Source organism: Bacillus rossius, chromosome 13 (assembly GCF_032445375.1).
Source record: "Bacillus rossius redtenbacheri isolate Brsri chromosome 13, Brsri_v3, whole genome shotgun sequence".
In the NCBI taxonomy this organism is placed as follows: domain Eukaryota; kingdom Metazoa; phylum Arthropoda; class Insecta; order Phasmatodea; family Bacillidae; genus Bacillus; species Bacillus rossius.
Genome location: NC_086340.1, coordinates 48,552,986 through 48,697,164, shown reverse-complemented (window position 1 = coordinate 48,697,164; position 144,179 = coordinate 48,552,986). Strand labels below are relative to the sequence as shown.

Below are 144,179 nucleotides of genomic sequence, written 5' to 3'. Positions count from 1 at the left end.
TTCCTCACCGGTGAGTCAAGTTCTCCGCGCCAGCTTAGCAACGTAGCGCGGCACGCCTCCCTCCCTTCCTTCCTTCCACGTACCAGTTGTGACGATATAGCGCTTCATTATCTTCCGTTTAGACAGCAGAGTTTATGTATTTTCCTGACGCATCACCACACATCAATTTAAATAATCAGGTACCACAAAATGTTAGTAAAATTTATTTATGGGGGAAAAAAAAATTTCAATTTTTTTTTTCTTTGGAATTAGTTGCAAAAATCGTGGTGCGCGCTATACACGAGGGCGCGCTATACACGAGTAAATACGGTATATACATTAAAATGTTATAGTTCAATAGGTTCCATAACAATATTTCTTGATATTATCTTTTTATGTATTAATGCATGATTATTAAACAATTAAAACAACTGTAACAAGGAAAATTTTAAAATGTAAAATCTTTGCTTTTGGCAATGCATTTAAAAGATTTGTAGCTGTACTTTTGTATTTTCATAACTTTACCCTTCTTGTCAAAAATAAAAAACATTGTAGAAGAATATTGTTATTTTTTTTAAACAAACAAGGGTAGTTCAATGGTAAACCACATGAGTGCTTACTACAAGCCTAGGCAAAGTTTGCCCACAATTTCCCTGAAATGTGTTTGTCTAAATAACATGCAAAATCATTAAATAATAAATTATCTTCAATATGATGTAATTCCTGCATGTTTGAATGTTCCTGGTCATGCCCGTCGAGGATGTAGAGACAACAGAATCCCTGCCAGCCCACTAACTGCTGGCACACGAGGGGCTGGAACTCCACGTTGCCGCTGAGGGGCAGCACCAAGCACTTGAGTGGAGCCACGACTGGCGGCAGCAACAGGAACAGCAAAACAATCAACTAATTTTCAATGTTCCATTTGGAAACATTCTTACCCAACACATTGAGAGTATTTCAATAATGAAACCAGTTTTTACCCACTGATTCCCAATGTTTTTGCATAATAGTTGAATTCACAGTTTACTACCTATTTTCACCACACCTGTATATCTACATGTTTTTAAACAAATATATTTGATATTACTTTTCTTTCTTAAGATATAAACCATTTTGACTAAACAAAAGTAAAATGAAATAAGATCCTGCAATACAATCCTATATCATAGGTAAGTGAACAAAATGAAACTTGAAACAACATAAATATGTTTGCACAATAATACTTTTAACAAAACATTACCTATTTCATCAAGTTAAAATACAAAAGAATCAAAAAGCAAAAATATAACCAAATGTACTTCTTTACTCAGACATTTGTAAAAGGCTGCATTATTAGAAAGTTCATGTAAAATTTCTTAATTTAATTGAAATTTGTTTACAAGTTGGAAACAAAATGCCAGGGCCTGTAGGTATGTGAAGGATTAAAGGAAATGCAATGGAATGGCTTAGCAACAAATGAAGATATATCATTGAATTATTCATAAGTAGCCATAACAATGAGTGCAAAAATCATAAAATACAGCTAATTGAAATGCCGGATGATGAACTCGTTCCTGATGGCCATGGCGCGCCCAGGTCGAAGAGGAACTGGTGGGATTGGCACATCATTGTTGGCCTGTAACAAACCAATTAATATATTACAATGCAGGCAATAATTGTTTATAGGTACATTATCATTACTATAGTGTAAATGGTCTCTACCTTAGCTTTGTTTCAATTATAAAACATGTTTGTTTTACACACACGCACGCACGCACTCTCACACACATATACACACGCAAGTTGTGTATAAACAACAGAAGACACCATCAGAAAAATACAGCAAAAAGCTTTTCATCTGGCATGCTATGGTTTTCCTTCTGTAATGTAGCACCAGTCGAGCCCCTCATTTGCAGATTTCTTCAGGTGGATTTCGCCAGTAGACCTTGGCTGCCAAGGTGTCTAGTTGGCTTTAATGTTTATTGCCATTGCCTGTTTAAATATTTGTGCAGTGTTCCTATTTTATAGCTGTTTATATATCACATTATAGGTACAAAAGCATTTGTATTTTCAAAGAGGAAGTAATATGTAATAAACATCATTGCAATTCACAAACTGAACAAGTACTTATTTGTTTTATGCACTTCATTTGAAAATAATACACTAAGTTACAGGGAAGAAATCCTAGGTGTCGCCAATACTAATTAATAATATATAACAAAACACTTCTCACTTGCAGCTCAGCTTCTTCCACATAATCATTGTGCCTGATACCAATGTTGTGACAAATGGCACAGGCAACAATGATAGCTGCTGTTGTCTGCAGCTTGTTTCGTAAAACAAGCTGCAAGCAGGGAAAGCGCTGCTTCCAAACACTGAACATCCTTTCCACCAGATTCCTCGTCCGAACATGAGCCATGAGTACCTGTGTGATTACCTTAATGTGTATCATTACTACACATAATATGTACATTATACACATGTAAAACATGCTGGTTCACACTGTAATCAAAAGAGACAACCTTAATATCACAGTTGAAACCAGCAATGGCGAATGTCACAAAAGTTTTAAATTAATCTTCCCTAGTGCAAATAACTTTCAAAGAATGTATTAATACCATATATATGTGTGTGTGTGTGTGTGTGTGTGTGTGTGTGTGTGTGTGTGTGTGTGTGTGTGTGTGTGTGTGTGTGTGTGTGTGTGTGTGTGTGTGTGTGTGTGTGTGTGTGTGTGTGTGTGTGTGTGTGTGTGTGTGTGTGTGTGTGTGTGTGTGTGTGTGTGTGTGTGTGTGTGTGTGTGTGTGTGTGTGTGTGTGTGTGTGTGTGTGTGTGTGTGTGTGTGTGTGTGTGTGTGTGTGTGTGTGTGTGTGTGTGTGTGTGTGTGTGTGTGTGTGTGTGTGTGTGTGTGTGTGTGTGTGTGTGTGTGTGTGTGTGTGTGTGTGTGTGTGTGTGTGTGTGTGTGTGTGTGTGTGTGTGTGTGTGTGTGTGTGTGTGTGTGTGTGTGTGTGTGTGTGTGTGTGTGTGTGTGTGTGTGTGTGTGTGTGTGTGTGTGTGTGTGTGTGTGTGTGTGTGTGTGTGTGTGTGTGTGTGTGTGTGTGTGTGTGTGTGTGTGTGTGTGTGTGTGTGTGTGTGTGTGTGTGTGTGTGTGTGTGTGTGTGTGTGTGTGTGTGTGTGTGTGTGTGTGTGTGTGTGTGTGTGTGTGTGTGTGTGTGTGTGTGTGTGTGTGTGTGTGTGTGTGTGTGTGTGTGTGTGTGTGTGTGTGTGTGTGTGTGTGTGTGTGTGTGTGTGTGTGTGTGTGTGTGTGTGTGTGTGTGTGTGTGTGTGTGTGTGTGTGTGTGTGTGTGTGTGTGTGTGTGTGTGTGTGTGTGTGTGTGTGTGTGTGTGTGTGTGTGTGTGTGTGTGTGTGTGTGTGTGTGTGTGTGTGTGTGTGTGTGTGTGTGTGTGTGTGTGTGTGTGTGTGTGTGTGTGTGTGTGTGTGTGTGTGTGTGTGTGTGTGTGTGTGTGTGTGTGTGTGTGTGTGTGTGTGTGTGTGTGTGTGTGTGTGTGTGTGTGTGTGTGTGTGTGTGTGTGTGTGTGTGTGTGTGTGTGTGTGTGTGTGTGTGTGTGTGTGTGTGTGTGTGTGTGTGTGTGTGTGTGTGTGTGTGTGTGTGTGTGTGTGTGTGTGTGTGTGTGTGTGTGTGTGTGTGTGTGTGTGTGTGTGTGTGTGTGTGTGTGTGTGTGTGTGTGTGTGTGTGTGTGTGTGTGTGTGTGTGTGTGTGTGTGTGTGTGTGTGTGTGTGTGTGTGTGTGTGTGTGTGTGTGTGTAAACATATATTTGTATGTATAGATTAACTATCTAATATAATTTCCAAAATGTAACATTAAATTAACAATAATTGAAAATATGTTCATAAAAATAACGAACTGGCTGTAGAAGAAAATGTTTCTCCCTTGCTTGGTGGTTTTACAATAATAGATGTTTGCACTACAAAACTTTGCTGGAGTCTATTTGCACCATATTTTACTTTGCCAAAACAATTACGTTGAAGTTTAGAAATGAGTAAAGCTAAGGTGTTGGAGCAACAAATTTTGTTGCGATCTTTAAGAGTTAGTATATGGAGATTAGTCCAGTTATGACACATTTGAAAACAATATATTATATGTATTTCACATTATTTAATGAACAGTCTGTTTTCAGTAAAAAAACTTACAATTCCACTTTTTTTTTTTTTAAATATTTCCTCACATTTACATTTTCTTAAAATCATACTTTTAGAACATACTATTACACCTTATGTACCTACACAAATATTAGTGTAAATGGTGAGATCAGTTGGTTACATTGGCCATGTCAACAAATCATGAATACAAGTGAACAGTTGGTTAGCTATGTTAACAATGCTATACATTAGAAAGAATGGATAGTATGAGGTTTAAGTTCTGTATCACATATCCAAGTTTTTCCTTTGATCCTGATGGCAGGATCCTGTATACATTGATCCTTAGAAACATGAAGTTTGCTGTTTTCAATTACTATGCCACTAGGTAATGGACAAAAAAAAACACTTGTCATGTAACAATTAATTATGATCTTATATATATATATATATATATATATATATATATATATGTGTGTGTGTGTGTGTGTGTGTGTGTGTGTGTGTGTGTGTGTGTATCAACACACACAAAAAAGGCATTTCCACAAGACCAGAGACATAATTTGTTTGTATAGCAAAATTCTAGATTTAATGTCAAGGATCTTTTGACATAGTAATTTAAAACAGCATTATGTACCAAATGATGAATTCAAAGCCAAGGAATGAACTTGGTAAGGTGATATGGAATAATTACCATGTAGGTGACTTAACCAATAACACTATTTCCAGGTTATTTACATGTACCTAACCTTGCAAAACAGACCTTTTTCTTAATATCATACACACATCCTTACAACTTGTAAAAGCTATAAAATACTCAAAGCTACGTAAGGTATAAATTTAATTCGATAATAAAAAAATGTCAGGAAATTGACACAATAATTTGAGGGTTTTAATTTTACATAATCAGGGGTGGCTTTTAGAATTACCAGATTCAAGAAAATGCTCTTGACAAATTGAAATACTTTACAATCAAGCTACCTACATGAAAGAACTATGTGCTAACATGAATATTGTATTAAATATTGAAATGAATACAAACTAGACAAATTATTTCAATTTATCTCACAGTTCACATTTCATATTAAGGTCTGTCACGAAACATGTTTCAACATGCCTTAACAATGTTTACCTACCTACCTGTATACTTCCCCCCGAGCACCGCCGGGGCTTTTGATTTTTATGTGGGTGCAGTCACTCCTGTAACACCGGGAAAGTGTTAAAATCGTAGCTTGTTCAATCGAAATTCATCGCCAGTGGGAAACCGTATCAGATGTTGAGTATGTTGCGCTAAACCGACAGAGATACGTCTGATAATTCGGGAAACTGTGGACTCGCTAACGCCTGTTAACTCGCCTGCCACCATCTGTAAATAGTATTTCACATTGCACCGATATGTGCCTATGCAAACCATAAATTAAACACCACATACTGAAGTGCACAATCGGCTAACCTAGGCAAAGAGTGAGAGATGGTATTATTGTAAACAAAAGGTATTGGTTAGTAACTATGATTTCTGACTGCTTACCTGGAAAGTGCCTGTTGCGTAAAATCGCAAGGCAATTAGCAGCTGCAGGACAGGCGGTAGCGGTAATCCTCGACGACTCCGTGGTTCTTCAAACACTAGCAAAGGCAGAATGTGATGCCGAACAAGATCCTTGGTAAAACGATATCGTCGTCTGAACAGCACGTCACTAAACCACTCCAGTGGATTTTTAAAATCCCTCAAATACCGACGTGGGTCCCTGGCAACGTTTCTTTCTTCATTTTCTAGAAATACTTCATCAATTAAATCAAGAAATTCCACAACAATTGGTTCTAATAACGCAGCCATCTTGAATTTTTTTCCATATTTCACTCCGAGCGCCCTCGGAGTGCCCTCGGAGTGTGGTTGCGCGTACAATCCAATATTCCTTCGTTTTTACTCGGTTTCATTCGGATATTACTTCGTTTTTACTCCGTTCTAGACTGTGCAATGAAAATTCCTCCACTCAAACTCCACTCGCACTCGGAGAATTCTCGGAACGACTCTGCAAGCCGCCCTGAGTGTGTTTATGTATTTTTTCCACAGGAACGTATTAGATTTTATTTTCATTGTTTAACATTTTATATTTTCCAAAATTGTGTTTCACCGTACGCCTTGTCCCGAACCGGGCCGGTTCAATTTCCCGCGAAAATCACGCATTTTGCGCAGGAGGGGCAAATATGGTATAAGGACAATATGGGAAAGTAACCAAAAAAAACGGAGACACGGATGTCAGCGCCTCTAGCGGCGTGTACTGCTAGAACAATGATGAAGTGTAAAGTGAATGGCTGGTGACGGTATTTTGTGTGCGTGAAAATTGCAATTTATTGAACGAGTGGTTGTTAATTATGGCAGGAAAGATTTGTTCAATGTTCGGCTGCAATAATTATAACGTTGCAAACTGTTCCAAGTCGTTTTTTAGGTTTCCAAAGGACCCAAACCAGTAAGTACACTAGGCTTCGTTTCCATTTGTAGTATCGCTTAACATAATAGCTGTATCCGAATACTGGCCTAATGGATCCCTTAGCTAAGGGATCCACTAAAAGTGCATCGTAGTGGACGCGGCCATCTTTGTGTTGAATCCGAATTCTCACAAGGGATGCCGATGCATCCCTTCACACATCCACTAATTCGAGATTTCTAGGGATGCGACACTCGCATCCACTAACGCGTCCCTACATCCATTAGCTTCGGAATCGGGTTTTATTTTGTTTGTGTATAATATTACTTCAGATTTTCAGCATAAGATTTGTTTAAAACATTATAGGCGAAAGTGATTTAAACAGAGACAAATGAAGACGTTAATAAATATAATAAAAATTCGAATTTAAACTTAAAGGATAATTCAAAACTCATAAGTATTTTTAAAGTTTACAATTTATAAAATGTATTTTATTTGGATCGCTAACATGTATAACATACACGTTACATTATTTTTTAATTGGTAGGTATTTATTATTTACGTTTTGCTGAATATTCGTAGATATCGCTACACAAAATGGCTGCGTGAAAATTAGTACGACTGACAGTCAACAGGTGGTGCTAGCAGTAAAAGTATTCGGATACTATCCATCCCATGGAGTTAAGAAGTTAGGGAGTAGGTGTGTGTAATCTCTGCTGTGTTAACAGTTGAAGTCAAAACAAAAAACGACCACGCCCCCTTGTGAGAGCAAAACATCACTGGTTGCAATGCATTTAAATGCAGAATACTGTATTTTGTTAATCCGATATTAGCTACCAACGGCGTATATGTGCAAGTTTATCTTTTTAAGATTATGAAATGAAATATAATGTTGTGTTGCAAGACTGTAACGTGTGATTTTTTAGTAGAAATAAGGCAATAAATCCCGATATATGTAATGACGAAATGGGTTATAAAATTAATTTATTGCTTACTTAACAGCATTCAGGTAGGGTGCATTGATGTTATTAAGGCAGTATGTTGTGTCAATAACATTATAGTACCCTTGTTTACACTATTTGTGCTTAAAGAAGGTTTTTTTTCGTCATTTCATTTATCGGACTATTACAATGTTAAAGATATTAGCTTATTACCTACATGTTACTGTAAACGAAATGAACAAATTAACTGATATTTAAATTCTCGTCATAATTATTAGGCCTATGTGTATGGATGGATTAGCTGTCACGAGCCCACACGTCTATATTAACTTGTACATGCTACAACTTTTGCATTTTATGTATATATTTATTTATTTATTGCAGTGGCCACGCAATAGTAAACATACCAGTAGTTTCTTCAGAGCTAAATTAGTCCTTTGCACGAATATTTCACTTTAGGAGCCAGTACTGTAAAGTAACAGTAATAACAGAGGGCACACATGCCTACCTGCAGCAATGTTGCAGTGATTACATTTGCAACTTTTTTTTTTTTTACTATAGCGATTCCAAGTGTTATATATTTATACTGTCTACGTTTTAATTATTTTTCATCCCACAATTTTAGCCTTGAATGTGTGCCTTAAGCTTCTTTGAGATCAGTGAAGATTATAAAATGCTAGTGAAGATATATTTAAATCGAAAATTATATTTTTGTATTTTTTGTTCTCATAGGGGGCAATATTTACCCACAATTTCCCTAATATTCATATCCATTCAACTATAGATTTGCAAAAATTAGTTCATAGAAATTTTTTCTAGGAAACCTAATTATTTTTGTCAAGATTTTTTCTTGGTTTCCCTTACTTGATGACACACATAAATACTATGTAGCAATAACCAATCAATACTTACTAAGACTGCATATAAATACAAAAAATACTTATGTTTCTGATTTGTAATAGGTAAAACAGTTATTCTTGAATGGAATAACAAGATCACTTGAAGCTCAAAAGGAAGAATGCATACATAGCTACTAGAAGTTTGACTGCAAAAATTCTCATTGACCCTTAAACAAAATTGTCTTCGTAAACATCTTTTGAACAGAATCACTAGTTTAAATTATATTCTTAGCAAAATAATTGAACCTTATACAAACATACTTATCAGAAACTGCTTTTGTCAAATAAACAATATGATTATTCAATGGGGACATGTCATGCATATGCTGATTCAAAGAGGAAAAAAATGTCTTTACGTCTTACAAATACTTTGCACGTCCTTAGACAGGTATGTTATTCCACCTCTATCTTTCTGTGCAATTAATGAATTTTCAGCATTTCCCTCTGGCAACTGGTACATCTTAAATTGGTAATTCCTGAAAAACACTAAAAATATTTTACAGCATTTTTAATGTAGCTATACTAACCTAACCTACAATCTAGTGTTGTTACTAACCTAGCCTAATCAAACACTATCCACATTTGACTACTTCGAAAGAAATATTTTCGAAATTGATTTTTATTACTTTAATTACGGAAAAGTTACGCCGAGGGAATTTTAGAACAAAATGATACTAAACCACACTGCATAAAACTAAAAGTGAAATGTTTTACAGATTAAATCACTTGTCCTCATCCATTTCCTCACCATATTTTTTAAGTTAAGTCTTATAATCGTCGACGATAAAATTGGTACATTATTGGGCTTTGGTAAAAGCAAGCTGGTAGCACAGTGTTGCAAATTTAAAATAGTGTGAAATTATGCGAAATCAACTACAAAACAAGACGTACTGAAGTAAAAACTATAATTTATTAACAAATAACAAGACATTACATAAATGTATATAATTTGGACAACAAAAATCAATGGAAAATATATTATGGTTTCATGCAGATAACACAATCAATTTTATTTCATTTTTTTTATTTTTTTTAATCCACCTGCAGATCCCTACATGAGCCAACAGCTCAAGGGATATTGACCTTGTCACATTATAAACAAAAATTAAACATAGTTAAAATTGCAATAAAATAATCAAGTTTACAATTATAATGAATTTTGCTAATCTACACTTTCAACAAATAATCACAAATTTTATAATTTTCACAATTTACACAACACAACAAACAGTACATATTTTTCATTTAATATACTCTGAATCATTTGTAGGGTGTCCTATTAATTATACAGCAAATTACATATTATTTATATTGTCATTACAAGGTGTTATTTCACCAGCTAAATAAATATTTTTTTCCTTTGATGTATTCTCTAACAACTTTTTTGAATTCATTAAAATTTTGTAGTAATATAATTTCTTTAGGTAGTTTATTAAATAGTGTTATAGGTACCTCTTAAGTGTGGAATTTTGGTTTCAGTTTATAGTTATATCTTGTGATATATGGTCCAGTATGTTCAGATTCTACAAAATTATTTACAATTTTACAAATAAGAGCAACCTATAAATATATTACGAAAAAAAAGGGAATATATTCAACTCAGTAAATAAAGGTTTACATGAGGCTCTTGTATCAGCTAAACATATAATACATATGGCTTTTTTTTGCTATCTAAGAATTTTAATACTATTACTACACTTACCCCATATTTCAATTACATATACCATGTGTGTGTGAAAAAGTGCAATGTATGCTGTTCGTAGAGAATTTCTGTCTATAATTTGGCTAAGAATTCTGAGGGCGTAGCAAGCTTTACTTAATTTATGAATAGTTTGATTGATATGTTCATTCCATTTTAGTTTATCATCAATATGTAAGCCCAAGAATTTAGTTGATTCAGTTTGACTTATCGCTTGATTCTGAAATTCAGATAATATTTGATCGAGCAGTCTTTTATTACCAAATTTAATAAATTTTGTTTTATTTATATTAAGTTTAAAATTATTTGCATCAAACCACTTATTCAAGTTAATTATTTCAAATTCAGTTTTATTTTTTAATTCCAATATTTTTCTGGAGTTATAAGAAGATTTGTGTCATCAGCAAAAGATTCCTACTCGTACAAAATTGTACTTACTACAGTCAGAATTTTTTCATTAGTTTTCCTTATCCCTATATTTACACATGAGTTATCCATCAAGTCAAATCTGTGTGGGATTGTACATACCGCCACTTTGTGTTACATAATGAAGGTAATACATATTTCAAACTGAGATACACAGTTTTTGATTGTTTCTTTAACACGTAATTTCCACCTGCTACTATAACTATCTCATCTTCTTTCTTGAGACATGTCTTGTCTTCTTTTATTCCTCTCACCATTTCAATTATAGAAGCTCCTGGTTTGATATAAACTTACTTGTGAAATGTAATTCCCGTCTGCTTTTTCGCTAGCCTATTTGTACAACCATAAGCACAACACAAATTTTTTTATTCTTTCTTGAACACGTAATTTCCACCTGCTACTATAACTATTTCATCTTTCTTGAGACATGTCTTGTATTCTCTTATTCATCTCACCACTTCAATAATAGAAGCTCCTGGTTTGATATAAACTTACTTGTGAAATGTAATTCCCGTCTGCTTTTTCGCTAGCCTATTCGTACAACCATAAGCACAATACGACATTGTTTTATTTCATTAAAAACACCATTTAAAACTTGTATTCGCCGTTTGTTTTGGTCGCATTAGTGGGCGTGTCCCAAAAAGCAAAATGACTTCAGCATCCACGCCATACAACCACTCCCTAACTTCTTACCTCCATGATCCATCCATTAGAAATGCGTCCTCTACATTGTGGCTGCATTTGCTAAGGGATGTAGGGATGTGTGTGCTAAGGACGCATCCCTATGTATTCGGATACAGCCAATGTTTTTATTGCAAAAAATGCCTGTTATTGTATTAAAAACCTTTTTTGTCTTTCCGTAGATGCAAACAATGGGTGCTGATGTCTAGAAGAGCAGACCTCGATGTAATCCTAAAGAAAAGTGGGCCTGGTGGTTTATACACAAGAGTAATTTGTTCCGACCATTTCAAAAACGAGGATTTTCGCAATCGCAATTTGCCTTCACAAGGGTAAGAAGAACGTCAGTAATACAAATTTTTAGTTAAAATACGGGTTTGTTTTTAGCATGACTTTTAACTTACTGACCTCAACAGGTGACTTCTTTAAAGCAGCATTTGTGAAATATAGGTATCTCGCAAATAAAATTATATCCTGATCATTTGGTAAGTTGCAGACATTTCGCAGGAGATTGCTCTTAGAACTATTCAATGAAGCTCAAAATAATTAATAATTGAGCTACCATACAGTAACACATAACCTCAAGAGGGCTTGAAGGCTATATGTGAATTTACCAAATTTTGCCCAGTTATTAACTTTATACTTGTTCAAATAAACAAAACTGTGTGTTAATGGTATACATTTTGTGGAAAGCTGATAAGATTTAGTAAATATTGTCATATTGTATGTTCGTCTTAGGCTAATGTGGTACGTATGCATTTGTTTAAGAAGTTAACAGTTTTTCTTATATTTACAGTTTACTAAGGGGTGTTGTACCAACTCAAAACCTTCCTGCTTCGAAGAGCAATACCAACCAGCGTAAAAGCCCAAAGAAAAGACAACTGCACAGCTGTCCCACTGTAGATGAGCCATGCGAACTGAAAGACTTGTCTTTGGAATCAGGTATGCGTCATCATTAATTATGTATTTTTATGTAAAAATATATCAATAGACGTAGTTTTGAGAAATATAACGTGCAAACTTAGTATAATAAGCATTCAGACTGTGTATAAGAGACACAGAGAACGAGAATAATTAGCAAACAAATACTGGTATCTCAAAATACATTAGGTACTATCAGACACCGTTTTAATTTTTACGAGCTAAAATATACCTTCAGTCTCCTTACAAGTAAAACATACGGGACTTTCATGGTTGACCTAATGGGGAATATTCTAGAACACTACACCATAAAATGTACCTGATAATATTTTTCTATTTCATTTATTACTGATATTACATTTTATTTATTAAGCATTTTTGTGCAGCCGACCTAAACCAACCAACCTTTCACTTTGTTTTCCATACCTTCTACAAAATACTCTCTAATATTAAAATAATGTTGTTTCATGTAGCTATTTTTTTAATTTTTTTTATGTAGCTGACCTAACCAACCTTTTGCTTGGTTTTCAGTACCTTCCAGATATGATAGTAAGTATTTTCGGATAATCAAGTTGGTAACTTATTTTTCCTGTCGATAATTTTTGATTTAATTTTTTTATGTAGCTAACCTAACCTAACCAAATTTTCACTTTGTTTTCAGTATCTTATCAAATCACCTCGGCTCATCTATTTTACAATTAATATTTCCTACACTTACCTCGCATATAAACACCTTTCTTTAAATCATATACTTCCCCTACTTCCGGAATTGAATATTAGAGTTCACCCAAAATTTCTCCTAGTGTGTATAGGTATGTATATGTTGTAATTTCTTTGCATGTTGCATAATTGTTAAATTTAGAGTTGAAATGCTATTTGCAAAAGGAATATACTTATAAAAAAGACATAGCTTGGATGTAAGGTATTTTGTTAGTCGCTAATAACATTTTTATAATTTATGATAGCCTGCTGTTTTTAAAAATCATTTCTGAGAATTAAACTATAAAAGAAATTACCTACATGTGGTTGAAATAGGTAGAAAGCCTCACATTAGAGATCATTCTTCTGTCCTTGAAATTAAGCTGATGTCATGTTTGTACTTGTGACATGTCAACCCTTACAGGCCAATATGTTGTTGAAGACTGATGTTCCACCATGATGACTGGTTACGAAACACAGATAATGTATTTGAAGTTTGACTTGGTAGAAATTTGAGGTTAGCGTGTTAAACGTTTATCCAAACAGTTAAATTAAAGATGAGAAAGTTCAAATGAAGGTTATTATTTCAGTGCTACTCTGAAAGGGAGCTTTGCTGACTACTTTGTATGTACATGCACTATGGAAGGGTTAACATTGACACACATTATCAAGACATCACTCCCAGCCTAGGTTTCCATAGTGATAATACCTTAGTATGTAGTTGTTATTTGGCTGATTTTGTTTGATTCATGAGACCAAATTTGGGTTTCTATATATGGTTGTGTTTTATTGAACATTCCTGTGTTATCATTTGCATCACAGTCACTTTATAATCTTGGCAATAGTAGTTTTTGACCACGTTATTTCAAAAAGGCTAAGTTAATTGCCCTGCAGTTATTGTAAACATGTCAGATACTAGTTTTGTGTGTTATTAGTTAGCAATAAAGTTCATTTTGTTTCAGAAATTCTTCCTGATGCCAGAATCCCAAAGCGTAGGAGGATGAATGTTGACCTCGAAATCAAATCACTGCAGCAGAAATTACGGCGAGCCCAGAAAACGGTTTGTAGACAGCGGAGACTAATACGGGCAATTAGGGAAGAAAAATCTGCTTTGGAGGAACAAGTGTCATCATCTAGTGTTGAAAACTTAAAAAAGTGCTTTGGTGAAAATAGTTTTTTATTGTCATTGCTTCTCAACAAAAAGAAAAAAGGCAGAAGTCGGCGCTATACTGAATTCGACAGAACTTTTGCTTCCGCTGTTTACTATTGTTCTCCAAAAGCTTACAAATTTTTGCAGAATTTCTTTGGGTTACCAACAGTAAGATCATTACGTTTGTGGCTCCAGGATCTTTCAGTAACTCCTGGTATAAACCCAAACATTTTGAAACTTCTGAAGTTAAAAATGTCGCAGTTGCCTGTTGAAGATCGGGTAGTATCTCTAGTATTTGACGAGATGTCATTGAAAGAGAACATTACGTACAATTCTTCTTCTGATGTTTTTGAAGGGTACCCTGATTTGGCAATGGATGTAAGGCATTGTGACTCAACTATAGATCCCCAGCTGTCTTTTGCCAACCAGGCTACCGTGCTGATGCTGCGAGGTTTGCGAAAAAATTTCAAACAAATTCTAGGGTACTACCTTACATCAGGCTCCATGGCATCTGAAACTCTGAAAGAAGTTATTCAACTTGCTGTTCAAAAATTACAGGAAATAGGTGTTGTCGTTAAGGCAGTTGTTTGTGACCAGGCTCCTAACAATTTGAAATTGCATAGAATCCTTGGTGTTTCACCTGATAATCCATACATTGTCTCAAATGGAGAGAAGATATACTTTTTCTTCGATGCACCCCATCTGTTGAAATCGGTAAGGAACAATTTAAAAAAATTTGATGCATTGTATAATGGAAAGGTGGCATCTTTTAAACACATTGTGGCATTTTTTGAAAAAGATAAAGTGATGAACCCAAGACTGGCACCTAAGTTAACAACAAAACATATAGAATTGCCACCTTTTTCCCCAATGAGAGTACGTTTACCTACACAGCTTCTCAGTCATTTGGTCAGTCGTGGCATACTGACACATGTCGCTCTTAACAGCATGGTGAGCACCTCCGTTTTTACAGCACAGTTTATAAGTGACTTTGATTCACTGTTTGATGTTTTCAACTCAGCCCAGAAATGTGATGCAAAATTATTTCGAAGAGCTGTTTCAAACGGCAGTTCACACTGGAAATTTTTGGAAGAAATCGAGGCAAAATTACATAAGTTAACTTTTATAAATTCCAAGAGGTCTGTACCACCATGTGTGAAAGGTTGGATCCTCAACATTTCCTCAATTAAACAGCTGTGGGATGAAGTACACAACAGATTCAACTTCAAATTTTTGTTGACTCGTAGACTCACACAAGACTGCCTGGAGAATATGTTTTCTGTAATAAGGAGCAAAGGTTTCCACAATGTGACACCAGACTGTTCCAAATTTCGGTCAGCTATCAGAAGTGTGATGTGTAATCAGCTATTGATGCCATCCCCTGATGGCAATTGCGAGTTGGATTTCTCCAAATGTGTATTGCTGAAATCTGACTTCAAGAAGCATTGTGCTGGAATCGCTCTTACCAGTCCGGTGAAAATTGAGATAGGTGACGGTAGTGAAGAAGCTGAAGCTGGCATAGACATTTTACAAGAGAATAGTGTTGCATATGTTTCAGGATGGGTATGTAGCAGACTGAAACACGATATTTGTAAAAACCATCTGTCTTCATTGGAGGAATCATTCTCAGCAAGTAACATTCACATTTCTATGAAAAAGTATGACGACACAAATTTCTTGCACCCCACTTCTCATGCATCCATTCTTTCAAACAAAATTCATTCACTTTTCAAGAGTAAATTTACAACATTTCTCAATGAATCCCGTTCGGGTGTTAAATCCAAGTTGAAGGAAATGCTACAAGTAGATCCAGACTGTCCAGTGTGCCTAGATTGCATTAATATATATTCAGACAAATTTTTTAACGTTTTAATAAAGTGTTTCTTGAAAACAACTAACGATAGTGCATCAAGAAGTTTGCAGAAAAAAGAAAACAGAAAAGCAAAGAAAATATTGCACAAATAAAGTTGTGTTTTAGTTGTAAAACATTTTGTTTGCTACCTGCATGGAGATACATGATTGAGTTTTGTGTATCATCCGGCAAGCACGTGTGAAATATGACTGATGGTTTTTACATGCTTTATATTAGCTTCACCTGTATGTTTGTTTGTTTGTATGTTTGTAACCGACTCCTTCGGGTGCGATTTTGACCCACTTTAAACGGCCAGATTTCATTCAAACTTTGTAGATTTATCGAGGACCGATGACAATACACTAATTTGATAAGATTATTCCATTAATCAATTTGCAAAATAAGATTTTTGTCAATTTATATAATTGGTAAAATGAAGTAAAGACGTATTTGTTAAGAAAACAATTTAGCTCATGTGCGAACTCTTTTCTTTCAGTTTGTCTTTGGCGCGATATAAACAAAGCCTACTAAATATTGTGACATTTAATTAAATGAGAAGTGAGAGTGGGTTATGATTATTGTGAACAATATACTTTCTTGAAGAGAATATTATCTATATTTGTAAAAATATGAAGAAAGAAACCTGAAATAAGGGCTTTAAATGTTGTTTCTTTCGTTACATAGAGAAACACAATTACGTCTTTGTTTCATTTTACCAATTAACCAAGAGTGAAACATTATTATAAAACAACATTTTATGCAAATATTTCACGAAACATGGATAAATTGTAGTGTGATTTTGCTGTGAAACCAACAGCAGATGGGAAATCAAACACCATATGCATAACCTCAATAGCTACACCTGATGGGCAGATTTTTGAAATTCCACTCGAACACCAACCTGCAAATCTACACCAAGCAGTTACAAATACTCCAAACTATGCCAAGGTCAGTAACTCATTAAATAAAAGACATCAAACATGGAAAATATGGATAAGTTTGACAGTTGATATATCAAAAACATATTTGGATAGAGAGCAAAACTTACAGTTTAAGGATTTTTACCTGAAAGAAATTGAGGAAATAATTTTTAAAATAAGCCTAAAACAATAATGAATGAAAAATACTAGTATTATTGTGAAAAAAGCGTGGGGCACTTTGCATGGTGTCAATAGTTATAATTATTTTACTGACAGATATGAGTAGAAGGATTATCATTTTGATAATATCTTAAACAGCACCCAACACTTTTTTTTTAAATAAAATACATTTTTTATTTTACACTATTTTTAAATTCAATTTATTAAAATTTATTTTTTTATTTTTAGTTGGATTTCATATAAAAGTGTGTTTTTTAGTTTTTTTAAACTCTTATTTATTTTTTACTTTTTAGTTTTGTTTACTTATAAAAGCGTGTTTTTTTTAATTTTTTAAACTGTTATTTGTTCTAATCTACTATTAATTCCATGATAACTATAAGTAGCTGTAATTATTATACAAATTGTTAATGTGTACAGCTGTATTGATAGTCAAATCTCGATTTTAGAAGCCATTCAAAAATTTTAACGTTATCAATATATACAGTGAGACTTAATGTTCAGGGTAGTAATTGAGTGTAAATACGTTGGTTCATGCATTGAGCTGGGTGACTGTGTCTTGGTTAAGTTCTATGTATTGTCCAGCATTCACATCTGACATGTGATACAACAGAAGAAAGCAATAACACTAATATTCCGAAAGAATAGCTCTTGTAGGCCGCTATTAAAAACATTGAAAGTTCTTATTTTGCCCAGTCAATACATCTATTCTATTTTGGCATTTCTTTCTGATTATTTTGAATCATTTCAGGTAAAGTCTTCTCTTCACTCATATTCCACAAGAATGCAAAACTGTATTCACTGTCCGCAAAATAGTCTATCCCAAAAAGGTCCGTATTACACTGCAATAAAAGTGTTTGATAAGCTTTCCCATGATAACAAAGAGCTATGCAGGCACAACAACAAAGCTTCAAAAACCAGCTAAGAGACTGTTTAATAACAAATGCCTTTTATTCTGGGGACAAATTTTTAAATTGTTAAGTGGTGTCTCTTCTTAAAGGAATAACCGATTTATATGTCATTGTGATACTGATTGTAGAGTATAAATACAAGTATTATGATTGTAGAGTATAAATACAAGTATTATGTTTTAAAGTAATAATGTATGTATAAATGCAGTGTCCTAAACTTTGATCAATTTACTCTTACTTAGATTTTTATAACTATGATGATAATATGGCTATATATATATATATATATATATATTTGAAAGTGTATTTTCATTAGCTACTCATATTACATATATTTTGTATTTTGTCTTTCTATGATGTAGATTATTTGTTTACTATTGTTGTAATGTTTTATGTCTATCCATGTATTTCTTTACTTGTTCTTACTTGTTCTACATCCTTGAGCCATCTTGGAACTCACTGAGGATCTATGTAATGTTTACTTAATATATATATATTTTTTTTGATGCCGACCGCCGGTGCTCCCTCTGGTTCGCACAGGCCGTTATGTCACAACACTTACTCTTAAGTGCATCGAACACGCCCAAGCGTGATGTCCACCGAGTGGGTGAAAGTGCGCCGCGACGAACACCAAGGCGACGACAGCGCCCGGCCGGGTGTGGCAATGCGCCTAATTAAATATGTAATTATTCTTTTAAATCAAAAACAACTAAATTAATAACAATTAAAAGATAATTAATTCAAGGGAAATTATGTCCAATTGTTTTATAGTCATATATTGTGAAATATGTCATTTAAGTCCAAAACTGGTCGGAGCTGTTTTCCCGCGCTGCACGTGTCGAGGCGCAAGGCCGCAGGGCAGTCTCGCGCTCAGTTACCGTCGGGAGCTCGCAGGGGTTGGACGCTCCGCGAACGCAGAGCCATCAACTTTCGCACTACATCCAAGTCTCAGCAATAGTGTAAGTTCTTATAATCCTTTTACCAGCTCTGCGCCGACCCCACTCAGTCGCACGATATTTCGTGCGACTCGTTAACTAATTAATTTTATCCCCCCAGGGAGCTTTGCATTTATTACGTAATTTCATGTCCAGAGATTAAGGACAGCGTAATTGAGTTACGCAGTTTCGGCTTCAAAGCCAATTGTTATCGTCGAAGACTCTTAGCAACGTGTGTCGAGTTCTTACTCGTTAACTTACGCCTCTTAACTTTCATCGTCTGTAAATGTGTAACTTGTAATGTGCAATCTAACCCAGTAATTTCTAATTAGAAAGTGACTGTAACATGTGTGTTTCCAGCTTACCGGGTTTATGTACTTTTCGGGACTTTAATATTTCGCCACAGGTTAGATTGCAAATAACTTTGGAACATTCGTTTGTATGTGCCGTTCTCCATTTTTTCATGTAAGTTGTGTTTGTATTTTACGATTCTTATTTTAAATAAAATAAAAAGATGTTCTTCCTTTTTCATTTGAGAGTTTTATTGTCCGAAAGACGAAACAACCGCATCCAAAACTACATATTTCGTGAGAAGCCGCCGAACGCGCCCTCCTGGTGCAGCGATCGACAGACAACAGGTGAGATCATGACACTGTGTCCTTCACGCAGGGAGGGCAGTCACATGACCTCACTGACCAATCACACACCCGCTTCATTCACACTACACATCCCAAGCCAATAAGAATACACGACACACCTTGAAAACAGTTTTCTACACACAGAGCCAGGGACTTTACATCCTCGTTCTCTCTCCCACACCGTGAGACAGTAATGATCACTCAGTTCCCACGACCAGTGGGAAATCCCAGCTTTTGTCTCTGTTGGCAGGGAATCACTGTTTCGTTCTCACTCGCACTTACAGGCCTCTTATGCCTCTCTCTAATACATCCCACACCTAATCTATTGTTTTATAACATTATGTAACAGCAATCATAATACAAATTACTTTACAAAATTCAACTTATTGTGAAAAACTTGAAAAAGTAGGCCAAAACAGGCAAAAATCTAGTACAGCGACTTATTTGTGAATGATTACCTAAAAAATAGTAATGATTAAAAATGTCTGTTAAAATACAAAGTACCTTCTTAAAACATACAGCAAGTGCAAATATCAACCCTTAAATACATAAAACGGTAAAATATTCTTAGAGAGACTTTTTTTAAAGAAATGTTTACATTCATGAAAATAGTTTAAAAGAAAAATATTTAGGTAGGAGGGCAGGGGTCTTGCAATGTTACAATTTTGAAAGTTTACTTCTGAGAATTGCCTATGCAAACAGCATTGCACACACTTTTTCCAGGAAGCCAGGTAATACTGAAGGTCAACATCTTTCTCAGAAGAGAACTGTCAAAATTTGGAAAACTTTCTTTTTGATTGTCTGTCACCTTTACATGTGATCAGGATTGTACTTGCATATGTGTTCAAAGGACACACCTAGAAAAAAGTGTTGGAAGGTAGCTGCTATCTAACACTATGAAAACAGCCATTTTACTAACATTTTTAGCACCTAAGTAATGGACACAAGAAAACTTTGGCAGTCGTATCTCTATGTGCCATAAATCATTCGCCATGAAATATATTTTGGAAGAAACAACTTTGATAGCTAATTATTATGAATTTTGTCATCTATTTCTTAATTTAGTATTTTAAGTTTAGCAAAATGGTTGTTTTTTTGGGGGATAAACAACAGTTCTTATTTCGTAACAATATAGTAATCACATGCCCCACGAATGAGTTAAAATATAAATTCTTTTTACACTTCGGTTATGTATTGACTGGAGTTTCCTTGTATTTGACGTGGTTATGTGGCTACATAATAATGATTTATTGAAGTAATGTACCTGTTTATACAGACAGAAAAAGGAAATAATCATTAACATTTCATGTGGCCTGGATTACAGTTGCAAAATTGCCCTTTTGTAATGATCAAGGTCAATTGAAACCGCAGGCTGGTTCGTAACCGACATGCAATGTTTCAAAAAAAAAAAATTTGTGGGGCCTACATAAGTTATGCGACATGCTAAACCTCCTACTGTCCCAATGCCAGCCGTATTGTAGCAGGACCCTCAAAAATTCCAAAACTTTGGAGGATGGTGGAGAGAAAATGGAGCAGCTAGGATGCACCTTATACCACACTTGGAGCATGTGACCCCTACAACACGCACCAACTCCCACCTTTCCACAATACATTGCCTTGGCTTAGGAGCTTTCAGAATATAAATATTTGGAGGGTGGAGGGGGCAAATGGGGGGAGGGGGCTGAGAAAACCCAACCATACTTGGAGCATGTTACCCCCTATGTAATGCACTAACTCCCACCTCTCCACGATTCATTGCCTTCGCGTAGGAGCCTCCTGAAAATCAAAAATTGGGGGGAAAAGGGGGGAAGGGGGATGCTGCCCCCCCCCCCCCCCCGACTTCACGCATGATCCCCACTATAATATGAACCCTCCCCAACCTTCGTATGTTGAGCGGTTTGGGACGAGACCTCCGGAAATGGAAAACTTTCGTTTCTGATTTCTTATCTGCATTTAACAGTTTCAAGCAGTAATGTTTTCACCTGACGTACTTAATTACAACTCTCATAGTAATGTACGTAATTGAGCATTATATTACCATCGATAATACCTCGAGTTTCAAATCTAAAAGACCAAAACCCTACCTAGACAGTGCATGCTGCCAAATGTAAATTTGAATTTCGCGGGCATTCTTCAGTTCATGCCGCTAGAGGCGCTGCAGTAGCGTGTCTCGCACGCCATCCATTGAAAACGATCAGACTTTCCCATATTGTCCTATATCATATTTGGGAAGGGTTCGCGAGCGGTGAGGGCGGCAGTATCCTTCCGGAGTTCACAGAGGCCGACAGCCTCCGCACATCACGGGACCAGCATTTTCTTTATTTTCACCGACATGTAGTTTACCATAATTAAGCAATTCTTAGAACCTTTTCCTTCAGTCCTGTGGTCGGTCTCGATTTACCGTGTGGTATGTAACTTAATTAATTAGTGCTCCAAGACGAGAGTGCTACGTCATTATGTAAGTACTGTGAGAGGACTGCGAGATGGTCCGTCGGTGCCTCACGCAATATCTTAGCCAGTCGGCTACTTAGTTTTAGCCTGTACGAGGCAGCCAATAGGCACTACGTAACCAACTTTCTAATGCATCAGTATCTGGGACAGTTTAGGACTCACGTAGCATCACCGGAATAGCGGGCCTACACGATCCTTGCCTAGTGTAATACGTTGACGTCGACCCAAGTGTCTCCCCGGCTCCTTCAGGCCGTTATGCCTTGTCAACACCCTCTCTTGCTTTGGTGGTGCAACTCAGTGCAGTGATAGTGTCTTACTATCAGGGACGCAACCGCGTGCGCCCTGGACTGCCCACGAACGGCCACGTATTTTGTATGATAATTTGTATTGTTTTTATAATTATTTTGTACTTGTGTTTATATTGATGTAGATATTTTGATTGCAGTGCTAGTGTTAACGTGTAGAACCGCAACCTGGCCCGCCGCGAGCTCGCGTGTCTCCCACGCCGGCCTGTTTCCCTTCCCCTCCTCCGCGGCCCGCGGGCGGGGAGGCCAGTCGTCTGCTAGCTGCAGCACGGAGCAGACGTACTCTCACTCCACTTCGCTCGAAGTACGCGTTACGTACGGTCGAGTTGTCGCAACGAGATGATTCCATCACGGGGCTGCCTCCAGCAGTCATACCAGATCGCGTGCTGATTTTTGTGTGTAATTTCGGGAGTCCGGGTCGCGGCGAGGGAGAACGTTCGCCTTGCAACGTGTCGGCCAGGCTGCAATAGGGCTTCAGCAGAATAAACCCGCTCGTGGAAACGGACAAGTACTTTTCCATACTACCTCCACCAGAACCTCCAACCTCTACAAGAACCCCTCCCGGTCCTACTCATCCCGGTCCCGGCCACGTTGGCTTGAACTCCTCTCTCTCTCCGACTGGAGCTACACGGGCAACTGGAGCGAGTTCACAGGGCATTCTTCGACAGGGACCAAGGGCCTAGGGCTAGGGGACGTCAACATTAATATTTTTGTGAAGTGTGATCATGTTTAGGGTTCGTTTATGTAATCATCGTGTCGTGTCAGAACTGAATGACCTTACCGTGTAATAAAATCACGAACCGCCACTGAGAGAGGGGCCGCGCGTTTGACGATTCGTTTCGGGACAACCGTTACAGCCAGGAGGGGTAGCACCATGTAAAGGTCTGTGCCGGATTAAATTAATAAGTTATAACACGGTGTTTTCTTGGACTCATCAGGCGTCCCGAGTGGCCTAAACAGCTCGGGGGGGCCCTGTTGTGTCGAACCTTTGCCTCCCGCCACAAGGCCGAACCTACCCCGAGATTCCAGACAATACATAATACTCCTAAATTCACACGGAGGTAGCAGAGTTCGTGTCAAACTGTTATATTTTGATTGAAAAATGTACTTTGTTTACAGATGTGACGAGAATATTAAATATTTTCACGTGTAGTTTATTTTATATTTAGAGATGTCACGTATATTATTCACACAGAATTCCAAAAAAAATAATTCGGACATCAGTTGAGCCATTTCATGCCGCAGTTAAGTTGTAGTGAAGGACTATTTTCGTAAAGTGTTTTGCTATACCGCTGGTACCGGTACCAGCTAAAATGCTGAGAACCGTAGGAACCAAGAACCGGTACCAACCCATACCTACCTGAAACCTAATCCAAATTAAAAACAGATAATTCCCGATGGCTTACATACATTCATGGGTTTCTCACGGATTCCCTGGCACCAACAAAATTCACTGCTAATTCAAGGTTTCCCGATTTTCCTGGTTGGGTGGCTACTTGAGTTAAATAATTTTTGACGTAACAATTGTAACTGCTAGCATAATGTAATGAATCCACTTCCTATGTAAGAGTCTGAAAAAAGAGATTGAATATCAATAAATGGTTTGTTCTAGATCATTTTTTAAAACCTTTTTAAATACAGATGCAATACATAAGGCTAAGAATTTAAAGCATTCTTTATTCTTCATAAGAAATATATATGTTCACTCATTGTTTTTTTTAGGCCAGTTCATAATTAACATAGTTAATATTGGTTGATAAATAAAACTAGTTAATTGGACTATGCTTTTTGGACCTGTTTCCCGACTTGTAACAGTAGCCCACATTGCTATGGCATTGAAAATGTCTAAAGTTGACTTCAGGCTAATCTTAAATGTATAATCCTTAAATCTTCATGAAGTAACAATTTAAAATTGTTTCAAATTGCTGCAATGAAAACATTCATTTTAGACTGGTAAATAGATAAATTGCTGTTATAGTTATTTCTCACTATAAATGGTATATTACTGTACTATGAATAGTGTTACGACCGAGCTAGGGACAAGACGATGAGTCAGGCCAGTCAGCTCCACAAACAGGCCCGCCCCGTCCGAGGGAAGTGGAAGTGGCGTGTTAAGACACCAATCACCTTGCAACTTGGCCTCAATGACCCGACACTTGTACGGGCTACTACGAGGACAGTGAAGCGAAGAGGATGTGACCCCTTGGCGGGACTGTGCCGCGATGCAGGCGAGTGAGTAGCGCCAGGGGTGCAGCAGGGAGAGTGGATAGGGAGAGAAGAAATGAAGCACATTGTTCTACAAATCAAAATAACTTTATTGTTGAGGCAGCTAGATGTAAATGCGCTCGCCCTCCTCCCTAGCCGTGAACTGCTGCACGTGAGCTCTGCCCAGGTTCCTGTTGAGGGCTGCGCGCACCTCTTGCAGCACAGCCTCATCTGCGCTCTCCGTCTCCTCCATCACGCGCAGCACGGCCAGGGTCTGCTCCGGGCTCAGCACCACGCAGCGCAGCAACGGCAGCACGTCGGATATGAGCCGGCCCCAGAAGCTGCAACCACCTCACATGCTCACTAAACAACACCCAGCAAGTGCTGGTATTTATTTTAAGATGAGCCTACAGATATGAACTTAATTATGAGAATAGCTCATTTTATTTGTGAAAAAGCATGATATTTATCTGTAACACAAAGCACACACTGCTAAGGAAATTATAAACACACAAAAAAAAACTACAGTTAAACACATGAACACAAGAGATTGGAGTTTGTGGAAGGAGGGAGGAGATATTTTATTTTTTAAATTCCAGCCGAAGGTGGCTGCCCAGCTAGACTCCAAATGGCATGCAGAGTTCTGGGACTGTTGCAGCCACCAGGGAAATTATTTCTCCTATGAATATCATTGTAGGTAAACAATCGTAACAGACATGGTTTTGTAAAGAAAGCTTTGAATATTTAAAATATGATAAAAACAATTCTAAAAAAAATATTTTTTTATAAAATTTTTACTAAGAAAATTTTAAAAATAAATATTAGGTATTTATAAAAACTGTGCACGGCTTTTGCTTTGCACACAATGTAAATGAAGTATACTGAACAATTCTAAATTGCTTAAATGTTTACGTACCGTACAGAATTTAAATTACTTGAGTTTAAAACTTGTTATTTAACTGGCGCGTGTAGCTCAAGCAATGAGTGAGTTCAGCATTACGCCGCTAGACGTCAGGCACAGTATTCCATGATGAGTTTAGACTTTGCCAGCTAGATGTCCCAACTATCGCAGAGGATTTCTTTGAAACTATCGACTACAAAACTTGTGCCGGTGACAGTAAGTCATATTTTGAAGATAGAAAGAAGTTAATTAACGAAAACTCTTCCATTTTCTTCGAACTATATTGAACATTGAAATATTTATTTCCAAATATTTCAGAGATTTGATTTGATGATCCTATGTAGAATTTTAATTGTTAACATCTTATTTTCTATCAGTTTTTTATCATGACAAAATTTATTGTATTTATATTAATAGTCCTATTGCTTGAACCAACCGTGACCTATTATATAATATACATTCAAAATATGTTATACATGAAAGAGCGGAAATGATACCTATCAGTGAAAACTAGGAAAATTATGTGGTTAGGAATCTGAAAGATGTACTAGTATAACTGTGCCATACGAATGAAGCAGTTGTACACTTACAAGCGTGCAGTGTTTGCTAACACATTTGAATTACTTGGTTTCAAAACAGCATAAATGTTTTTTCTTTATTTTACTTTTGACAGCAACACGCGTCCTCTTTCGCTCCATGGTCCGCTCTGTGAATAACAGGTCACGCAATATTTTGAATGTTATTGTAATATTAGCAATTTTAAATCTGTGATTTATGTGTAGTAAACTAATTTTTATAATTTATAATCTGTTGGTTTTGTAATAGTATAAACGTTTCTTTATTTTATATAATAAACTCATCTTTTACTATTGGAATCTTTCCATAAAATCTCCAAACTACAATAACTATTTCTCTGCATAAGAAAGGTAATAAATCCAATATATAAAATTAACAACTGATAGCAGTTACGTCTAGTTTCGCAAAAATATTTAAACACTGTGTTAAAATTATATGTATCAAAATAATAAAATACTATCACATTTACAACAGCTAGAAGCACTGAAATAGCTTTTCCTGATTTTTTTATAAAAAGATACCTATAGCTTACAAGGCAATTGATGATAAATCACTAGGAATTTTTTGTAAAGCATCTAAGGCATTTGACACGATTAATCAAAATATAATGTATTGAGTAAAAATAATTAAATTTAACTGGGAATAGTATAAAAATACACAAATTATTATATTATTATAATAATGACATGAAGCATATAGTACCCATTCAGCTCAGCCTGAATGATTGGGTCCACATTGTCAATTCTGATATCCAAACTATTGGGGTTGCCCAAGGAAGCATTGTCCTGTCCTATTAATGAATACGTGAATGACGCAGAATAATCAGTAAAAATAAGTATCACATTAGCTTTGCGGATGACTCCAACATAATTTTATATATATTTCAGACCTGCCAACTCTCACGATTTTTGCATGAGGCTCACGATGTACTAGTACAGTCGCAAGAACCTCAGATTCAGAAGCTGAAATCCACACTTTACGACCTGTTGTGATTTACGTAGTGAAAGTTGGTTATTTGTGGATTTAAGTTTATAGTTTCTTTTTCAAGGATAAAACTTCGTTTATTCTAATTTTAAAGTTACAAGTTTTTCATTTTATTTTTATTTTTCAAGGAAATTTTAACGTTATTGTGTGGTAAATATTGTATTTGCTATTTTTTTTGTAGGTAGTTAAAATGAGGTTATGTTTTTTGTTGTTGTTTATTTATTTACGTAGTATATTTCTTTAAATGTCAGGTTATTGATTTATGAGAAGTAATGTTGATTATTTAAGGATTTAAGTTCTTTTTTTTTTCAATGATAAAACTTAATTTCTTTTAATTTTGAAGTTATTATTGGTAGGGGCAAAACTTATAGGTTTGTGTCACTGACATGCTAGTCAAGTGATATAATACCAAAACCATTTTCTTAAGGGCTCGGTTCACGCCCATGCTAGCCGAATGGCGGGATATGGATTTACAGGTTAAACTTAAATGCACGCGATTCCGTCAGTTATTATAATAGAAAACTAAAACAAAAGCCAGATTGTAGATATTATAAGCATACAGATTTCTACGAAAAAAAATTTAATTTAATTTAATTTTTTAAGGTTGATATTGTAAAATTAAGTTTTAATTTTGTCACAATTATCAGTCAGTATGTTCTACCCCCTTAATAATCTCGTAACAACGTTGGTCACATCTCAATCTCACGAAAAGTCCTTGGCTTTGGCAATGTATCTGGTTAAATATACAAGCAACATCAAAATTTTCAAATGTATTTTGTGGAAGTGCCTGATGTATAGGCTGCAATGCACGCTGGTAATATGACGTGCTCCGCCGGCGGCGGACAAGAGATAAGGGCCGCGTGGAACAGAGAAGGAACGGCCTTGTTGCCACTTCGCCTATCTCCCCCTCATCCACCCCTTATCATCAGCTGTCCCGCGACAGTAAACCCGCACTTCAAGTGTTTTTGTTCCTCTGTTCAATTCTCCAGTTGCTACGCTACATCCATGGGAAGAAATTGGCGTAAGTGTTCCAAGATCTCGCGACCTTTATCTCACCGTAGAAAGTCCATGAAAAATCGAATGAAGCTTCTTCTAGCACCTAAACGTCAAAGTAAATGGTATATATTTATATTATGCAACAATTATTTTAAGAAAATTTAATTGTAACCTTTTTGCAGCTGGTAAAGTAAGATGAGGCGATGTTGTAATCAGCATAACAAAAGCGTAACGCTTACAGGGTAACTATCAGCAGTGTCGTACTCGAAGGAGGATAGGGGAACAGGGCTCAGGAGTGAGGTGCTTAATGAAAATTTTGCATTATAGCACACTCGCTTAAATGAATACTTGCGCATTTGTCTACTTGCTCAATTGCATACTTGCACACAATCCACACATTCGTAGACATTATTATTATTCTCCTATCACTTACATATATTGATACATCACTTCTAACGCGCATAGCGGCCACTCGTCCATATGATTTTTATGGGTTTTACGGCTAGAGTATGCTTTTGAAATCAACACAGTCAGTACAGTATATAATTCTGTAGTGAACAACCGGCTTAGGGCTAAAGGTTTCCAGCGGGAAATGAATATATATTTCATTTGTAAAATGTTTTTATTGGCCTTATAGGTTGTGTATGGTAAATGCAGCCTTACAAGAAAAACAATACACATTTTAAAGTTTTATTATTTTGCCTGCCTATAAATTCAGCAAGCCTTTTTAAAAGATTGAAAGAATACAGTTTAAATGTGCAACATGAAATGACCACTCTATGCGATATTCCCCAGTATTATTTCAGGTGACCGTAGCTGAAGTCGCTATGTACCTTTGGAAGGAATTTGGATCAGAATTTCGGGTGTGCCATGAATTTAGTTAAAATTGTATAATTTTTTTTATATAATTTATTTGTCCATCCGCCCCCGACTGGCAGACGTAAAGAGCGAGCGTTGAAAAGCAACAATTTCACAAGAAACTATCTAAGCTTAATTACTGCATAAAAATGCGATGAAACTATTTAAACTATCAAAAAACCTATGGACGTCTAAATCTGGATCAGAGATTTTGAAATAAATTTTAGGCATTAGTAATAAAGATTCCGCCGGCTTTCGCGGCCATTGTCGTGCATTTATTGGCCAATAAATTTAGGCATTAGTGTTCCTAAGATTAGGTCGTTGATACGCCGAGCCCTAACAAACCCGCAGGCACACGGGAACCTGTAAAATAAAATAAGGTATTAAATTTTTTTTAACTAGTCAGTGCTGAAATTAATGGAGTTGAAATATTGGATGTTTTAAAATGAATATTACTAAGTAGGATATTAATACATTGTTATCAGTTAAACAATTTCTTACTTACAAGAGAATGTAATACCAATCCTGCCAATGACTACAATTATAATACGCACAATGTTATTATTTTGCTCTTTTTATAACATGGTTGTATTTGATTCAAACAACAGGAAAAAAATATTTTTCTTTACATACTATTTTTACGAAATTGTAGTAATTCGACAGGCCCTTGAAAATAATTTCGAGATGGTAGCCATTGATTAGGCCTATGTTAAAGAAAGTTAATTGTAAGTTAATTTAGATGGTTCATGAGGCTGGAATAAATATATATATATATATTACATTTAGGTTTATGTAGTGAAGCGGTCACTTAGTAACTGCAATTACGTTTATTTTCTCCCATAATATTCAGTATAATTTGCGCCAAACTTCTTAGCGGGCGAATTTTCACGATGTTGTGCATTACCACATCAAAGAACTTCAGACTCAATGTCCAGTCGTTATCTTGGTAATAGTCTGCTTACAGCCGAGCTGTTGGCAATTTAAGCTACGGTGAACAGTGCTTTTCTGAGGACCACTGAGTGAGCAACTAGATGGATGAGTCGTTGTGACATTGCTTGGACAGTTATTAGTAGCAGCGATTTTTTTACCTCTTAATTTATGAATATATAATATTCAAAATACTGAACATTTAAATGACATGTAAAGCAAGTTAAATTATTGTACAACTCATTTAATATTGTAAATAGATATGTAAACTGAATATTTCCATCTTTTATTTAAGACTGTTAAATAAAATAATAAATGTTGTTTATAACATCCACAGCGCACGCTGTTCACCATGTATTTGAAAAAGATAAACATGAACAAACTATTTAACTGATATAATTAGTTTATGAACATTTTATAATGTGCCTGAGCATTTAAAATCTAAATGTATATTAAATTTTATTCTTCAGGTCAGATCAGTGCAAATAACTATTTACCCCAAAAAGGAACATATATTCAAGCCGGCGCATACAAAATATAACTGCAATACATATTCGAGCTTAAAGAGTTGAGGAAATTAGCTAAAAAGCTAAAATAGAATTAAATAGAGCTGGAAAAAAGTGTGAATTAAGAATTCGTGTGAAGCTATTTCATTTTTATCTGGGAACCACAACTTCTTAATTTTTTTATACACAGAAGAAAACACTACAAAATAGTTACTTTTATTTTTAAGAAGTAGAGAAATGTTCGTTATAGCTGTAGGTTTTCACTGTGATTTTTAAGGTCTTGTGTGTTTGGGCATAGAAGTGGGAAAACCTCGACAGAAAAGTAATAATATAAAGATACGCGAGGACTGATAGCCACAGCATTATTATCGTTCCACTATTCGTCTTGCTATTTTTAATACATGAAATAATTAAACAATTATAAATATTTAACTAAGGCTATTTAGATGTACATCTCAGTAAGTTTTTAAAAGGAAACCTGCTACGGAAAATTTTAACATAATAGGGCTAGTTTACATCTTACATTATTACGATGCGGAAATTAAGATTTACTTTAAATGCACTTAAATGAATCATTATTGTCTCCAGTGATAATTACGATGTGAACAAACATTTTATGAATAATTTTAGTTTTCATACAGAATATTCTCCATTGTCATTCTCAACATAAGAACAAAATATAGCATGTTATCCTGAGCATTTAATTAATAATAAAGTCTTTAAGTAAAATCGGACCTAATAATCATTTTAAAAAATTTGTTTTTTTAAGCCCTAAAAACGTTTAATAAGATTATAGGATTATACAATATCGAGGTTTTGTAGCGATACATTTCATTAACATGACCATTTTGCATCATTAACACGTATTTGTCTGAAAACAATATTTCCGAATCAAATGCCAAATCATAACTGTGTAATAAGGATGCTTTCTTAACAATAGTAATGTATTTAAAATTTAGTTAAAATATGTATTTGTACTAATTTCTTATTTTATTATTGTTAAGCACATTTTATTCTTATTTTTATTTTACAGTTCGGCTGTTTGTGAAGATTTTAATGAGCATTTACCAAACCTCATTGTTGAAAACAGCCAAATTGAGAGTTCTTCATGGATAAATTTACAAGGAAACAGGATATTCAGACCCTCATATGTAATACCATATTTATTAACCTACAAGAAAAGCACACAAGACAGTGCACTGCAGGAACCATTCAGTTCAAAAAAGAAATTCGTCATGGTCTTTAGAATATTTATTTCCTATTACTTTTAACTGATAATAATGTATTCTTTATAGGACTTACTCTAGTTAAACATGGATATTGATTATTTACTACGTAGCTTCACAAAATTAGTGGGTAACGTTTATTAATTGAGTTGCTACCATATAGTACGATTTTGAAATGAACTCAAAACTAGAGAGTAAAGTAAGGAAGACCGCAGTACTTGTGCAATTAATTAATCACAGTTGTGGCCTTATTTGTATCACTGTGCATTGTGTTCACGAATTTTCCAGTATTTCTTATACTGACCCCACTTCCAGCCTCCTGATCCCGAAGTAACTACAGCGACACAGGTAGAAGATTTATCTTAACTCTGAAGTGCAGACCGATTCAGGCCTCTTACAATTCCTAGAAAACAACTTAAAACTATTACCACAATTATTCTATTTTTAAGGAAGCTGTAGCTGTATTTATTGTAATATGAGACTAAATCAAATTCTGTGATTGAATTTAGGTTTTGTAATCAGTGAAATGTATGATGTTTGAAAAATTGAAACATTTATCACGGTAAATATTTATATTTACTTACCGAAATTTGTGTAACATTACAACACTGACGAGAAATTATATATTTGAAATGCCAATTTTTTACTTAGCATAAAGCTAGTGTAATTAATACATCATATTTGATATAAATAGTAGACAAATCAATTGTGATACTTCAAATAATCACAAACCAAAATTGCACCATGGTGAAATATATATTTTTTTTACGATCTACATTGTAACTCTACAAGTTTACCTGGGAAACTAAATATTGCTTGAGTTTCATCGAATACCTATAACAAAATCATTATACATATTTGGTGTGGTCGTACATAGACCTTTCAGGAGTTTCCCCTCTTTTCTTTGTTGACCCGGCGCTCTTAGCCATAAGGCCCTGCCGCCCCGGGCCCCCACGGGCGTGGATATGGATACGACATATACGCAATCGGAAAAGCCGCTAGAGCTCCGGCTATGCACAGAGGCTTAGGCATGTCCACCACCTCGGCCCCCTGCTCGCTCAGCTCACCTCAGCCCCTAGAGCAGCACTGCTGGCGCCTACATCACACTGGGACTCCTCAATCACCCAGTGGAGGCCATCCCGGTGTTGTCGTACAGTAGTGTCTCGCTTATCCGACATAAACGGGTCAGCAGAAAGTCGGATAGTTAAAATGCCGGATTAATAGGGAATTGCCAATAAAAACATTATAAAAGTAAAAATTTGCTAATGTTTTAAACATTTCAAACCTAATAAACATTTTTACAACCAAAAAATAACAAAAATTACTGGCTGAATAATAAGTTGCAGTACCTAGAGTCAGGATCAACAAAAATTATTATGACACAAATTGTCGTTTATGTTTCCGATAGAATAGTTTTTATTTTTGAGATGTCGGATAATACGAAATGTTGGATAAGAAAAGGTCGGATGAACGTGACACTTCGGTATTTGATTATTTGTGCATAATTCAGTCATATTCATTTAGTAAGAAAATGAAAGTAGGTAATGAAAATAAATCATAACATTGCGTGGTTAAGTTTACATCAAACATTTATTGGAATTAAATAAAACCTGCATGTGTAGTTCCGATGCGAGTGGTAAAGTCTCCGTTTTCAATGAGTAGAATTCGTGATTTTCCGGAGGTTCAAAGTACAGAAGGTACTTTTGGGCGTTATTTATTTAATGCCTAAATTATTTCGATAAATACTAAATTGTTTACACGGAATTATGTTAATATAAAGCAGTGATTACGTTTACAGTGGTCAAATGTCAAGTTTCCTTTTGAATGACTGTGAAAAACGGGGAAGTTCATCGCAGCAATGAAGGAAATATTTTTGTGTCCAATATAAGCTATAATCCGAGGCTCCAGATTGTAAGGATCTCAAGGCAATCGCGGGCTACATATATCTTGGGTGAAAAATATTGGGTCAAGTAAAGTATTGCATTAAATGTTCTGGACATTTATAACCCGGAACCACGAGAAGAAAATAAACTGTAGAAAAAATGCTAAAATGTTTATTTATTATTAATTCTGCTTGCGTTTTGTAACATATTGTCCCAGCCTAATCAAAACGCGAGTCAATATGCCTCAAAGATATAAATTTTTTATTGGTAAAAAAGTATTAGCCTGGATTAGTATATATTGCACTGAATAATTTCTGTTTGTCACACAACATATTCTTTTTAATCCAGTGTTAGTTTAATACGGTACAATTTCAAATTTATATAAATATAGTAACATTTAAAACAAACAAACGGTACGTATTTTGCTGAATGTATCAAATATTTATTGTACTTAAAACCGATTGGATGATGATATCAGGAAACTAAAAAAAGTTACGTTAACTTATTAAAATATTGTTTGCAAAAATCGAAACCATTGAAATAAATATATATATCCTTTATGGAAATAACTTTAAACTGAAAATATACAAAAAAATAATTCTGTTTTAATTCTTGAATCACTATATTAGGATTTTGCCCTTAGTTCTGTGTTTTTTTAATTTGAATATAATTTTGTAGGTAATATTCTATTTAACTTTTCCTTAATCGTACCAGACTGCCTTTCCCACCAGCCGGCCAAATGGTCCACGGACTGCTATTCAATATATCCATGGTTAAACCAGCAAGCAAATAGCACACGCCGCCAATTGGGGCCCATTCGGAAGCAGAAGGCACTGCCTAGCTGCCCTCGGATAGCTAGCAGAGCGACCGCGGAACCGCCTGTCTTCGGTAGCCCATAGCCCTTGGTGCGAGCGTCACGTGTCAGATAACGCTTGGCAACACCGCGTTGCAATTATCGTGTCCCCCCCCCCCCCCCCCCCCCCGCTTCTACCCGGATGACAGCGGCACCCGGGAAGAATATATGTCTGTGATAACGAGTGTTCAACTGATCATGACTACTAGCGCTCTCCAGCGGGACAGAATCACAACCGTGACCTTGAACCGAGCCCTTAAGTACATTTTATGTAGAAATGATGTCATATCAAATATTTTAAAATAAAGTTTTAAGTTTTCACTTTTGTCGACAGTCCCCATGACTGCCTTTTCGTTGTTTTTTTTTTAGCGTTTTTGGGGGCAGGGGGAATTACTACTCTTCGCCTATCACTTTATCTAGCTACCTCTAAAATATTCTTTTGTTACCTATGACTATTAGCCTAATCCCTACATATTTTCATTCCGACACTCCTTACTGGGTAGCGAAGGCGGTTCGTGGTAAAGGTCTGTGACCCTTTCAGAGTTAAATTTTAATTATAGAAATAGTAATTATTAATTACAATTACAACATATGTTACTTAGTGCCTATCCGAACTGCAGTAAATAAATAGCTACAAGGAGAACTACCGGTGATGGTTGACGTCACCCGTAGGGATAGAATGAAGGTGCTTCTCCATTTCGTCAGACGTGACGGCCGTAAATTATACTTACACCAATATTTATGTTGCAATAATAAATTACTACACAATAGCTTATTTTGTAAATTTTAATTACGTATTTTTAAAAGAACGAATGCCAGGGACATTGAGCAACTAATGACATAGATTTCAAACATCATACATACATGATAAATAAAAATTAAGGGATCATCGAAAGCCACAAGCTGCAGGTCGGCTAAGAAAAGTAAACCAACAAATGCTTCAGCTCTATCCTCGTGTATATGTACTTACATGCATAATACATTCAAACAACTAAAATTAGCGCAATAAGCTGCAATATTTTGTGGACATATATGTATTTAGCTACAAATATAAATTGCTTGTATAAAAAGGCCATCTTTTATATCGCCGTACAGAAAACTATAAATTTTAATCATATATCAAAAAATATCACTTTACAACAGAAAGTCACGTAATTAGATGTTCAATCATATGTGTAACTGTGACAAAATGTGTAAAGCAAGAAAACCTGTATAAGCGCAAAACCTTTATCATACAGTATACAGTGGAACCCCTGAATTACACTTTTCAAGGGGAAAACTGAAAATGGTGTTATTCGGGGGAAAAGTGTAATTGAGGGGAAAAAAAAATTTTACTAAAAACTTCACGAAGATATCTATAATTCTTCAAGTAAACGCTTGCTGTAATAAAGTTTTACAACAATAACTATAGGTATTATTTTTGTTTGCAATTAACTTGAGTAGTTAATGGCAATCTCAAAACTTAAGTAAAAATATGTTATAGGCCTAACATTTAACAACTTGACCGGTCTCATCGGCATTAAATATGTCCTTAGGGTGATAACCCTTCAACACATCTGGCAAAGTGTTTTTCCAGTGTTCAACTGTTTCCAGATAAACACTTGCTTTCACCGCAAACATTATGGAACACAACATTATATCTCTTTTTGAACCCATCAATCCAACCATTTGAGGGGGTAAACTCAATGCCTAAGCGATCCGCAATCTGCGTTGCTTTCTCGCGAATCAACCTGCCGTCCACTGGAATGTTTGCTGCCCGTGTAGCATCAAACCACTCCTTAACTAAGCCGTCCAGTTCTTAGTATTTGGACACCTTCACAGTTTTGATTTTTTTTTGCCATTGGTCCACTTTGTTCTGCGGCATTTTCGATTGATGTTCGATTACGAACAATTGTGTTTAATGTAGACACGGGAATATCCAATGCCTTGGCTAAGGCCACACGTGATCCAACGTTGTTGTCAAACTAACTCAAAATATTACATTTTTGCTCAACTGTTAAAGCGTTTCTTTCACGATACTCGCCATTGCATGGATATTGCGAAAATTAAATCACAAACGTGAATAAATTATCTGTAGAACGTGTCAATAAAGCGCGAAAATTTACGTCAAGGTAAACAAAAATAAAGCCCAGAATCAGTGGTACCAAACCAACACACAAACACAGCGGTTCACAGTAGTGTTGCCAACATTTGCCAAGGAGCGAGAAATTGTACACGTATGTGCTACGCGGACATGTTCCTTTCACTACACGGAACAATCTGAAGAACGAAAAAAATTTTGTAACAATAAAAGCACCCGAATTGCCATTTGCGACGTAGTGCACAACATGCATGGACGTAACAGAACGATACTTTGTTCGAGGAATCGATAGAATCGAAATGGAATATGTATTCTTACTACAGTTGCGGTTGGCAACACGTAACAAAAAGCGCTTTATTCAATGACAACAACGGTGTATATCACGGGAAGGCATTGGATTTTACCATGTGATTAGAGGAAATGTAATGTATTGTAAACATAGGACAAATGGCGGGACCAGCAAAAAATGGTTTAATTGACCGGAAAACGCTATTCGCGGGAACATAATTGCCATGTTCCACTGTATAACAAAACATTTTTTTTAAGGGAAGGAAAACTGCATTACTGGCCAACCTCACTGATTGTAGTGGTCAGTTGTGTACAAGAGTTCTTGTGTCATCTCATGGATTAGCATATTTAGTATAAGCATTTCAAACTAGTTGAATATGTTATAAAAAATAACTAAAAACTTGATCTTGCATAACTTGCAGAAGAGACCAAATCTGAGAGTTTCGCCACCAACCCACGGCTGTAAAACGTACAATATGTTTATCGTATAATATACCAATGGCAAAAAATATAAAGAACACTTCACATATTATGTGAAGTGTTCTTTATATTTGTTTACATATGTATGCACAAAATAATATTTATTATAATTATGCTGGGTTGCATACGGTTACTTACGGGTTTATAAATGAAATTTATCGAAAATAGTAATTTTTATTCTGTTACACACTTTGAGGGTCGAGCGGTTGAAGAAGTCTGGGGAGAATTGACAGAGAAGACAGAGCTAAAATTTTACTTCTCTACGAGGCAGGCAGTTGGCTGGCTTCCCCCATCCCCCCTTTCAGGCTCGAAGAACATGACACCTCGCTGGGCGATAAGGAATTCTAGAAAAGCGCCTTCTATCCTCCTACTCCTCCACCACCACCCCCCTCACACATCCATAGCTCATCCGTACAGCTACTGCTCTCTATCGAGGATTTTGGAACTACATGTGTTGTAGGGTATTGTTCCTCTGCGCGCTCGGGAGAAACTCAAAATCTTAGCCTTAACACACCATTTACTAACCACTCAAGATTTATTCAAGTGTCTGTTTATTAATAGCATGTAAGAACCAATCCATTTGCTTGTACAAGTTTTATTGTCTGGTTTAGTTTCTAATATGTATTTTTCCGACAGTGACAAAGGCTAAAACAAGTGATTTCAAGTACCTTTTTATGTATGCAAAATTAGTTATACTGTATTGTTAGTCGTATAAGAACATGCAGGGAGCCTTCATCTTTAATATTCCACTTTAAAATGCAAGGCCCACAGAGGTGCATTACCAATCCAAACACTGCATGTTAGTTTGGTGCCTAACACGTTGACACGTTGAGGCAAAGATGTGCGAGAGGCACGGGCCAGTTGTCACCCTTGGCGACCATGAACACCCAGCCAGGAGGTCACCTTAAGGCTCATTTTCAGCACAGGTAACACACAACACAGAACAAGGATACAGTGGAAACACTTTAGTAAAAACCTTATTAATAGAAAGTGGTTTTTACAGTCCGAAGAAATGCTTAGTGATGTGTTAAATACAAAAGTATGTTTATTACGTAATACAAATTTGTTTTAGTTCCAAGGGTAAACAATGAGGTACATATATGTAATAAAGAATGTTGAATACAAATAGATACTATCCGAGATTAATGTAAAGCAACAATATTAAGTTTTAACTAAAATAAAGCTGTTGCCATTGTTTTGGTTCATTGTAGGTTAGGGAGGAATCTAAGCTGTGTTATTCTTCCACAATGATGGTAATGTCACATGTCAAAATTTTCCAGGGTTTTTGAAATAAAATTTTAGGACTTCACTGATAGGACTGTGGGCTGGCTGCTCTGTTCACTCGCCACACAGATGGTGTGACCGGGTAATTGGGGCACCGGGCGGGCTATGCCTCTTCCCCGAGGTAATGACTTTCTGGCAGATTCGGTTTAGGCTTACTGCGGGGAGAAACTATGCCCCTTGAAGGAAACAAGTTGCTGATTGATGTATGATTTTCATTGCATTTTGGTAATTGTGTTTATTACTAACATTTCAGTGTAATGTGGTGTACCGACATGCTTTGCTGGGTTATTTCAGTTTTATAGAAATTCACAACATAATCTTGTCCCAGCATGTTGTGATGTTGTGCACAGAAAGTCCCAAGTTTCAATGCTTAGCAAGAAAGCAAAACATTATTACCTAACAAAACTTTAATATAGTAACTGCTGGGCTTGCCCTGGTTAAAATTACATAGCTAAATGGAAACACAAAAACCATTCAACGTGATAACTGACAAGACCGTAAGTGCAGCCTCGTGCACGATGATCACACATACACACACAAACATGCTTACAATTTGGGAGCGAGACGTGAATCCAGGAGATGCACCAACAGTGCAGCTGCATCCTCGTTCCTTCCTTCTGCGAAGATGCGCCGGAACTCACAGTACTTCACTGGAACAAAGTATTGGCTCTTATGTGCATGCACACAAAACTGAGGTCTCGAAGTGTGTATCGTAGTCTTGTTTTATCTCAGGACCATGATCAATGATAGTACAATAAAAGTATATTATGTTGCTGTACCACTTTCAGTTTCAAAAATTAATTTTAACTATTTAAATGACAGCTATCATACTTTTATAAACCATTTTTTTTTACATAAAAATAGGGATGAATTTAGTTCACAATTTTTATTGCAGTTTCACAATATTCATTTAGTTCTGATTCCAATTAAGACGTTTTTCAATTGCAGACATTTTTTGAAATCTTTCTCTAGGAGGGTATTTTTATACTTCAAATGGTTCACAGTTTTATCGCATGGTTAGTTATGTACATCGAAAATACTGTAGAATTGTTTGAACATTTGGTTATATTAGCTACGTTAAAAATACTGTTACGATCCCGAGGATCGCAACACGTGCCAGGTTCGAAGCTAGCTGGCGGCCGTGCACAGCCACTGGCATCATGCGCCGTCCACTGACGTAAGGGTCGTCACTGCCCCCCTACCCCCTCTGCTCCCGACATATCGTCATCCCTCGGCGCTGTTGTCTATCGCTGAGCATTCTTGGGGAATTCCACGGAGTGGCGTGAACAAGCGACATTATTCTCAATGTTTCGGGCGTAGGGTCGGCCCGGGATGATGCAACTCATCACTGCTGCTCTCGTCAGTTCTGGAAAGACGCGGGCCTCCGTGAAGGTCCTGCAACGAGTGCAGTGCGAGTGCCTAGTTCCGAGCCAGTTCTGCAATGGGTACCGCGTGAATCCCGCGACAGTCCCGAGACGAGTGCCGCGAGAGTTCCAAGCCAGTTCCCTGTGACAGTTCCAGAGTTCCGAGAGTTCCATGAGCAGAGGGCAGTGCAACATCGACGAAAAGGGTGAGAGACCCCCCCCCCTCCCCCCTCCACCGAGAGTGGCAAGATTGAACTTCGACTGGATCGTGAGAGTGCAGCGACTGAGTGGCGCGAGACTGTGTGTGGGGACAGGCACGAAGTAAGGGGGCGAACCATTGTTGAGCCTAGCTCCAGTGAGGAGTGCGAACTGTAGACTGGACAGACATTGAGTGACTTGAGAATGAACATTTGTAAGTGCCAGTGATTTATGATTGGACATTTTTAAGTACAATTATTTATTAACATTTCTACCCTTCTCCTCCCCTGTAATGATTCCAACTCCAACTCCTTGCTCATCTGCCCTTCCCTTTTCCACACATACCCATAACCCACCTCACCGCTCTACACTGCACCTTCTTCGCTCCTTTACCACAGGCACACAGCTGCTGCTGAGCCAGGTTATTACTACTCTGTTTCCTGCCCTTCACAGCTATATACTTCCCTCATTACCTTTCTCTTCCTCGTGAATCTAACCATCTTTGTCTTTCCAACATTCAATAACATCCCTTTCTCCTGTGTTTGTCGTTCCAGCCTCATCAGATTCCCTTGCCGATGTACCCCTTTCCCCACCACCTACCCCACACAATCATCCGCAAACATTCTCAAACTGTCCTCCGTTCCAGCTACATGTCATCATTATTTATTTATTTTATTTATTTATTTATTTGTAATTGTAACATGCCAACCAACAGGAAAAAGCCTTTAATGGTTGGCACACAAATAGATACATATACACTCACAATAATAAACATAAATGAAAAACACAAAACAATACAATATAATACATATAAAAACAAAACACACATAACGAAAGACAATAAAACAAAAATCAAACGTTACAATTTAGACAATACAGAACTAAAACACATATGATCATTAGGAACTAAGGAAAATAATTAAAGTCTTTATCAAATTTATTAAAATTGGTTATTAGCCTAAAGATAATACACCAATCCCTCGCATAGCACGTCTTCAATTAATGCGAATTCAGTTAGCACGATGTAAATTTTACTGCCCTAGTCTCGAATAGCACGTCTGTAAATTTCAGTTAGCACGAAATCGCCACGGGCTAAAAAAAATCTCGGAAACGACGCGACGTCAGGTATGGAATTCGAGGGGGGAAGAGTGGTTTGGAATGCGAGGGGAAAGAGATGCGCACGCAGATAAACAAACACCGGGCCGTACTGTTGATGCCCGGCCGCAGACCAGGCCGTACCGTTGATGCCCGGCTGCAGAACAGGCCGTACCGTACAGAAACCAAAGCAGATGAAATTGGACACGTTTTTTAAAAAAAAAGCAAGATGATAGTGTTAATTTCACCCCAGAAAATATTTAACTAACTTTTATGTTTTGTATATGTACATATTGTACATACAGTAAACTCCCGGCATATCGCGCCCCGATTGATCGCAGAATCGGGTATATCGCGGGTCAAACCATGTCCCCCAGTCAGAAATGAATAATAATAATAATGGAATAAATGGTTGACAGCCGATTAGGATATTTTGCGTTGTAACTAACAAACTAAGCATCGGGCAGAAAAAAGCCTAGGCGTAGAAAATGTCCGCAGTAAAATTCTAAACAAGATATCTCCGTACATTATTCCTCTATCTTGTAGGGTTTTCAAATTATGGTCCAATCCAGCCCAGTGATATTTTCTGAAACACTAGTTCTTAACGTCGCTTTATCTCACAAATGAAGCATCGGACAGGGGACCTGATAAAGCCCACCATCCAGCGACATTATCCAGCGTGACTCGGCTGGGGATTGATGTTGGATAGACTTGGTTGTCGGCAAGCGCTGGGTAGGGAGAGACGAGCCGAGAACATGGAGAGAGGTAGAGATTAGAGCGGGCAGAAACACCAGGGGGAGTGGGGGAGGGAATGTGTTCACGCAGCACACAGGCAGAGCATGAGTCACTTGACTGAGCAGCGTCGCTGCGTACAAGGCAAAATCAGGTAGTCCGGTGTTTAAAATTCCACTCCAGAATCTTAATTGGTACTTTACTGGACATCTGTATATAAATGTTTTGTTACAACTTAAACCTACAGACGTAATATTATTGGGTAATTCATTGTATTATACAAGTTCATCTTTTTACTTTGGTATAATGTTTTAACATTAAATAGTAAAGTAAATCGGCTAGCGTATTTTTAATCTTTGCCCAGGAATTCCCAGTGGTCCAATATTTACGTGAACCATACTGTACCACTTTTGCCGTGAGGTAGTAAACAAGTCCCGGAAATGTTTATGTGTAGCGGTCACCCGACCTTTAACCAGAGGCTGGGGAATATAACACTTGCCGATCCGAGCCACACACACTCAGCAACTCGACACAGCATTTGGTGAAATAAGTAAAGACAAAGTTTAACACGGTTTTTAATACGGCGTCACTGATTGCGCTAAAATTAAATTGGCGCAATTTTTGTTTCCCACATGTGACCATTTATAATTTACTGTAAGCATGGATAATAAAGTTTAACCACTTGACACGATAGACAATTTTTTATTTTTTATTGTACGAATGCTAGAATCGTTTTTTTCCTGTATCTGCGGCCTGCTTCTACAAAAGACAAGCTATCTGTAAGTAAATCTAGAATTTTTATTTTGTCAATCAAACTCGGTACTTTGCGATTCATATTCGGTTTGAAGTATCACTACGGCCTTTCTTTTTAGAAGACTTTGACCACAGAATCGTGTGTAACCGCACACACTGCACTTACTTTGTTACGGACACTGACGAAGCAGATACTGTGGCTGACACCACGAGACTGGCAGCAGCAGCTTGTGTGCCGCACGTGTGTATGGCGGCGTGTGGCGCGCTCGTAGGCCGTGCGACAAACTGTGCGCGGCACGCGGAAAAATAAAAACAATTCAACATTTAATATTTATCTTTAAAATTTATTATTTTTATTTTTCACCCGTGTTTAGTGGAAACTGCGGATGCAAAGTCCGCACAAAGGCGGGATGTCTATACTGTGCGTGCTTGCCGACCTATTAGAACACAGGCGGTGTTTTATGCCTTCTGACCTTGGTCACATCGAAACATCGCGGTTATGCAACAACGCGGGTAAAAGTTATGTCCCCCGACAACCGCGTTAAATAGGGAGTGTACCCGTATTTTAATGTTATGTTTGTGCTCTAGGGAAAATCTAAATCTGTTTATCTGTTAACTGATTTGTTTACATAGCCGCTTTTATAAGAGGTGTGCATAACAAATTAAATGTTTACATATGGCTGTGTGTTTTAAAGTTATATAAAACCGGTTCTTAATTTCATAAAAGTGTTTTAATGTTGTTAAGTTTTAAACGTAATAACAAAGGATCCAGCTGCTTGCAACAGCAGGCAGACAGACGCGCGCGCGCGTGTTGAAGGTCACGCCTGGGCGGGCAAGCCAACCTGCTGACTGACGGTAAATATGTTACCACTTATCTCCCGTTACACTGTGCCATGTTTTCTTTATCTAACGTATTCGGTGGTAGGCTTAAAAAGATAAATGATATGACATATGCATTTTCAAGTATTATTCTACGCATTTATATTATGTAAAGATTACTTCCCTACACATCTTGGAACACATTAAATAATTTAGCCTTATATTTATGGGGACTAATGCTTCAGAATACGCGATTTCGATTAACACGAACATTTTTAGGAACGAATTAGTCGTGCTAAGTGAGGGATTGGTGTATCATTATTTCTGTTAACTGTACATAAAGTGGAAGTTAAACGACTGTTAAAAGGAGGTACTCTTAAACCGGTGTTGTCAAGTATATATTTACAGTTTAATTTGTTAGTATAACATTTTTTAATAAAAATAAAGTCAAGTAATTCTCTTCGACTTGAGAGAGATATCAGATTGGGTAGAGGAAGTTGTTTTTGAAAAATAATATTTATTAATTTATTCTGTATATTTTCAATTTTCATATTTATTTATTTATTTATTTATTTAATATTGTAACATGCCCACCAACAGCCGAGGGCTTTAGCGGTGGGCACAACACATATATACAAGGACAACATATAAACAATACAAACAAAATACAAACAAACAAGTAAAGTTAAAATAAGTAAAACTATTAAAAATAAACATCAAAATATAAAATGCAAAAAAGAAATACAAAACATAGACATTACATTATAATGAAATTACTAATTGCAGGCTTATGTAAAAATTAATTTAAAAAAAAAAAAATATTATTACCTAGCTACACTTTCACAGATTAAGATGATCAATTTTATTGAAATTAGAAATGAGTCGAAAAATTATATCAATCTTTTTATGGTATGTACATAAGGTAGAAGTTAAACGGCTGTTAAATTGGGGAATTCTAATGCCAGTATTATCAAGAATGGACTTACAATTTAATTTTGAACAGTAACAGTTTTTAATAAATACATAATCCAGATAGATACGGCGTTCAGAAAGAGAATCCATAGTAATCTGAGAGAAGTTTTTAAGTTTAATTATTTTATCAAATTTATTCTGAATGGATTCTAATTTATTGCTATCGGAAGGATTAATTGAATTCCAAATAACTGAACAATATTCTAACTTAGATCTAACAAGTGATAAATAAAGACAAAGAAGAGAGTCACTGTTTGTAGCATAGAACGTAATATATTTGATTAATGCTAATGTTCTATTTGAACTAGTAACTAAGAAATTTACATGCAAGTGAAAATATAATTTTGAGTCAAGTAGTATACCTAAATCTTTTATAGAAGAAGTGATTGGGATTATTTTATTGTTAAGAACATAATCATATTTTACAGGATGATATTTCCTAGTGAAGGAGATAATTTTTGTTTTACTTGTGTTAAGAGTTACTAAATTTAATAAGCACCATTTATTAATTTCATGTATATCAATTTCAAGTAACAAGCAGTCATTGATAGAGTTAATACTTCTGGAAATTTTAAAATCATCGGCAAACAATACACCACTCGAATGTTTAGGTACAAATGTAATATCATCAATGAAAATATTGAAAAGTAATGGAGAGAGAGTGCCACCCTGCGGGACCCCAGATGGAAAATTAAAATATGAAGAATAACTGTTGTTGATGGAAACAAAAAAACATCTATTATGAAGGTAGTCGGAAAACCAGGTTACAAAATTGCCACATAAACCAAATTTAGCAAGTTTACTGAGTAAAATATCATGATTAACAGTGTCGAATGCCTTCGCAAGGTCAAAGTAGCAGGCATCTACCTGACCCCTATTCGTTACCTCATAATAAATAGGATTCAGAAAGGACACAAGGTTGGTTGCTGTGGTCATACCAGTTCTAAAACCATGTTGTGAAGGAGATAGTCGGTTTTTAATTGGGAAATTTAAGAATTTAAAGATAATTTTTTCAAATATTTTAGAAAAACCATTAAGGATGGAAATAGGACGGTAGTTAGATACCTTTAATTTAGAACCGCTTTTGAGAATGGGAATTACCCTTGCTATTTTCCATTTGGTGGGGAACGTTTGACTTTTCAAACTTACGTTAAATAAATGTTTAAGAAGTGGTATTAATATATATGAACAGCCTTTAAGAACAAAGTTAGGTATTCCATCAGGACCGCATGACATAGAAGATTTTAGGGATTTAATACCCCAAAGCACAAGACTTTCAGAAATAACGGGGACCAAAATGGTATCATGGTTTGACTTTGATACATTAACATTATGATTGTGATTAGTAGATGAATATACATTAGAAAAATATTCAGCAAAGGTATTGGATAGCAAAACAGGATCAGAAGACACAACATCATTAACCTTGAGAGAATACTCTTCACGGTAACCATTTCTCATTATTTTTACATAGCGCCAGAACTTTTTAGGGTAAGACCTTACTTTGTTATTAATATGTCGAGTCCAATTGATTTTGTCTCGTTTGATTAGATATTTAACTTGCTTCCTGTAGAATGAAAATTGGGAATAGTAGATCATGTTTCTTTTCTGTAATTTATGGAAGTGTTTTTTAGCTTTTAGATTAAATATTAATTCACTCGAGAACCAGCAAGGGTATTTAGTAGATTTTTTAGAAATAACAGGAATAAATTCATTCATACTGTTACATATGCAGTTAGAGAGTTGATCCACTAAAAAATTAACATCTGTAGATTTATAGAATAAAGACCAATCAAAATTTTTTATGGAACTAAAGAGACCAAGATAATCCCCATTTTTATAATTTTTGAAATTGGTCGAAGAATTAGACTTATATGGTAAAGAGTCTAAAATTAATTTTATAAATAATGCTGGATGATAGAAGTCTTCTTTTACGAGTGGATCAGTTGCTTGAGACACTTCACAGATTGATGAGTTAGAAAAAATTAAATCTAAAAGATTAGGGGGGGGCTGAGTGTTGTTGTATTGGATAAGGCAGAGGCTAGAAGCGAAATTGAGAAGACTCTGTGCCTTACGATTAGTGTTCACTTGTAAGTTATAATTGGACCAGTCGATACCAGGGACGTTGAAGTCACCAAGAATCAGTATTTCATCTTGAAGGGACGAAAGTTTGTCTTCAAGATATTCAAAATACGATAAATACGTAGTTAACGATGTGTTAGGCGGTAAGTAGATAGTACCAATAATAACTTGTTTAGATGAATTAATTTTAATTTTAATCCATACGGCTTCCACACCAGGATAATCAAGTGTATTAATTAGCTCAACTGAAGCAAATTTAAGTTTATTTACCGCTATTAGCACACCACCACCACGTTTTTTCAATGTCAGTAGAGAATCTCTATCCTTTCTAAATATAAGATATTTGTCTGAGAAATAATGTGAATTTATACTCATTTCGTGGAACCAGGTTTCAGTTAAACAAATTATATTATAATCAGAAGTAAGAAGGTTGTCAGAAAAGACTGTTGATTTGGTTCTTAGTCCTCTGACATTTTGATAAAAAATGACACATTCCTTAGAAACTGAATGCAGGAGAAATATTAAGGTAGAGGTGTTCCTCCAGACACCCGGGATGAATTAGAAGCAGATGTAGATGAGGTAGATGTGGATGCAGGCACTAACGCAATTAAGGGCTGCGGGCTGGATTTACTGACTTCAGTCTGATTCGTTGATTCAGAGACGTTAATTATTTGATCTGGGTGCAACTTCCCGTAGAAAGGGCTAATTAAGCACCCACTTGGCCAAAAAACGATATTATTGATCCTTAAAAAGTCTTCCTCCAATACAGAAATATGAAAGGATGCATAGGAATTAAATTTTGTTCTTAGTTTGGTTACCTTCACTTGGGATAGATTAAGTTCATTGGAAATGTAATCGGTAATTTCCTGTTCATTCACAGATGGATCAAACCTTGTAACAAATAATGCTTTTGTTCTTCTGAATGTTGGTTTAGATACAGTTTTAAGTGTAGACACATTCCTTATCCCCACTTGTGTCGGCGTTTTCTTCCGGTCATGATCTTGTTTACCGACGGTGTTCCCGTTAGCCTTGCGCCTATGTTGCATCACTGTAAAGCCGTCGTTGTCCACAGGTGGCATGTTTTTGCTAGACCCCGTGCCGTCACGAGAATCCCGCTGAGTTGAAAGTAGGTCACTGTTCTGGCTATTGTTCTGGCTGGACTGGCTCCGGTCACCCGAAAGAACCGGGATTTCCACACGGGCAGCTTTCTTGCTGTTGGAAGAATTTATGAGTGCTTGACTATATGATTTTTCCATATCATTTTTAAGAGTCAATTTTTGATTAATCTCAGAAAGCTCATTTTTGATCTCAGCTGTTTCAGCACGCGAATCCATCAGTAGGGTCTTCAGTACTTGGTTTTCACTTCTGAGCTCATCTACTTTAATACAAAGTGATTTAACAATAGTACATAAATCATCCATATTGCAGGTGGTTTTTTGAAGTTCACAAGGAAGTCCTTTCGAGAGTATTTCAAGGCTTCCCAATGATTTTAGTTCAGAATGTTGTTCCAAATTACTGAGCAGTATTCTAGTTTTGACCTAATTAATGCTAAATAAAGTGAGAGGATAGAATCAGTTTTGGTAGCATGACATGTGACATATTTAATTAAAGCTAATGTTCTTCGGGAACTAGAAATTAAATGTTGAACATGTTGGTGAAAGAACAATTTAGAATCTAGAATGATACCTAAATCTTTGAGAGAAGAGGATTTCTGAATTAAGGTGTTGCCCAATTTATAATCGTATTTGATAGGAAGGTATTTTCTGGTAAAAAATATTATTTTTGTTTTGCCTTTGTTGAGGGTCACAAGATTGGCTTTACACCAGTTATTAATTTCATTAATGTCAGTTTGTAATAATAAACAGTCATTAAAAGAGAAAATTTTTCTACTTATTTTTAGATCATCTGCGAATAGAGTGCCAGAAGAATGATTCAGAATTTGAGTAATGTCATCAATAAATATGTTAAAAAGTAAAGGAGACAAGGTACCACCTTGAGGAACTCCAGAACTAGCTATAAAATTTGAAGAATTGGAGTTGTTGATAGATACAAAAAAAGTTTGATTTTTAAGGTAGCTAGAAAACCAATTAACATAATTGTCACTAAGACCGAAATTATGTAACTTGCCTAATAGTAATGAATGGTTTACAGTATGAAAAGCTTTAGCAAGATCAAAATAGCAGGCATCTACCTGACCCCTGCTAATGACTTCATTAAAAATAGGATTGAGGAAAGTAATTAGATTGGTGGCTGTGGTCATTCCTGATCTAAAGCCATGTTGATTACTAGATAAACAATTTTTTATTTGGAAATTAGTGATTTTAAAAACTATTTTTTCAAAAATTTTAGAGAGACCATTTAATAGTGATATTGGTCTATAGTTAACCACATTTAATTTGCTACCGTTTTTATGAATTGGAATGACCTTTGCAATTTTCCATTTATTTGGAAAAACTTGGGTTCTTAAACTAGTATTAAATAAATGTTTTAATAGGGGTACTAATATATTTGAACAGCCTTTCAGAATAAAATTAGGAATCCCGTCGGGTCCTGTAGACATTGAGGGTTTTAGAGCCCTTATGCCCCAAAGCACAAGGCTGTCAGAAACAGAGGGAACAGATATTGTATCAAGGAATGAATTTAAGGTGGGAACTTGGTAATTGACATTAGAGGACACATAAACACTTGAAAAGTATTCAGCAAATACATTAGTCAACACCACTGGATCACTAGATACAACATCATTAACTTTTAACGAATGCTGTTCATGATAACCGTTTTTTATTAATTTGACATAGCGCAAAAACTTCTTAGGGTTGTTCTTGATATTATTGTTAGTGGTTCTGGTCCAATTTATTTTATCACGCTTGATAAGATATTTGGTTTGTTTTCGAAAGAATGAAAATTTAGTATAATAGTACATATTTTTGTTTCTTCTGTAAGTTTGTGAAAATGTTTCTTGGATTTTAAAGCTTGAATTAAGTCTTTTGAAAACCAAACAGGGTATTTAGATGGTTTGCTAATGAAAACGGGGATGAATTCATTAATATTGTGACCTATACAAGTAGTTAATTCATCAACAAGATAGTTAACATCAGTAGATTCATAGAAATTTGACCAATCATAGTTTTTAACAGCATTGTAAAGACCAAGATAGTCACCAACAGTGAACAACAGAGGCCCTACCACACTCCCCTGCAGCAATCCTGACCTTTCCTCTCCCACCCTCACCACTTGTCTTCGACCCAACTTACCACCCTGTCATCCTTTACCAATAACTCTACCTTCTCCATTTGCCTCTTATGTAGAAAATCACCAAACTCCTTTTCAGCATTGAACATTGCATCTATTTGTTTCCCCCATACAACCCTTCCACCAGAACTTCCAGAAAACCAGCCATCTGCATCTCATACGAAAACCCTCTCCTGGAACCATGCTGTCTATCGTCCATCCAACCTAAGTCATTCATTACCCCCACCACATACCTGTCCACCAGCCTCTCCTTTACTTCCCCATCACAGGACATTAGGCTGACTGGCCTGTGATTCCTATCTATACATCGCTACCATTAATGCTTCTTTCCACGGCTTTGGCAACATACCGTCCCAACGACTGCTCCACCATAAATGTTAGGTAATAAAGAAAAATATGTACTTTTAATAGTAAAATTGTATAAATTGGACATTACAAAAAGAAAACAAATATTGTGTATATAATAATTATACAACAATAACAAATCAATAAAACTTATTAATAAAATATCCCATTATTTAAAAAAAATTTTTAACATTGTTCCCATGTTTTCTGGGAAACAAAGTTTTTCTTCATTTAAGATAATAATTTTTTGTCACATATCAAGTAATAAAAGAAAAGTTACATAAAACCAGGCAAAATATAAAATGCATAGTATCTTCTCTTGTAAACAAATTCATCCCACTTTTTCACTAAATAACCAAAGATATGAAGATACAAGTATAACTTTGGGTTGTACACACAACACAAAAAGCATTGTTATCATGTTCCGGTTTGTGGTGTTTGTACATAATATCAATTAGGGGTGCACTAGCAGCATATTTTAATGACAAATCAAAAAGTTCAAAAACTGGAGTATTTTATAGTCAAGTAGTCAGCACTTTTTTTTTGCATTTTTGTTTTGAGCTCAACTAACAGAAAATAGTGACACAAAAGTACACACTGTACATAGTTCATGGTTTTTTACTTACTTCCATGGTGCTAACTGCATAATAGCCTACGGTCCCTACCGACAGTATTTACATTTACAAAATAATTTTAAGCAACCAGTACCTGTTAGTAAAAAAAATGAATAAACTCTTTCAAATTAAATTATGAAGCACAGGACTAAAATATGTTCATCCAGTTGCATTGCAGTAAAAGAATTTTAATTAAGAAATTTAATTTAGAAAATTAAAATGAAAAAAAAATTTTCCTTCAACACACTCATTTTAATGCTATTTTAAATATTAAAGTTTTTATTGCCCTACACACTGTACACCCAGTACAAGAATATTCAAAGTGTATGTACGATAATATTGTGTTTGTGCTCGGTGGATGAAGTAGCAGGCATTTGTAAGTCGAAAAGCAAAATTTAAAATTGTGAATACCGTATGCCCGAATATAAGGCGACCTGCAGTTTCAGGAGGCCAAACAAATGTAAAAATAATTTTGGTAGAAATTAATGTGAAAAATCATTAGACATACATTTTGTGTTGATAAATCCTTTTTGCATTTATGTATACCACATTTAACTTTCCGTTTCACAGCTACATATTACTATTTAGTAGTGTGTTAAACGTAACAAAGCAAACAAAGAATGCAGCTTGCCGGAACAAAACAAGTGGCTAGCTGCCATGGTGAAGCATTCGGCCATGAATAACTTCGGTGACGTGACCGCGAATATTTGTCCATATTACTCTCTGACAGAGAGTCTCTGTCCTATGAATTTTAAAGAATAATCTAAGATAATTATAGGGGTGTGTGGGATCCCGACACTTCGGGAAAAAAGTTGGGAAAATATGATTCCCGAAATGCCGGGCGGGAATTTTATTACTCCCGAATTTTTCGGGAAATTGTTTAAAAATTTACAAATGTTTACTAATCATGTGAAAATGTTTTCTATCAATTCAAACTGTTTTTACAACAATATTTGTTATGGATTCGTATATTTTTGAAGGGTTTCCGTACTATTTAAACGCAAAACATATTTTAAACGTATGCCGATCGTAGCGACAGCTGTTGGTGTGCAGTGAATTATGATAATCGTTTACACATATAAAATTGGAATATAAAAAACGTACATGGAGTACCTTAAATATTGTATGCGTTCATAAATATATTTCTTCAAGGGTACAAATTTGCAAGATACGTGAATAGTAAGTTATATAACGTTATTGCCGTCACCATCGAATACTTAACCTAAAACCACTGTGTCCTTAGACACAAACAAAACACATGTCCAGTCCAACCTTTTCGCCAAAGATATAAGAAATACTAGACTTGCGTTACGTAACGAAGCGTAACCGTTCTCATTACTTGATAGCAGTGGCGATGTAGAGAACTGTATTGGCACTTTGAAAAATATGAAATCACGTAGTTTTACACCACTGCTCATGAGTATCTAAACATCTATGATTTTGCATTGGGAGAAAAAAAAATAGTTGCTTAGTTTGGCGGGCTTTGTCGGCAGGGTGTCCACAGTTAGTACTTTTGTACTAGATCTAGTACGTTTTTAGTGGTCAAGTACATTTACGCTCAGATCTAGTACATTTTTCTTTAATATAATCATATTATAGTAACTCCAATATGTTTTACTATTAGGCGTGATTATTTTTAAAAACTATAGAATGTATGTGTGTGTGTGGTGTGATATTTAAGTTCGAGCATTGCAATGAGCATTGCAATGTCATAATAACTTCCTAAATTGTTAAAAACCATAACAAATTATAATTTAGTACTTTTTATTTCAAATCTAGTACTTTTTTCTTGCCTAAGTTGGTACGAAATATTTTTTCCTTATGGACACCCTGTTTGTCGGCTGACGTTACGTTATTAAGGCTTACTGTTCCTATTTTCGTTGCCGTTGTATATTTAAACAAACTAGCAGCCTACAAATAATGGAGGTCGCAACTGATCAGCCTGTTACTTGTAAACCTAAAGGTGTTTGGAAGTATTTTGAACGTCTGACAGACAGTAAATCCCTGGCAAAGTGTGTCTCGTGTGGAAAATTTATGAGATGCGAGCATGGTAGCACATCTGGATTGCTAAGACATCTCAATAAACATCCCTCTATAAAAAAATAATTTGAGGATGCTAAAAAATATTAAGTCGCCACTGAAAAAAGGGCAAGTGAAGCAGACAAAATAAATAGCAGCAAAAACAACTAACTTTGCAAGAAACGTTTAAATGGCCATATTCTCATACTAGAATTAAAATTTGCTTTTTTTTTTTAATTTTTCCCTATCCCGTCCCGTTTCTCGAGGGAATAATTTATTTTTCCCGAAAATTTCCCGCAGTACAAAAACCTATTCCCGCACACCTCTAGACAATTATGTTGTTTGAAAGGTTTTTACATAATAAAGAGTGGATTACTTTGAAATTATTAAAATAGCTTTTGAAGCAACGTACCAAATTCCTGTAAATATGGCGTCTTCGTGCGTGTTTGGCAATGTTCGTTTTACAACAAAGATATTGTGGAAAGACAGTTGGCAGCCGTTAATTTCCAAACATTACATCCGAAATAATCTTAACATTTTATGTTTGTAAACGTAAACAATCGTTCTGAAAATAGCTGTGATATTTTAGTACAAATATTTCCGTTAAAAATCTGAAATTAAATTAACGTAAATGTTAACACGCGATTGTACACAAAGTACAAATATGATATGTGTAATAAAAGGTTGCCATTTTGAGATGCTTCAGCATTCACATTTTTACTCAAGAACAAATATTTTAATTTTCAACTTTAAACAATTGTGAATTACTGCAATATTGGGTGGATTTATCGTTTTCCCAGTGTGAGGTAACAAAGTTTGCAGTGCTAACATCTTGGGTGCGAAAATAAGGCGACTTCCAATTTTCTCATTTCTCGTTTATATAAAAATGGTCACCTTATATTTGGACCAATATTTACATCAAATATAAAATAGATAACAATTATTAAATATCCTTACTAATATTATAAATGCGAAAGTAACTCTGTCTGTCTGTCTGTTCGTTACTTTTTCCCAGCTGAACGGCTGAACGGATCGTAATGAAATTTGGAAAGGAGATATATTATATCCTGGGGATGGACATAGGCTATCTTTTGTCTAAAAAAAAATAAATTTTAAACGGGTTAAAAAAATATATCTTAATTTAATGTAATGTGTTTAATAGATATACAAACTGTTATTGTCATTCCTCTATGTATGCCGAGCAATAGCTTTCAAGCCATTACGTTACGTTTTGCTATTGTAAGGAACTAAGTAGAGTAAGAAAAAAATAAAGATCTTGACAGTTTGTAGTGTCGCCATATTTGTTTCAATTTTCAATACCGTTTTTGTATATTGCAATTTAAAATGCAGAAAAAAATCATTTTTCATAGACACATAAATAGTGAGTGTGTGTCATTTCTCTATGTCCACGAGGTCTTACCGCGTCAATTTTCTCCTTGGGGCGAACCCGTCTGCTTAATTAAATAAACAGCTTTTATCGTTGAATGATTTCATGATTTATTTCATGAAAATCTGCTCTCATAAAAAAGTTAGTTTTATAGACATTCAATAGGTGTCTCTCTCTCTCTCTCTGAAGACCAATCTATGAATCATTACAAATTTATTTCCTTTATTTTTTTAGTTTGATTTGATACAATATGATTTCACTAAAAATCAATTTCTACCCCTTCCCATTTTCATTTCCACATTACGAAGTTTCACTTCTTCCACGCGGAGGGACTCCACACAATATTTTTGCATGCAATTATAAACTATTTTTTAATGATGCCAAAGAAGTATAACTTCTCATGCACGTACCTAAGTACACGCACCCATTTTTTTTTATTTAATTTCTTCTATATATATTTTTTCTCCTTACCTAGGGCACTCATAATTCTTTTAAATTTCACGTGTATGTTTTCAATGTCATTCGAGTTGTACAATATTTTTTTTTTTGTCAAATTGGTCATTATTTATAGTACTTTGTTTCATTTTGGAAACACACGTATTTTAGGTATTATGACAAATAAAAAAAAATTAGTTTCACTAACGTTCTTAGGTTTTTATTGTGTGGATAGTTTCAAGTTTAATATTATGTAGGTACATAAATTCTTAAACTTATAAATTTCTTCGAAATTTATTCATAGATAGGTAGGGCCTACTAATATTTTCTATTTGTCAATATAGTTATTTTTTTTTTACAGTACCTACTTATTTGCAAGGAGTTTGGTTTAGTGTTTATAATTTATCTGCTGAGCGTCAAGAGTCTTAGGGCTGCTGAGACCGAAGACCAGAAATATTTATCAATTATGTAATATATTGTTGAAAAATGTGAATTTTACTATTTCAGGAAAGTTGATTTTTTTATTAATTAGAATAGTTACGTGTAATTGCCATCATCCTTTATTTCATATTAAACATTATGTTTGGTTGAGTGTGAGATAATTTTATTTATGTATGTTTTAATTTCATTTAATTTCTTATATATACCGTATTTACTCGCGTAAAGGCCCCGCCCGCGTATAAGCCCCCTCCTTGTTTTGTAAACATTTTTGAGAAAAAATTTAAAAACGTGTTTTTCTGGGTTTATCTGAGGGCAGGGCAGCTTGGCATGCATCAAACAACAAGCCATGTATTGTGAGCGGCGGGAGGTGATTTTGTAAGCGGCAGTGATACAGAGACTGGTATTATAGTTTGTCCGTTCTCAGTATGACCGTCGTGAGGCATGCCAGACGTAAGCAGTTAGTCCTATCTCAAACGACATAAAGATAAAGAAAGCTGAACTGGCGCGCTGCCGTGTTGATGTGGAGTGTTGTCGGAGAAGAGGGGAAGTGAAGGAGGAAGGGAAGTGGGTCAAGGATTCTAACACTCCTTTGTCTGGTTGGCTGGCTAGCTGGCAGGAGGGAGGTTAAGCCACGCCTCTGCCTCTCTCCCCTCCTGCCGCGTCGCTGCCTCCCCCGCCCGATCTCATTCGAACAAAGACGCACGACTTGAAAAGAAAAATCTATTTTTTCCTCCAAATTCGCGTATAGGCCCCCTCCCCTTTTTTGGAGTCGAAAATTTGGGGAAAAAAGGGGGCCTTTACGCGAGTAAATACGGTATATATATTCTTACATACCTACTTCTATTAAATTGCAGGCGGATGTTAACATTGTCATTCCAGTTGTATAATTTTTTTTTGTCAAATTAGTTGTTATTTATACTTTTTTTTAATTTTGGACCTTTTTTTTTTTTTTTTATAAACTTACTTAATTCAAAGATTTGTGGTGTGTACAGGGAGTGATATCTCTATTGATTTCTATACTCCTTTGGATAAGCGGAATATTGCCAACACAGTTTTACATATAAACAAATCCTACAAATGTTTTAAATATTATGACAAATAAAAAATAGTTTCACAAACATCCTTTGTTTGTTTTTTTTTTGGTGTTTATACTTTGAAGTATATTATTATGTATGTACGTATATTCTTAAACATACAGTTATTTATTAATTTATTTAGATAATTATTCATAGGTAGGTAATAAGCTTTCTATTTGTCAATATTGTTATTATGGTAGATAGGAGTACATGAAATGCCTACATTCTTATATTCCTTTATATCTCTTTCGATTTTGAGTGTTTTCGAGCCATTCGGGGTCCCCAACATAACTCTCCCCCCCCCCCCCCCCCCCCATCCCATAGGTGGTTAAAGCCCCAAAATTTTGAAAGTTTAAACTTCAAATATCTATTCTTTCGAGGTGGAGTGTTCCAAACCATTCGAGGTCCTGAACATCCAACCCCCCCCCCCCCCCCCATCACCACCACCACCCCCCCACCTCCTCAAAAGTGAAAGCCCCAAAATTTCGAAATATAATAATATATAATTGGATGTTGGCATGTATGACGTCGATAAACTCTTACACCGTTTGACCGATCTCCATGAAAATTGGCACATCGAAGTGTTTTTATCATGGAGAAGGTTTTTATGCTAACCATTTTTTTGTAACTCGCCGCTAGATGGCGCTGATATCACCCGGTGTTCAGCCCGGGCAAAGCCGGGTACTGCAGCTAGTAATTATATATAAAATAAATATTCATATCCTCAATAACTCTTAAAAATACTAAGTGAATTTTTTTTTTTTGTGGTTTCATTCACAGAAAATATCATGTATAAACTAAATATATGAAAACCCGCCATTGTTCAGTGTGGTAACATAATATATATATATATATATATATATATATATATATATATTACAACTATTAAACTTCGAAACTATTTGCAATCTATTCGAAAATTTTACTATTCGATTCGAAAATATTCGGCCATAAAATCCACTATTCGCACACCCCTAACTTTAAGAGAACAATCTTTTTCTCAGAATTATTCCTATAATGGTCATACTTCTGGTTCTGTTTTGTGATTGGTTGGTTGACAAACAGAGTTGTCTTCCCTTTGTTTTTGCCCTTTGTAAGGGAAGACACCTTCATTGTTCCACTAGTTGTCGCTCGACTGTAGCAGCATGGGGCCGCTCTGTTGGCAGCTCAACAAATGAAGTGAGAGATTGCACACCTGCTGATCTGGGCCAGGCCAAGTTATAACTTTTTTTTTAAATTTAAACATTTTTGGACTATAAACTGGAAATTATAACCCACGCATCGGCATCGGACCAGGGTGACCGCTGTCACCCTCCTGGAATATTTCCTGCAGGTTATTGGTACCTTTGTTAAAAGTAAAACAAAAGGACTTAATATTTTATTTATTAACGAGTGAAGCGCTACAGTGAAAATTTGCAGAAATTTGTCTGGACATGTAAGTTGAACTGGTGTTTTGTTTCGAGAAAATAATTTAAAAAAAGACTACAAAAATATATTTTATTTAAAAATTCTAGCCGAAACAATGCTCTATTAGAAGAATAATTCAACATCAAACTTAGCAACACAACAAGAACACAACTTCAAAACCTTTGTATGTAAACAACATAAATTCTCCGAAGATTAAAGTGTCTTGTTACTATTCTGGGTTGTTTAGCCAGACCAAGCTGCAATCCCTCATACTAATCACATTTCCTATTGCATTGCCTTGTAGGAGCTTCACAATTTTTAGTTATATAATCCTAGATTACTACAGCTTTGTATTAATGATTCATGAATGATTTATTATGTCCCTGAACAAAACAGTGAACTTGTCCAATTTTTCAGACTTTAATTTTAGGCTCGAGTTGAAACTTAAAACTTGACTTCACTTGAAATTTCTATGAATCGTGCATCCCTAATAACGATTGGCGTTATACTGTTTGTAATGTTCATAAATAAAATTGATTGATGTTTTAACAGATGCTATAATTAAAATTCATTTACCATATTTTTGATCACACTTTTTTTCACTCACAGAAAAGAACATCATTTTACCGTGTTCATGAGTTATTGTAGTCTAGGACAATGGATTCGAAATAAACACACACTGTACTTACAAAATAAATATATATATATATATATATATATATATATATATATATATATATATATATATATATATATATATATATATATATCTGTTATACAGTGTTTGAACTGGAACTAATTAACTAATAAATAAATTTTTAATGTTAAAAATTTATAGAAAAAAACTGTTATAAGTAGGGTTAGGAGTTTTCTGCACACCAAAGGCCAAAATTCTGCGATAGTGAAACACAAATTCTGCGATAGAAAACAAGGAATTCTGCGATAAGAAATGTAAAGTTCTGCAATTTATTAAAAATAGGCTATCACGTTTGAAACATGTATATACAACCTAAAGAAGCCAGTTTTTCCAACGAGCTAACAAAAACAATTTTGAATAGCTGTTTTACCCCCGCTGGCTTCTTTGAAAAACGTATTTACTCAAAGACATTTTCATTTACTTTAGTGGATCACGATATATCTATATATTTATATTTTTTATATGCTGTGTGGCCTACATCTTGCGCCAACGGCCATAAGGGCATTCTTTTCTATTCGAAGCCTTGTATCGATCGATTAGTCGATTGATGCGCACATATTTCCATCAACTGTGACTACAGTCGTTTCATAAACGCTGGTAGCATCGCTCAATCAATGTGCTACTCATCTTATAATATTATCTTTGGATTCTCTGCAAACGAAATTTATTTTGCAGTACGTGATATTTTGGTAATTCAAACTTGTATTTATTAACGGCATTGCCGCATTAATTATATGAAAACGTATGTTTTATACAATGTTTGGAAATTATTCACTCTGCCCATAATAATTAAGATATTATTTGGGAGAACATAACCCTTGCACGCATTATTAATGCACTCAAAATGGACAAAAAAGGTACAGCAAAATCTATGATTCTGCGATTATGCGGGACGCTTTTGATTCTGCGAAATATTCCGCGATCGCGGAATCGCGGGAAACTCCTAACCCTAGTTATAAGTAGCCCATTATTCTTGAGTAGCATGCAGTAGATGGAAGACCGCAATTAACATACACAAAGCAAAGAAAGTGGTTCATACGACCATCTGCTTCGAACCAACAGGTCTTTCAAGGCTGGTACATGAACGTGCGATAAATGCTCTATCAAACTGGCTGAAGGGAGGGGTCAGTACCCAGGAAAGTGAGGCGGTCGCTGAGCACGGAGGGGCAGCCCAGCGTCTCCAGAAGGTCCAGGCACTGGAAGTGGTTGTTCTCCAGGAAGTCCTGCAGCAGCCAGTCCGCCAGGAAGGAGACCAAGTCCTGGTCCTGGCAACGTAGTGCCCACGCCAGCGCGTTGCCCGGCCGCTGTTGCTCGTAGGAGCGGCGCGCCATCACGCGGCACACCCCCGCCACTGCAACAGCACGGTTACTCTCGCAACACCAGCACCATGGCCACTACTGCTAGTAGGAGCGGCGCGCCATCACACGGCACACCCCCGCCACTGCAACAGCACGGTTACTCTCGCAACACCAGCACCATGGTCGCTGCTGCTAGTAGGAGCGGCACACCCCCGCCACTGCAACAGCACGGTTACTCTCGCAACACCAGCACCATGGCCGCTGCTGCTAGTAGGAGCGGCACACCCCCGCCACTGCAACAGCACGGTTACTCTCGCAACCACCAGCACCATGGCCGCTGCTGCTAGTAGGAGTGGCACACCCCCGCCACTGCAACAGCACGGTTACTCTCGCAACACCAGCCCCATGGCCGCTGCTGCTAGTAGGAGCGGCGCGCCATCACGCGGCACACCCCCGCCACAGCAACAGCACGGTTACTCTCGCAACACCAGCACCATGGCCGCTGCTGCTAGTAGGAGCGGCACACCCCCGCCACTGCAACAGCACGGTTACTCTCGCAACCACCAGCACCATGGCCGCTGCTGCTAGTAGGAGCGGCACACCCCCGCCACTGCAACAGCACGGTTACTCTCGCAACACCAGCACCATGGCCGCTGCTGCTAGTAGGAGCGGCACACCCCCGCCACTGCAACAGCACGGTTACTCTCGCAACACCAGCACCATGGCCGCTGCTGCTAGTAGGAGCGGCACACCCCCGCCACTGCAACAGCACGGTTACTCTCGCAACACCAGCACCATGGCCGCTGCTGCTAGTAGGAGCGGCGCGCCATCACGCGGCACACCCCCGCCACAGCAAAAGCACGGTTACTCTCGCAACACCAGCACCATGGTCGCTGCTGCTAGTAGGAGCGGCGTGCCATCACGCGGCACACTGCATTAACGCACTCACGCGCGCACACTGGGCACCATCTACCCAGAATAGTTGTAAACATTCTCTCAGCCTAATGGCTGCTGTGTTCTACAACATTTACAATCAGAAAGGTTATAGCTTGAAACCTTTATCTGTTAAGAATGTAAGTCGGCTGGCCTCTGCGATTAATTTGTGTGTTCACAATAATATCCTGTGGGCTGACTGATGTGTTCATTGTGTTCAACATTACTAACCCTCTGCTGAAGAGAGAACAAATTATGCTTGAACAAGTAGGACTAATGTTATTTTGAATTTTGTTTGTCCTACTATAGTGTATCATCTTTGTCCTAATGCTGCCGCTTGACGCTTTCGTACCAGGTACTGGTAGATGTGCCTTACGCTTACAATGTACTCAAATATCTACCTGCTCCCTATTGTAGGGGAGTTGTAAGGCATTTGCCTACATTCTTTACTAACCGGTGGCTGGGCAGCTGGTGCAAGGTTCCCTCATGAATTCCTCTTTTCCAGCCAGATAGTATACATGCATGTTTTTGATACATTGGTTTATTGGGAACCACACAAGCCAAAGCAACAGCTTGCCGATTTCACGGATTTTATCCGTTTTCACGGATTTCAGGACCTCAAACGGATCCCCGGATTTTACTTAATTTTAAAGTATTTTCTCTAATAGGATTTCCAATATAACTGTACATACTTCATCGTTCATAAAACAAATATCGTAATTGGCGGAGAAAAACAGCAATGTTTGGAAATTTAGTGCTGCCAACTGCTTTTCCAAAATATTTCTAATGCAAAATGAGCATGCCATATATGCTTGAAGATGCCATATTTCCAGGAATTTGGTTATGTTGCTATAAAAATTATTTCAAAATGGGCACAGTAACCCTAAACCAGTGTTTATTTCTGTAAAAACCACATTTATATCTTATTTCATACATAAAAAGTAAGGTTTAAAAGGGAGAGATATAAAACTGAATATAATTTTTTCGTTCACATCACCAACGTTTTGGTTCATGGCAGTAAAAAAAGTAGTTTGTTTACAATGGCAAGCAAAGCTGCCGTGACCACACAAAGTAATGTAAAATAAATAAAATCTTCCCAATATTCACTTTCAACGTTTCAACTTTTAATATTCCGACTAAACTTTTCTGATGTTTTGCTATTGAATGCAGCGCTGTTGCAACATAAATGGTGGGAAATGCTTCAACTTTAACTAAGGTAATATAGGGAAAATTACAGTGCATATAAAAAAAAGGTTAAACACTGCAATTCGTAAATCCAGAGTGCGTAAAAATTTGGTTCTATCGTTGATTATCCATTTATCTATGATTATTGCTTTTGTTTAGCTATTTTCTTTAGATTTTGTTGTGTTGCTTTTGTAAAATTTCTTGGGTTTGGCATTTTAAACTAGAATTAAATACTTACAGCCCTTGTTACGATGAACAAAAAAAACGTAAGGCGTCACCAGATTGGGCTCAGTTTAAGCAGGAGTATAAACGAGAATGGTAAAAACAACTAGAATGGATAAAGTCAGGGAGCTGTGATTACCAAGCTAAGTGCACAGTGTATAATTCTATGCTCAACATTGTCAGTGGGGGGCTTAAGGATCTGTGATGTCACGGAAATACAAAATGTTACAAAATAAATCAAAGGGGCATAGAACAGAGTTCCTCGCTGTCAGTTTTTTATTTTTGAAAACTTTCACTTATGGGAAGTGTAAGGCCGTGCTACAATTGGCGCAACATTACAATAAACGTTCCCATAACAAATACAATACATTTAAAGATGATTGCTACAACACTAACGCCGTTACGTTGCCGGCCAATCGCAAGCTGGCACTTCCAACCAATCCATACTTTTGTATTTGTATTGAATAGTTACACTTTATAAAATACTTTATACTTCGTAATTAATTTTAACTTGCCACTTAACTTGGATAGCAAACAATTATACAAAATGCAATCTCGCCGAACGTAATAGTGTAAACAAACACGGAAAAAAAATTCATGTTCGCCAACCTACACTTCCAAAATTAGAGGAGCCATCAGACAAAGTTTTTTTTTTAAATGCTATTTCGTGATTGGTGGCGTATCAGTCGCAAACATGCGCTTTGTAACACAAATATAACGCTACCGTTAATTTATTATTGTAACATTGCGCCGGTTGTAGCACGGATTTACTAAAAAAAGTAATATTTGTGCCGATATTATGATTATAAAATTTAATTCGTGTTTTGTTTATTACAAATGTGTTCGTCTTTTTTGCTATGTGGTCACACCTGTTAAGTTGGCAATATGTAAAACTAAAATATAAATAATATGGCCGATTGTCATCATAGTTTGTAAGTACCAACGTGTTTCGGTCTACGTACGTAATTTTTAGTGTTGGCAGAAGTCACGTAAGGAGATATTAGGAATTGTAATTCAATTTTATTATATTTTATCGAGTTTTACCCGAATTTTCTTTCGAGTTTCGCCCCGTCGAGTAAAATAAACTGGAATGCCGAGCCGAGCCGAGCTGATGCTACTCGCTCGACTCGACTCGAATTTTCAAGTCTCGGCCCATCACTACTTATTTACCAAGCGATTTTAAGCAATACAGCCTTAATCCTTATCCAATTAAGTACCTTAAATACATTGCGCATTTGATATAGATCAATATGGCACTTTACAGCATGTAATTTAAATGAATATTTTTAAGATATTACAGATTTTAAATGCAGGGACATAGCGGTTGCGGCGGTATCGGCCGGGGAGCCGGTATATAAAGACATTCTGTAGTATATATAGTAAGAGCATTGCACCCGTGCGAAGCCGGGGCAGGTCGCTAGTTAGTAATATTTTTTTTTTTAAATTTGTACAATGAAAGTAATAAAGGGTTTTCTCATTTTTGATATCTTGTTGAGTGGTTTTGTTGTGTTGTGTTCAGTAATGTTGAAATATTCATGGACTGACCAAGATTAATATATGTTTTGTCTACAAGTGTAGCGAGTTGATATTAATGTATTTATTTCATCACTTTCTTGCAAAAGCGGGCCGATCTTTTCTTAGTTATTGTGTTAACCAAGAGGAACTAATGTTTCAAGTGGATTTGTACTGTCGTCGAGACACATGACCCTGCTTGTTACCAAGGTTAGATGTTACACATCTCTGGCGAACACTGAGAGAATAGCCCACATTTTTTTATGAATGTTCCCTAACTATAATGTTATTTTTTCGGTTCAAACACAGCCCTAAGACGACACTGCAATACCACGCAACGCCACTCGTGTACTTGCCGACGGTAGGCAGGCCGCGGGAGCGGGCGGCCTCCAGGACGCGCTGGGCTCGCAGCTCCGAGTGGAGCGGCAGGCGAGGCAGCAGCAGGGCGAGGCGCTGCAGACCACGCGACGGACAGTGGTCCAGGTAGCTGGCCCCCACTGGCCACAGCGAGGTGTGCCCCATGAGCATGGAGCCGTACTGCAGCAGCAAGCCCTCGTGCAGCTCCGTCCACAGCCTGCCACGCACACGCACGCACACGTTTCCTCCACTACACACCTTTTACTGTCTTACATGTTTCATTTACCTTAACAACTGATTTTCTTTTAGTGGAACATACTATTCGCCACGATGGAATGTCTTGTGTTGCTGGGCATACATTAAAAAATATTATTTTTCTTAAGCCTACATCACACTCAATGCTAGAGTAAGTCTTATTGTTACAGTGTACAAAAAAATAAATAAGACAGTTTTCTAGTAGCCATTGAAGAGTTCCATTATTGACCTCCTGGTTCCATTATCAGATCAGTTTGATGGTATAATATTATTGTATTGTCATCCAGATTACATATACTTGCAAAGTTTCAAACTGATACCATAATTAGACGTAGGTTAAAATCAATGTCCAAGATTTGTTTTCATAGTTCCTTAATTAGTTAGTAACAAGTGAAGCTATTAGAAGCGAGTTAAAAACTAATAAATAACAAAATTTAAAAAAATATATGAATCCATTATTATTATTATTATTATTTAAATACTATTTTAGAAATTCAATAAGTCTGATTATAAGTGATGTGTTTCCATTAGTATAAAGGTGGAAATGTGAAGGTTGAAATGTGTATCTGTGTAGTCGTGTGTATCCGCAAGGATTGTTAGAGCAAGTTGGAGTAATTTTGGAGCTACATTGGCCAGTTGGAGGCAATTGGATCTAGTTGGATCCATGTGTAATCATCATGTTGGTGCCACAAGTGGTCAATTAAAAATAATGAAAATACTTGTTGGTTAGACTAACATCGCAGTTCATCAGTTGGGGTTCTGCTTATGTATCTTGACTTGTTCATAAGTACACTTGTACAACATATTCTTGAGCAGTTGATTGCATCTATACCAATGGCTGAGTGACATTGTGTAATACTACGGTATTATAAGACTAACTGAAACTGTTTGTTATTGTTTTACGTTCGAGGTTAATACCGCTTCCTGGACTTTCGGCAGTGTTTTGTTTTGTTTCTTGCATGGTGGCGCGCACAGCTCGTGCTGCGTCGTCATGACAACTGCTGATATAAATAATCGCGCGGCGTTTGGAACAGCTTCAACGAGCCCATGCTTGTGTAATAATGACATTTTATTGGCTTAGGTAAAAAGGACGCTAACGTGTCGCGGCCGTGATTGGCCCCTTTCAAGTAACAATTTAATTTAGGCAAGAGAGAAGAAGAGAGAGTGGAAAATGATGCCATTTAGTGCGGGTTGAAGTTTATTCCTTGGGGAATATTTATACGTGGCGAGGCTAATTTCGGCGTTATTATTGTGAAAATTACGTCTGCATACAGGGCAATAGTCAGCGACGCCCTGATATTGAATGCAAAGGGATTGCATTCAATTTATGTGAGTGACGACGTATTTTCTGAACGATCTTAATCGTCCAGAGTTAAGGTATGGTTTGCATCGTCTTTATATTGGGACGCTAACGTAAATTTTACCGTCGACGTAGTTGAACAGTATTAAAATAAACTTTGAATTATTATCAAATTACGTGACTATTGACTTTCGGCAAATATCGGCAAAATATTTAAAAATCCACAATTTACTCACACACAAGTTCAGAGGTCCAGAAGCTAAGAATTTCATGCTCGAGCAAGCCGGAGCAAACCCCAAAACTTTTTACTTTGTGAACACTTTCAGGAACTTAAATTTTTTAATTTATTTTGTTTAAGAGTCAGGTTATCTACGACATCCCAGAGACTGGACTCATTTAGTTATTTAATATTTGTTGGTTTTGTTGATTCCATGACTCGAGGTTTTTCATGCTATGGTTAATGCAATAAAAATAATTATTGATAGTATTATTTTGTTGTTACATGTTGAATACCTCTGCCGCCCTGTTATTAAATCCTGCAATAGAGTTCATGAGTAATTTTAAAAAGAAAATATTAATTTCTTCAAGTACACGTTTGTGTACAATTGAAAAGACTTAACATGTTACATAACAATGTGATGTGTGTTGCAGTCAGTTTACATCCTTTGGGAACTTGAAAAGGCATGGCAAAACATGTAACAGTGTGTTACAGAGGTATGGGGAGCAAATTGTAACTTCTGCAGTTGAAATGACTGTTTTTTTTTACAATCTCTCACCTTTCATGTTTTTGAGCAGTGTAAATTTTTCCGAAGATACAACAGTAGACACATACATGACCTTAACAGAGACCCACTAAGCTGATACTCCTCTCTACATTATGTGTCTCAATATTCTGGACCTCATTTTGCATGTGTCTCAAACATAGGGTCTAGGTATACATGGGACCTCAATTAAAAGAGGTGGCCTCACTGCTTACTTAATAATATTTATTATGAACTGATTACTATGAAAACTGATTCAAACTAATGTGAACAGTTGTTATGTGCACGTGGTCATGTGCATGTGTGTGAGAACACTGAATATGAAAAGTTCTGAAGTATTAAATAAGTACAATATTTCACTGGAAAAATAATTAAATAAACTTATTTATACAAAAAACTGTTATCCAAAAATAATAATTTTAATTTCATAATAATTATATATAATATAATTATCTCAAATCAATATTTATTTTATTTTATTCAAACAACTCTATTTGTAGTTGTTGTTGATGAATTATTGCTTTCAAGTACATATTTAATACTCTTTAGTACTTTTTAGTAGAGGAGGCAAACATGTTTGTATAGGTCAGATGACTTGATTATTATCCTTATTTATGTTTTGATAATATTTCCATATCTTTATGTTAACCTTATATGTGGCTACCTTTTATATTTAAAGTCTCTAACTCTCCTACTTTACAGGAATGTCATTAGAGACTGTAAGGAATGCTGGTAAATTACTAAAAAATACAAATTTTGTTAGGTCAACCAAACAGCCTTGCAGATATTATTTAAACATTAAAAACAAGGATAAAATAAACTCCAGAATTTAAAGCAAAAAGTTACAAACAGCAGGTAACAAAACCTAAACGGGCCTTCCTTAAATTTCTAAAATTCATGCAAATAAGCAAATGCAAGTAAAAATGTTCCTGCCTTCCTCTTTCCACAGCTCAGCATAAGTCACAATGTGCTACCTCACTGCTACCACTGCTCAGCACAACTCACAGTATGCTACCTCATTTACTACACATCTGCTACTTACTGCCGTGGACTGCAGGTATAGAGTTGGAATAAAATTACATCCTTAAAAATAAAAACCAAAATCAACATTGAAGTAAAGGCAACATGAGCACTATTTAAAAGCTGTGCACAAAGTAAAAGTGAATACAACAAGCAACATGAGTCAGTAACTAACGAGAGTAAAGCAGTCCCGTACAGGGTAGGAGGACGGAGGCAGCACTCACTTGGTGTTGGCGGGGTCGTCAGACTGCAGCAGCCCCGAGTGGCACAGCAAGTCTGTGAGATGCGTCGCAAACCAGCCGTTCTCCAGCGTCGCTGCGATCTTCACCACCTGCGTACCACACAAACACTCCGTGACGCACAACAGGACATGGGTTCAAATAGCCCACAGTGATATCTGTAGCCCCAGTCAAAAAATAAAGCACACCAAACAATAAATGGTTTGGTTTAAGGTTCTGTCTCTCTTCCCCCCACTCTGAGTTCCTCCAATCGTTTGACGTCGACCAGGGCTCCACCCTCCCTCAGCCCGATGTGCCTCAACACCACTGCCGACCCCCTCTCCTCCCACCAACACCCTCTGTAACAAGCCTCCCGCCAACAAGTGCATGTGTGCGTGTGCGTGTTCGGACGCCCGGCAAGAGGCACGGTGTTACGGCCTCGTACCATTTATAATTTAGTCAAATTAATAAGTATGGTTTTCTTTCACTATTTCTATTTTATCCCAGGTTAATTGTTTTCAGTTAATTACGAGGACGGAGCAGCACCATGCGCGACCCCTTTCGGCGCATGCCCTCAGTTGAGCGGTGAAACACTTCCCCTTTAAAAATAATGAACTTAATAGATAAATAATTGTAACACGTAGTAATTAATCCTAAATTAACGTGTAATTTTTGAAGGGTTTAAACATGTTATGTGTATTTGTTTTGCTATAATTATTGACTAACGGTAAATTCACCACTTCCTGCGGCCATGACACCCTGGCCAATAGACAGTCTCTTCTGTTCATCGTCCGGGGTAGGAAGCATCTCCGCACCTCGTTGACTTCAACCTGTTGCTCATTACTGATCTGATGACATCCGCCGTCGTTAAGTATCTTTAAAACTTTTCTATTTATCTTCGAGGCCTACCCCGGTTGTTTTACCTAATTGTTTGAAGCTCTCCGGAGCATTTTAAACAGCACAACGATCTTTGTTTCTCCTGGGGCTAGGCCACACGGTGTCCTGGTCAGCATTTAAGCTGGACTACTTGCCGTTGGGAATATTAACTATTTTAAACATAACAACTCCTCATTGTGTGATTACTCAGTCTTGTCAATGTACCTGATTGCGTCAATAAAACCCAATAGTCACCCTGACTTGTTCGCATTCATCTCTCAACCACGAGCTTCCCAGTACAGAGACTGAGGTGTGTGGGGCACCTCAAGAGCCCACCGACAGTCATCTTCGCTGATAGCATAGCATGCCCCCCGGTAAGCTCCAGTGTATCCATGCAGAGGGAATAGAGCCTAGCGCCCCATGGGCCACGTCATGGCTCAGGGACAGAGTTGATAGCCGGGCCCACGAGCCCATTCACGAGGTGGTGCCCAAGATCTCCATTTATGCCGACCTGAAAACCCCCCCTACGACACTTTCATGTGTCAAATCATGGTATTAGTTTTCAGTCAAGGCTTCGGTTGAATATTACCGTCAGTGAAAATTTTCAAAAGTAAAACTAAAAAAAAAAAAAACACGAGAAGAAAGAATTGGAGTTGTACCCCCACTCCCCCCAGGAACCCATATGTCATGTTACATCTGCTGCCGCTGCGAGGTTCAAAAATGGTATGAGTGGGTGAAGCACGCGTCTAGGCATGGTAAGCAGTTTTTCAACTATGCTGTAAAAAGGTTCAAAAATGGTCTAAATGACACAGTTTGAAAGCACGGTGTGCAGCTTTTCAACTAAGCACTTTTCAAAATGCTAAAAAAAAAACATAATTCTCAATGGCTTTCAAAAATGCACAGGTTACTCTCAAATTTTCTGGCAACAAAAAAATTCACGCTTAACTGAAGGTTCCCAGTCAGGTGACAACCCTGAATATGCATGAAAAAGTCTTAAATTAAGTTGTTACATTAATAACGGTGGATTGCAGTTTATTAAAATAAGTTTATAAACCAAATTAACAAATTCCTGAACATATGGTATCTTTCTGCATGTTCAGCAATGCTCTTTTTAGTTACTACAACAGAAATTATATTTTGGAAAGGTAGTTGGCAGCAATAAATTTCCCAAATTTGCAACAGACATGTTCAGGGTGGCCACTCTTTTGGGATAATAAAATTCCTGGTTTTTTCCAGGGTGGTTTTTATCAATATTTGCATACAATTTGCATTTTTGTTACACAAAGCACACACAATATGAAGTTTTATTGGCGTTAAACAATAGACAACTTAACTATAGGCTTAAAAATTAAATCAATGAACTTGCTTAAAACAAAACCTACCACCAACAAAAAATTTATAATCTCACGTCACAAAAATTACTTGACACCAAACACACGTGTTTTGCCTCTCTTGCGTGGCTGGCTAATGCTGTTCTCCCATCCATGCTACCGATATTGATTTTAACATTACACAAATTGCAAAAAGCGTGTGTCCTGCACTTTGGATCTTTCTCCACCCATTCAAACTCTTCCGTATATTTGTCATTGTACGTGGTGACCGAACTTGTTGACATTTTGATAGTCTGCGCCAATTACATGTTAGATCAAAAAATTCAAAACAACGTCCCGCACAACTAAACTTTTAAAAAAACTTGAGAAAAGTATCCGTGATACCGTAACGCAACAACATGAGCGCAAAGTAGAAACAAATATACATACAAAACTAGTGATACCAACATGCCGTGCGAGAAATTACTACCACCTTACAACAACATTTGCAGCCAAAATGCTGTTGCTTTTGAATACAGAAACATAATAAGTATGGAAGTCTGAATTGTTAACGGTTTCTTACGTACTACAAAAGTTTTAAATGCAATATGAACAAATTAACTTTCACAAAATATAGCACATGAGCACACTGTCGTGCTTCGACGGGTGGTGAACGTGCTCATTTAACAGCCGTATGTTATTGTGATCGTTACTTCATAAAAAAAAATTCCCGGTTCTAATAAAAATTCCTGGTTGATTCCAGGTATTCCTGGTTTTTTTAAGAAATCCTGGCTATTTCCCGTATTTCCCGATTTCCCGGTTGGCTGGCCACCCTGCATGTTTGAAACTTTTGTGTTCCTAAACGTAAACAATAGTTTGAAAGTCATTGTGCTCGTTTAGTAAAATTGTTTCAGACAAAAATCTGAAATTAATTACACACAACTATACACAAAGTCAAAAATAGAATTGTGTAGGAAAATCTCACCATAAAAAAGTGAACATTCCGAAATGCTTCAATATGCACGTCTTTTGCCCAAGAACTGAACATTACATGTCAAAATTTACACACAATTGTGAAGAACCACGTGACTGGATGGAGTTATTGTTTTCACTGTGTGAGATAATAAAGTTCCAGTAATTGTAAAAAAACCTAAGCATCTCTGAAATTTTATTTAATGTTGTGTATATTTGCTTCTTATTGTTTACATCATAGTGAGATAATAACATTTTTTTTACACTAACCCTTTTTACATTTTTCCACTTTTCAGTATTTTAGTCCTGGTCCCTTGAAATATGTAAAAATTATATTCTACTGTGTATGAATTATTGTTGTCAATCACAATTTTAGGACTTCATTGGTATATCTTTTATTTCTAAAACAAATTCAATTGAAAGGAAATTTTAAATACAGTCAAACCTCATTATTACAAACCTGAAGGGACCATATTTTAGCACTTTGTAATAACGAGGGTTTGTATTAACTAAACTATTGGGATATCATGACAAAAAAAATTGATTGAACTTTAAATGCCTATATTTACAATTATAAAGAAAATTATACACACTGTTGGTAGTATAAGCTGGCTTCACTACATGCATGACAATATGTAAACACTGAAGAAAACATAATACAAACTTCAATAAACTTGCATTCATGACACAAATTCAATTCAAACATTTGGTTTTAAAAAAAGCATCAATTCTGGTTTGCAATATCTTTTTCTTATAGTCATTGTTTACCACATTTAACTTTGGTCATATCTACTGCTGCCGACTCTCTACACATAGTTTTGCCAACAAGATTGTTGCGATCCTTAAACCGTTGTAGCCAACCATTGCTGAACTTGAAGTCTAAAATTCCTAACCTCAATGCTAGGTAGTCTGCCTTCTTCTGAATCATAGGTCCAGAAATTGGCAAGTTTGCTGCACGCATTTCTTAAAACCACTGCAACAAGGTAGCTTCCATTTCTTGATGTTTTGGGCCTCGCATTCTTTTTCTTGTTGATAATCTGCACGAACCCGCAAAAGCCGATTCAATATTTTCACGATTTTTTAATATTGTCGACAACGACGATTGCGGGATGTTAAATTCTCTCGCAATTTCAGTTTTCGTTCTCTCTCCATTGTCTACTTCTTCGATAATTTTAACTTTAACTTGCAATGTAAGTTCATTGCGTTTACGTTTCGCAGTCATATTACGAAACAACTAACACTCAAAATAGAGGTTAAGATACACGTGCGTGAACAATGGAAAATATCAGAACTTTTTTCCATAGATTGTTTAAACTTCTACGTATGTACACTTCCGACGACTAATATTAATAAGGTATAGAGTTCTTTCCTTTTCGTTTTCCGTTTACAACATGGCATCTTTTCTAGTTTAGTTACTAACATCGCCACTAGAGTTGAACTTTTCATCTTGTTTTTCGACCATTTTGCTCTGTAGGATACATACATGTATCTTTGGAGAAACGTTTGTTTACATGACGGTTATGAAGACGATTTACTAGTGTTGTGCGAGATCTCGAACCTCGAGAAAAATTTCGAGAAATATTGCATTCTCGGTATTTATTTACTTGGGCGGTATTTCCGAAAAAAAATGTTAAAAATCCGAAAATACCTTTATTTTATGCTCTTCAACTTCCTCTTTTCATTAAAAGCGGCGGAGATTAGAAATTCCAAATACTTTAGGAGATATCGAATTTTTAAATTTCTTCATATGTAGTAGAGCGGTATTTGCGAAAAAAAATGTTAAAAATCCGAAAATACCTTTATTATATGCTCTTCAACTTCCTCTTTTCATTAAAAGCGGCGGAGATTAGAAATTCCAAATACTTTAGGAGATATCGAATTTTTAAATTTCAGCACAAAACCAGCGCATTCCTGTGGCGTGCGTGCACAATTGTTTCTTGTTTACGTACGAGTATCTGTTTTTTTTTTATTGGATAATGATGTCACGTGATTGTTCGTGATAGGCCAGAATTCAAATGAACTAATACGTGATTATTTAGTTCAATTATTGTTTAAAACGGTGTTTAATTACCGCCTCCAACTTAGGTGAGTTTTTAACGTTTCTAATTTTAAAGTCTTATTTGTTATTTTGATATTGTTGCGCAAGTAATAAGTAACAAAAAAATTACGTGAGTTGTTACTGTACATCCTTTGTTACGGGTTTGTTATGTAAGGTCAGTTACATTATAAATAATTTAAAACTAAAGAATAATTAAAATTAATTCACATTATTTTTAATATCACCTTAGTTTGAAAGTATTTATAATGTAACTGACCTGACCTAATCGACCATTTTAGTTTACTGTTCACCCTCTGTCCGGGTTTGTTTGGTCAGGTCAGTTTACATTATAAATATTTTAAAACTAAACAGCCATTAAAATTAATTCACAAAATAATTTTTAATGTCGGCTTAGTTTGAAAGTATTAATAATGTAACTGACCTGACCTAATCAACCATTTTATTAATTACGCATTCACGATTCACGTATTCACGAACACGGAAAAATAACAAAAATGGCGCCGCTCGAATGGTTACACACGTCTTGTATTGCAAAAATAAAAAATTCGATATCTCCTAAAGTATTTGGAATTTCTTATCTCCGCCGCTTTTAATGAAAAGAGGAAGTTGAAGAGCATATGATAAAGGTATTTTCGGATTTTTAACATTTTTTTTTTGCAAATACCGCTCAACTACATATGATGAAATTTAAAAATTCGATATCTCCTAAAGTATTTGGAATTTCTTACCTCCGCCACTTTTAATGAAAAGAGGAAGTTGAAGAGCATAAAATAAAGGTATTTTCGGATTTTTAACATTTTTTTTTCGGAAATACCGCCCAAGTAAATAAATACCGCATTCTCGAACAGCGAGCGAGAAAAATAATTTCTCGAAAAGAAATGAGAAATTTTTTGGTACCGGTAACAACTCAATTTGGTATGGAGACAAAATTTGATATTGATAGTTGTATTTTTATATGTTGAACATTACACACACACTGCCATTATTTTAGTTTAAATGTTTTAAAAATACCAAACGCGTCTGCCTGTTTGGACGAAAAATGATTTGGCGGAACACAAAGCAAACATGATGCAATCATTAAGAGATATTAGACTAGCCGATAGTCAACCATCCAAACCCTTTATCAATAACCGAAACTGTGAATAAAAACTGTCATATGAAATTCCAATTTATCCTGAAAGAAAAACTGCCGTATTTAATTTTTAAATTACGTAAGCGTAATACATAATAAAATATGTTGGAACCTAACCTACAAAATTGGTTTTGTTTACATACACGTTATTACGGTAAAGTTATTAAAAGCATTACCTTGAATGTAGTCATAATATTTTGTTCAGTAATGTTTAATAGCATACTGAAATGTTGATTATTACGGCAAAATACAAAATTTACTTTTTAACAAACAAAAGGGAATGGTGGTCATGCTGCCAGACCGAGTCTGCTTCGCTGTTCCGTTTCTTATTTCATTTCCAATAAAATACTGCGCAAGTCAAGTGATTTTAAATGGATTGTAAAGGAATGGATTGAACACACAAAACAATTCACGCCCTTGTATTACGTAAAATTACGTGAATGTGTGTTCAAACCTGTTGAAAAGGCAGAATAAATAGTATGTTAGTCCCATTTCCTTTTCCACCTTTGTTTCACTCAGTCGTAAGACGTCACGAGTAATGAATCCCGCCAAAGCCTCCCTAGTATCAATTTCTTTGTTTTCATTACAGTACCAGAGTTTCCCGTTTACGCGAGCTACTCTGCGGGTATGAATAATTAATGTGACGCCTGTAAAATGTTATTAGGAATATGAGAATAATTTCCTAATACTGCTTTATCTCTAACTGCGGCGTAACCAAGTGGAAAAAAAAGTGTTGCGGGAATATAACAGTTTAACAGAAGTAAACTTTGTTTGTCAAATTAAACTTTGATTTTACGGTAAAATGGAAGATGTGGACATATCAGTGTGGCAGTATTACACAAAAAGTGGCGATAAGTAAACGGGAACCACAATTAACATGTTAGCTACTAGACTTTTACTTAAGTGAGTGAATGTTTATTTATAATTTAGTGTAGGCTTACATAACGTGTGGTGCATGTCAGTTGTGCACAGACAGCTAAATTAACATTCTATATGATAAACAACAGTTTTATGTACAAAACAATATATTTTGAAAGTGATATCTACAGTAAATCTTGATTATTTAAAAATTTCTCATTCTTGTCTCGTTTCTCGCGAGAAAAATATTATCTTTCTCGAAAATTTCTTGAGGCCTAAATCTCATTCTCGCACAACCCTACGATTTACTTTAGACTTCGGCGGTGAAATTCGTATTAACAGTTCACTTATACACGTTAACAGCTACTTGAGGGATCAAAACAACTTCGTAATTCATATTAACCGTATTTCGTATTAAAAGTACTGAATAACATAGGAAATCATACATTATTTTCCGGGACTGTGAAAGTACTTCGCATAAACGGGAATTTCGTACTAAGCGGATTCGTATTAATGAGGTTTGACTGCACACATTAATTTTAAAGTAAAACTTACAAAGATTTTTAAATAATTAAATTACAATGCAGTTAGAATTAAGTCTAATTAAAACTATTATTGTTAGGTTGAGTTTGATTAAAATTAGTGATGCACCGATTATACTTTGCCGATTACGATTACGATTATCGATTATTACACTAATAATTGCAATTACCGATTACGATCACCGATTATCAGTTTTTGAGTAAAGTTGAACTACAATGTGTTTATGTTAATGGCCATTGTCTACGGAAAAAAAAACTGCAGTATTCAATATTCATGACTTACTATTTCAGTGTTGCCAACTTCAATTCTGATCGTCACTTGTGCAAACATTATGGTTGCAATTTGGTATTTTATTTTAGTAACTCCCGTTAATGACTAAAAAGTAAAAACTAAATTTATATAAATGCCAAATAATCACCATTTCAGTTTATTAATTACTAACTAGCATTACGTGAGCCTACTTTTCTCAATCCTTTGAGAAAGGGAATTATGTAGCGGCAGTGGAATGTGAACCGATGGCGCTATTGTGTATTTAAACGTGTTGTCCGTTCCAACCTCACATCATACATAACAAACATGGCCGACATACGGTACGCAGTGAAAATTAGTTAGGCGCAATGTTTCTACGATACCATGTCCAATTTTTTTTTTCAGACTTACATTTACTAATATAAGTAACATATGCCATATTGTGAATTGTGACAGCTTTAAAAATGCATTTATTTTCTTAACTAAATATTTTGTGCGAAGATATCACGTGTGTGATTTGGCTGTGGCCATGGTAAATATTGTGACAATAATAACATTCACGACATTAACTTAACAGGATAAATTGTACAGTAAGTAAATGAATTGAAAGGGGTAAATACTGTAAATAGTAATACAGGGCAGTTATGTATGTATGAGCACAATTCATGAAACAAGCAAATATTAGGCGAGTGTATCTATGTACACTCCGAGATGTTGACATTCCGTACCTTCCACGGTCATATTCGTTAAGAGATTTCAGCCGTTTGTAGTTTCAATTCAAGAACTTATTAAGGTTTAAACTTTAAACGTATTTTCTTTTCTTTCAAGTCGTATGGGTTTCAGCAACAAATTTTACAATAATCGGCAATCTGTTATAACCTAACCTGGTAGTCGCCGATTACGATTAATCGGCATTGGGTCAATAATCGCAGTTGCCGATTAACCGGCGGCATAATCGGTGCATCACTAATTAAAATGCAAGAAAATGTGCACACACTAAGTCCACATTGTGTTTTCTCACTTCAAGAATAAATAATAAACTCCAAGCGACAAGCAACAAGGGGACAGGAGCGAACCTCGGTGAAGTCGGACTCCATGATGGCGATGAGCGCGCGGTCGACCGTGGTCAGCCGGGCCGCGCCGCCGTACAGGGCGATGGATCGACCGGCGTGCGACAACAGCTCGAAGGTCTTCACCATGGGGGCCGTGTAGAGCAGCCACGCAGCCATGTGCTGGTACCACGTCTCGCAGTACTGCTTCGTCAGCACGAAGGCCTGCTCCTCCCCGCACATTATCTGCAGCACAGGTCGCGCCCACCAATCAGCATCAGCCCATCTCGCAGATATTCAGTTCAATTCACTATTCGTTTGTTAATTTTTGGCCGATATTATTGAAAAAAGCATCTGCCTGTCATAGCCTAAAAATCCACCAGTACCCTTTTTATTTTACTTTACATACTACTACAAACTTTGAACATCTTATCTTAGGTATATGTGCCAACTGTACATATCAAACTGAAAAATCCTATGTTTTACGTACATAATACATAGTAAATAAATATATCACCTGCACTGTAAAATCAGATAAGAACAAAAACTTATTTTATTTAGAACATGGCTACACTTAAAAAAAAAAGGGGAAAATACCAACTGCTTGAACTGCAAATAAACGTTTGTAATATCTTGACGGAGACTTTTTTTATTAACTTACGTAAAGTTTTTAAAAATTATTAAAAAAATAATAACCAAATAACATAGGACTTCACATAATGTAAATTACTTTTACTGTTCCCCTTGCAAAGCGACCACATGAAATGCATTTCCGTATAAATGTTTTGTATCATAAATTTTCGCCGAAGGTATTGGAATTACTGTTCTTGAATTATATATATATGTACGAAGTCTCACAATTTTTCACATATTTAAATTTATTTTTAAAATCTTCCATACATTGTGAATCAATATATTTCATAGTTACCTATTATTAAATATTCTTATTTTAGGGTGAATCTCAGATTACGGGAAATAATTGGTCTCTAGTGAATTGCTAAGAGTCCAGTGACAGTTCTACTACTTTTAATCTATTTACTTACAGCTACAGATGACCTCTAAATGAGTCATGTGTGTGTTCCAAGATTTATTTCAAAATATAAAATAATAAAAATTAAAAACCTTGTAAAATGTCATTAGCATGGCTGTCCCAAGACACAGTATACAAAGCTGTAGGTTGACTTGTGAACCAAATTGCTTAAGTTTGAAACTTATCTACAGATTTTTGAAAATTGTATACTTTATTGACTGATTTCTGAATATAAGTTTTATTTTAGTTTTGAAAATGCTCAGAGTACTTTGGATCAAAGTTGGTCCCTAGTGTTTTGTGTCATTAGCATGGTCAAAGTTTGTAAGCTCTTGGAAGATAAAAAAAGGTTTTGTTGTTATTCTTTTATTGACAAGGATATTTAGTTTCCATTAGGTTGGCAGAACTAACTTGGTTTTGGAGGGAACTACAAGCCTAAGTTGATGTTATCATATATTGTGTGGACTTTGAGCCGTGCTTACGCATGTCTCACCTGTCCGCCGGCTGCTACGTGTCTACTCACGTCTCCTCACTGTCCGCCGGCTGATACGTGACTGCGCTCGCTGTGTGTGGGGTGATTTCCTTCTCACCTCCCCTGCCCCTCCTTGCCTCCCCTCCGCTGGTGTGTGCTCGGTCAAGCCAGTTCAGTCTGGACGGTTCGGGCTAGTTCCCCTCTTCCTTCCCCTCTCCCCTGTGTGCTTACTCCGCCCCTAGTTAACTAGTATATAAACCCTGCTATTAGCGGTGTCGCTACCTGCAGTCTGCCTTAACGTTTGGTGTGTGCACTTGTGCACTTGGTGACGTCGAAGCCGTGGTCATGGGCGTGAGTAAATTGGAACCTTAACGAAGTTTGTTTGTTTACTGTGTTTGTAGTGGCTTGTTAATTTAGAGTTGTGTTTGTCATTTTCCCTTTTCTTTCGTTGGCCACGTTCCTTATCAGTTGTTCTCCCTTCGCCCATGACCATATGGCTCGCTCGCCGTAAATATTTATAGTGTGTTGTCATTTTGTTTCAAATCTTTGCGTAGCTGGTTTGACTGCAGGTCACTGGTTAAAATAGGCTGTTATAGTTAAAATATCGTTTACCGATTGCGTCACCACCTGACCTTTTTTTCTGTATTGTGTAAAGTATTACAAATTGTACAGTATACCACTTATGTATTATCTTTTAATTCTTTGTTATGCTTGAACATCGGTTCACATATTTGTTATTGTTACTAACGAGAATAAAAAATTAGTCTTGCATTGAACTTGGGCTCTTCTGTAGATGGTGCGCCGAGTTTTTCCCCTACACCTCCTGCATTCTTAAGAAACTTGTTACTTTTTACGATCTTTTTCTTTAAATCATCCTTGGCTGGTTCAGCTTGAAGGATGCTGTGACGTTTTGAACTTACCTTGCGCACAGTATGGTTCAACTTTTTATGGCGAGTATGAAAATTGATTGTCATTAGCATGGATGTTGTAACTGCTATAAATAGTAATTATTAAAAAATATTTTTGTTCAGTATGTTTGTTATCTATGTTTACTTCTTCATGGCTTAGTAAAAGTTTAATGGGTCTTCAAAGATTAATGTCAGGTTAGGTTAAAGTAAAAATTTTCATTAGCATGGACAAATTCATTGTCATTGGCATGGGCATTTCTGAACTTGCTGACCATGCTAATGACACCAGTCCATGCTAATGAAATATTTTTCTTTTACAGTTGGATAGGGTACTATATATATTTTCACTAAAACTCTTGAGTTATAAACATCAAGTTAAATATTTTGCTTTGAGGTTTTTAAGCAGTTTATTCATAAATATATGCTTAAAATTTAGATTTATTCATTTCAATTTGAAAATCCAAACTATGTTTTGAATGCTATTTACGGAGTATGTTTCCTATGTTTATATGGTTACAGATTAACTGGTAGTATGGCTAGAAAGAAAGCTGCAATGAGTACAGCAGAAAGATTGAAGAAGAAAAAAAAGAATGTGAAAAAAGGAGAGAGGCTCAAAAAAGACCCTGAAAAACTCAAAGCTCTCCAAGAAAAGAAACACAAAATATACTTGAAAGCAAAAGTTACCGGCAAGGTGAAACTTGTTGCTGATTTTAATGAAAGACAGAAAAGACAGAAACGAAAAGAATGGAGGTAGGCAACTATAAAATACAGATATAAGAAGAAACAGGAAGAAGAAATGCAGGCATATTTACAAGAAAATGCACAAAATGTGCGTGATTCAGAAAGAGTCAATCAAGAAGGTAATGAAAACATACCATGCACATCGTCTATTCTGAAAGAGAAAGAGTCAGCACACAAAGAAAGGGGGAAGAAAACAAATTCGACAAAACAAAACAAAAGCTTACCGGCAAATTAAAAAATTGGAAGCAGTAAACAGTGCCCTTATGAAAAAGTACCACAAATACAAGAAAAGGTATCAGAGATTGCTGAAAGGGAAAGAAAAGACTCCAACATTGACTCCAAATACGAAAGTGAAGAAAAATCTCCGCGGAAGAAAAGTGCCTGATGTTCGCCGTAAACTGGTGTTTGCAGAAGTAATTACAAAGGAACTGGAAAGCAAATTTGATAGCATTAAAAAAAGTGAAAGAGAGAAACAAATTTTTACCTAGGTGATCTCTGGAAGAATTTAAAAAAAGTATAGAATGCTGATTCACACTAAGCATTTTCTCCCCTTAAAACTGCATCTTGCAAACAAAAGGCATTCACATGAATTAATTTATGAAAGGCAAAAGAAAGCAAGTACATATTCAATTTATGAAGAGTAAGGTACGTGATTTTTTAGAAAATGAGGGTAATTCTACTTTATGCCCAGGTAAAAAAGATGTGGTTTCAAGAAATGGGAAGCAACAGCAGAAACGCTATTTGAACAACACATTAAAAAATCTGCATGCAAAGTTTCTACAGGCAGAGAACTTCAGGATCAGCTATAGTTCATTCTGTAGATACAAGCCTTCTTGGATTGTTTCCAGGAAAGTACATGAGAGAGATACGTGCCTCTGTGCTAAGCACGAAAACATGAAGCTTCTTGTTCAAAAACTATATTTCTTGGAAATTATTAAAGAAAGAAATATTGATGATTTGTTAAAAGCTCTTACATGTGAGAAAACTAGTGAAGAATGTCTAGCCAGAGGGTGCCCTCTTTGTACAAACAAGCATATCACATTCACAGAAAAGGAATTTGACTTTGATGAACAAACCAATGTAAAACAATGGTGTCAGTCCAACACCATCTGGCTCAAGAGCTGCTTTCTTTGTTTTTAAAGATCTCTAAAGCAAAATGACATTGTGTGGTGCACTTTAATTTTTTCTTGTTTTCAAATAATAATGGCAAAGTGAACTAGGCCTATAATTTTAATGTTTAAATATGCATGTTATTTTAAAATAAGAAGTGGACTTTGTAATGTTTTTCAAATTTCAATACCAAATTATACAGTTCTATTATTAAAATGGTGTTTACTGGTAGCATTATGTGAACTATTGTTGTTTTTCTTCTTCAAATATTTGATTCAAAGTAAATGGCTTTTTTTAATTTTTTGAACCCTAAATGTGTAAGAAAGTTTGAAGATCAATGGCATAGTAATTGTTTCATAAAGGTGTATGGAAACCGTACATTTTGTGACTTTGTTTTCCTTCTCAATAAGCCTAATTGTTATTTAATATTAAAAGAATAAATTAACAGGTTTCTTTTTTAATTTCATTTATCTATGTATTTTATCTGGACAGAATTGCCTACTTACTGTCAACACTTTTTGTATGCTGAATCATTTACATGGTGTCATATGTCATTAGCATGGATGCTTTTGTCATTAGCATGGTTGCTTGAATTTTGAAGTTTTAAAAAAAGTTGAAATTTTACATTTTCAGCTCTGCTGACAGGATACATCTCTTCATCTGCCTTTGAGTAGGAGCTCATATATTTTTTTAAATTTTTAAAACTCATTGTGAAAATAAAAAAAACAGCACAGTAAAATGGCCTGTAATCTGAGATTCACCCTTTATATAATCATGCATTAAAAAATTAAATTTTCCAGCCTCCATTAGTAAATTCATGTTTCAATAAGCAACTAACGGGTCATCAACCAACAAGCAAACAAACAAACGAAAACAAGCTAAAAATGTGAGAGTTAAAAAAGAGACGTTATGTTCTGCTTATAAACTAAAATGCATGTGCTTTTCCATTGCATCTTTTCTTAGAATGAGTTATATTTTTGGGTAATTTAATAAATTTATAAAAATATGTTATCCAAAATGTGTATTCTCCTGTATCGGTTGTTAATTGGTGAATTGGCAACAGTTGTATTGGCATATTGGCATATCTGCAAGGTTTTGTTAATCGGTTCAGCTCTACACCATAGCGAGAGGTCAGTGGTGTCGCTGGGATGACTCATCTTTAACGGTTACATGCAGTCATTAGGGTTGTATCTTTAGAGTTAGGTTCTCTCAATTTCAGGCTTAAAACAACTATACTAAAATACGCTTGAGAAGTACAATAATTGGATTGAAAGAAACTACACACGTTTCACTTAAATATTCCCTTAAAGAATTCACCAATACCAAGTTGCACGCCCCAACGATTGCAGCACCCAGATAGTGTCACAGCCCAGTATGTTTCTATTAACTATAGTGCTTGCAAAAAAATAAATAGAATGTAAATGTTGAGAAATTTGTTCAAAACGAGTGGATTTGGTTTGTACAACTAAAATGACACTTAATTTAACATAATTATAATACAAAAAGAAATCACACAACACTTTCTGGGTGAGTATTTTACGTGAATATATTTTTTACTCACACACCAAAGGCACAACCTAGTGTAATTTACTCTCACCAAGTGACACTGAGACTTTCAATAATAGAGATAATTTTAACAGGTGTTAGACACTGAAAAGAAATACCTTAACAAAAACACCCTGTGAAGTACCAACTATTACATAAACATAATCAGTGGAATCTGCTATAAGGCTCTTCCTCTTTACAAATTGTTTGTAACATTTATATAAACAACAAAAAAGCAGTTATCATTGCATGATTTATTAAGACTATTGAACTGCCAGAAAATTAGCTTAAACACAATGTGATTACGAATCGTAATATATGCCATGCGAACCTAATAATGAGCAGAACAATTCTTAGCAAACAATTTTTTCCATGTGACTCTTCAAAAAAGAGAGTTAATAAGAATTCATTGGTTTGACTCATTAAAGACTAAACAATAAAAATAGCATTCTTAGACAAGCGCTTGCTTAGCCACTATAAGAGCGCATAAAATAATTTAGCTACATACGTACGAACATTCACATTAAAACTCAAGCAAGAACAGACTTGACCCGTAAGGAGCCACAGCCTCAACCATACAAAAATTTATTACATATTTAATCTTAGCAATTAAACTGCGAATGTGTAGTTTAATATTTACCAAACATGACAAAACTGTCTGCCAGTGGCACACAAGAACCTACAAGCATGTAAGCTCCACGTATTTGACCAAGACCCGCTATAAGGTTTTAATTTGTTTGAAGCTCTCAAGACAAAGCTTCTGTAAATGTTAACATTTCCACGTTACATTAAACAAATACTTATTAACCTAATCCTACGATGTTGCAGCGAGCTAGTGCAACAAGCCATTCTAAACAATCATTGTGAAGCAAGCAAGCAACATGGCATGGGACACATTAACACAAGTTTACTCTAATAATTAATAAGGAAAATATGAAGTTAACTAAAAAAAATTATGGAAAACATTAATTTGGACAGACAGATGTATTACTACAAGGTTACAACAAGACTCAAACTGGCATGAGGCGTTGTCTTCGCATCCAAGGGCCAGGAAGCTGGTAACACATGCTCAGCCCCTGGTACAGTAATCCAGACATGTGCTAAAGTCCTTGTCGAAGGAGCAGTTGGCAGGAGGGGCCTGGCGGAAGTCGGAGAATGCCAGGCACGCTCTAAATCCTGTTTTTTCCCCTTCCCCTTTGTTCTATTAAAATGTTTGGCAATTTGTAAGAATCCAGGCGAACACAATCCTTTTCATTTACAATGGAATAGAACCTGACAAAAACTAAAAAAAAATTTAAAAAAATGAACACTAGCATAATTTGTGGCCGAGATGTCGGAAAACTTTAAATTTAGGTTTGAGTAGCTAGTGCATGCCTTGTTGAATCTGGTCGGTCCTGTGATGCTTGGCGCTTTGAACAATGCACATGCATAGAAGGATAACTTTTGCAAGATTGATCAACCATTAAGTTCTCCTAATACGATGTGCAGAGTGACGTATATATGCTGCACACACTGCATTAGCATTAGGAATAACCATTAGCAACATACAATTAGTGCTGACATATTAAGAAGGATGTGAATATCAAAAGAGATTCAGTATTTTTTTTTTTTTAATAATACCAACAATGATATTTAAAATCACACACTACACACAGTGTTTCTAACACACCATTTAAATTGTGTAGGTTCCTAACACATGTAAAAAAAACAAGAAGGCTATATCTAATTTAGACCTTCCTTTTTAAAAACACCTTCAATTAATTATAAATACATGAATCCAGCAAAATTATTTTCAATAGCTTTAAAAATAAAAAGAGCATAGATATTCACTTTACACAATAAAAAAAAAATGTTTTTCTCCGGAAACAGCCCAGAGACAAGAGAGCTTCTGTGATACATTCTTGGCATTAGCACACATGCCGCCAGCACAAACGTTGCTAATTAAACTAACTTTTTTTTTGATGTGATGTCTAATAAATCGATGAACGTCGGCTGCACGCACGAAAGTGTCCCGTTATGCACATTGTCCCATTACGTGGTGTCCCGTTACGCTCATTGTACGCTTGCGCCACATCTATCTCTCTTTCACTCGATTGGAACAACCATCGATTTGACTTTTTCGAGGCACATTAAACTTGATAAAAGTAAATTTATCAATTAAATTGTAGATTTCATTTCACTCCTTCTTTGTATCCATACAAAATAGTGATAATTCAATAAAAATGATTCAATTTTATTTATAAAAGTATGCAATCATTTCATCAATGTTTTGTTATGACGTCACGTTAAACTATCGTCCATAAACAGACTTTACAGACAACCAATTTTTTTTTTCATATTTAAGCTTCAATTAGACCTAGGTGTAAACAACAGCAAAATCTTAATAAGATTATCTAGGATTCCTAAAATTACTAGTGAAAAATGTTTTATGATACATAATGATTACACTCAAAATATACACAAAAAAGTGTGATTTATCAATTCACCTACCTTTGCGTTCATTTCAAAACTGGCATAAGTTTCGTTACTGACAGTATAACCGACTATCTAAAGTTTATTTACAACAAGAATATTAACAAAGCAAGATTATAATTAAAGATTCAAAAAAAGGCTAAAATCAACAATGAAAGACCTATGTTGTCACAAACTTGAAGCTAAAAAAAAAATAGTTTATAATGTTTACAGCAGGTTCAGGTATTTTATAATTTTTAACATTTAATAGAATAAAAACTAATGTTTTCACGAAACCAAATATTTCATGGCACTATTAAACAAGGTAATAATTGAAGGACATCAGCTGGAACGTTGGGTAGTTGGGGCATGACTCACCTGCACGACCAGTTCCAGCTCAGCCACGGACGAGAACGCCCCGGTGTGCAGCTTGTGCAGTGTCTCGCGCCGCCACACAGCACGGCTGTCGCTGATGTCCGCCTGTGCTGCGCTGCGCTCCGCCTGCACGGCCACACGCCAGCGTCTTCTCTCTCTCTCTCTCTCTCTCTCACGGACGAGTACCCATCACTCGCTCTTGCACAGAAACAATATAGCTATTGAACAGAAAAGTCATCTGGACAAAATACTTTTAGTGGCAAAGTCAATGGTCATTATAAACTTTCATTTATATTCCAAAACTATTACAGTATTTACCTGAAGATACAAATACAAAACTATGAAAACTAAAAGTGTAGGTTGGATTATAATTGCAAACTTGTACATTGGCATTGGGAACAGATTAGTCAAAAAACTACAGGCTCTCTCTCTTAAATGTGGCACTTGCGCCACTCTAGCCCGAGCTGCCTGGACCTCTACACAGACATGACAGATGACAGATGTAGGAGAGTTTCTGCTCCTCTTCCCGGCTGCTGGGGAAGGTACACCCACCCCTTCTCTTTCACCCTGCCAGATGACCACCACACATCACAGCATTCAAAATCGGCTTCTGTCGATTCGTAACGGTACAGCACTACCACAAATGCCTACGATCACTTTTATGACAGTAGAAGTGTACACTGAACTATGTGCTTGGACCTCTCGATTATGGTATTCAATGTGCATTGTTTTTAACATTTTTAACTGCAAACATTTAAGGGGAAGTGAGTAGAAATGCATAGCAGGTAATTCTTCCAACTTATCAACCAGGCCATGGGTAATCTTGGTCTTACCAGTACCTTGTTTGCTCTTTTCACCCTCCTTGATCTCTCCCATAAAAATTGGATATTGGTGGAGTTAATCCAGTAAAACGCTGTTTTTACGAACCTTCATAGTTCACAGGAATAAGGTTCAAAGTGTGAAAGTGGTAGGGGGGATGGGGAGGAAAAGGGGGTTTGTAGTAAAATTTCAGATCCCACCGAATCCTTACGTTAAAATATGCCATTTTTTCACACCAAGTCCATGTTCAGTCGTCTCTGGCAATGAATTGACAAGTTCTAAAACTCAAATATAAATATATTTTAATAGCAGATGTACCGAAAAGGAAAGATACCCAACAAAGGCATGTTGGACCACCTACTGCCACCAAACAAAGCATAAACAAGATGCAATGCGTGTTGTAACTGTGGTTAATTGCATTGTTTGACATCGCTTCGTTATCACTCATGCGAGCAGGCAAGACAAGGAATGTTAAAAAGTATTACGTAATACAGGAGAGTAGACATGGCAGCCAGTGTTTTTCCTGCTTGGGAAAAAGTGGAATAGGTTTTTTTTTAAGCTATAATGCAACCTGTTTGTCAACCTATTGCTTGAGCTATCAAATAAACATCGCCAGCAGCAGTTAAAACAAGAAGGAGCGAGCAGGCATTCGGTTGGTAGCTGTGCATAATTAATCAAAAAATGTCATAGTATTTCAGTATAAAAAGAGTCCTTATGTAATCTTATAAAGCAGGATGTTTTCTACCTACCCCATACAAGTTCCTTAGTTATGTTTTGAACGAAAATAACCACTGACAGATCAGTGTTGTGCCCTATATTACCAACATGTATAAAGTTTTTATCAGTTTGCAGACTGTTATAATATATTTTAACTCTCTTCTCGATCAAATTAACTAAGCAGAAAGTACAGTTGTCTACAAGCCCGGCTACAGCACAGAGGGCAGGCAGGCGGCCCACTGGCCCCGTGATGGTGGGCGACGTGGGGAACCAGCGAGCATTCCATGTTGACACACTGGGGCATTAACAGTATTAAATATTTAATGGTATTTTTCACATATATTATCAAATATATTTGGTCAAAAAGTAACACAACATATTTACAATGATAGTGATAAGAATAAGTAAAATCAGGGTTCAGGTGTTCACAGTATACGACACTCACGTTGAGCAACGGCCAGGTGCGCAGCACGTAGTCTGCTTGCTGGAAGGGCCGACTGCCAGCCAGCGAGTGAGTGCGCAGCAGGCAGCGCGCCGTGTCGCTGCGTCCCTGCAGCACCAGCCCCACCACCGTGGCCCAGAACTGTGGCTGGCTCTCCCCTCCCCCCCAGTCCTGGTCGCGCTGCGCAGCCTCCAGCAGGCTCGCTGCACGCTGCTCTGCCTCGCACATGTGGAACCTGAGCCAGTCCAGCAGTGGTGGCAGCACCTGGCTCCCTGCGCAACATGCACACTCTACATGCACACCTGCACACCACTCAGTCCTAGCAGGAGTGGAACCTGAGCCAGTCCAGCAGTGGTGGCAGCACTCGGCTCCCTGCGCAACACGCACACTCTACATGCACACCTGCACACCACTCAGTCCTAGCAGGAGTGGAACCTGAGCCAGTCCAGCAGTGGTGGCAGCACTTGGCTCCCTGCACAACACGCACACTCTACATGCACACCTGCACACCACTCAGTCCTAGCAGGAGTGGAACCTGAGCCAGTCCAGCAGTAGTGGCAGCACCTGGCTCCCTGCGCAACATGCACACTCTACATGCACACCTGCACACCACTCAGTCCTAGCAGGAGTGGAACCTGAGCCAGTCCAGCAGTGGTGGCAGCACTTGGCTCCCTGCACAACACGCACACTCTACATGCACACCTGCACACCACTCAGTCCTAGCAGGAGTGGAACCTGAGCCAGTCCAGCAGTGGTGGCAGCACTCGGCTCCCTGCACAACACGCACACTCTACATGCACACCTGCACACCACTCAGTCCTAGCAGGAGTGGAACCTGAGCCAGTCCAGCAGTGGTGGCAGCACTTGGCTCCCTGCACAACACGCACACTCTACATGCACACATGCACACCACTCAGTCCTAGCAGGACTGGAACCTGAGCCAGTCCAGCAGTGGTGGCAGCACTCGGCTCCCTGCACAACACGCACACTCTACATGCACACCTGCACACCACTCAGTCCTAGCAGGAGTGGAACCTGAGCCAGTCCAGCAGTGGTGGCAGCACTTGGCTTCCTGCACAACACGCACACTCTACATGCACACCTGCACACCACTCAGTCCTAGCAGGAGTGGAACCTGAGCCAGTCCAGCAGTGGTGGCAGCACTTGGCTCCCTGCACAACACGCACACTCTACATGCACACCACTCAGTCCTAGCAGGAGTGGAACCTGAGCCAGTCCAGCAGTGGTGGCAGCACCTGGCTCCCTGCGCAACACGCAAACTCTACATGCACACATGCACACCACTCAGTCCTAGCAGGAGTGGAACCTGAGCCAGTCCAGCAGTGGTGGCAGCACTCGGCTCCCTGCGCAACACGCACACTCTACATGCACACCTGCAAACCACTCAGTCCTAGCAGGAGTGGAACCTGAGCCAGTCCAGCAGTGGTGGCAGCACTCGGCTCCCTGCGCAACACGCACACTCTACATGCACACCTGCACACCACTCAGTCCTAGCAGGAGTGGAACCTGAGCCAGTCCAGCAGTGGTGGCAGCACTTGGCTCCCTGCGCAACATGCACACTCTACATGCACACCTGCACACCACTCAGTCCTAGCAGGAGTGGAACCTGAGCCAGTCCAGCAGTGGTGGCAGCACTCGGCTCCCTGCACAACACGCACACTCTACATGCACACCTGCACACCACTCAGTCCTAGCAGGAGTGGAACCTGAGCCAGTCCAGCAGTGGTGGCAGCACTTGGCTCCCTGCACAACACGCACACTCTACATGCACACCTGCACACCACTCAGTCCTAGCAGGAGTGGAACCTGAGCCAGTCCAGCAGTGGTGGCAGCACTTGGCTCCCTGCGCAACATGCACACTCTACATGCACACCTGCACACCACTCAGTCCTAGCAGGAGTGGAACCTGAGCCAGTCCAGCAGTGGTGGCAGCACTTGGCTCCCTGCGCAACATGCACACTCTACATGCACACCTGCACACCACTCAGTCCTAGCAGGAGTGGAACCTGAGCCAGTCCAGCAGTGGTGGCAGCACTCGGCTCCCTGCACAACACGCACACTCTACATGCACACCTGCACACCACTCAGTCCTAGCAGGAGTGGAACCTGAGCCAGTCCAGCAGTGGTGGCAGCACTTGGCTCACTGCACAACACGCACACTCTACATGCATACATGCACACATGCACACCACTCAGTCCTAGCAGGAGTGGAACCTGAGCCAGTCCAGCAGTGGTGGCAGCACTTGGCTCCCTGCACAACACGCACACTCTACATGCACACCTGCACACCACTCAGTCCTAGCAGGAGTGGAACCTGAGCCAGTCCAACAGTGGTGGCAGCACTCGGCTCCCTGCACAACACGCACACTCTACATGCACACCTGCACACCACTCAGTCCTAGCAGGAGTGGAACCTGAGCCAGTCCAGCAGTGGTGGCAGCACCTGGCTCCCTGCGCAACACGCACACTCAACATGCACACATGCACACCACTCAGTCCTAGCAGGAGTGGAACCTGAGCCAGTCCAGCAGTGGTGGCAGCACTCAGCTCCCTGCGCAACACGCACACTCTACATGCACACCTGCACACCACTCAGTCCTAGCAGGAGTGGAACCTGAGCCAGTCCAGCAGTGGTGGCAGCACTTGGCTCCCTGCGCAACACGCACACTCTACATGCACACCTGCACACCACTCAGTCCTAGCAGGAGTGGAACCTGAGCCAGTCCAGCAGTGGTGGCAGCACCTGGCTCCCTGCACAACACGCACACTCTACATGCACACCTGCACACCACTCAGTCGTAGCAGGAATGGAACCTGAGCCAGTCCAGCAGTGGTGGCAGCACCTGGCTCTCTGCGCAACACGCACACTCTACATGCACACCACTCAGTCCTAGCAGGAGTGGAACCTGAGCCAGTCCAGCAGTGGTGGCAGCACCTGGCTCCCTGCGCAACACGCACACTCTACATGCACACATGCACACCACTCAGTCCTAGCAGGAGTGGAACCTGAGCCAGTCCAGCAGTGGTGGCAGCACCTGGCTCCCTGCGCAACACGCACACTCTACATGCACACCTGCACACCACTCAGTCCTAGCAGGAGTGGAACCTGAGCCAGTCCAGCAGTGGTGGCAGCACCTGGCTCCCTGCGCAAAACGCACACTCTACATGCACACATGCACACCACTCAGTCCTAGCAGGAGTGGAACCTGAGCCAGTCCAGCAGTGGTTGCAGCACCTGGCTCCCTGCGCAACACGCACACTCTACATGCACACATGCACACCACTCAGTCCTAGCAGGAGTGGAACCTGAGCCAGTCCAGCAGTGGTGGCAGCACTTGGCTCCCTGCGCAACACGCACACTCTACATGCACACATGCACACCACTCAGTCCTAGCAGGAGTGGAACCTGAGCCAGTCCAGCAGTGGTGGCAGCACCTGGCTCCCTGCGCAACACGCACACTCTACATGCACACATGCACACCACTCAGTCCTAGCAGGAGTGGAACCTGAGCCAGTCCAGCAGTGGTGGCAGCACCTGGCTCCCTGCGCAAAACGCACACTCTACATGCACACATGCACACCACTCAGTCCTAGCAGGAGTGGTACCTGAGCCAGTCCAGCAGTGGTGGCAGCACCTGGCTCCCTGCGCAAAACGCACACTCTACATGCACACATGCACACCACTCAGTCCTAGCAGGAGTGGAACCTGAGCCAGTCCAGCAGTGGTGGCAGCACCTGGCTCCCTGCGCAACACGCACACTCTACATGCACACATGCACACCACTCAGTCCTAGCAGGAGTGGAACCTGAGCCAGTCCAGCAGTGGTGGCAGCACCTGGCTCCCTGCGCAAAACGCACACTCTACATGCACACATGCACACCACTCAGTCCTAGCAGGAGTGGAACCTGAGCCAGTCCAGCAGTGGTGGCAGCACCTGGCTCCCTGCGCTACACGCACTCTCTACATGCACACCTTCACACCACTCAGTCCTAGCAGGAGTGGAACCTGAGCCAGTCCAGCAGTGGTGGCAGCACCTGGCTCCCTGCGCAAAACGCACACTCTACATGCACACATGCACACCACTCAGTCCTAGCAGGAGTGGAACCTGAGCCAGTCCAGCAGTGGTGGCAGCACCTGGCTCCCTGCGCAACACGCACACTCAACATGCACACATGCACACCACTCAGTCCTAGCAGGAGTGGAACCTGAGCCAGTCCAGCAGTGGTGGCAGCACTCGGCTCCCTGCACAACACGCACACTCTACATGCACACCTGCACACCACTCAGTCCTAGCAGGAGTGGAACCTGAGCCAGTCCAGCAGTGGTGGCAGCACCTGGCTCCCTGCGCAACATGCACACACTACATGCACACATGCACACCACTCAGTCCTAGCAGGAGTGGAACCTCAGCCAGTCCAGCAGTGGTGGCAGCACCTGGCTCCCTGCGCAAAACGCACACTCTACATGCACACCTGCACACCACTCAGTCCTAGCAGGAGTGGAACCTGAGCCAGTCCAGCAGTGGTGGCAGCACCTGGCTCCCTGCGCAAAACGCACACTCTACATGCACACCTGCACACCACTCAATCCTAGCAGGAGTGGAACCTGAGCCAGTCCAGCAGTGGTGGCAGCTCTCGGCTCCCTGCACAACACGCACACTCTACATGCACACCTAAACACCACTCAGTCCTAGCAGGAGTGGAACCTGAGCCAGTCCAGCAGTGGTGGCAGCACCTGGCTCCCTGTGCAACACGCACACTCTACATGCACACATGCACACCACTCAGTCCTAGCAGGAGTGGAACCTGAGCCAGTCCAGCAGTGGTGGCAGCACTTGGCTCCCTGCGCAACACGCACACTCTACATGCACACATGCACACCACTCAGTCCTAGCAGGAGTGGAACCTGAGCCAGTCCAGCAGTGGTGGCAGCACCTGGCTCCCTGCGCAACACGCACACTCTACATGCACACATGCACACCACTCAGTCCTAGCAGGAGTGGAACCTGAGCCAGTCCAGCAGTGGTGGCAGCACCTGGCTCCCTGCGCAAAACGCACACTCTACATGCACACATGCACACCACTCAGTCCTAGCAGGAGTGGAACCTGAGCCAGTCCAGCAGTGGTGGCAGCACCTGGCTCCCTGCGCAAAACGCACACTCTACATGCACACATGCACACCACTCAGTCCTAGCAGGAGTGGAACCTGAGCCAGTCCAGCAGTGGTGGCAGCACCTGGCTCCCTGCGCAACACGCACACTCTACATGCACACATGCACACCACTCAGTCCTAGCAGGAGTGGAACCTGAGCCAGTCCAGCAGTGGTGGCAGCACCTGGCTCCCTGCGCAAAACGCACACTCTACATGCACACATGCACACCACTCAGTCCTAGCAGGAGTGGAACCTGAGCCAGTCCAGCAGTGGTGGCAGCACCTGGCTCCCTGCGCAACACGCACACTCAACATGCACACATGCACACCACTCAGTCCTAGCAGGAGTGGAACCTGAGCCAGTCCAGCAGTGGTGGCAGCACTCGGCTCCCTGCACAACACGCACACTCTTCATGCACACCTGCACACCACTCAGTCCTAGCAGGAGTGGAACCTGAGCCAGTCCAGCAGTGGTGGCAGCACCTGGCTCCCTGCGCAACATGCACACACTACATGCACACATGCACACCACTCAGTCCTATCAGGAGTGGAACCTCAGCCAGTCCAGCAGTGGTGGCAGCACCTGGCTCCATGCGCAAAACGCACACTCTACATGCACACATGCACACCACTCAGTCCTAGCAGGAGTGGAACCTGAGCCAGTCCAGCAGTGGTGGCAGCACCTGGCTCCCTGCGCTACACGCACACTCTACATGCACACCTGCACACCACTCAGTCCTAGCAGGAGTGGAACCTGAGCCAGTCCAGCAGTGGTGGCAGCACCTGGCTCCCTGCGCAAAACGCACACTCTACATGCACACCTGCACACCACTCAGTCCTAGCAGGAGTGTAACCTGAGCCAGTCCAGCAGTGGTGGCAGCACTCGGCTCCCTGCACAACACGCACACTCTACATGCACACCTGCACACCACTCAGTCCTAGCAGGAGTGGAACCTGAGCCAGTCCAGCAGTGGTGGCAGCACCTGGCTCCCTGCGCAAAACGCACACTCTACATGCACACATGCACACCACTCAGTCCTAGCAGGAGTGGAACCTGAGCCAGTCCAGCAGTGGTGGCAGCACCTGGCTCCCTGCGCAACACGCACACTCTACATGCACACATGCACACCACTCAGTCCTAGCAGGAGTGGAACCTGAGCCAGTCCAGCAGTGGTGGCAGCACCTGGCTCCCTGCGCAAAATGCACACTCTACATGCACACATGCACACCACTCAGTCCTAGCAGGAGTGGAACCTGAGCCAGTCCAGCAGTGGTGGCAGCACCTGGCTCCCTGCGCTACACGCACACTCTACATGCACACCTGCACACCACTCAGTCCTAGCAGGAGTGGAACCTGAGCCAGTCCAGCAGTGGTGGCAGCACCTGGCTCCCTGCGCAAAACGCACACTCTACATGCACACATGCACACCACTCAGTCCTAGCAGGAGTGGAACCTGAGCCAGTCCAGTTGTGGTGGCAGCACCTGGCTCCCTGCGCAACACGCACACTCTACATGCACACCACTCAGTCCTAGCAAGAGTGAAGCTAGGTGGAAGTGGGATCGAAGTAACTTCAACTAGTTAAATGGGTACCAATGGTGTACCATTCCAATATGATACAACAGCTGTTGTGAAAATGTTGTTATATTAGAAAATAAATGAAAGTAGGAAAAAATATATTTTATTCATTAAACAAAAATGATAATATATTAAGGTACAAATAGATATAACAAATGTACAGGCCACACCCATTAATCGTTATGGTTTTTACAAACATGAGTATAAAACAGATGCTTGAAAAGAAAGCATCATGAACAGTTTGCGCAATGAAAATGCGCCTGACGTAACACGTATATAAGTACTGCGCATAAGGAAAGTTCTCTTAATTAATGTACATTTAAAAGACCTTAGCAGGCAGACAAAAGTCATATAAAAGTCTCACGCTATCAAACGTTATCAAACAATTAAGTATAAATATTAAGGCTTTAAATTATGCATTAAGTTTACTTGCAACATAAGCTTTCATGGCAAATTTAAATGGGAATCGCGAACCCCAGCTAAAAGACATTAAAACAAAAAAATATTACGACAGGGAGGAAGCCCAATGCGCAAAACAAATAATCAAGCAAACACTCATGTAAATTAAGGTCGGTGATAAATGGAACATCCAACAAAATTAGGTACAAGACCCATCTAGACCACTCAATCAAGAGCAGAAGGCTCGTAAGAAAGAAGTTAAACTTGAGCAAACAGACCATTAATGCACGCGGAAATTACAAGGCAGAGATCCATAGTGGATTTAAAGCGAAGCTTCTAACATAACTAATCAACCATGAGCATAAGAAGCGCGGCCTCCTCCCAGCGGACTGCCTACGAGCGAGAGTGACTGAAGACAGTGCCGGCCTAAGCAAACTCGCGGCCTTATATACAGGCGAACTGTCTTTCGAGAACAATAGAGAAAAGCGGCGGAGGGGAAGGTTCGAGAAACGAGGAGAAGGGAAGACGGGAAGCCTCGGGAAAGGAGGGGAAGTGCGGAGGGGAAGGCTGGGGCAAGGTGGAGAGGGGGAAAGGATGGAGGGGAAGGGAGCGCTCTGCTAGCCCGGGAGGCGGCAACTGCTGCAAGAGTGTAAGGATGTAAAGGCACGGTGGCAGTTACCGGGAACGACTGCAAAGTGCATGATCTCTAGGAGGTGCCACAGGAACTGTATGTTGTAGAAGATGGTGACAAGTTGGCAACAGCTCTCCTGTCGCTCGTCAGACTCCTGGGCCGCTTCTTTCTGCAGGTTCTCCAAGCACTCGTGCATGATGGCCCTGCACAGACCAGGGCAGCCAACCCCTACAATGTGCACACATCTTGCATGAGTGGAAACTGTTTTCTTCCACTTTCCAAATGACCATTCATAAAGTTAAGGTAAAATTAATTAAATATTTATTGCAAGTATTTTCTCTGAGCCCCAGGTGAAGAATGATATCAATATCATGGCTACGCGCTGAGTTGTTTTATATAACAATTTTGTGTTATAAAACTGCTTTTATTGATTTTACTAAATGAATTATAGTAACCCAGCAACTACTTCCTGGAGCCCTATGTTTGAAACACTCAGCTTTCAGTTAGATGCGAGCTCAACTAAAATGGTGAACTTACATACGAGACCATTCTTAGCATTGTCACTATGCTTGAACAAAAATTTTCCATGTATGATTTTATGACTCGTTTTAGAGATGAAAATGTCGCATGCACCTCACGATCGCTACAATAATTTTGTTTTCATGCTGTGACTAAGATGAGGCAACCCGAGAGCATTTTTTATTGGCCGTGCTGTTGCCCCATATTGCTGTAGAGTACACACCATGGCATGATCTTCTCATACAAACTCTGTGAAAGGAATAAATATTATTATAATTTAAGCTATAACTTAGATAAAAATGATTCAACCTTTAAGATTTCAATGCCAGATTAATTCTATATTTACAAAGGCAGCAAAGTAAATTTACAATATTTAATGCATCTTAAGTGTTTGCATAGGTTTGCATACAAGAATTCATTTTAATAAATAGCACAGGCTTATGTGACCAGAATCAGGAGTTGCTTGGCTTCTAGTTTGTAGCGAAGATTTCACAGATGTTTCGAGCGAACTTTCAGTCGCCATCAGGGTAGCGTTACCAATTGAGGTTCTTGGAAATTCTCCTGCCTTTAAATACTCTTACCTGAGAGGGAAGCGTTTCCTGATTAGCTGCAGTTTTGGGGGGGCCAATCAGAGCATTCTTTTCTTCTGGTTGGCTGGTTGGTTTGGTCAATTGGAACTGGTCTTCTGTGAATGGCTGGAGCTGCTGCCAAACAGTGGCCTCTTATCTTCTGGTTCATTGGGCTGTTTGGCCAATCAGAACTGACCAAAAAATGAGATGGAATCCAACTGAAACTCTAGCCGATGTGTAGTGGATTCCATTTTAATGTGGCAAAGGTCAAACTGGCAGGCTTCACTAGGGTTATAGAACATATCAGCAACTAGAAACATGAAAAACTACTATTTGTCATAACCAAACTCGCCATAGAAACCAGCCAGCATTGAATTCAACCAATTCTACACCATAGCCAACATCTCCCTATGCAAGACAAGATATATCCAAACAGGGAAAAAAACTAAAATACTCATTGAACATAAATAAAGAGGTTGGATACAAACTAAGTAGAATATCTGAACCACTTTTCAGAAAGCCTCAAACCTAGCTCAGCATCCAACAAAACACAGATCGCTTCTAATAGGCCAAAAAGCCCAGCCAACCAAATAAAGGAAGCCTCTTAATGACTCACAGCTGCAGCCAATCAGGAAACACTTTCCTCCCAAGAACCTCAGTAGGTAACTGCTACCCTGCAAGGTCTATGAAGTATGAGTGAAATCTTTACCTTCAACTCTGCTACAATACAAACCAGAAGCCAAGCAACTTCTGAAAATATTTTTTTTTTTTAATTCCTTTAACATTAACTGTAAAGTTATATGGATAACTGTGCCGAAATTCTGAACTAAAATATTTATATTCTATAATAATGAAATAACATAAAAGTAATATATGGCCTTTTGGAGGCAATAGCTCACAGCATTCATTTACGTACATCTTCAGCTGCGGCGCTCGTATTTCCTTCTCCGCCCCCTTATGGCCTGTATTGTCCCTCCCCTTGGCACATACACAGCAGTTTATATTTATTCTGGCGTAATGACTGTCTCCTCCTTGTATGGGTGTTTATTGCTACGATGGTGCTACGAGGTCTGATCATGGGCATAAGTAAATTCCATTAAGTTAAACTTGTACACAGTTATAAGATGACGATAAAATTCAGGTAAATAGTTTAATAAGTGTTTGTTTAATTATGTCTTGCCACCACCTTCTAAATTTTGTGTGGAGTTCTCGTTCATTTTGTGTAATATTGTTTAACCTCTGCTTTGCACTCATCCAAATTCTTGATTAACCTTCAAAGGCTTCTTTCCAGGGTTATATGGATATTTCCGTAACATTAGACTAACAATGCAAATTTTTCCTAAAACGAAAAATTTGTTTAACCTTGCATTGTCCTCATCTGCCATACCTCACCTGGGTCCTAGGGCCGTATAATCAAGTGTTTTCTAGTCTTTTAAAGTATTTAGTCGTTCTATAAATTTGAATGATTACCTGGTTCCTGTATCTTGGTTATTACATGTAAAAATGTTTAACATAAACATGGTTTGTTGAGGTCTATTGTATTCCCTTTAGGTATCGTAAACTTTAGTATACTTGCACACATGTTCGTGCTTTCTTTGACATTTTTTTTGCAAGCTGTATTTTACACTGATGTTAAGTCTTGAATATAAACTGTATAATATAATTCCCCAGACTTATCTCCCTGACTTTTCAATGTTTGTTAACAACATTTAAATAAATTTGGTTGTGTCCTGTGAGTTCACTGTTAAATCAATTTTTACAATGATATGCTTTCAGATATCCATAATAAAAAGGATCCTACAGGTTTTCTTGCCATGTGTTAGTATTCTTGTGAATGGGTTTGGAACCTCCACTGGCAGGATACAGTCACTGTACAGTTCACACTGTAACCTGCAATGACCACTAGAAATCTAGCTAATTCCTCCCCACAAGAATATATCAATCATTACATAATGAGATTATTTACTACAATATTGCTTTACAGTGTAATCAAGAATATTAAGTAGTACTCCAAAATACCATTTCACTCACCTACTCTAAAAAATTACCAGTGGTAGGCCTACTGTTATATTTGGTTCAGCATACAAATGCAAGAATATGAAATTGATTCCTCTTATACAATGAAATATAATAATTATTACATAAAAAATAACTTGCTCTTCACACAAAATAAGTAATTTATGCGTAAAGTATATAAATGCAATGAATGAGACTAAAAGTTATGCTTGCAAATTGCATATGACCCACTTAGATAGTACATAAACATTCCTAGAACAATTATTACTCAAATTGAATAATTTTACAAATTGTTATGAATTTCCTCTAACATCTATTTAATTAAAAAAGGTATCCTTAATCAGTAGCATTTTTTCATGGTTCCGCATGCATAATGGCCAACCCGACAAGTGAAAATCAGTCGACTTTCATTATGAGCACTCAGTCGCACATGACCTGACCATAACTACGAGACTTCTAACTCGTGAGCGGGGCTCTGGACTGCACCTGATCTTCGCTACTGCGAAAGCATCCAAAATGAGTTCCCAAACACATCCCCACAACCAGCAATACAACATTGGTTGGCAATTAACAGGGTAACGTCAGTACACTCCACGAAAATACTTTTACGTATTACCATTACCATGCAGAACACAAATATGATGTCTTTACCAGGTTCCAGGCCCGTAGCCATGCTGTATTTTATTAATATACATGATTCCAACAGACAAGTTCTCGGAACAAGGTGAGGCTGGGTTGAGTTTACAGCTGATGATTTAGTGTAACTGGACTCTTACATCTTATTTCTATAATGTCCAATATACATTCATTACAAATTAACCTACCAAGCCATAATTCAGCATGCAAACTGGTGGCTAGTGGATTGTGACAAGTAGAAAGCCAAACTACGTAAGGAGGGGTCCATGAAACATGTAAGCAGAGATGCGAATATTCAATGTGCCGGTGGATTGCTACATTCACTGGAATTCCAGTTACAGTAAGGCAAGGGTGCCAAGACGCAGTCCGTGTGTTGCGGGCATCAAGAAGAAAGCAGTGGTGGTAACAGGACTACCAACCTGTACATGGTGCTTAGCTTCCACACCTCCACACGACTGTCCACCACAGACACGCTCTTCATCAGCTTCTGTCCCTCCAGAAACGTGCCGTTCGACTCATTGATCAGCTTTCGAACTGTGCGGTCAAACAGCACCACCCTTGGCTGCAACTGCACCAAGTCGTTCGACTCGAACTGGGACCCCACCACATCTGCAATATTGCAGTCCCCAAGATGACGTTACTGAGCTACTAATGACTGATGACTAATTACAAAATGTGAAAGTTATGATTCAGAGCATGCTGACCCCCGGTAGTAGTGCAGTGGGGGTTGCCACAGTGCTCATGAGGCACCAGACACTTGTAAATGTTTTTTTTTTTATTTCTAGAATTGTGCTTATGAAATAATAATTCATTATTCACTAATTTAGGGTTTTTAGATAAAACAAAAAGTAATAAGTAGAGGCTACAAGTGAAGTTTTACAGCATTTAAAACCAGCCTACAAGATTCACATGGTTGCTCACCAAGTATTATTCTAACAGCTCATTTTTGTGTACAAAACATTTTTGGCTAATTGGCTGATACTCAATACAGCTAAATGCTGTAGGTGATGATGGAATGGAAATAAGCCAAATAAACCATTATGTTTGACTCTTTACTTAATACAAGTTTGTTTTTATTTGGTTGTGGAATTGTAAAAAAATTGTTTTCTATGTTAAAATCTAGGTGATAATTATTTTCTGTTAATTGTAATGAAGTGTCACACGCAGACTCTCCAGGTAGACCACTTGCCGAGTGCTTGTGATGTGTGTGCCCCTAGAGCGCCTAGTGGCTCTCCGGCCTGACTCGGTATTCGCCCGCACGAGACTCGCCGATGACGAAGGCTACAAGCTAGAGTTTGCTTAAGAGTAGTTTGATGTGCATGCCCTGTCTCTCTGCTGTTACTTGCTTGGGGCAGTCAGACCGTGGTCGTCCCCAGTGTCAAGTGCTTTAAACTGTCATATGAGGCAAGCTCGAGTAACCCTGAACTAAGCTTCTAATCCTCTTGCTGTGACTTGAGCACAAACACAATAAAAGGCTTAAAATGTTGATCACTGTTCTCTTTACTTTACAAAAATTGAAACACAATGATATTACAATATCCAAAAAAATTATTATGGCCTGGGTGAATACACAATGGTAATCTATATTCACTACCGGGGTGCACCTCCGAATTACCCAATTTAGATAAGATTCATTACGAATGAAAATACAATACTGATTACAAAAATTAAAATACTGTCGTGATTTGATTTACAGGTCATTACCGCACATCAATATGCGCTAACCCATGCTTCCATCTCATGGTAATTATAGAGTCTTTCAATCTTGACGTAAGCGTTAACATGAATACTGATACGTAATGTAATTCCCATGCTGGATACAAGAAAGACAAACTTAATTTTACATCGTTTCACAAAACGGTTGGAGAAAAGTTCGATATCACTACGTGTGATGTCAAACTGTCTTATGGCTCGTGACGGTAAATTAATTGTACAAAATCTCATGTAAGAAACACTTAAGACTTTTCCTCGCACCACCCTGATGTTTTCAATAGGCCTGCGTGAAAACCTCCTGCTTGCAGCCTGCTTGCATTACAACTACTTATAGCCTGAACCAAACATAAAGGCTGTGCCAACTTCTCATTCATACTAGATGTAATCGTCTGGACTAGCAAATAACTTCCCAGAAATGCACAAGATGTAAAGACGATTTTGGTTATCTATCGGCATGGCATTTGTGCATTATACTGCAATTATTTCACAAAAAAAAACACAACTCTATCAGTCATGACGAGGTTGATCTATAACTGTTGGATCGAGTTTGTCACCGCTACTACTTGGTAGCCGCTTAAACATGCCAAACGCTGCTGTCTCGATACCCGAAAAAGTTTCCACACCAGCTTTCCTGCATTTAATTTCGTAATGTAATTCCTTTAACAAAATGTGTCGTTAAGGACAGCTCAGCCCAAACTGCATTGCAAAGCAATGACTGGTGCAGTAAAAATATCCACGCACTTACCGTTCATGCCACTAAGTCCAACACCACTAGTCTTAATGCGGCATGTGCTAACGGAAATTACAAGCCGGATGTCTGGCTCACTATACCCATGCACCTCTTTTACTTATGATATTGGCACTGTAGTCTCTGCCAAAGTGCCAGCTGCCAGGGCGTGTAGATGACGTCTCATGGATAGTTGACGCAGTCTGAGTGGAAAAAAGTCCGGTGCATGACCACCTTGGTTAGCAGCTCCAATCCAACAGGCCACAATAATGGCAACTACTCGCGTCGCCGCGCAGTGGTTACATATAACGACGAAAATTATGGTACGGCCCTTCACACAAACATGGTGAGCAAAACACAGAAGCTATGATGCACGCTCTAGAAAATATTCTTTAATCGTGTCCTGCTAAAAGTCTTAATCGTGAGTAACAAACAAATTAGGATTAAGAGTAAATACAAAAAGCAAATGATGCCCTTAGTTACATAATTAATTAAAATTACATGATAAAAACATATATATTGTTGTTAGTTGAGCCTTCTGTAGGCAACTTAATTTAGGGTCGTGACTTTGACCTACATGCCTTCTCTGTTGACTGTGTCGGTTGTTGCCGGTCAGTAGCTGGGCTTTGTATGAGTCTGCCTTATTGTCACTATGTTTAATTTGTAGGCACGTTTCATTTCTTAACGTTGCCAGTCATTGGCGGACTTGAAAATGTATGAGGACTTGGTATTGTTACAATTTAATAATGTTGTGGGGACAACTACTGGGTAAGTAAGATATAGCCCAATTAAGTTTTATTACACTGTTTTATTGATTACTAATATTTACATACATAATAAACAATTGTTCTTAAAAAGTCCTAATCATCAATTACTCACACATAAAAATATTTATCATCAAGTCACTCAGTGTCTGCCAAGTTCCAACAGTCAGCACTCCTCACTTGGCCGCACTCCTCATGAGAGACTGTTGCCAAACTCCGTAACCGAACTCCGTCACCGAGCTCACCGTGGAACTCTCGCCGCACTCCTCGCAAGACACTGTCGCCAAACTATCGCCGCACCCATGGCACTCACGGCTCTCACCGTCGTGGGACTCTGTCGCCCCAGAAACTGCAGTGGAGGCCGGCGTCGCTGCTCAAATACCTAGAGATGCCCTTCTCGAACAGACGAGAGGGGCTGATGAGTCGCGTCATCCCTGGCGACCCGACGCCCGAACGGTCGAGAAGGGCGTCGCTCGCTCACGTCACTTTACGCGGCGGCCCGCAGAATTCCCAAGGCCGCTCAGCGACCGATAACGGCGCGGAAGCAGGACGATGCGCGAGTGGTGGAGGGGGAAGGGGGTAGCGACGACCCTTGTAATCTGACCAGGCATGCGTGGCATGCCTTACGCCAGTGTACAGCCCGTGGCACAACACGTGACACCAGTGTGTGTGCAGGGCCGCCAGCCAGCTACGAACCTGGTCTCTCACGATCAAACATTATAATTCTGCTTTGTGTTTATTCTAATGTGTTTGTGTGTCCATTTCAATGCTTTGATAACCTTGTAGTTGAACTTGCAACTTTCAGATCTTTTGGCGACTGTGATCCTGAAAATATATACATTAACATAACTTGAAACTTACCTCTCTCTTCATCTCAACTAATAGTTTGAGCCTCCTCTCTAGTGTGTACAGACTTTTAGGAGTGAGAAATGTGGTACAATAGTTTATGATAGTCCACCCATTGTGAAGAGTAAAAATACCTCTATCTCAGAACAATTATTTATGGAACTAATTTAATACATTTAGTTTATCTTTGAAGCATTTTTTATTATGTTTTCAGTGTTTTTTCTCTACACTTCAATATTTTGCTTAGTATAGTTCATATTAACTTCAGGTTTACTCTTTGCTTATCAAGAATTTGTTGTTATACTAGTAGACCAGTAGGAAGTTTTGTTTCTTTTAAGCATAAATGCAGAAATGAAGATTTTAATTTATTATGTGTAGTATTTTCGGTACTTGGTGGATCAAACTGGATTAATCGACTAAGAAACTGAAGCGTATGTGACGAAGAATATGCTAATGAACACTACTACATAAAACATTTTATGGAAATTGATATAAGAAAAAAAGCATGAGTAATATTTCCATACCAGCTAATGGACTGAAAATTAACATGAGCAAATCGACGAAGTTAAACATCACAATAAACTATGAAGTAGGACTACTGGAAGCAGCTAGACGACACCGCTGAGGGTCCAGACCGAGAACCATGTGCAGTCCTGGGAGCCAACCACACCGAGGTGCAGAGTAAGGATCCAGCTACACGTCTGTAGACCTAGCATTGTCCTACTGTAACGCCCCTCGTGCCTCAAAATTATATTATTTTAATTTAATAAAAAGGCCTTGGAAACTGCTGGGCAAAATATTAAGAAAATTAAAGTTATTTACCAGAGGGGGCACGAGGTGGTGAACAAGACAAATTTCACACTCCCTGCATCCAAGCAACTTGGGAGTTCGTGGATCGTTATATGGAAGAAGGTATATGATAAATAAATACACTACATAAATAATTTGGTCTATAGGCTTCCCTGGTTTATTATGAAGAAGTTTTGTTTTTGCATTATTTCGATATCACAATCAATATCTTAACAAGTAACAAAAAATATGGGGGCGCCCCGAAATTATTTAAAACAACAAATATTCAACTTTAACAACAAACGATTACATAAACAAAAATTTAAAAATTAGAAGTATCACACCAAAATTTGATTCGTCCAATGATTACATAGATAATTAATTTCCTTGATTCTACATGTTCTGGAGGATTAAGTTCTTAAATCACTGCTCGCTGGTAGGCTATTCATTCGGTTAATGTAGTTCGTAGATATAAAGGGGGAGATGTTTATTTTACATTATCACCCGGGTCTTCACGGTAAGACGTCGGGTCGGGAAAGATCTCTTCTAACGTGTCTCGGAGTTTGAGGTCCAGGACCACGAGCTGGGAGCAATTTGTCTCCCCAGCACATCGACCCTGTCTGAAACACAAGTCAAATTCAAAACGAATTAGACCTGCTTCCAGACAGTCATACACAGTCGGCGCGAAAGGCCAACAAACAGGAACTTGGGGAGGAGAAAAAAAATCGAAGCCGGATTACTCTCACCAAACAGGGTGTAGATTCCGAGCCTCAAGAGATGTCTCGCGCCGACATCAGGATGGCGCGCACCGAGATACTGCGAATGACACGGAAGAAACCAAATTTTTAGTAAAATAAAAAAAAAATTTAAAATCTAACTAAACATGACTTTCTCTAATGGCTACTGTACAAATGGTATTACATCCCTCAAGACCGTTGACTACATTCTTAATAGAAGTCGTTTCCGTCATAGCCGCACAAGAGACGGAGAGAAGTTTCGCCCGAACTGCTGCGCGGTTAGTAGCCAATGTCAGAGTCCTCTCATGGAGGACCACGCTCCTAATTAAATTGGGCGGTCAGCTCTAGGAAAAAAGAGGGGAAAGGTTCGGCTCAGGGCCGAAAACATGCGGAGGTGCCAGAGTGGTCGTGACAACAACACGACATGCGCACTCTCAACCGGCGGTAACAGGAAGCTACAAAGAATCGACTTCTACAGGCCGCGAGAAGGAAGCATATGGCCTTATGGCGCCGCGGCGCTGCTTTCTAGCGGCGTAAAGGGGAACTAACTGAGGCGGTGAGCTGATTTGCCACCAGGTGTCACGAGCGTGTGCTCTACACGCTGGCGACCAGGCCCGAAGTTGCTTTTTCTGCCGCTAGATGTTGTGGAGGTCTCTGTAGGACCCGGGGGAATGTCCTTGAAGCAGGCCATCATCTTGGCTAAGTTCACGTCAGGTCACTGCTCCTAGCATAATTTCTCAGAACTAAGGTGGGTGGGAGAGAGGGGAGGGTGGACAGAAAAACGCCACTAAGCTGGGAACGCAGGTCCACTGGAGACCCGTTCATGACAAGACTCGCTATTCTCAGCAGGCCTTTAAGAAGTAGCAGCTTGCAGCCCACAAGCTGCTCTATGCAATTTTGGTCATGCAGGGAATTAATATTACAAACCCGGGACGTGACTGCAGGCGAGAAAAATTTCAACCGGGCTGACCATGTCCACATTAGACAGCAAAATATCCGATAGGCCCCTGAGAAGGTGCTTCAGTCCACTGGCACAAAGTTTAAACACGAGGCGTACACCGGCCTAACAAAGAGTAAATCACTCCCTTAACAACCAGATAAATTAAAAAAAAAATTTCCAAAAATAATTTAAAATAAAAAAAAAATTTAAAAGGGTGTCGAAATGCCTAATTTCCAGCACACTACCAAGGAATGACTTTGAGAAACAAATTACAAGTAAGATTGTGATAGTTAGACATTGACACTTCCTGAATCTAGCAAAGCTCGCCTTACTGCATGTAGGTCTCTGGCAACAATCAGACTACAAACTTAAATCTAGTAATCATAACTTACCAACAAGAGTAATTGTTCTTGTAGAGAATCAACAGATTGCATCACTGAATAACTTATTTAATATATTTGTAATATTTGCATTTGTGATATTAGTTGAATGAGAATATTGAGTTGAAGTCTATTTAATACTAACTTTTATCTTGCTCTTTGTCTTAAACTTTTTCTACGTGTGCTTGTTTGTATGATCACCCAGTGGTCCAACTGATTAAATTTATTTTGCTTGCCTTCATCAAGACTGAGCATAGTTTGGTCATTTAATGTAAAATAGTGTAAACTCAGATAAATGATTACGTTTATTTAAAGTCAGTTTGATTTGAAACCACTGCCCACCACGGATGGAATGGGAATGGCCCTGCCCAGGACAGACCTGAAGAGTACCCCGAGATACCCTCAGGCCACTTGTGAACACCTGGATCACCTTGGTGGGAGGCGACTGTCAGACCATTCAACCAACACTCTATCAAACTATGATCCAAAACTAGGTAGAACTTAGCATACAAATAATTAAAAATGAAATATTTGAGTAGAGAATGCAGTCGGAGGTGCGTCGGGCCGTACCTGAGCAGCCAGCGACGATGTGCTTGTGCTGGAAGATGCCGAGTGTTTCGAAGGAGCCCCACACGGCGGCCACACTGCCGCTCTCCTCGGCGTCTGGGTTCACCTGTCACACAGCGCACACCACGCTCACTCCTGTGGCCACTAGACCAGGGCACGGGAGCTCCCATACTGCGTACTTGAATTACAACTAACCTGACAAACAGTTCAAAACAATACTACCGGGTAAACTTCTTGAAATATCACAATGTCATTTTACAGAATCATTATTAAATAGATTGAGAGCAAACCAAAATTACCATTTTAGAATTTAACTTTTTCTTCTTTCTGAAAAGCATCTATTCAAGAAAATTACCGTTCCTAGTTTTATAGTACGCTTATATGACATCTCCCATGATTTTATAATAATTTTCTAGTCAAGCAGCTGATGCCAAAAAAAACACTTCTCTAATCCTACTAATATTATAAACGCGAAAGTTTGTAAGTATGGATGTTTGTTACTCTTTCACGTAAAAACTACTGAATGGATTTTAATGAAACTTTACAATAATATAGCTTATACATCAGAATAACACATAGGCTACATATTAATATGAAATTCCATCCTTAAGGAGTGAAAAAGTAAAAATTTCATTTTATAACAGAAAAAATCATAGGTCATAGACATACAAATAGTGAGCGAGTGTCATTTCTCTATGTCTGCCACACGATCATACACATAGTAAGGTCTTGCAAATTAATATTTTTCTCCTTGGTGAGACCAGTCCGCTTAGTGGAGCTCGCAGCGGCTAGCAAAACAAAGGTGCTAATAACAGTTTGGTTCTTAACTTCATCAATAGATAGTTGCCTTGAATTTTAAACACACCTTCGTTCAATGCGTTTGTCATGTCTTTAATTTTCGTTTGTTTGTGCCGTATGGGTTCCTATACCATTTATCCGATTGCGATTAAATTTTGGTGAGTTGTTGTGCGGATGCCAGTGAAGGTTACTGAGACGGTATAACTATTTTGAAATAGTTAGAGCATGAATCGTTTCAAAAAAATGTGTTTATTTCATATTACATAGCGGCACTTCGTCTGTTTTTGTTGTCTAAGTGCGCACGCATGAGACAATTTATTTAAATATAAAAGAGAGACAGAGATAGAGTGATATATATACAGAGTGAGAATGAGAGAGACAGAGAGATAAGTTGAGATAGAGCGAGGTATAGAGAATGAAATGGGTTAGATAAAGAGATAAATAGAGATAAAGAGATACATATATAGATGTAAAAAGAGATAAATATATATTTAGAGATATGGATGGATGATTTGTATATGTGTAACTACTTTAAACATATTACAAAACAAACCTGAATGAGGCATTGCAATGCATGCTGAGCATTAGCTAGATAATGGAATCATTTCAACATTAGTAATCTCTTATTTTTCAGCTTATTTCTATAGTGCTTTATAAAGTCTAGATTACATACAGACCACCAATTTTTCGATATATACAGGTAAATAACTACACACTGACAAAACAACGTCTGTCGGGATATGAAAGTGATATAAATTATTTTGCACACTTGACATTCAAATAAAGAAGACAATTACTAACTACATCTGATTTCGAAAAAGGTCCCCTTCATCCTGTTTTCAGCCCGGGCAACGCCGGGTACTGCAGCTAGTAGGTAATATATATTTTTTAAATAGCATATCCCAGAATGTATCCATGAGAGACTGCCCTACTGTTTTCTTGAAACTAACTGCACTTGTACCAGAGATCCTTAGGAATATAGTGTAGCCAAGACAGTTTTCGAAAAGAGAGCGACTTTAATGTCAGTACAAAACAGCCGTGGGGCAAGACTATTTTCTAATTTGTTTTCCATTTCAAATGAATATTGTCCAAGGAAGGTCTGGAGTAATCATAAACACTATTTTGGAATTCTATTATTTTTTTTACCAGCAGCCGCTAACCTAAAAATTTTCCGTTCAAATTTATTCCAGAATTTTTTATTTAATAAACAAACTATTTAAAACTTTTAAGCAAATATCTCTGAAGGGTGTGTCACCATCCTGGAGAAACGAATATTGATAAATTGATTGAAATTTTCCACTTGCAATTAGGCCGACATCCAGTGGCAAAGACTCCCCTTAATTCACTTGCCCGCCATTCCTCTCTCGCTGTTCTCTCCATGAATTACTGCCTACCTCTTTCCATCTGCCTCCATTCCATCTTAAGTTTCCATTCGTGATTTCTCCTCCCTTTGTACCCACCTTGTGTACTCTATTTCCCAATTGTCCCCAGCCCCCCATTTCAGTAATTATTGGACGTTGTATTTTTTTAGAATGGATAGAAAAAAATCTGGAAACATGGTTTTCACACACTACACATGTCCCTAAATGTACTCCAAAGGGATTGTTTCATAATTCCTACTAATTTGTGCAAAAATTAAAATTGTATATCTTGCATTACAATACCTGTGCCTTTATCTGCCGCCGCCATTCATTGTTTACCCGCAATAAATATAAATGTATGTTTTCCATATACTAGAGACGTTCCAGAATTAACCATGAAAGAAAGGTTTCTTAATTCCTACTGGTTTGTGAAAAAATAACAATAGCTTAGATTGCAATACCTATGTATTCACACAATCGCCATCATTCATTGTTTACCCGTGTGGGTTTTGTTTAAAAAAAACTTTTTGAGAACTTTAGTTAGTGTAGGTGTTGTAATAATGAAATTAGTTTAAATAATGACTGTATTGCAATAGTAAAGAATTTTTTTTGCTTACATTTCATGTTTGTTTTTTTTTTATTAGAATAAATACTTGCATTACGAAATGCATTTAAAATATATACTATTTTGGGTTACGTTGTAACGAAAAAGTCTAATGGGAGCGAAAAATTTGAATTGAATTGTTAACATTGTTCATTTCTGAGGAATACGTGCTGTGCACTTAAGTAGCTGACACATTGAATTTTATAATCTTCCAGGGAATTCTTTGATTACAGCCATTGTATATTCTGTTTGATATGGCTGGTGTTTCATGTATACAAGTTTATCCCTGGATCCTGAAGACTTCATCCTGATGCCATGATCCTGTTAGCTTGATCCTGTAGTACATGATACTTGCTGTTTTAGTTAGAACGTCGGAAGATACTGCACATAAAAGAAATAGTGAAATAAGAAAAAATTAATATAGGGTCATTCCATGTCAGTTCAACCACACCATGACACCCACGTCTCAGATTTTGACGAAACTTGGCATGGTTGTTCTATTCATTGATGTAAGTAACCATACCAATTTGTTTTGCTCTATTTCAAATGGTTTAGATTTTACAGCCCCTTAAAGTTTATGGATTATTGGAATTTTAATCATCTGGCCGCCGTTAACTAGATGTGTTGTCCGATGGAAAAAAATTCATATTTTTTTTATTTACTAACCATTTTGTCTGAAAAAAATTTTCAGTTTGGATCAATGTAGCAGGAATAATATAAAAAAATGAACAAAACTACTAAGTGTTTATTTGGAACCATAAAAAAATCTCAAAGTGTAATTTTTATGATTATCGAAACAAAATGTAGAGTTTTACGGAAAATGGTAAATCTCGTAAAGGGAAAAGGATAATCATGAAATCTCTGTTTTGTTTTTGTTCTAAAAGATATGTTCTACCTCATTAAACAGTAAGATTCGTGGTATTTTTACTCCTTTGATATTTTTTTTCACATCAAAACACTAAAATGTTACTTATTTAATTTTGGTTAAAAAGCTGCTTTGGCCGCTATTTGCCTGCCTGCCTGTGTTTCTGAATTATATACAGATGATTAAAATACCATATTTTCCTTTTGGTATCCAACACACCTTTTTATAAAATAAATTACCTTACTTGCTGCTTCCTGTTTCCCATGCTGTCAAATCCTGTATTCCTGCCATGACATCAACCTGTTCCCTTTACAATCACAAATATGAACAGAACTGACCTCAGTAATGAGATTGCAGTTCAATTTAAATATAATTATTAAATTACACTACATAAAACATTAGTGTGTTTATTTACACATGCAATACTCCTATGTTACTAAGGCTTACAGTACTTGCGGTTGTAACGCTGTTAGGTTATTGTATTTCAAAATTCTTCTAGATTGTCAAATTTTGATTGGATATTTGTCATACGTTCTTGTTCTAGGTTCTTCCAGTCATTGCTATGGCGGTTCCACCATAGCAATAATATGAGGAATGGCACAGCACATGTATCTTCTTTCTTGGGCCAAAAAAAGGATGGTGATGGTCCGCCGGGATGAAGAAACTGTACCGTGACATCTTTTTGTTCAGCATTTATCTCATTCACCATGCCAAAGTACCAGAAGCTGTCATAAACACAAGCAATAAAACATCCAGGGTACAAATCTTCTAATTTCACGAGATAGTTTTGCTGAATGCTAAATAAATTTAAAACAATAGCTGCTTTTTCATCCTTGCTAATTCTTAGAGCCTCAATTCTTTGTAAATCATTTTGTGGCTGAAAGTTGTGAAATGATCTTGTCCCTTGAAGAGTTTGAACAGCTTTGAAGCAACTTTCCATAGCAAGACGAGTCAATTTAACTGCTTTTCTAGTAATAAAATGGAAACTGATATTTTCAATCCTGGTCTTGCAGAAGTCAAACAGTTCAGCCACTGTTATAATTTGTTTTTCCAGAGGTCGTTTAAGACTTTCCCTACGAGCTATGCGTTTTACAGTACCCCCTATTCCGTCGCATTCCATTTTGACATGCCTGGTCGCAAAAAATGACCACTGAGCTCTCAGTAAAAAATATCTCTCATGTAGAAACAGAGAAGCTGGTATTGTCAACATTTGAATGTGTTTTTTTTCTTGATGCACCTATAATTTCCTTTTTAATAATGTTCACTAGTTTATCCATGTCTTCACTGTTCTGCAACATACTTTTTTCCAACAACTTTTTTTCATCTGGTAGATCAACTTCAAGAAAAGTTTCAATTTTGATTTTACTTTTTCATGAACTTTTTGTAGCTTTTCTTTAGCATAACGTGATTTGCTATGATGACCAAGTGCATGTAATTTCATGAAAGGAAGAATTTAGCTCGTCATTTACAGTATTTTTTTGAAGTTGGTTTAGTTCATCTCTAAATGTTAGTCCTATATCCTTTGTTTGTCCATTCTCGTGCTCATCATTACTTTCAACCTTGTCAGCTTCTTTATATTTTAAAAGTTTATTCCTGCAAAACGCACAAAGTTTCTGACCAGGTTTTAACCTCGTACCTTTTTGATAAGATGATTCTACTCTGTTGAACAGTTAAAACACGAAGTGCTTTTTTAATAACAGTTTTATGTCTTTTGAAAGGATCACAACACACCTTTTGTAAAAATTCATACTTCTTTAAAAACACACTTTCATGGTGAAGGCAAACCGTTGTTAACTTGTTGGATTCACATCTTAATGTCAAAAGATTCAAATCTTCTTCAGAAAGTTTTTCAATACCTTGTATAGACTTGTCCTTGACATAGTGTAACAGATGGCAATCACTTTCAGTAGTTTCTCCAACACTGCACTTTTTCTCCATTGTTCAACAAAACATAACAACAATGCACTTTGGTACTCATTTAGTTTAATAAAAACACATAAATACTATCAATAACGCTCATTTACTGAAATGCTTAATTGACTGTTATGTATAAGCACCAATCTTACTTCTTTCATGGCAACTGCCTGTGACGGACTGACATGGAAGCTATATTAAATAATGCTGCTGTGAGGGGAAGGCAGGTTCGGACATGCACAAGGTCACTCACAGCCCGCCTTATTCTCTCACTATACACGGATTTTATCAGTCGCTGGCCTTATGGCTTATCTCCTGGGAAGATCTTGCATCTGGATCTGGAAGAGGGTAAGCACAGAAGACGGGGGAAGGGGTGTGTGAAGTCAGCAGCCAGGCACAAACACAAAAAAAATAGGTAAACTACACTGGCAGTTGTTTACGTATTTGCGAGTGGAAAAGGAACAGGATGGTGTTATGGCACAAATGCAGGGCTTTGACAGCGTGGGAAACAGGAAGCAGCAAGTAAGGTAATTTATTTTATAAAAATGAGTGTGGGATACCAAAAGGAAAATATGGTATTTTAATCATCTGTATATAATTCAGAAACACAGGCAGGCAGGCAAATAGCGGCCAAAGCAGCTTTTTAACCAAAATTAAATAAGTAACATTTTAGTGTTTTGATGTGAAAAAAATTATCAAAGGAGTAAAAATACCACGAATCTTACTGTTTAATGAGGTAGAACATATCTTTTAGAACAAAAACAAAACAGAGATTTCATGATTATCCTTTTCCCTTTACGAGATTTACCATTTTCCGTAAAACTCTACATTTTGTTTCGATAATCATAAAAATTACACTTTGAGATTTTTTTATGGTTCCAAATAAACACTTAGTAGTTTTGTTCATTTTTTTATATTATTCCTGCTACATTGATCCAAACTGAAAATTTTTTTCAGACAAAATGGTTAGTAAATAAAAAAAATATGAATTTTTTTCCATCGGACAACACATCTAGTTAACGGCGGCCAGATGATTAAAATTCCAATAATCCATAAACTTTAAGGGGCTGTAAAATCTAAACCATTAGAGATAGAGCAAAACAAATTGGTATGGTTACTAACATCAATAAATTGAAAAACCATGCCAAGTTTCGTCAATATCTGAGATGGTGGGTGTCAAAAATAGTTTTTTTTGGTTGATTTGGTATGGAATGACCCTATAGTAGGTTAAACAAAAATATTTTTTATTTGACTTATGATCATAATTTTATATAAAATGACTATACTTTTTTTATGTACAGGATCTTTCAAAGTAATGAACTAAAACAGCAAGCATCATGTACCACAGGATCATGCCATCAGGATCAAGCCTTCAGGACCTAGGGATAAACTTCAAAGTATAAAACAAAGAATTAGCATATTTTTAATTCTCCATAGCTGGCTACAGTTGTTCTAAACAAAGAGAAACACGATCACGGGTAAACAATGAATGGTTACGGCAGTATGAAAGCACAAGTATTGTAATGTAAGCTTTAAACTGTTATTTTTCACCATCCAGTACTAATTAACAAACCATATTTTCAGGGTAAATTTAGGGACGTCTTTAGTACTTGAAAAATACATTTTTAATTTCTAATTACTGTTTGTTTCACGAAGATGTGAAGTCCATTGCTGGTATAGTAATGTAAGCTATAAACTATTATTATTCACAAAAAAGTAGGAATTAAGAAACCATCCCTTTAGGGTAAATGTAGGGGCATATGTAGTGTGTGAAAACCATGTTTCCAATTTCTTTCTATCCATTATAAAAAGCTGTGATGTCCGATAACTACCCCCTTTTCCAATTATTACCCTGAACAGCTTTACCAACCTTTCCACCCTCCTCCCCTGTAACATTTTTCACCCCAGTTTTCATATGGCATATGTATCCTCCAAATACCCATGATCCATCTTCTGCTCTGTGCTGAACATCTTCTGCTTCGTATCTCCGAAACTAGGAATAGGTCCCAGACCACTGCTGCATACTCCACCGTCCTGCTCCCTGTAGGGTCCTGACAAGCAGTCCCGGCGAACTCCTCTCCCTACCACCTACTGTACCTGTTCAGACCATCCCAGGTTGTTCTCAAGGTTATTACAATCCTGTCTCCTGTATTCTGTCCCTTCCAGCAGTGAACTTCCTTCGATATACCTTCCTCTTCCTACTGAACCTAACCACCTTCGTCTTACATTTATCGAACCTGTTTTCCAGTGCACGGCGTCCTAGCAACACTACTTACAAAAGGTATCGTCGTTAAATATCACCCGGCATAAACCCAACTGCAAAATGCAAAATAAACTTTAAAACAGCTGCTTAACGTTCAAATAAGTTAAAACAAAAATAAAGTCAAATTAAATTTTAACTTACTGATCTCTTTACAGTCCCCATTGTGAACTCAAAATTTAATGCAAAGGTCACAAATTAAGTGCATACATCGAATTCAAACAAATATTTGAGTCAGTGTTCATTAAACTTAAAAAACAAAACAATTATGAACAAAAAACAAGTAAACGAAGTACGTAAACATTCGCGCGAAATAATATTTTACTACAACCATAGAACATAGCTAGAACTTTCAAACTTTAAAACCCATAGAGAAATTTTACTGACGTACATGCAGCGAAATGAAAATGAAATATAACCAACGATAACTATGTATTCCATAGAGAAGTGATATCTACAAAGTATTTTTTTTTAACACCAATAAGCTTTAATATAGTATTTTTAATTAATTACATAGTGAACGGCTTTACGCTCACGCTCAAAGGGTCAATCTTTAGTCAACCATCTTTATAATATATTTGCTAATCACAATTTTTTCTTTCAATTTTACACTCATTCTTTATGCGGGAAATTACACTCATGCCAGAAAAACATCCTGAACACTGACCTGGAGTGCATCAAACGACTCGTTAAAATAACAGTAAAATAAATTGTATATCAGTTATTTCATAGACTATGCATACAATTTTATGCACGAGCTGTGCGAAATCATTGATCAAAATTCTTATATCAAAATTTTCTAAACATTTTAGCCACTTAAATTTTGCACATTTATCTAACATCTATTTGTGCTGAAAATAAGTATATATTTTAGCTATCTGGCAAATATTTTGCAGCATGAAAATCATTTATTAAAGTGAAACTTCCTTACTGAGGTGGACAAAATTTTCGAGTGTTTCGAAAATTCCGATCACATAAGGGGAATAGTAAAGTACATGGTGGAGGAACCAGTAGAGCAGGAGAGTGCATCAGCGGCGACGTCACTCCAACGTATGTGCTGGCGGTCGAATGAGAAGACGGCATGTTGGAGGGGGGAGATAAGTAGTTAGCATAGCATGCTATATGCTGGTTTAACGTGCAACGCCACTGACCTCCTGACATTTTAGACCACCATATTGTATTGCCACCCAATGTCTATGTCTTTAATAGGATAAAGGGACACAGAATATACTATTTAAGAGTGTAACACTGTATTAGGTATTGTAAGTTCATAAGGGTATTTGTATGTTTATAAATGTTTTTGTATCATGAATCATTAGTATTATGTAGAAGGAGAACGTACTGCTCGAGGTTTGGTTTCGGTGTCATTCGCACACGATCGGCGGTCGAGCTGTGTAAGGGAGCAGAGGAGTAGCGGTAAGGCAGTCGGCAGCTGACCTTAGTGCCGTTGTGGTGACGTCGTCCAACCGAAGGCCACCCTAAAGCCCGACCTGCAAGCGCCAGAATTAGACCCCGCTAACAGAACGCACCCCTAGCCATGGCACACCCGAATCAGGCGAGAACCGCGGAGCAAAGGTAGGATTAAAGCCCATGCCTTAATCGACCAGACAACACGATTCCAATACACTGTAAATTCAATGTAAATTAATTATAACACCACTTTTAATTAAAAACCCCGTGCAAACGAAGTGTGATGTAGGAGTGCCCGAGTCACTCACGGATGGATTTTTATTAATACATTTGTGAGTGCTCCCCTTGCGGCCTTCAGCCTAAGTTAAATAAAGTAGTGTGTGACTTAATTATAACCGCCCCAAATTTTTATGTATCATTCGCCACTGGAGCAGACATCAAGCGACGAAGTCTCCAGTGTGACTCACATTATTCAAACTTAATTAATGTAAACTTGTTAAATCCAATTTCCGAAACGTATGTATGTGTTAGGTTAATAGTTATTAATTAATGTGTGAATTTAGAGCCACTTACTATCTTTTATAAATATAATAATTTCCGAATAACGGAACTTTAGAAACCTAGGCGCGAGAGGACGCGGAGCCCTCCCCTCGCGCCAGGGCCAGACGCCAGTACCGAGCGACTCGCGGACCGGGACAGACGTGCGTCCCACGGGAAGCCTTCACCCATATTCTGCACCGATTTCACTCCTGGTAATTATAGTCACTCTCCAAAACCTTTTTGTAATTAACTCCGCGTGTGCGCCCGGTCCTTTTACGGTGTAGGGCCCATCCCAGCCGCTTAAACGTAAACTCCCCGCACAACACATTACGCGGGGCAGTGGAGCATATGACTCCTGCAATCACAGACGTATGGTTAATTGCCGAAGTGCACAGGCCACATCAAGACTTTTAACGAAGTTCATAGCGAGCCGCGGTCCACACAGGTGGGCCCGAGCGTCGCCGTTCGTAATTTACGGGATTAGCCGACTCTAATCGAACTCTCCCCATCAACCTCGACTGGCGTGAGGGCTTAATCTTAGTGACGGCGCATCAGAGCGCCCAGTGTCAAACTAGTGTATTTTGTGTAGGGAAAATAGTGTAACTGTAACTGCAAGTGTAACTGCCAATTTTTATTAAACGTCCACTCCGCACACTCCGTGCGCTACGTGTATACGACAGTGCAAACCAGACTAGTGTGTGTTATTTGTGAATGTCCCCAACCCAGTTGGGGATCAGCGTGCTATGCTGTGTAGGGCCAGTAGTGTATCAGCAACCAGGGATCCCCAACACCATGACCACCGCCGCCGTTCCTAGCGGGCCACGCAGGGGCATACGTACCCACCGACCCACCTCGTGGTTAACCACCGAGTTAGGCTGGCGCCCTCCCGGACACGTTTCACGTAGAAAACCAGCCTTCCCACTAGGAATTATGCCGGATCTCAAACACAAGAATCCTGGCGACGGCAAAGCAAGAGTAAAATATAGAGCGAACTGTACCTACTTAATACAAATACAGATATTTTAGTAAAAGCTTATCATAATGTACAACTGTATTGATTGATTAATAACACTTGCCATTGAGCTTCCACCCGGTGGCAAGGAGTCTCTCCCCCCCTACTCACTCAATTCCTGAAACCTCTTCAAGTCCTTTCCTCTTCTCACATCCAGTATCTTTCCCTCAATCCCATTCCACTCCCTCCCCGTCTTCGCCAGGAAATACTTGCCTTGTTCTTTCCGTTCATCTTCACTCTCTCTGAATCTTCCGTCCATGAACCCTCCTCCCTCTAGACACCCCTTTGTTCAACCTGTCTCCCCCAGCTCCCCTCACCCCTTTTCAGCCTGCTTTCCTCCTCCTGTGTAGTGTCTCCCACCCCAGCTCCTCCATCATCGCTGATGGCGTACGCATCTCACTAGTCAGATTGAATTATATAAAGTTTGACAGTAAAATATGATACTGTGTTGTGTTTGTGAAATGCTTATTTTGATTGTGGCTTGGCTTGAGATAAAATATAAAAAAAAATTTACAATAGTTTTGATATTTGGTATCAGCAGCTATGTGATGCAATTCCATCACAATATCAATGTCATCACTGTTCTGCTTATTACCATCCCTACATTTCTACAGGACAAATGCAGGAAAGTTGGGGTTTAAAGGTGGGAACATTAAAAGTGTTTTTGAAAAATTCTTGCTGTGGGAAAGATTGATTAAAAACAGCTTCATGTGCATGGCCTAGTTTACAATGGATGTCACAAAAAATGTTGAGAATGAAAAGGGAAAAAAAAGTACATAAACATTAGCTACTATTGGCTTGTTCGCCTTGTGATGATCCATTAAACCAATGAACAAAAATGTTGTGAAGTTGTTTTAAATTAAAACTGTTTTACAGAAGATTGATTTATTCAGGAAATATTTTGGGTACCATAAAAGTATGCTAGAATCCTACCAATTGTACTATGCTAAACACACAACTTACAAACTGTATCATATAATAAACTTCAATAAGCACAGGCTGGGCCCCCAGAGCGCGGCAGATGCTGCGTGACCAGGTGGGTGGGGGGCGGGTGATAGCTAGAGAAGCCTCGACGCACGGGAGAGATAGAGGGGACCACGAGGGTGTAGAAAAGCTGACGTGGTCTCAGGCACGGGAACGCGTGTGGTGAGAGCTGATATTCGGTGAGATGAGCCAGACCGTCTGAAGATGCAGCCGTCCTGTCGGGCAGTATGTACTAAGCACAGAGCACCTGAGCCATGCTATTTGACTGCATACATGAGATCTAGCGCGGTTGCTGCTCCCAGAGTTATTGGTCCCTGCTGCTCACTCAAGCATCTGGACAGGGTGTCCTACAGGTCCATGAAAGAAGTTGCCAAACTGTGTGATTTAGGTCCGTAAAAGGAATTAAAATTAAACAGCTGTAGGGATACATGAAGATAGAAACTATACAGAGGGATGTAGAAAAGTCATAGTTAAAGATTTTTATTAAACAAAATATTGTAGGCCACCATCTTGTTTTTGTCTATTACGTAACTAACAAAAAAAAATTGAAATTTTCAAATTTTCAAAAATTAAATAAAAAAAAACATTATGCATCTAGAATTATGTGGAATGATCTAGAACTTTTTGGAATGACATTTTTTTAATGTTCAAAAATTTTCCTGAATGTCTTACAATATTTTTACGAAATTCTACAATTTTTCTATTAAGATTGTTCCCAAATATCCTCAAATTTTTCCTAATTTTCTTGAATTATTTTGATCCATCCAGTATTTTCACAAATCTTATAAAAAAATTCCTGAATTTATTAGAAGGTTTTTTTTTTTTAATTCTAGAATTTTTCTGAAATGCTCTAGATTTTTCTGTTACGTTCTAGAATTTTGGGAACACTTTAAAAAAAAATTTCAAATTTAATGGAATTTTTTCTAATGTTCAATATTGTACTAGATTTTTCGGGATACATTTTAATTATACTAGTTTTTTTTTTGGATTGATCAAGATTTTCCAGAAAGTTTCACTTAGTTTCCTAAATATTTTAGAAACTATTTAAAATGTACTAGAATGTTTCAATTGCTGGAACGCGATTGTCCAGGTCGTGTACTTGAGCCTAAAAATGCTGTATCTGTTCAGTTACATTGCAACATGATGTATTCATTGTCTCTACCTGCTCTTCTAGATTAGCAGTACGTTCGAGTACACCATTTAGTACAGTGTGGAGTGTTGTTAACTGCTTTATGATTTCATCTTCATGTTCCTTGCATTTACAGTACACTGCTTCTTTACAACCTGGTATTAGGTTTGTGTATTCCTCAGAACAGCTGTGTGTTGTTCGTGTTGTTCTAGTCAGGTTGTAAGCTGGACTATACTCTCAGATAAGTTATCCAAGAGTTGGTCTTGCATATGGAACCTTGTTTCTAGTCTGCTTTCGAAGCTACTAAAGCCTGCTGTTCTGCTTCAAGGAAATTTTTCCTGAATTCCCCAACTTGACAGTTAAGTCTGCTGTTCTGTTCAGTGAAATTTATCCTGAATTCCCCAGCCTGATTACTGAAACCCTGCTTTATTTCAGTGACTTCCTGCACCACTATATAGGATCAATGTGAATAGTTGTACTAGTTAACTGTTCCAGAGTATTTTCACTACATATTTTGAGTTATGGAGAAAAATCAAACATTGGGTTGTTCATGTACTGTTATGATCTGATGGATACTCTAGAACATTTCATGGATGTGACTCATGGGCTTCCATGGACCCTAGACAGTTATGTTAGACTAAGCAAGATGATCCTTCACCACTGGTAATGAGTATTTCGTTGTCAGTTTGACCGTTTGCCTGTTCTGTATTATCATTTACGGTTGACTCTAGGCGGTGGTGTAAGCTATAAGTATTATTGGGCTTGGGCATATTACCTCACACACAAAACTATACTCGTTGGATGCTATTCTGAGTTGGACCTCAGACTCATCTGTTTGCTTGTATCTATTTTGTGTGAGTATGGTTACTTACAGTGGTTGTAATACACTAAATACTATTCTCTTTCAGTATACTATTGTTTATATTCTCATTTTATTACTAAACCATTTAACAGATCACACTTTTAGTGACTTTTGATATCCTCTAAATAACTAAATAACTAAACATGTGCAAAATACAGTAATTGCAATACAATAAACCAGCATGTAAATGCTTAAGGGCTAGGTACACCAATAATACTATCCACAATAATGATATGTACAATGGACTAAACAAATGTAAATACCATTTTCTTGAAAAGTAAAATTTTTACTATATGCTTGTATCACTCACACATACCTTATGGTTAGCATGTCCAAGGGAGAAAAATTTCAGGATTTTAGGAAGGACATAAATGTCTAGTCAAGAGTTCTTTATAGGAATATCAGTACCTTTAATACAATTTCTTACTATAATTAAAGTTTTTATTAAATCCAATAGGATTTTCACTCAGGGTATTATTTTTGCACGAGATTTTAACTCGGACCACTAGTCTCCCACAAACCAAAATAACTGATCACTGAATGGTTTAGTCTCTAGTTGAAGAACAAAATGTCATAATCAAAATATAAATTCTCATTTAGATGTTATGACTCAAGACAGTTTGAGTTCTTAATATTTAACTTTGGACTGCAATATATAATGTCACTAAGTCCAATGAATGTAAAATGCTTACATCCATAGCATGAATTTCACCATCATTTTAGTGACATATATTCAACTATCTTATTATCTAAATACCTAGTTGTTATAATTACACACAACTTATAGGCCGTATAAACTATGGAATCCTAGCAACACACAATATATGCTTGACAAAATCGCTAAATCACATGAATTCACACAACATGGTTGGTTGGTTGCTTGCAACAATAATTTTCTTTTTAAAAAAAAAAAACACAGATTAATAATAGTACTGTATCATGATGATTCTAAGTTTATGCTGCATATTAACAATTATTACTAACTGCCATGGAATAGTAAATTGCACACCTACAGTTTGATGCAACAAAAAATTTAATAAATGGGTCATACCACTAGACACATTTTAGTCATTAGCTCCAACCAAACAATCGCTGAACGGTAACCGAAACTTGTGCAAAACATAGCTCACCAGTAACATGGCCTTGTTTAATATGAGGCTGACCACTTCATCATGTCGTTTGCTGGCAATCTCCAACAAAGTTCCACCATGAGGTCAAACGCCCTCCGGAAGAATTAAATACAGCTGCATGCTGCATTATTTACCATACCAGCCAACAGATGTATTAATGTGGTGATGCACCAACATTAAAACCACACGCACTCGTCTTGACAAACTAGCAGCCACCATTTTCAACAGTGAATTCATTCTCGTCGCAGTAAATTGCAATATCATGCATGATGGTCATATCACGTCAGGACACGTTTCTCTCAGCACAGCGACACAACCTGCCCTTCCACATTCCTACCCCTTTGGTAGGATATTGTCCATTAACAAACTCAACTGAGATTTTACACTGCTAGGTTTTATGTATCAGTTTGGAAGTGTTTGTGAAAAATTGTGACTGTTATTGTGTTCACAATATATATAAACTTTTGAGTTGACGATGGTTTTGGGGTCCATAGACCATGAAACAAAAAACTATATAAAAATGTTTCGCAAGTCACACCATGGTAGTGGCTACAATATGTAGTAATTAGCCTATTTGAAATCTACCAAAAATGCATGCAGCAATTGTTTTTGCAGAAATAACCAGAAGCACACAAAGAAAATCAACTGAAGTCTTGTAAAATCCAGCTCAGTTAATGTAACATTAAAAATATTAAGATATATTATGTATATGCATAAAAATGTGATGTGCTAAGCATATTATTAGACATAACATACAAGCATATGTATAAATGTATAAACTGAGATTAATTATGCAGGACTTAAATTGGTTTTCACCATTCGGTGGCTGTGACATCAAATATGGTGGCCTCCAACAGATGAAAACATGGCGGACATGACGTCAGAATCGAAACAGTGTCTATAATGCCAGATCAAAGATGTCAGAATCCAAAATGGCTCAAGGTTCTACCGTAAAGAAAACTGCAGCGTTCGGGAGTGGGGCACTCAATGTCCATACAGCAGAATTAAAGATGGCGGAACCAATATTATGGATCCAAAATGATCACCAAGGTCAAGGTCAAGAATTCTGATGGGGCTTTTGAGGAAAATTCCATTTCTTTGAGGAAAATTGCCCATCTAAAAGGAAATTTGGCCTCTCCAGATGTTTTGAGAAAAAGGAGAAATTTTCCAGCGAAAAGGGAATTTTTTCCGGAAAAGGGATGTTTGAGGAACTTTTAACACCAATATTAATTGCAATAAATTAGCATAAAATCAGGACAAGAAAACAGGTAAGTTTGTTTTTATATATAAAAAACATACAAATATCCAGGATTTTGGTTTGGGAGGGGCTTGACCCAGCTGAGGCTAGGCTTTATCAAGGCAAAAACTAAAACAATAGTGGACCCAGATGCTTTTGGAGGGGGCTTGAGCCCCTTAGCCCCCCCTCTGGATCCGCTACTGGTCTCAATTACATTTTGAGAGAAGTATTTATTTTCAAAGTAATTCTAAACAATAAGTTCTTAGGTTACAAATAAATATTTTAAAAAACTATTGTAGATAACATATCCAGATTTAAACTCTCCGAGCTTCAGCAAGATAGCACAAAAAAATAGTTTAATGTGCAACTTAATTTATTTTTGGTAAAAAAAAAAACAACATAATTCTGCAGAACATTTTGGTAAGATAAGCAGCTCAATAAAGCAGCAAGTAATCAACTCTGGAAAGCCAAAAGCCATATAACATGCAAAAATACTCCTGAAACGTGGTCTGCAAAACTTTCGAGAACCGAAGAAGCAAATAGGTGTCACTTTCATCAATAGTGTGGGAAGACAGCTCTATATGATTATCGAGGATGAAGAAATCGCTGACAATACTGCTCGCAAACCCTAAAAAGCAGGGCTGGCAGGTAACGTAGTGGTCAGTATACATTAAGAGATTGGCCACTAATGAATAAAAGCTGGATGAAGGGGAACTGGTGGAGAGTTAGCACTACATGGTCAAAGCAGACATCATGGTTGGCCAGTAACATAGCGGCAAGTATATGTCACTATTATCCATTAAATAGAGTGCAGCTGGAGGGGGAGAAACTGGTGGACAGGCATACAGGCAAACATCACAGATGGCAAGTATCACAGCCGCGAGAATATGACGCTATAATCTATTGAGAGTAGAGCCGCTAATACTCACTGTGGGATGAAAAAAAACTGGACAGGCAGTACTGCTTGGCCACTGCAGTCGGTAGCGCTGATGGATACAGTAGCCACAAGCAAGTATACGTCACTATCATTCATTCTGAGAAGAGCCCCGAAAGCCACTGTTGGTACTACTTGGTCACCGCAAGCAACACAGCTGGCAGGTACTGTAGCAGCGACTGAAAGGAGGACTGCTAATACTAACAACTGGATGGAAATGAACTGATAGATGGGCGGTAATGTTCTGCATCTGCAGACAGCAGGGATGGCAGGCACCATTGCAGTGCCCCCATTACTCACTGCTGGATAAGAGAAAGTGGACAGACAGTACTGCTTGGCCACTGAAGACAGATAAGCTAGCAGGTGATGGTGAAATCATACATTAAATGGAGGCCGTATAGCATTCGCCACTGGCTGGAGAGAAACTGGTGGATAGGCGGTACTGATCGGCTATCATAGAGAGCAGAGCTAGCAGGTACTGTTGCGGCAAGTATAAAGTGTGTTCGGAAATCGCTGGTCATAAATTAAATTGGTGGCAGAAAATGCTGACACTAGCAAACATTTGTTAAGAAACCTCAGTCCATAAATTCAACACTGCAAAGTTATAGACATAAAAAGTAGAGTGCAAATTTAAATTTCTCGTGATTGCAACAGAGTGATGTTAAAATGTTCCACGGGAAATAGGTGACGAGAAGTGTGAAAACATTTAGACTTGGCTATATGCACAAGAAACTAGCAGTCTCTTCTGTACAGCACAGTGTGAGGGGTTTACATGTTTAGCTTTGAGGATTAGTGTTGACAGTTATGTTCAGTACTGCGAGTTGACGAACAGCAATGGCATGACACGTAACACGTAACATTCGCGAAGATGACCAATATGCACATGGTGTATGGGAAACTAAGCAGAATTGCAGCATTTCAAAGTTATCAAGGACGCTTTCACAACAGAATTGTACTGAATACAAATACCTTTAAACAGCTTAACCATCTACTATCTGAAGATGAAAGTTTCATATCACAAAGGGTGCTGGACACCAGAATGCAGGCTGCTAATGTGTTTACTTGTCTGCTTCCCACGGAGCATTATACATTGCTACAATACACAGAGGAGAGGCACTAGAACTCTGCACTGGAAGGCAAGGAGCTAATGCACAGGTGATAATGCTCTCACACCTGAGAAGCTGAGCTGTTAGTAAATATCACTATAATCTACAGTGAAGGAGAGACCATAAACTCGCCACTGGAAAGCGATGAGCTAATGCATAGAACGTAATGCTCTCGCACTCTAGAAAGCAGGGCTGGTGGGTACCCTGGGCAAAGTAAATGTCGCTCTCGCTATAATTGAATGTGGAGGAGAGGAGCTAGTACTCTCCACTGGAAAACAAGAAGCTACTACCGCAAAAGTGGTAATGCTCACGCACCATGAAATCCTAGACTCGTGGGTAACCCACGCATACTATACTTCGCTATAATGAACAGTGAAGAGACTGTGGACAACAGCACTTGTGGGTACAGTAGGTGTGAGTTAATGCCTGTCTTATACAATGTAGATGAGAGACGACAGTATTTCTCGCTGGATGTCAAGGAGCTAGTGCACAGATGATACTGCTCATTCACCGATGATAACAGCACTAGTGGGTACTGTAGGTGCGAGTGGATGCCTGTTTTATACATAGTAGATGATAGTGATACTAATATTCTCAGCAGGTGGGCTAGAAGCTACAGCCTACGCAACATTGTTCGAAAGCCATAGACAACAGCAGTGTCAAGTAAGGATGGTGTGAATAGGTGCCTGTCATATACATGGTAGAGAAGAGACGCCAGTATTTTCCACCGGGGGCGAGGAGCTAGCGCACAGGTGGTATGTTCAGACAGTAGAGCGGAAGTACGGTAGGTGCTAGAAAATTACTGTTTTATACAATGCAGAGGAAAGATGCTAGGAGAGCTAGGAGCTAGCGCACAGGCAGTACTGCAGTACCGTTCAGGTATCACAGACATCAGTGCTGGTGGGTACAGTAGGTGTGAGTATAGTAGAGGAGATGCTAGTATCTTCAGCTAGAGGAGGAGCAGTGCATGGTCGGTCAGCCCAGGAACCATAGTGAGCAGTGTCCAACAGATAGTATAGGAGGGCCAGAAGCTATGCTCAGGCACCACAGACAGTGACTTGTATGGGTCTAAGAGATGCTAGTATTCTCCGCTGGAGGGCGATGAGCTAGCGCACAGGCGGTACTGCTCAGGCACTGCGGACAACAGCGCTGGTGGGTACCGCAGCGGGGAGTACATGTCGTCACATTCGTCGGCACTGGAAGGGGAAGGGGGAGATAGTGCCGGTCCCTCCTCTTGCTCTTGCATCAGCTGACGCAGTTCCTGGATGGACTCGTGAAGGGACCACAGCTGTGACAGCAGCGCAAAGTCCAGCTGCCGAAGCCCGAGCTGCAACAATGAATGCCAGCGGTCACACTCGATACACATGATAGCTACACAGTGGTGTGTGGGGTTTCATACCGGCTGGATGAAAGTGAAAACATAAAAAATGGTAAGTTTAAAACCTTTGTGTTTAAAAACCAACCATATTTACAGTAACATTTGTTCACAATGATGTAGTCGTAGGCGAAGAGGCGTCTTAAAGAACTTTTCCAATACTGCACATGCATTATTTTCCATTTTTTACCTATATAAAAAATAAGCACAGCTTTTTTTAAAAAACGATTAGCCGACACGGGACTGTATTTGAATTTTACAAGGGTATTACCCTTCTCCAAGGGAACACTTAGAGAAGAGTAATCACTCGTGGCCTTACCAATCTTATACAAATAGATCTGTTTGAAATGCAACCTTATTATCATGTGGATAAAGGTTTTAGATATATTATTTTAATGGGCATTGATGTTTACTCAAAATGTGATAACGCCATTCAAGCCAAGAAGACTGCAGAGCTTGTGACTCAAGCTATGAAACGTATTTTAAAGGCTTCTGGTATGTTCAAGCTAGTGCAGTCCGGCAGAGGTACAGAATTTTACAATTAACCCTTTCAGGCCTTAATGAAAAGAAAAAAAAACAGAATTAATCATTTTTCTTCCAACAGTGAGCTGAAGTCATCAATTTTTGAATGCTTTATTAGAAATTAAAATCACTTTTGTTTACAGATATGTCTGCTCAGGAAAATTACAAATGGTTGAAGCTTTTGCTTAAAATTATGAAAATGAAAGACTTCATAGGACTATTGGCAGAGTCCCAAAGAGATTCTCTTCTTAAAACAGTTTACAGTGGTGTGAAAAAAATTGATCCCAGGAGGCCTAAGGCTCGCGTAGGCGGCTATGTACGGATCTTGAGAAATAACGAATTATTTTCTAAAGGACATACAATGAAATGGACTCATGAACTTTTCAAGGTTATTAAGATACGTGATATTTATCCTTGGACCTACTATTCGACAGATTTAGATGGAAACAAACTCAAAGGTAGGTTTTATTCCGAAGAACTGCAAGTAACAAATTAACCAGATACTTATTTGATTAATAAAATACACAAGAGACTTTCAATGCTTGTTTTTGTCACCCGGGTTGGTTTCCCTGAAAATATATAAACTTGGGTGAATCAAAGTGATATTGAAAATTAAACTAAGATCTTTCAATATGAACCTACCCTTAGAAAGTTGTTTGCCACAGCGGCGAACGAGGCATGTCTGGTACAGGCTGCGATTGTTGGAGAGCTTGTTTCCTCAAGGCCTGCAGCCTGCCCTAACCCTTTCATATAATCTCCTTAGCTACCTGTGTGTCTCGACAGAGCCGGCCAGCAGGAATGATACTAGACGTGACTGTGGGAGAAGTCACCCTAATGAGATGCATAAGGGGTATCGTCAGAGGAATATCTGGTGTGGGCAGCGGTTGTTCGGGAGAGGTCACCTCAAGGCCGCAATCCGAGAGACACACCTTCACTGTACCAGTGGCAGATTCAGGAACACGTTTTGGGATGCAGTTAAACATTATGACTATAGCTGCAGAGATATTCTAGTATTAAGCTATATGTAATTTTTGTTTTGTGAACACATAATTAATTATTATTTAATAAAAATTACTTAACACAAGATGAATATGCCTATCACATATTGAACAACATATACCTATATGCTACCAAAATTTAACAAATAATTAAAACTTAAAAGCAAACCCTACATATAATAAGAGGTATAAAAGAAATGAAGACCTTTATTACTGTAGGTATAAATACTTTAATAAGTGAAATACTTAAAAAGAATAACTTTATTTATATATCTGTTTAAATACAATACAAAAATTATATTAAGTATAACGGAATACTCCACAGTAAAACACAGCACAAAATTTTATGGTTGTAAGCTATACTATAACCATATTTATAGTAAATATGTCTATAGATTTGTTATAGTGGTTGTCAGCACATATGTCAATTCAAGATGATGTCTTTAGTATTTAAAATATATTAATTTGAATACCCCCTGACATCATCCAATACTATAAAAAAGATGGTGAACTTTAGAATTTTAAACATAACTACTACTATAAGTTTAAATTTGCACCAGTTTAAAAATATGGCTGCCTACAGCAGAAGACTATAATTTATAAATATGCCACCAGCAACTAGTACTATAAGTTTAAACTTGGCGTGCCTCTGATTTTTTAATTTACAATCGCCCAACTGAACACATATATTCCTTAATTAATTCTTCCACCTTCAACAGCTGGTCTGGTCTAGTGGCTAGCATTACTGACTGCCGATCAGCGTCTCTAGGTTCGGGGTGTGGTCACCACGATAAAATATTTCTATTCTTAAAAAATAACACCTCACCAGTGCCCCTAGTTTCGGAAAAATGAACCAAGATGGCCACCTGTAACATCACCAGCAGCCTCGTGGCCCGAGCACGTGGTGCCACGCCCCCCTCACCATGTGGTTCGACCAGAACAAAGATGGTGCCTGTTTGTTTATAGTGTTCCAGAACCATCACACTCTCCCTACTTGTACTTGTGGCACCATAGAGGTATTACAGCAGTTTTGCAGATAACCGAGCAACTGAAATCAGTCATATAAAAATCAATAATTTATGTATAGTAGTGTCCAGACATAATGTAAACCTTTTAATGGATATACGCCACTGCTGGTTTTTAGTCTATGCCACAGAAAAACATCAAACACGGATAAAAATTATGAATACACAAACATAAAAAGGCTAAAATCAGTTGATGTCAAATGTAAAAAGCATTTAGTGAAAAGTGCGTCGCTGTGTCTCTTCCTGTTGTCCAGATTACCTGCTCAGTTTCATCGTTGGGCTCATCTGTTCATCGCAATGTTAAGATTGTTCGTCTGTGCTGAGGTAATTTTTCTGACTCATTTCTTCCACAGAGTTCTCTCTGATGTCTACGTCTTTTACATTTGACACCTGCTGGTTTTGATTTGTTTTCTCGTGTTTGTGAATTTATCTTTTTGGTCCGTTTTTCAGGTTTCTCTATGACATACAGTAAAAACTAGCGATGGTGCACGTCCACAATGTTTTAAACCAATCTTCCCATTGAAAGAATCATTCGCCGAACGAAGTGCAACCAGTTCTGTGATCCTTTTCCCCCCGCACTATTGTCTGTGTTAACTGATTCATCGCAATCCGAGACGTGCCGCGAGTAGATGTGGTGAGTGGTGAGGTAAGAAGCAGCAGAGCGGGTCTCTCAAGGCCAGCAGAACTGTTGGAGAGGAAGAGGAGGAGGGAGGGTACCGAGTGACGGGGAAGGGAGGGGTGTTATCACGCGGCAAGTGGAAGGGGACGAGCAACAGTTACCATGTCGCCACCCAGCTCCGAGCAAGAACAGGGAGAGCGAGCACTCACCATCTCGCGGCGCAACAGGGACAGCTGCGAGTCGAGCCGGGAGGCGGGCTGGTGGCTCGTATGAGGCGGGGGCGGCTGCGTGGCCTCGCTCAGACTGGCGCCGCTGAGGCTGCGTGGCGGCGGCGGCAGGCCCGGTGGCGCGGCCATGCGGGCAGGTCTGCAACCACACCAGTGCTGCTGCACCTGCTTCGCCGCGTCCAGGCGCTCCCTGCTGGGGCGCGGCGGCACGGGCGGTCTGCGCGGCGCGGCTCCGGCCATCGTACTGCCGCGCGGCCGCCTCTCGTTCCCCTCCTGCCCCACCCCCCCCCCCCTCCAACCCACCTGCTCTCGTAACTGTCCTGGCCGGGGTCGCACCGCAGCGCCGACAGCTAGACAACTGCTGTGTACCACAATGCCGAATTACATCAACCCCGAAAAATGACAAGAGTCTAGCGGCAGCAATGCTACCTTCCTGCAACTGGCTGCAAATGCCGATCCTCTCCGAAGTTGGCCGATCGGGTGCGCCTACCCCCTGGATGTTTTTTTTTTATTTTTACGCGCGCGTTTTTTCTCTCCAGTATAAAAATGCCACATAGACTGTTTAGTGGATGGTTGGTTATATTAGGTAAGTATAGCTACATTAAAAATACTGTAAAATCATTTTATGGTTGCTTAGCAAATAACTTTTTAATATGTAGCCATCCAGCGCTAGGAAACCATTTACATGATTTCACAGTATCTTTAATGTAACTATCCTAACCAAATCAACCGTCCACAAAGTTTTAAAGTATTTATAATGTAGCTAACCTAACCTAATTGACCATTAGTTATCATGTCCTTACCTGAAAATTACAATTTAATTAATAAATTTACTTTTATTTGCATTCATTATTCAAATATATTCATTACTTTTGAAATGTTACGTGCTCGTATTTATTTTTACAATTACAAAAAAAATTCGCACCTGCCGGGATTCGAACCGTCAACCTTACGATTACATGATAGCGCCGCTGAGCTATCAGCCACGAGGCCATATTTGATAAATAAAAGTTTCAGATGACATATATAATTGTGCCGGCGGCCCCAGAACGAGCGTGAGCGATGCGGCGTTTGCAGCCAGTTGCAGGAAGGTAGTATTGCTGCCGCTAGACTCTTCTGAAAAATGTCATTGCAGGACTGCCACAAAGGTTAGGTCAGGTAAGGTTAGCACACAAATTCATTCAGTTGTTTTTAATTTTGCTTCTGTGGCCCTCCCTCCCCGCAGCAACCTTTTTCGGCGTTGTGGTACACAGCAGTTTTCTATCTGTCTGCGTTGCGGTCAATTTGACATTCGGCGTTATGGTATTCGGCGTTATTGTACGTTCGGCGTTGTGTTAACGACCCGTCCAGGCCTCTCCCGACCGGCAAGGCACAACCCTGCGGCAAATTAATACAAAGCTGAATTTTTATACAGGGTTAGAGTCGACAATGCTTAGTAACGAACCAAAAGTTTACCGCCGTACACCTTGCGCTACGTCCTTTCTGACGGATTTTAGCCATCCATTAAAATGTTTCCCATAAACGCAATCTCTATGTCGGTAAAGCCATCAAAATAATCTAGAAACGTTTTTCTACACAACCATGTAAAACAACAAAATTTTAAATAAAAATCGGTATAGTTATGTTTTTTTTTTAAATCAGAACAGGAAATAATATATATATATTTTTTTTGCTATTCATTAAACATAGGATGTTAAAGATACAAAGACTCTAGCGATAGCCAGGCGCTGGAATGTGTACCGTACAGTGGCGGATCTCCGTCGCAGTAAACCTGTGCTACGTGCGTTACACGTGGCTGATGGCAAAGTTCACAAGCTACTGTATTTATTTTATTTAGGGAATGCTGCGAATATGTTACGTTTATTCGATTGAGTAAACAAGTAAAATAATATTTTAATTACTTTTCTCTTGTAAAGAATTTTTGATATGGCTCCATAAAATTGCAATGAACTTATTTTTTATACCTTGTCAACAAAACACCCAAAAAATTAACATTTAATAATTATGTATACATAAACATAGGTAAGAATTCCTTCTCATAAAGCAGGAATTAATAAATAATTACTTAATTTGACTGGTAAGTGTTTGGAATAGGAAAACGGGATCGCTGGCGTGACGCAACAAGTATGGTGAATGATTTGTGCTGGTGCATGTGGCCGCACCTGTAACTTCTATCTTTGATTTTAATGTGTGAAATTATATTATTTCTGACTTGACACTTCAAAATTGTTTGGATTAAACTTACGCCCATAGACAGATAGCTCGTGAGTCATTGTTTATGCCCTTTGAGAGAGGCACCCTCACTTTGGTCCTGGTTACTATACGCATAGCTAATGGCGATGTGCTACGTCTCTGCCTACATCTTAAACTGGCACGTTTGTCACGAAACTGGATTTTCATCGTCGTTCCCCGTTCATCTCATAAGTAGTATATACTGTTTTTAAGAGAACCTAAGGTGCATTGCGTCAGTACGAACGATTGCTGGAGTCTACGAGCTCGTGTTATAAAAGAAACGAAGCATCATCCACCGCCGTGGTTACTGCAGCTAGATGTTAGTCCTAATTAGGAATGCTACAGTCATGAGAAGAATGATTGTGTTGAAAACTCACTACGCAAAATGTTAAGCTGTGATCGGTGTAGCAAGTTGTTTATACGAATTGATAGCGTAAAAGACACGGCAGAACTTGTAAAGCCAAGCCCACTTACGAGATAGAGGACATCGATAAAGCCACCACAACAAGGCGGAATGTGCTGTATGATGTAAATAATTTTCCTTGCATTGAACGTGATTATGTTCATAGCTCTCCTGATCTCGATAAATAACTTAAATTAAAGCATGCTGACGGTTTAAGGAAGACTGAAACCAATGGAAGTATCGCCACCGTGAAAAGTTAGAATACAAGTAGTGTATATTGGGGGCTACTGAAACTGGCACTGGCGCGTGGTGCCTGGTGCCGAGCCACCATCTTACATTTGTGACGTCACAGCGGCCATTTTTGACTCAAAAATTCCCGTTTTAAGAAAAAAATTCCCGTTTTCGAGGGAAAAAATTCCCGTTTCGAGGGAAAAATTCCCGTTTTAGTCCATAAAAATTCCAGAGGTTGAAAATTCCTAAAACTGGCTTAAGCATCCATGTCTACAGCCTACGATAAGCCATTCCATGACCGCCATCTTGGATTATGACGTAACTACAGCAATTTCCGTTACGGCAGCCATATTGAAAATCTTTATTTATTATCCGATTTAAATGAAATTTTTTTTAAAACTCATAAAAAAATTAAATAATCGAATTAAATAATAAAAATCTTAAAAACCACTGTTGTACTTATCGTTACGGTCGCCATCTTAGATTATATGAATGATGCATGTTTCGTTACACCCGCCATCTTGTTTGAGTAATATGTCATTGTTACACTTTATGTTACGACCGTCATATTAGATCCTATTAATGTTGCATGTTTCGTTACGGTCGCCATCTTGAAAAACTTTATTTATTATCCGATTTTAACGAAAAAATTTCAAAATTCATCAAAAAATTAACTTATTAGAATTCTGATTGATTATATGATTACCATCCTTGGTAGGAAACCGGTGAGGGCAAAAAATAAAAAAAAAAAACATATGATCCTTCCTCTACAGAAGCCACCTACAGACTGACCTACCACCAATATCAAGGTTTATATCGTCAGCTGGTATGACGTCATGTCCGCCATCTTGTCTTCGTCCGCTGGAGACCGTCATCTTTTTTTCGTCTGCTAGAGTGTGCTGGCGACATGTTAGTATAATTTTCTGTTCGCCATACCTTTAACCTCGTCTGTTTGCATTGAACTTTGTCATTGACCTTGAAATTTGACCTTGAATTTCGACCTTGACCTTGGAATTTGACCTTGGAATTTGACCTTGGAATTTAACCTTGAACTTTGATCTTTGCCTTGACGTCCATCATGGATCTGTCATTTTATGTTTAGTAAATGCTACCAGGAGCTACCACCTGCTAGTGGTCATTGCCAACATCATGTTTTCGTCTGCTGGAGGACACCATCTTGTGTGTACTTGTCTTACCATCATGCTAGTTTTATTCTAACCTGCTGCAGTGCAATAATCATTTATTATTACCGAGGTGTCCGCAATCTTGAAATCATGTAATTATTTAGCTACAAATGCGGGAAAAATTCCAAGTCTCCGAAAAAAAAAACAATTATTAATTTACAAATTGAATAGATGGATTCTTGTCCACGGTTCGATTCTTGACCAGTGACAGTTGTAACTAATTATTAAATAAATTTTAGATTCTGTTTTCCATTACCTTTCGCGGAGTTTATTAATCATTCACTCAACGAAAAACAACTCAAGTCAATATACCTGACCAACGAATAAATACAGTGCCGATTAACCTATTATGAAAGTCTAATTTTTCAATAATCTGAATAACCTTAAAGCCATTCATGTACAAAGCCACACATTTAGACCAATTGTCTTCAGTCCATGAGACATGTCATTATCAGACGTATAGGCTAATCATTTCAGGACCGCATTACCTTCGTCGTTAGCTAATTATATTAAATTAATCCATCATGACATTTTTTATACATACTAAAGGACGAAGTGACCTTGAAAAATATTTTAGTAACACAAAAAAAGTAGTAAATATTCAAACACTACATTTTGTACTACGCGCAATCAACAAAAAGGAAGCACCGTCAACGTAAATGCAGCGCATTTGGATGCACCATCATAAAAAAAAAGCACATTTTGGAAGCACCGTCAACGAAAAGGCAGCACATTTGGAAGCACCGCCAAAGAAAAGGCAGATCATATGAAGCACCGACAACAAAAAGGAAGCATCGTCAACGAAAAGACAGCACATTTGAAATCACCGTCATCGAAAAGGCAGCACATTTGGCAGCACCGTCACCGAAAAGGCAGCACATTTGGAAGCACCGCCAACGAAAAGGCAGCACATTTGGAAGCTCCAACAACGAAAATTCAGCACATATGGAAGCACCGACAACGAAAAGGCAGCACCGCCAACGAAAAAGCAGCACATTTCAAATCACCATCATCGAAAAGGCAGCACATTTGGAAGCACCGCCAACGAAAAGGCAGCACATTTGGAAGCACCGCCAACGAAAAGGCAGCACATTGGAAGCACCGCCAACGAAAAGGCAGCACCATCAACGAAAAGGCAGCACATTGGAAGCACCGCCAACGAAAAGGCAACCGACAACGAAAAGGCAGCACATTTGGAAGCACCGACAACGAAAAGGCAGCACCGTCATCCAAAAGGCAGCTTATTGAGAAGCACCGCCAACGAATAGGCAGCTCATTTGTAAGCACCGCCAACGAAAAGGCAGCAATCCAAGATGGCGGACCGTGAGAAATCTGAGAAGCACTAGCAGGAAGCACGAATTTCCTTCTCCTTGGAGACTATCGAAGCCATCCTTCTTATGCGATCGATAGTGAGCATCCTGCATCCTGTATAAAATAAATATTATTTACCTGCAAGCAACATGTGACGTCATCTGATGTTGAAAAGCGGAACTACTTGCAGCAAGTACCTTTGCATTAGATAAATTAACTCTCACCAATGAATAGTGCTATTGTAGTCAGTTAGAGACATGAAGTTTCGTAGCCACGCGGCTAATTAGTCATGCAGTCTCATAACCATGCATTCTGGAAGCTTCGTAGTCCTATAGCCTCGCGAACACGTAACCTTGAAGACTTGCAATCGCATAGTCTCATAACCTCATTGCACGTAGTCTCGTAGTCATGATGCATTGGAGCCTCGTAGACTTGAAGCTACGTAAGCAAGTAGCCTTGTAATCTTATAACATAATGCTGATGGTGCAGATATAGCAAACGAGAAAATTCCGTCGAAGACAGATGTGGCAATTGGAGCCTTGTAGACGAATAGCTTCGTTGTCAAGTACTCATGCAGACTTGTATTCCTGTATCCACGCAGTCACGTAAACTTGTGTTCTAGAAGCTTCGTAGCTCTGGAGCCTCGCAGTCTCGTAAACTTGAAGATTCGTAGTCACGTAATCTCGTAACCTCATGGCTCGAAGTCGCATAGTCATGAAATCTTGGGACCTCGTAGAATTGTAGCTACGTATCCAAGTAGCCTCGTAGACTTGAAGTTACATAAGCAAGTAGCCATGTAATCTTATAACATAATGCTGGTGGTGCAGTTGGAGCCGAGTAGACTAGTATTCTTGTAGCTTCAAAGACATGTAGTTTCGTAGCCACGCGGTCATTTAGCCATGCAGTCTCGTAGCCATGTATAACTCCTAACCATGCTAGATCCTTTTATTAGACTCGTTGCCTTGTGGTCTCATAGTCTCTTAGACTAGTAGAATTCTAGCCAAATATATTTGGAGTTGATGAGACAAAAGACAGTTGGAGCCAATGACTGTAGGAGCCAATCACTGATGGAGTCACTAGACTGATGGAACCAATGAATATTGGAGCCAATGACAATAATGTGCTGCCTTTTCGATGATGGTGCTGCCTTTTCGTTGTCGGTGATTCCAAATGTGCTGTCTTTTCGTTGTCGGTGATTCTTTTTTGTTGATGGTCCTTCCAAATGTGATGACATTCCGTTCACGGTGCTTCCCAATAAACTGCCTTTTCGTTGGTGGTGCTTCCAAATGAGCTGCCTTTTCGTTGTTCGTGCTTCCAAATGTGCTGCCTTTTCGTTGTCGGTGCTTCCAAATGTGCTGCCTTTTCGTTGTCGGTGCTTCCAAATGTGCTGCCTTTTCAATGACGATGCTGCCTTTTCCTAGTCGGTGCTTCCAAATGTGCTGCCTTTTCGTTGTCGGTGCTTCCAAATGTGCTGCCTTTTTGTTGATGGTGCTGCCTTTTCGTTGTCGGTGCTTCCAAATGTGCTGCCTTTTCGATGACGGTGCTGCCTTTTCGTTGTCGGTGCTTCCAAATGTGCTGCCTTTTCGATGACGGTGATTTCAAATGTGCTGCCTTTTCGTTGACGGTACTTCCTTTTTGTTGTCGGTGCTTCCAAATGATCTGCCTTTTCGTTAACGGTGCTTCCAAATGTGCTGCCTTTTCGTTGACGGTGCTTCCAAAATGTGCTTTTTTTATGATGGTGCATCCAAATGCGTTGCTTTTACGTTGACGGTGCTTCCTTTTTGTTGATTGCGCGTAGTACAAAATGTAGTGTTTGAATATTTACTAGTTTAAAACAGTTTTGTGTTACTAAAATATTTTTCAAGGTCACTTCGTCCTTTAGTATGTATAAAAAATGTCATGATGGATTAATTTAATATAATTAGCTAACGACGAAGGTAATGCGGTCCTGAAATGACTAGCCTATAAATCTGATAATGACATGTCTCATGGACTGAAGACAATTGGTCTAAATGTGTGGCTTTGTACATGAATGGCTTTAAGGTTATTCAGATTATTGAAAATTAGACTTGTATTTATTCGTTGGTCAGGTATATTGACTTGAGTTGTTTTTCGTTGAGTGAATGATTAATAAACTCCGCGAAAGGTAATGGAAAACAGAATCTAAATTTTATTTAATAATTAGTTACAACTGTCACTGGTCAAGAATCGAACCGTGGACAAGAATCCATCTATTCAATTTGTAAATTAATAATTGTTTTTTTTTCGGAGACTTTTGGAATTTTTCCCGCATTTGTAGCTAAATAATTACATGATTTCAAGATTGCGGGCACCTCAGTTATAATAAATGATTACTTCTCTGCAGCAGGTTAGAATAAAACTAGCATGATGGTAAGACGAGTACACACAAGATGGTGTCCTCCAGCACACTAAAACCAGATGGTGGCAATGACCACTAGCAGGTGGTAGCTCCTGGTAGCATTTACTGAACATAAAATGACAGATTCATGATGGACGTCAAGGTCAAAGATCAAAGTCAAGGTCAAATTTCAAGGTCAAAATTCAAGGTCAATGCCAACAGACGAATTTAAAGGTATGGTGAACAGAAAATTATACTAACATGTCGCCAGCACACTCTAGCGGCCGAAAAAAAGATGACGGGCTCCAGCGGACGAAGACAAGATGACGGGCTCCAGCGGACGAAGACAAGATGGCGGACATGACGTCATACCAGCTGACGATATATACCTTGATATTGGTGGTAGGTCAGTCTGTAGGTGGCTTCTGTGGAGGAAGGATCTGATGTTTTTATTATTTTAATTTTTTGCCCTCACCGGTTTCGAACCAAGGACGGTAATCGATATAATTTATCAGAATTCGATTAAATTATTTTTTTGATGAATTTTGAAGTTTTTTCGTTAAAATCGGATAATAAATAAAGATTTTCAAGATGGCGGCCGTAACGAAACATGCAACATTAATAGGATATATGACGGTCGTAACATAAAGTGTAACGATGACATATTACTCAAACAAGATGGCGGGTGTAACGAAACATGCAACAATTATAATCCAAGATGGCGACCGTAACGATAAGTGCAACAGTGGTTTTTAAGATAATTATTATTTAATTCGATTATTTAATTTTTTTATGAGTTTTAAAAAAATTTCATTAAAATCGGATAATAAAGATTTTCAATATGGCTGCCGTAACTGAAATTGCAGCAGTGATGTCATAATCCAAGATGGCGGTCATGGAATCCTTATTCTTATAAATGGCTTATCGTAGGCTGTAGACATGGATGCTTAAGCCAGTTTTAGGAATTTTCAACCTCTGGAATTTTTATGGACTAAAACGGGAATTTTTCCCTCGAAACGGGAATTTTTCCCTCAAAAACAGTAAATTTTTTTCTTAAAAGGGGAATTTTGGAGTCATTTTGAGCCATTTTGAGGAATTTTTGAGTCAACAATGGCTGCAGTGACGTCACAAATCCAAGATGGTGTCTTGGAACCAGGCACCACGCGCCAGCGCCAGTTTCAGTAGCCCCCAATATACACTACTAATACACTCAAGACCGTATCAAGTAGATCCTCCATACTTTGAATTAATGATGGAACACACAAAAATGAAGCTCTAAACGATGAAGAAACTTCGACTTCATCGATTTCGAATATGTTCAGTAATCCAGGTGAAGACGCTGACTTCTACGATGATGACAATAGTGACTTTGAGGCTGATTACAAGACCAAACACTATAATGAATTACCTAAAGCTGGCAAGATCGCAGACTGTGATGAAGCCTTAAGACCAAAATGATGGAAACATGATCAAATAAATTGTTCTGATAAAGCTTACCAGTGGCGAATATAGGTTATAATTTTGGGGGGGGCCCAATATGACCGAGCTTACCATCATTTATGCTTGCTTTTTTTTAATCAACATCATTTAATGATTATGTAAGTTTACAAAGGGTTTTTAGGAAAGTTTTAGGACTAAACAATATATTTATTATTTCTATTTATTTATGTTTTCGGTTATTTTTATAACAGAACTGCATTGATTTTTTATAATATAATAACACGTTGTTTTGAAAAACGTGCGTATTTAAAATTTAATTGTATTCACGTTTATATTAATTTCCCTTTTCCCTTTACTTTTTTCTTTTTTACTTAATGTGTTACCTTTTTTTAGGAAAGATTTGTTTTCCCTCTTGTCCCAACAACCCAACAAAAGTAAATTTTGTACAATGGAAAATAATGTTGGTTTATTATTTTTGAGCTATAAAAAAGTGTAATGATGTAAATACATTTTAAAAATTCGCTTTTTATGTAACGTTTACAAAACGAAGTCCAGATTTCTTGGTTTACTAGCAAATTTATCAAGTACTTCTTCATCGCTTATTTTAATGTCTCTATGGATCGAAAGTAATGCTAATCCATTAAGCCTAGTTTCTGATGTGGTATTTCTTATGTAAGTCTTCAATCTTCTTAAGCTTGAGAAGCTTCTTTCTACGGTTGCGACAGAAACAGGCAGAACTGCTAACAGTTTCAAGAGATTATAATAATGTTAGGGAAGAAAGTCTTGTCACACTTTTCTAGAGAACTAATGGCTATTTTGGGAAGATTTTCTGATTTTTCCTGACTCCACTTTTCTTTCCACAACATAAACTCACTTTGCACGACCTCTCTATGTGACAAATCATCTTCGTAGAAATTGAAAGCAGCTTCCAATGAACATAAATCTGTTTTGATACAAAATCCTGGAAGGATTTGTTGTAAGGATGCAACTGTATCCTTGTGAGATTCAAAGCGTTCTTTCAGTGAATTACAAAAATCATCAAGGTAAGGTGCATAAACAGCTCGTCGGTAGTATTCTTCTTCTGTGCTGTAAGGAACGTTGCTGCGGGCTGTTTGAAGGCGACAAACTCTAGGAATCTCTTCTTTAATGTCGAGTTTTGTAGAAAATTCCTTTACTTGAGCATACAGGGATTTGAAGTTGTCATTGGCATTTTCCCTTTGTTTAGATAGCAGATCTAAGACACTTGTAACATTTGCAATGGCTTGAGAAAGATCTATGTTTTTTCTTTGAAGGTTCACAGATAAGTTATGTGTAGTTGACAGCATCTGGCTCAAAAAAAAAAAAATATTATCAAGAAATTGAAATTGACTGATAGAACTACTAAGAGCATGTGCCTTAGGTGCTGAGTCACTTAATTCTTCTTCTATTTTCAAAAGAGAGAGGAGAATTGGTTCTAAAATCTCTTTAAATAAAATCACTGAGTCGTGCCTTTCCACCCATCGTGTTTCACATATTGAGATAAGTTTCTTTTTTTTCTGTTCAGGACTACAGTCAGATATCGTTGATTTCAATATTTCAGTTCTTTTGGCTGACATATGGAAGAATCCGCAGACTTCTTTGATAACGCCCATACAATTTCTTATAGAAGAAATTTTACTTGAATCTGACAAACACAAATTTAGACTATGTGAAGAACAATGTGAGTACAAAGCTAGTGGTAGTTTTCCTTTGATAGCAGCTTGTACCCCTCTGAATTGCCCTTTCATCGTGGCAGCGCCATCGTATCCTTGACCTCTCATTTTCTTTAAGTCAAGCCCTAAATTTGACAAGGTCTCTAACACTGTGTTAGCTAAGCCTGCACCAGTTACGTCATAAACGGGGACAAAAGTTAGGAAATCTTCTCTAATATTGTATGACTGGTCTTCAAAATACCGTACACAAAGAGAAAACTGTTCTATTTGGCCAATGTCAGTTGTTTCATCTGCTAAAACGGAATAAAAAATAGAATTCCTGACATTTTTCACAATTTGTAATTGGATTAAATGACCAAACGTGTTAATGAGCTCGTTTTGAATAAAAGAACTAGTGTACATGCTCCTCCCTCCACTGTTCATTAACTGGTCTTTTAGGTCATTATCGCCACTGTTTGCTCTGTATCTCAGCTGTGATCGAAAATTTCCGTCATTATTTTCTGGCTCTTCTAGGCTTATACGTCCACTGTCATGATGACCTCTTAGTGCGATTTGCTGTCTTCCACAAAATCTTATTGTTTGTATGATAGGGATCAGTCTTTCCCTGTTTTTTTTTTTTTTTTTTCAATATTCAATCTCCTTTGAGCATTGACTTGATTTATAACACACTCAGATTTTTTTTGTAACAATTGATTTTGTGTTTTCAGCAATCGAAACTGATGTTTTATGGTACGTGCAATTTTAATATTTACGAAAAATTTCCTTGGCTTTTTTCAAATTACTAAAAGCCCTTGTTATTAATGCTCCTGTTTCTTGGTGATCTCCTTTTCCTACACTTTTGGAGTGTGAAAATATTACGCAATATTTACAAAAACACCCTGATTTTTCTTCAGAGAAAGCTAACCACTCAAATTCTTCTAGCCATTTCATTTGAAAAGATCTAGTATGATTTGAACTAGAATAACTACTAGAAGTAGAAGGAAATTTGTATACAGGATGAGGTTTCCAAATATTTTCTACAAGTGTAATTTTTTCTTCATTCGTTAACGAACGAACGGAATTGCTTTGACAATAGTTTCCAATATCATATATATTTTTTCTTACTTGCTTGAAGTCTTCCGCAGCTGGTGCTGGATCAACGGCACTAGTACTTGCGACACCAGAAGAAACATTGTTACTGGCACAGTCAACGTCAGCACTGTCACTAACAGGTCTATTTACACTCTGTTTTTTCGTAAAAAAAGTTTTGAATAGAAGCTTGTCTCTTCATTATTAATGCAGTTTACTTAAATAAAAATTAAAGATTCCAGAACAGGAACATCCAGATGATCGCAGATACATTCACCAACTCAATAAACACAGCTACAGATATACAGATAAACCAACTTGACAGACAAGCATATAAAGAATTATAACACACGTGCCAACAACATAAGAATGAACTATAGAAAAGGGAGGGCACAGAACGGAGAGTCCAATGTAAACAATTGAGGACAAGTTTCAGCGCTCAAAGCGGAAGCGCAGTGAAGTAACGCTTAGACAGCCCGCGCAAGAAAGGCACAAGTGAATGCTAATGTTTTCATTGGTTTATTTTTGCCGCACCTACTCACAAGCATTCGTTAACGCACAACATTTATTTTGTATGGTCTTTAATACTCTAAATTATGTTCCTATAAGAGGAGTAAAATAAATCTGACATTGCGTTTAGAAATGTGGCGACGGTACATAGCTTCTACAAAGTAAGTGGCTGGCGTGACGGCGGCAGGCGGCATCATGACATGGCTTACCTCTCCATGCCCTGGACAATATTCTCCCCTTGCCACCCCTCGTAAAACCTAAGCATACGTAAATTCGGGGTTCAATGTAACTTTAATTATAGCATTTGGAATCCTAAATGGTAAGAGTATCACCTGTCTAACAAAGTTCCACTTTGCCTGAAAAAAACTTATGCACAACCACGAAACCACGAAACATTATAAGGGTCTAAAAAAATATGTAATTCTAATAGTTTCATTTTCTTAAAAAAATATTTGTGTAGTGCTTAATTAATGTTATCCTGCACTATAAACTTTAGTTATCAGCCTTACATGCAAGGTCTATTAATTTTTATTTTTTTCTTCTGATTTCGGGGGGGGGGGGCCCCCTGGGCCCCCCCTTATATACGCCCTTGAAGCTTACTATGATCACTGGGACGATAGTGATCTTAGAAATAATTATAATAAACATGCAAGGAAGATGACAGTATCAGAAGAGATCGATTACACATCATGGGAAGATCCTAACATATTGGTCGATCGTCTGAGACTACTGATGGTTTCGCTTAGGACAGGAAACTATTCACATCTTAACTAAGTAGCCATCATACTCAAAAAACTAAGGTAAGCTTGCTACATACAATAATGACTTGTTTTACCTGCATTTGTATAAAATCAAATAAATAATATTTTGGATTTTAAAGGTATTGTTTTATTTAACATAATCTGATTTCTAACTAAGACATTTTCAGCAACTGCATGTCAATTGCGTGTCCAGTGTGTATAATGCAAGTACAATGTGTAAACTGCATCTTCATAACGTGTTCGGTGTGTACATTGTGTGTCAATTGCATGTCCATTGTGTGTTTATTGCATGTTCGGTGTGTAAATTGTGTATTCATTACATGTTGGCGTGTGCACTGTATGTTCATTGCGTGCATTGCGTGTTCATTCCTTGTCAGTTGTCACGTGTGTGTATTGCATGTTCAATGTGTACCGGAAATTAGGCATTTCGTCACCTTTTTTAATTTTTCAATAATTTTAAAATTAATTTTGGAAATCTTATTTTTTAATTTTTTAGTTGTTAAGGGGGTGATTTACTCTTTGTTAGGCCGGTGTACGCCACATGTTTAAACTTTGTGCCAGTGGACCGAAGCCCCCTTTCTCAGGGGGCCTATCTGATATTTTGCTGTCTAATGTGGACGTGGGCAGCCCGGTTGATTTTTCTCTCGCCTGCAGTCACGTCCCGAGTTTGTAATATTATTTCTCTTCATGACCAAAATTGCATAGAGCAGCTTCTGGTCTGCAAGCTGATACTTCTGAGAGGCCTGCTGAGAATAGCAAGTCTCGTCACGAATGGGTCTCCAGTGGACCTGCGTTCCCACCTTAGTGGCGTTTTCTGCCCACCCTCCCCTCTCCCCCATAGTTCTGAGAAATCAAGCCAGGAGCAGTGACCTGACGTGAACTTAGCAAAGACGATGGCCGACTTCAAGGACCTTCTCCCTGGTCAAACAGAGACGTCCATGACATCTAGCGGCAGAAAAATTAACCGCGGGCCTGGTCGCCAGCGGGCAGAGCTCACCCTCGTGACACCTGGTGGCAAGTCAGCTCACCATCTATTAGTTCCCCCTTACGCCGCTAGAAAGCAGCGCCGCGGCACCATAAGGCACTATGCTTTCTTCTCGCGGCCTGTAGAAGTCGATTGTTTGTTGCCTTCTGTTCTGGGCGGTAGAGAGCGCGCATGTCGTGTTCTTGCCACGACCGCCTTGGACTCCTTCGCAGGTTTTCGGCCCTGAGCCGAACCTTCCCCCTCTTTTTTCCTAGGGCTTAGCGCCCGATTTAATTAGGAGCCTTGTCCGCCATCGACGGACTCAGTACTCTGACCTCGGCTACTGACCACGTCTTCTCGGCGTCCTCTGCGATAAGATGCTTTTCGTGGGAACGGCGATTTTTGGTTGCATAAAAGATGTAGTCAGTTGCTTAAGGGATGTGATCCCATTTGTACAGTAGCCAGGCAGATGTAGTTTTTAGAAAAAGTCATGTGTAGTTAAATTCTTTATTTTTTTTAATTCCTTAAAATTTGGTTTCCTTCGCGCATCCGCGAATTCTCGGTGCGCGTCATCCTGATGTCGGTGCGAGACACCTCGGAAGCCCTGTTTCCTCACCCTGTTTGGTGAGTAATCTGGCCTTTTTATTTTTTTCCCTGAAATTCCCGTTGGTTGGCCTTTCGCGCCAACTGTGTATGACTGTCTGGAAGCAGGTCTAATTCGTTTTGAATTTGACTTGTGTTTCAGACAGGGTCCAAGTTTCTGGGGAGAGAAATTGCTCCCCGCATGATCTTCGGGACCTCCAGCTGATTTCCCCCTTTAGAAGATTTTTCCTCTCGGTCCGACGTCATCCTGGGAAGACCCGGGTGATATTGAGCTATATATATTTTCCGCTTGCATAGAAGAAACTAAATTCATTAAAAAGATACCAGCGAGCAGTGCTTTAGGAACGTAATCCTCAAGAACATGTAAAATCAAGAAAACTAATAATATATGTAATTTTTGGGAGAATCAAATTTTGGTGCAATACTTTAAATTTTTGGTTAATGTAAGCGTCTGTTTGTTAAGGTGTAATATGTATTGTTTTAAATAATGTAGGGGCGCCCCCTTAACTTTGTTAATTACTAAGATCTTTATTATCATGTTGAAATAATGCTAAAACAAAACCTCTTAATAATAAACCAGGAAAACCTATAGACCAAATTATTTATATAGTGTATTTATTTATCATATACCTTCTTCTACATAACGAACCACGAACTCCCAATTTTCTAGTGTGCAGGGAGTGTAAATTTTGTCTTGTTCACCGCCTCGTGTCCCCTCTGGTAATTAATTTTAATTTTCTTAATATTTTGCCCAGCAGTTTCCAAGGTGTTTTTAATTAATTTAAAATAATATAGTTTTTGGGCACGATGGGCGTTACAAATGGATGTAAAGTGTGTATATTGTATGTTCATTGTGTGTTATTACATATATCGTGTGTTCTTTCCTTTTGTTGAATATGTGTAGTTTCGTTAAATGTGTGTAGTCAAGACTGCAGTCAGGTTATGATTGGCCTCG

General features: G+C 38.3%; 2 protein-coding genes and 1 long non-coding RNA gene across 4 annotated transcripts in view; all 3 read right to left on the bottom strand.

Annotated features, from left to right (window-relative positions):
- Positions 1 to 5,978, bottom strand: part of LOC134538553 (uncharacterized) — a 7,499-nt gene extending 1,521 nt beyond the window's left edge. The window contains exons 1-3 of one of the 2 annotated variants that reach the window (XR_010076172.1): positions 5,622 to 5,978; positions 5,230 to 5,459; positions 1 to 1,594 (exon numbers count right to left, since the gene is read on the bottom strand). The exon at positions 1 to 1,594 is cut by the window's left edge and continues 1,521 nt beyond it. This is a non-coding gene — a long non-coding RNA (uncharacterized LOC134538553). The remainder of the gene's footprint in view (positions 1,595 to 5,229; positions 5,460 to 5,621) is intronic. The other variant, XR_010076171.1, reaches the window with a different exon arrangement.
- Positions 5,979 to 24,418: 18,440 nt separating this feature from the next.
- LOC134538552 (nuclear pore complex protein Nup85) lies at positions 24,419 to 113,727 on the bottom strand. The gene is made up of 12 exons (XM_063379971.1): positions 113,502 to 113,727; positions 105,559 to 105,661; positions 98,512 to 98,701; positions 94,401 to 94,555; positions 86,576 to 86,844; positions 84,598 to 84,720; positions 75,993 to 76,211; positions 66,924 to 67,030; positions 63,363 to 63,580; positions 58,989 to 59,207; positions 38,719 to 38,818; positions 24,419 to 24,667 (listed from the first exon to the last, which is right to left on the bottom strand). The coding sequence occupies exons 1-12, from the start codon at positions 113,520 to 113,522 to the stop codon at positions 24,451 to 24,453; spliced, it is 1,941 nt and encodes a 646-aa protein (XP_063236041.1). The 5' UTR covers positions 113,523 to 113,727; the 3' UTR covers positions 24,419 to 24,450.
- Positions 113,728 to 119,334: 5,607 nt separating this feature from the next.
- Positions 119,335 to 128,606, bottom strand: LOC134538551 (leucine repeat adapter protein 25-like). The gene is made up of 2 exons (XM_063379970.1): positions 128,450 to 128,606; positions 119,335 to 125,028 (listed from the first exon to the last, which is right to left on the bottom strand). Exons 1-2 carry the CDS (start codon positions 128,594 to 128,596, stop codon positions 124,780 to 124,782), a joined length of 396 nt encoding a protein of 131 aa, XP_063236040.1. The 5' UTR covers positions 128,597 to 128,606; the 3' UTR covers positions 119,335 to 124,779.
- Positions 128,607 to 144,179: the final 15,573 nt, after the last annotated feature.

Coding starts and splice junctions, on each gene's coding strand:
- LOC134538552 (XM_063379971.1), bottom strand. CDS start 113,522: ATGGGGACTGTAAAGAGATCA. Junction 94,556..98,511: donor AAGCTAAGCACCATGTACAG/GTTGGTAGTCCT, acceptor TGGTCTGTGCAG/GGCCATCATGCACGAGTGCT. Junction 63,581..66,923: donor GACGACCCCGCCAACACCAA/GTGAGTGCTGCC, acceptor TGTGCGTGGCAG/GCTGTGGACGGAGCTGCACG.
- LOC134538551 (XM_063379970.1), bottom strand. CDS start 128,596: ATGGCCGCGCCACCGGGCCTGCCGCCGCCGCCACGCAGCCTCAGCGGC. Junction 125,029..128,449: donor CCCTGTTGCGCCGCGAGATG/GTGAGTGCTCGC, acceptor TCATTGTTGCAG/CTCGGGCTTCGGCAGCTGGA.